This window comes from Notolabrus celidotus, chromosome 4 (assembly GCF_009762535.1).
Source record: "Notolabrus celidotus isolate fNotCel1 chromosome 4, fNotCel1.pri, whole genome shotgun sequence".
NCBI lineage: Eukaryota > Metazoa > Chordata > Actinopteri > Labriformes > Labridae > Notolabrus > Notolabrus celidotus.
Genome location: NC_048275.1, coordinates 27300823 through 27445001, shown reverse-complemented (window position 1 = coordinate 27445001; position 144179 = coordinate 27300823). Strand labels below are relative to the sequence as shown.

Below are 144179 nucleotides of genomic sequence, written 5' to 3'. Positions count from 1 at the left end.
CAGACCACCAAAATCTGAATTAGACATCTCAGCTGATTTTTCAGTGAGAGGGACCGTCATTAGATATGCAGTTAATTTAGCACAGAACTTTGTTAAATAGGACCTAGATCTGAGGTTACGTCCAACTGTCAGCTTAAAGATGCTTCACAGAGGCTTTTCTCATTAGTGTGCCACTGTGAAATTAGTGGTGATGGCAAACGCTGGCTCTAGACATTACAGTATCTGCAGTGATTTGCTTTGTGCATCCACTACATCCAATTTGAGTGTTCCCGAGTCCCCTTTTTTCTCCTCACATGTAAAAGAGCTTCCGGTAGACTGGTTACTTATGCATCAAAAACAATGGGGAGCCAATATAATGAATATATCCAAAGAAGTCAGCTCAAAGGGACTTCTGATTGTAGAATTGTTGGTATGCTGAAGTTGTTTAACAATTCATCTGACAGTGAAAATGCTACACTAAACTCAGGCTTCAGTGTACCAACCCGAGTAGTTTAAAAAAAAAAGGCTGATTTCCTCTGAATTAGTGCTAAAAGAGTGACATACTCACTGTTCAGGAAGCATAGACCAAAGACAAACAAATGGAGACAGTCTTTTCTTTCATGGACAGTCTTGTGCACATCTACTATGTCTTGTGTACGTCTGCTCGTCCCTATGTTAGGGACTGTAACTGTGCAAGTTACAACCCTGACAGGATGAGAAAGTGTTGCTTACATTGTCAGAAATGTGATTTAAATTCCCAACTGCTCACTATACATTATTCTCCTTATTACCAGGCCACAAATTAAAGACATAAACTTGTTGACACAAAATTTTGATTTAAAGATAATTTTGTTAAATTTAATGTTCTTAATTAAAAAAAAAATTGGATTCAACAGTTAGTAATTGCAACAGATTCTTAACAGCCTCTTTTCGGAAGAAATTAACATTAAATTGAACATTTCAATCATGGTCAGGTTAAAACATTAGCCTGCTTAATTGTTACAATTCACATTAAACTGAATATTTCTATTGAAGGTCATGTAAGGTGAGGTGAACAGGACTTCTCTAGGAATATCTGTGTTGACATTTCTGTCCTCACTGAGCTCTCCTTCTTTTCTCGGCTTTACAGTTGACTTGCGTTTAAACATGAATGAGGCATATGCCAACGTTCAACTTCATTGCTTTCTCTACTGCTCTTAGTTTAAGTTACTTTGTAGTGATCTGAATAACAACTGTCATTACTTTCCAGTGTCCCTTTTTAGTATTTGTACAGAAACTACTGTTGTTGCCACAGTTTCAAATTCAACCATCACCTCAAATCGTTTAATGGGACCAGTTCAGCTTCAGGTATTCTTTTAGTTCAGTCCAAGTAAAGGGAGGAGCAGAAATGAAATGCCTTTTTTCACTGTTCAGCTCTGACCTTTGGAACAGACAGTAAGAAAAGGTCCTGGGACCAAAGTTCCTGCACTCTTCTTTCTGATGTGGGTTAGAAGGAAGGAAGGGAGCAGACCTCTGTGTTGTTGACATTGGAACAAAAGTTTAAAGTCCTAAAAATGTTGTTGAACAGTGTTAAAAGCAAGCTCTAACTGGGAGCTTGGTCTGGAGTGGATATTGTGCATTAATGTGAAGAAAATCATTGCTGACTCTGTTATATGAATGGAACTGTCGGTAGGTCTTCTGATGGCCGGATGCTTCTCTGGTCGGATTTTCATTTGCTGTCTTGATGAATAATGGTGGTTAGGGTTTGCAGTCAGTATTTTGCAGATCCCCAGATAAAAAGAAGTGGTTATGCTCATAATGGAGTTTTGTCATGGAGTTATACAACTAAATGGATGACATGGCTTGCTATCTTGTTATGCTGATGATTTGGCTTCCTATATTTAACAGAGAGTTGTTGTTTGCATGTTAAAACCACAGCCTGTTTAGAAGAAGTGGGTGGAGCCGCATTGACAGCCCACATTAGTTTTGGGAACTGAACTTTGAGGCCTTCAAGTTTGACAATTCAGCCATGACGGTCTTGGTTTTAAGAAGTCAAAATTGAAAATAGTTGGAAAGGTGGTTGGACCTCAGAATTGTACCTGTTTCCATGGCTCTCTGTTGGAAAATGCTGGATTCCTTTCTTGAAATAGAAAGTGAGTGTCCTCTGAAGTAAATGAGTTAAAGTATCAGGGTCTTATTGACGAGTGAGGGTCAAATGGATCTTGCAGTTGACAGACATGTTCATTCAGAGTCAGAAGTAATTCAACATTGCACTTAACTGTTGTGATAAATGGTGCTGGGTCGTCAGTGAAAGCTTTAGATTTACCTGTTGAACTACATTCACAGTGACCAATAAAATAGGATATTAGATGAAGTTAGCCAAAATGAGTTTCTTCTTCGAGGCTGCTACAGCTTGAGAGATGGGGTAGGAAACTCATACATACAAGCTCAGAGTAAAGATGTTGCTCCTTCACAGCAAACAGAGCCAGTTTGAGCGGGGATGGCATCTGGTCTGAATGCCTCCTGGGCACATCATTTAAGAGGTCTCCCAGAAAAGTCCAACTGGGTGGAGACACTAGGGTTGACGTGGAGCTCACTCTAGGGATTATACATCCTGGCTAGCCTCATAACACTTTAGGATCCCCCAGGAGGAGCTGGAAAATGTTGCAGTGGAAAGGGACACCTGGGCTAACTTGCTTAGCCTACTGCTACCACAGAGTGGATAAATGAGGGAAAATTAATAAATGGAAAGTTGTTTTGTGGTTGCAGCACTTTTAGCCGAGTTTTCAAGTCAATATGTAGCTTTCTGACCCTTCCAAGGCAGCCATGCCCTAAAGTATACACTGCCTTGTTTGCTATTTTACTCTAAAAAGAACCCTTATATACAAAATAACCATCATGCTGTGCTAATGCAGACACAGATCTAGTTATAGAGAAAATAAGAATTGAAAATCAAGTAGATTGTAAGCTCATTTTCTCATACACTCCTACATAACCTGGCTTTTTTTCGTAACCAGTAAATTTGTCCTCTGCTGGCCTTTAAGGATAATGCAGGTTAAAGATGCATCCACAGCTGCTTCACTTGTAGTATTACAGTCTAAGATCAAAACTGAAACATAATTCAAAATGAACATGACTTATCCAGTTACAAACAATGTGTGCCCCTCTACCTTTAAAAAAGCCCTCTTCACTTATTTCCATATAGAAACACTTCCCTTCCAGTCGCTTCTCAGCACTAATGAAGCCCTGAAGTGTGGTCTACGCAGCATGACTGACTTAGCGCCCGCTCTCTGCTCTCTCTAACCAGCTCAAGGACACTTCCAATTAGCATCTGGACCCCGGTATGCTAGCTTCTCAGGGCCTCTCAGGCTGGGGAGACACCTTTTGCTTGGGTATCTCAGATTGCCCATTCATCCTGAAGAGACTAGCTTGTTTGAGAAAAAAGCTTAGTGCATTTTGATTATCTTCCTTCGTACTTCTTCTCCCATCTTTCTGTGGTCTTTTTTGGCAAGCAAAAAGCCTTTAAACAATCTTACCTCAGGTCCCCTATTCTCACATAATTCATGAATGTTAAAATGAGGCAGAGCGGGGATATGTATACAGTGTGTTTTGGAAAACAATCACGCTCTGATTGTTGTCAACGTGACTGTCATTTATATTCAGATTTGTTATTCACAGTGCACACCTCGTGTCCTCTAACTCAACTGATAAGGAGCTGCTCAGCATCCGCCAGTCTAACCTCGTCATAATGCTCTTATCCCAAACAACCTTGATGATTCAATAGCGCTTTTTGAACACGTCATCTTATTCTTGTATTATTGTCTCTCAGTGAGGGATAAGGTAAAGCAGCCTTAGAAAGGAAAACGTCCACGGAGACACCCTTGGAGTGACATTGATGATGTTTTTGACAGAGGAATGGCAGTCCTTCCTGAACATCTCTCCTTTGACTTACAGGAATATAATCAAGAGTGACATTTTCCACAGGGACATGCTGTACAGTGTATAGAGCAAAAGTTCAGAAAAGTCAAATAAATAACTTGATGTTCCTTCTTTCCGCTCGCATTAGGTCGGGGTCGTGCTGCACTACTCGTCTCTGTCGACCATGCTGTGGCTCGGGGTGACGGCCAGGAACATTTACAAGCAGGTGACCAAGAAGCCTCCGCAGAGCCAAGATGGTGACCCACCTCCGCCCCCTAAACAGCCTCTGTTAAGGTGAGCACAAATGTCATTGCAGCCCTTCCCCACCCTGACTTTCTTCAGTACACAAACAGCTGTGTGAGACTGCAAATGTAATGACATGCCTCTGTTAGTGACTGGAGTTTTTATACTCTGCTGCCTGCTTGCTGTGTGTGTGTGTGATTTGTGTGTCTTCGGGGGCCAAGGACTGGTTCACTGCACATTTATTTACTTCTTTATTTAACTTCTTTTGCTGGTTCATGTTGTGACCCACACAGTGAGATGTAACTGGAAACCTTCAACAATCACAAGCTCTCACTGTCTCAGCTTATTTACTGTTTGAAGGAAAAAATGTCAATCCTTCACTTGAATAAAAGTACCAATACCACTCTTTAACCCGCCTGTTATGTTCAGGGTCAGGTTTACCCTTTTCAAAGTTCAAAATAAAAATAAAATTGTTAAAAGTGTTTTTTGGGAATGAAACTTCTTCGACTTGACTTAATTAGCTTAATCAACATATAAAATAAAAATGGTTCCTTTCACATATTTGCAACCCCCCCTGCATGTTTATATTGCATAGATACTGTTTGTGGATCAATTTGACCCGGCAGTCAAAGTGGAGGCTAAAAGGAGTCAGAAGTGTCAAATACTAATTGTTTCTTTGCAGAATGCAGGTGTTGGCATGACTTTTGATGGAAACCTTCTCTGTTCCCATGGGCAAACTCCACCCACATTCAGGCGACTCTCAGCAGGGTAGTAATGGGTAATGATCAATAGCTGCGGCTCTGAGAGACGATGCTTTATAGTGAATCATAAGAGCCGGCTCGCATCGAAAGAGAGAGAGACGGCTCCCAGTTTTTTCCTTTCGCTGCTTAGCTCTCACAGTGCTCAGCCCCAGCTCTGCTCACAGCAGAACTTTGTTTTGATTGGTCAGCATGGCGGCCATGCGGCAAATCACATGTGAGGATAAAGGATACAGGTAATGGAGGGGAGGCTGTGTATCGTGGCTACATCTGTTCCTTCTGAGAGAGTCTTCTCAAAGACAGGGCAAATACTCACTGAGAGGATAAATCGGGTCAGCCCATCTAAGCTGAGGCATCTGATTTTTCGTAATACCAACCTGCACTGAGGACATTAACAAAGATTGCTCAAGTTTGGTTCTGGTTCTGTTTGCTTGAGTTTGGTTCTGGTTCTGTTTGCTTGAATTGGTTCTGGTTCTGTTTGCTTGAGTTTGATTCTGATTCTGGTTCTGGTTCTGTTTGCTTGAGTATACAGCATCAAAATCTGGGCAGCATGTGACAGAAGAGGTGTCTCCTGTTAATTTATCAACATCACTTCATAAAGAAAAAAACATGAATTTTCATAAAAAATGAGTGAGTTATCCTCATTGAACCATGATCTGTGAGGATTAAAGAACACCATTGCACTAAATATTAATTTAAATGATTAGTAATGGAGTTAATAATGGCATTAAAAAATGTTTATTCTTATTTTTTTGAGTTCTGACACTTCTGGTGTTTCGTATTGTTGTCACAATGTTGTCAAACACAGCAGCTTGGTCGGTGTCCCTATACTTCAAAATATGACATGAGGTATAGTCATAGTGTAATACGAAATTACTTGATCATATAATGTGATACAATGTGCCCAAATTGATAGCTTCTAGTACAGATTATCACTATGGTAGCATGTTTTGACAAAGCAGCACATCTTGACAAGAAAAAAACGGTCCAAGTTCAACACCAAGTCTCTTTTGGATGCAGATTTTGACAAATAATTGCAGTCTCAATTTGACACCCGCACACATTAACAAACATTACGTTTATGTGGTTGCTGTGCACTAAAACATGTTTGTTTTTTTACTGAACACAAACTTCACACCTCAGTCATAGTTGAAGTCCTGGTGCCACACTTCACATTTAGGACCTTCTGACTGCCATAGCAGCAAAGGGAAAACAGTAGGATCTAAATGCTGTCAGGCTGTCAAGTATGCACAACAAAACTCAAGAAGGGCAACAAAAAGAGAGTCCTCTGTTGATCCAGGTGAACAAAAAAAAAAAAACATTGAGCTGACCTTCAGCTTCTGTCCAAGACAGACAATAAACAGGCCAGACTGTGTAGTGAGGGTGGAGACAGGGTGAATGGCCTTTGCCATGTGATTAAACCACAGATGTTATGTGGTTTTGACCAATCAGAATCAGGTATTTTACACAGCTGGATAATAGGCTGCACTTAGCATACCTATATTAGTTTGGTTCAATAAGGTGCATTAGTTACGTACCTCACATGTGTACCAAAGTACTAAGTTAAGCTGAAACCATGGTCTTTTTCACAGACCTGGATAAGAAGACTATTTAAACATTAACTTTATCAACACTAACAACATGTAATCTAGTGTCCAATGTATATCCAAAGTGTTTTTTTATTTACTCCAACCAGACCTTATTTCATGTACAAAATTCATGCTGGAAGGGGCACCCAGGAAAACTGATGTAGCAGCTGTATTTTGAGAGCTGAGACTGCAAAACATGTTGCCTAGTCTTGTTGTTCCCATTTTAGGGGTCGGACACATCCCAAAATTTAATCTTAGGTGCATGTTGTATTATTAATGAGGTACAACAATAGACAAGAAAATGAAGTTCCTCTCCTAAATTTTGAATTACTTTTCTTGGTAATTTAGACTTAAGCTTGGCTTTTCTTAAAAGACCTGTTTGAGTCCCAAACCAGACTAATTTATTTTTCTACAGGTTCACAAGCTCTACAGTTATGGGTCACTCTTTAATATTTAATTATCCCTTGTATTTAAGAGGTTTTTTTTATCTTTTAAAAAAACCCTCAGTTCAACTGTAACTGCATCCCTCATCAAAATCTTTACGATGAAGACAACCAAAAGGATGAAGAAGCATTTGATAGGTTAATTCAGGTTAAGGTGTACTGAAGAAGAGTCCCTGTATTTGCTTCTTGCCTAAGTTGCTCGTTTTTGCCTTGTTTATTTGTTTGTTTGTTTTTGTCACTGGAAACCTTTCTTTTCCTCCATAACATGCGGCTTTCAGTGAACTTTCTATTCCTGTTTGCGAGGTGACTTTCCTTCTCTAACAATGCAGAGGTGTGTGTGTACCTAAGAATGTATTTGAGTATAAGCGTACTTGTGTCTCTGTTGATTTGTGCTGGTTTGCGTATTTTTTTCAGGTGTTCACTGGCTCATGTTTTCTGTGCAGGGCAACAGTAGCTCAGTACAGATGAGTTATTGCATTGTTTATCTGTAGAGACATCCAGAGCTCGTTTGCATTCTTCCAAGCCTTTGGCTCTTTTCATTCTGTAGTGTCAGAGCTGTCAGGTCTTTACACTTGTGGATCTCTTCTCTTTTAGAAATTCAATTTTTAATCACCGTCACTGTCTGCAACTTGGGAAGAAGTTTAGTCAATACTGCTGATATATACTGTGATTAGATTTGCGAGTAAAGTCCTTTTATGAGTAAAATCTCTGAACTGAGGCCTTATGATCTCAGACTCACTGTCAGGAGGTGATGTAAAACATGCGAATGGCTGCTGGGAGCAACAACTGACAGAGGAGGTGTTGGAATTGTCAAGCATCTGTTTGGGTCACTGCATACATGTCAGCCTACAAAGAACTCCAGTATCAATGTCTGCATCAGAAGCATTAACTTAACCTTCCCTGCCTTTCTCTGCTGAGCTTGTCTGCTCATCCAGCTGTTTTGGTATTCTCATGAAGTTAAGGAACTGTCAATCTGAAGAGGATGACTGTTGATTTGGGAAACTATGGAAGACTTAAAACTGGTTTAGAATTCTGCGTTGAATCTACATCGTAGCTTATGCCGTAGGTCCATATAGCCCAGTTCCTACGCAGAAGCCTTTACATGACACCTGACGTGCATCTCCTAAAAGATGTTGCTATGTATCCAAACAACGCAGACTGCAAGCCCTGTGATTGGTCCACCAGGTAGCATCGGATTTCCTGCATTTACAACATTTCATGAGTGCCATACAACGACCATACATCGGCAGAATATTCCATCTCCTCCAACGTCTCCTCTCATTTCCTCTTTGTGCAAAGTTGTCCAAGCATTGTTCAGTTCAGAATTAATTAGACAATGAAGTAGGGTTTACTTTAGGGCTTGGCTTCTCCTGTACAAAAAATGCAATCCAGCTCTCCGACACATCCAAGGTTGGAAGTTACGGGTTAATGGTTGAGAGGAGCTTCTGTCACTGCAGGTAGTAACAGATATGCAAACAAAACAGGCGAAAATACAGTCAACTTCATTGTTTTTAAAATAACAATGTTCACTTGACATGTATTTTATAGACTTAAGCATGGTATTGATGAAGAGGTACACAAACTCATCAGACTGGATTGTTGGTGTTTATCAAACAGAAAAGCTTTGGAACCTCACATCCTCCATCCTCACAGTCATTTTTTGTAGTTCTGAAATATCGTTGAAAGCTCAGATTCTCCAGTTTTCCCAGCGGTATACAGACATACAAAGTCTTGAAGGCTTTTGTTGGAGGGGTTGAAAGTGTTTGGAATAGCTGAACTGGGCTTGTAGTAAATGTTTTGGCTCAGTTATTCTGTTTGAGAAATTCTGCTGCCCAAAGAGATGAAAAAGGACGGAGGGAAAATGAATGTCAGGAGAAGGGTGAAAAACTTGAAACAGTTACTATGGCTTCACCCCGTTGCTATAACTAATTTCCTCAATCACCCAGGAGGCTGCTGATCCAGTAGCTTAATCACAAATTTAAATGTGTTTGACCTTTTGACCCGTTTAATTCCTCTTCCAGTGACATTAGATTGAATTTCTGCTGTGTTTGTGATTTTTTCCCCCCCTAATCATTCACCATTACATTTATTTTCAGCTTACCCCTGATATTTGGCATCTGTAAGAGGATCAGCTTTTGGACAAATGCAGGGCTCTTCCTCCTCTTTGAGCTCTTCTGCATACTGCAGCTGTGCTGCTGCAGAGCTGAACTCCAGAAGCTTCAAGGTGAAATCCTCAAAAGGGGAAGTTTGAGAGCAGAGGAGATACGGATGCAAAGAGGGGGTGCACTGTAACAAACGGCTGTTTGTTACTCAATCTTGTTCACAGTTTTTAAAGGCTGAAAGAAATATCAATTCAGTTTCACTTGCTGTTTTTTTTTACTTTATAGAACATACATAAGAATAAATACAGTGGAGTGTGACCTGACATTTTTGTAAATGTGCTCTTGCACTGTGTATGAACCCTACTGGAAAACTTGCTTTCTCTAAGTCTTAGAGGATTAGTATGGCACATGGAGCATTCACATTGTCATTTATCCCCTGAAATTAATATCTGTAAAAATCTATAAATGAACAGAATCATATGTCTGACATTATTAAAACTGCTTAATAATGTACTCCTGAGGAGGCACAGAGGATAAGGACACCACCTGATAGGGATCCTCTCCACATATAAGCAGCATTGTCCTTGCAAAACGAATCCTCAGACACCTGCGTGACTGGCTGGTTTTAATATTGAACATTCTCAAGGTTCTCCCATCATGCATCACTTGTGAATGAGATAATTTGTCTGGGGGCAGGCAAGGGTATCGTGTGGCGCGGCAGTCGAGTTGATCCACAGTGATTGACTGTAATGCTCCCTGTCAGACAGCCTCATGCAATGAGACTTAGCAGCTGGAGACAAATCAATTTCTACCCCCAACTCCCCCTAACAGCCACCCTCTTCCACCTCATCTACCTCTTTGCCTGTCCCTCCTTCCTCCTGACAGCCTCTGATGGCACATCCAACAGACCATCACACTGACCTTTGTCAGGAATCTGCTACGCCATGCTGCACCACACACCTTAAATGCCTTGGTTCGTGTTTTTAACTGACAGTCATCTGCTGTGATGGGTGCAGGGCTGTAATCATATTTAACAGGAATTCCATCAAGAGAAACTCTGAGAGCATGAAGGTGTGACCGGACTGAGAGCAAACACTAATTTTGGTGCAGCAAGATTACATAAGAAGTCAATGCAAAGAGGCACATGGACAAAGCTTCATGGTCTGCCTTCCTGGAGTTGAAAAAGTTAAGTTTTCAACTCAAACAAGAAATTCAAACATTGTTTCTAGTCAGCTCCTCAGCACTGAAGTTCTCATTACTGCTGCTGCATCAGAATGATCTGTCTGAACTCTGTTAGATATGAGCTTTTTAAGATGTTTGCATTGTGTGTTCTGCAGACAGATATGAAAAGCATGATTTCTTTATTTCTCAGTTTAACTCTAGTTTATTGTCACTCATCTGAATACAGTTAAACAAAATAACACTTTTCACAAACCAGATGTGAAGTATTGCCATTTAACAAGTATCAAATGTGAGTTAGTTACAAGAAGTACAAATAAACAACAAAGGTCAAAATCAACAACGGTTCGGTGCATGCAGCGATAGTTTGTAATAGTTTTGAGACATAGCTGTGAAATGTCCGTCACATAAAAGAAGTATGTAAATAATACAATCTCTAAAAACTTAATTAAGGCACAGTGGTGAAAACTGTCCATTATAAGGTGACAGTGATAACTCTCCAGTTGGACAGCAAAGTGGAATATATACAACTAATGTGAAAAATTCAGACAACTCCTTTATTAGTAGATTTCTAGTAAATTGCAGGAATTCAAATTTTCTATAAAATTGATAGTTTTCATTAAGTTCTTCTTACCTTCTCTTACCTGCAATTATAATCATACCTGTAACCAAATTGGTAACTGTACAAAATTTACAATACCATAGCAAAAATGACTCATTTTATCTTTAATTTTCTTAAAAATATGTTGTGGTGTAAAACTCTGGATGTTTGAGATCGACAACCTATGTCAGGGCATTGAGAACTGAACAAATTGTGTTTGGTCATGAAACTGTTGTTGTGATAACTTCTGTTACACAAATAAGAAACAACAAGAGACACAACAATGCAAAAGAAGATGTTGGCTTTTTCGTTGGGGAACTCATGTTCTCGAATGGAGATGGCCGCACCAACCAGGCACCAGTGTGCTCTGACCAATGCACACAGAGGCTTTCTTGTGTTTGCCTTTTAAACATTGTCACCAAACTTACACTCACACCTCAGAGCTGCATATCACTTCATTGCTGACATGTTGCCTCTAGTCTCATCTGTGAGACTCAGATAGCACTCAATAATGAACAATAATGAATAAACATTTGTGGCACGTATCCTGACTTGTCTATTCAAATGTAGGCTCGACTTTGTTCCCCTAGTTGTTTTCTGGTGTGCAGGATGTTATTCTATCACAAATATAGATTAAAATGACATACAGTAGATGTCTGAAAACTTAAGCTCTTGTGAGGTAGAACATCTATGTCAAATCACAAAATAGCCCATGACAGGACTGACTCTTTTGTAGTCAACTAGCAGTTAGTTTGCTTAGCTCTGCTCAAAGACTGGAAGCAAAGGGACTGAACTAGCTTGGCTCTGACCATGACAACATGATCTACCTCTCCAAGAATTTTACATTACCTCTCGAAACTGAAACCTGAGATCCTTTTTCAGATTCAGTGGGATATGATGGGTAATTCAGTAAGTTCAAAAGTTGCTAGAATGTAGGACAGAGCCCTACTAGCTTTCACCTCTGTTTCCCATCTTCATGCTAAGCTTAAGTAACCCTTTGCCGTGTATTTCTGTGGTATTCATTTTCCTTTTTCACCATAAGTTGGTGAGTTTTCAAAATGTTTATCCATTGTTCTGAACAAGCTCACTTTGTCCATTAAATGTCAATCGGACGTGTAGGATTTAGTTTGGCTGCAGCATAGTTCAGCTTTACCCATAAGCCTTTGCCCTGTGCTGGAGCTAAATTAACATCAGTTGTTCCATGCTGTACAATGTACATCCTGGACCTGATCCAGACAGAGGACAGTTTATAGCCGCAAAACAGAGGACAGTGCATGGGCAGAGGAACAGTGAAGGAGGGGGGGTCACTGTGTAGCTGCAGGCTAAAAGGCACTTCAGGGTCTATTTATATCAGATGATTGCTGTTCCTAAACTCACTCAAAAGCACAACTCTGCATGCACAGCCATTTTGTTAGAGTTTGAAGGCTTTCTGTAATAGAATAGCCAAAAAAAACTTTATGTGTGTGTGTGCTACCAGAGCGTGCAGAGCAGTGTGTATCAGCACATAGGCGAATGCCTTGAATCTTAATGTGAATGTGCATGTTTTTGCATAAAAACAGGGCAGCATGCAGGCAGTGATTTGTTCACACATGCACAACATTTGTGCATGGATGGTACATGTGTTTTTTGTAGCACAGGCCTGCAGGAAATCCATGCTGGCTTTCCTGGATGGGATAAAAGAGAACAAGGGTTATAAAGCACAGGGTGCTTTAACATCCACTAGTTCTTCTCATTTATGCTTATCTGGCTGACGGGTGTGTAAATGGCTTTCTGTTGAAGGAGAGTCCCCCAGGGGAACCGTTCCACTCAGAGGCAGTGACAGGCCAGTAATGCCGCCATCCCCCCTTCTCTCTTCACCTCCCTACCAACCTCCCATTGCCTACCAGCCCAGACAAACATCTTGATTGTAATTGAATTTTTGGGATGGGTGCTGTTTGACGGAGGACAGATTGGGAGACAGAGAACGGATGGAATGGAAGAAAGAGAGGATGAAGATGGAGGAAGATGGAGTGGTGGAAAGGTTAGAGCAGTGACAGAGGTTGAGATTGAACAGGAAGGAAGAGGAAATAGCACAGAGTTCTGGAGGAAAGAGGATGACAGTGCAGAGACAGGACAAGGACAGTGCAGAGGGGAGCAGAGGGATTAGCTTTGTTTCTGCAGTACATTCATGGGGCTCATGGCATAAATACATTGGTCAGATATTGGCCTGCATTCTATTTGTGTTCTGAAAGGGAAAAACGCTTTGTATGTATGCTGTGACAGATAAGGGCTGAAGCATCCCAATCTGACATCAGAGTACTGATGTAATGAGAGCTTCCCATTTTTGACCATGTTAGAATATTTAAATAAGGTGACACCAGAGGTGGTTACAACTGTGTTAATATTAAGAACATGGCAGGAAAAAAAAAATCAGTTTCACTTTAAAGTTTCCATTGCTAGCATTACTTCACAGTATGATGCACCTCCTAACCCCCAGTCATTTTCATTGTATCTTCCTGATGTGCGTTGCTAATTTCTTCACGTTCAACTCAGTGAACAAAGGTATAATATCTTGGCATTTATAAAACTACACAAGTATGCAATTTAAGTCAAGATAAAAAGAAATCCCCTGGGTCTAAATCTTTCCAGTATTCTAGATGTCAGAACAGATATTCTTAAAATGTATCAAATTCAGCTACCACCACTGAAGTTGAGAGATGCTCTAGATGTTTTAACCAGGTGTCAGACTTGTAGTGCAGCGTGTTAACCCTGTTTAGGTTTATTTAAACATTTTATGACCAGTATTCTGCACATTCTCACACTTATTACACAGGTATTTCATTATTGTTTTGGAAATTGTTGTATGGATTTTAAATGTGTTAACATTGATTTTACTGCTTTATTACAGACAGTTGTTACTGGGGGATTATGGTTCACTCAGAAGCCTTCTTAGAACATGGAGATGCTGAGGCTGCTACAGCTCCTCCTATGTATCTGTTGTCCCAATGAAAAAACAAACAAACAACCAAACTACCTACCTACCTAACCACCTACCTACCTACCTACCCACCCACCCAACCACACACCCACCCACCTACCTACCTACCTACCTACCTACCTATGCTAACTAACTAACTAACTAACTAACTAACCACTGCAAAGTGAACTTGCAGTGATGGCTTTGAATGATTTGAAAAAAAAAAATTGATTGTCCATTCCTGGGTACACCATCAGTGCTTGTTTGATTGTTGTGTTACACAATTTGGGCAAATTTGGCTGCCAACCAAACAAGAGGCACATACTACCTCAAAGCCTGGTTCACATCTCCTACTGTTTAGAGGATGGATGTCATTCAACCCAGAAACAAGGGCACAATGGTGCACACCACTGTCAGATCACATGCTCCTTAACCAACTCCAAACTAACCTACCCTTTGAACCTAACCTCTTCACGGCTAGTGACTAGTTTTATGAGATTAATTTGTCCAGATTTTTTGTGGCTCCCCAATTACTCAACTTTCTTTTCTACAAGATTGACTTTGTGGTTAGATGGTTCTACACTTTTTCTTGAACAAATGAGGCCTTCACCTGAGTACTTGCCTGCTGTAGACCTGGAACCCTATTGTTGTGATAAAAAAACATTGAGCTGATAGTTTCTTTCTAAAAATGCTTTCTTGTGTTCCAGTTTTGTCTTCCTGTTTACGGCTGTGACAGCAGCTGGTTCTTAGGATGATGGTGACATAGTGAAGGTTGGAGTCAGTTTTGTTTGAAAATAACTTGACACGGCAGATTACAAACATCCCGTCTCTAATGTGGATTCCCAGTAAGGGTATTTTCACATCAATTTTGATGGAGCTGTTTGTTAATGTGAGAGAAGGAAGAAACAACATTTCCTGACGGGAACATTTTTTGTCTTTATTGGATTGGCTGTGTGGAGTTATGTTGGTTCATGATGACATATGTTAATCAGAAATGATGAAGCAATAGAGGCTTAGCAGGATAATTTTTTCTAGCAGTGTCACCTTTTCTTAAATGCAGGTTTCTCTTCACATCTCTGGAGCTGTTATAAACAACAGATGCTGTAAATTGCAGTGATAAGCACTGACAAGTGAAGTTAAAATGACAGGGAACAGATTTGTTTTCCTGCTAATAATGTACACTTTGGTTTCTGGAAAAGAAAACAAACTGTAGGTGTGATCGCACCCTTACAGTGTGATCACAAACACATTGACAAGCTCAGAAGTTCCACATCAGTCTTTTGATATTTGGAGATGGAGGCATTTGAGAAATAGTGGGAAAGAGATGGATGACAGATATGTTCTCATGCCTGCTCCCCGGTGTCTTAATGTTTCTCTGTCACCATGGTTTGTTTGGATCTTTTGGTTGTGATTTTGTACTAGATTCATTTTTTGACAGTGTGCAATTGCAGCCAGATCTCACCACCAAGTAGTTAAGACTGGCAGCTTGGTCAGTGGCTGAAAGCTTAAAAAAATGACCACAGGTTCCCCTTTCAGTGTAATTCCTGAACATGATGCTGCATTGTGCCATATTCTGAGGATCTGTTGAAGTCTATTGATGAAGTATTAGAAGCATAAAACTCATCTATATTAAATAAACTGCTTCCTTGAGCAGTAGGGGCAAGGAGGATTCAAACAAACACAACAGTGTCACAAATATGTTTTTTTCCACCAGCCTTTCCCAAAAGGAACAAACGAGAAAAATGACCGCAGGACACTCTTGGCCCGATCTACTAAAGGTTTGCGTGTATAAAAACACGTGCAAACTTGATAGCGTGCGCAAAGCTGATGTACTAACCTGGAGCACCGAGGATTGCGTCTGTCAAATGAGCAAAATAGCACTCGCTATCCATTTAGCGTGTTTGCCTTCATGAATATGCAGAATACATGTAGATCATCAGAACGCGCAAAATACTGGGAGGAGGAGATGCAAATGTAATCATTTAGCACACGCAATGTGATCTATCAAACCTGAAGCTGATGGCGTGCAGTGTTTTTGTGTCTATATTTAGCACGTTTGAAAGGCAGGTGCAAACTGGCACAGCGTTGCGCACAAATGGCAATCACAAAAAGAAGCCATGCCATATCACCTATGGAGAAACTCCTTGCAACACTGCATTTTCGTGTAATAAAAAAATAATAAAACAACACAAATTCAAAGCAGTTCAGCACCACGGATAGCGACCGCATCATTCTGACACCCACTTTAACTTAACTTTTTCAGCTAACGAAAGCACAGTACGCCACTGTATCAACAGCTACAAAATTTAGTCAAATTGGCACAGAGGCCCACATCTTCACATACAAACAAAAAATCAAGATGAACTAGGCCTACTCACCACTGTTTGGACGAGCCTTAAGCTCCGTGGACTTGTCCGCGGTGCGTTGTATGTCCATTTTCTTTGCTCTTGCTCAATGAACAATGTGGCAAGTATACTCAGTCTGTCCTGTGCCATCATGCTCCTCAATGGGTTTTTAATTAGTTTTAACTTGGAGAATGAGCGCTCAGAAGTTGTGCTGGAAGTGACAGGAAGAGTAAAAAATAACAGGAGGGCGCAAACCTTACTGCTGGGTGGTTGACAATGAGCATTTTTGCCAGATCCCTAACAGACTTTTGCTTTGTTATCTGGTCCCTGAAAGAGGTTCTAAAAGAAAGCAGTTGGCCAGGGAAGCTGGGGTTGATGTCCCAACTGTGGTGTTCACTAAGCCATTTAAGCTGGTGAATCTTTGGGACAGTTGCTGGATGATGATATCAAGACAGGCATTAAAAACGTTCACCCGAAAAACGCTCTCTGCGTCAGTGAGGCGACGGTCTTCATCCAAGTGACGCCTAACTTTTCTGGCCCTGGTTGTTTCAAAACTGCGATTGACTTCCCAATTAAGTAGCTAGAGCAAGAGTGGCAGACTTTTGAACTATTTAAATGTGTCCAATATTGGAGATATTATTAAGGGAAAGTTTTTCCTTTTTTCTTCTGCGAATATTTTGCCATATTCTTTTTATTTCATCGGCAGATCTTCTGTTTTTTCTCACAGCATTCAACTTTTCACAGGCCTCCCAGAAACGCTGAGATGTCTCTGATGGAGTTCACCGATGTGTTTATTTGCGTCCTCCACTAAAACCTCCAACTCCATGGCTTCAAACTTCATTTTTTTTGTTTACGGCCACCCTGCTCTCCAAAACTATCAATGGGGACAGCCAATTTAGCACACGCAAAATCCTCATTTAAGGGCAGTCCGTTCCACTTTTGCACTTGTTATCATTTGCGCACGCAATCATAGATCACCCGCAACACGCCCAGAAATAGCACGTGCAATGTTTTAGTTTGAACACGCAATATAGCGCTCGTTATTGGAGATCTTAGTAGACCAGGCCCTTTAAGTGTAGAGCCTGTCTTATAAATATAGTCAGTTTAGTTTTTTTTTTTTTTGTTTTTTTTTAAGTTTTCCATAATGTACAGTAGTTAAATTACAAACATTATTTCTTAATATGTTGGGCGGCTGTGGCTCAGTGGACATGTTGTCATCTCTCAATGCGAAGGTTGTCAGTTTGTCCCAAAATTGCTCCAAGTGACAGACATTGGTGTGAATGTGTATGATTAGCAAATACTGATGGGCCCTTACTGTAGCAGCCTCTGCTATATAAGTACCACTTCATTTACCATTTACATGTCCATTTAGTAACATGAAATATGGTATGTTACCTGTTTATGTTATATTACATATATGGGATTTGCAACTGACACAAGAAAAGTACTTATTTTGATTCAATCCCTGATCTAATTCTTGTGTGATTGTTTCACTGTCAGTTGTTCTCTGATTTTCACTGCTTCAGGCGGCACCAAGACTCAGGTTGCAGGCCCACTAAGGAGTCAAAAGATATGCAAATTAATGAAAATACTAAAGAAAATTAAAGACCTATGATGAAATCATTCAATACCCCTTCCTTATGTTTCTGTCCTGAGCCCTTACTTTTGATGCCTAGCTCATTTTCCTTCCTTTGACCACTCTCGGTACATTCTAACCACTGCAGACCAGGAAGGGAACATCCCACATGAGCTGCAGGTTTTGAGGAAGCTCTGACTCAGTCAGCTAGCCATCACAATTGGGCTCTTGTCAGAACCACTCACATCCTAACGTTTGACCATTTTTCCTGCTTTTAACACATCAGCTTTGAGGACAAAATGTTCACTTGCTGCATAACGTATGCCACCCACTGACAGGTACAGAGATGATCAATGATCTTCACTTCACCTGTCAGTGGTCAGAATGTTACTGCTGATCAGTTTATATACAGAGATAAACATGTAAAGGTAAAAACACAAAGCAGCATTAACTAACTATTAATAATTGTGTATTTAAAACCAAATAAATCTGAAATGTTGTTGATACACTCTGTTTGGAATCCAGATGTTGCCTATTTACCATTGCTAACAGGACATGCCTTAATGGTGCTATTCTGGTTTCTCCAGCATTAAGTTTTGAAGCGCATAGCACTGACCAGGCTGCCATTTTTAAATGAGTAAGGAGTGTGAGCGTGTTAACTATCGTCATTTAAATGTCAGATATAAAATAACCTTTTCTGCCAAACATTCTTATATTGTCTTTTCTCTCCTCTCCTGTTTGTCCTTGAATCTCCTCACAGATTTTATTTAGTCAGCGGTGGAGTGCCCCTCATCATCTGTGGGGTCACAGCAGCCGTCAATATAGACAACTATGGCAGTGGGGAGCAAGCACTATAGTAAGTCTATTATTTTTTCTCCATATAAGGTTAAACTCCGACCTCTGCTGATTTAATGTACCATTTCATACACATCAACTTAGTGCTGGCATTATCAAGTGTTATTCTGTATGTATTTCAAGAATATACTCAATACCATTCAAATAATACAACACAGTTTTAATATTGATGTTTATGTGTGTTGAAGCTGCTGGATGGCATGGGAGCCCAGTCTGGGTGCCTTCTTTGGTCCTGTTGCATTCATCTTCCTTGTAACCTGCGTCTACTTCCTCTGCACCTTCATCCAACTGCGAAAACATCCAGAGAAGAAGTATGAGCTGAAGCAGCTGACGGAGGAGCAGCAGAGGTTGGCTGCCATCGACGTGCCGACCCACTGCCATCAAGGAGCGGAGCCTGGCGCTCTGGCAGCCCCATCCACCGGGGGTCACTGCCCTGCTGGCTGCCCAGGTGTACCCATCAATCCTGCACTGCTGGCCAATGAGCACTCCTTCAAGGCTCAGTTACGGACCGCAGCCTTCACCCTCTTCCTGTTCCTGGCCACCTGGACATTTGGGGCGCTTGCTGTGTCTCAGGGCCACTTCCTGGACATGATCTTCAGCTGCCTTTATGGTGCCTTCTCCGTCACCCTTGGCCTCTTTGTCCTCATCCATCACTGTGCCAAGCGGGATGATGTCTGGCATTGCTGGTGTTCCTGTTGCCCTGGACGACAGGAAAATGCCTGCTCTGGTGCCCACGGTCCTGCTCAGGCTCGGCCTAAGGTCAACGTGAACGGAGATACTCCTGGGCATGGCCACGGTCACAGCCACTGCCACCATGACTCCCCATGTCCGGGTAAAGCCCTGATCAGCTGCACTCACGGTAGTATGGGTCACTGCAAACACGCCACTCTTCCATCCTCACAAAACCATGTTACGTGTCTGGCACCTGTGACGCCCTGTTGTGCTGCCCTGCACAGCCAGCAGCTGATGGAAGAGGAGCCTGCAGCCACACATGTGCTGCTACATCCTGACCCAGAGGGTTATCGACCTGGGATTCAGCTGCACCCCTGCTTAAAGAGCAGCACCAGGACTAAAAGCCGTAGCATTGGGCGCCGGGCTGGAGCAGCTACCTGTGGAGCTGGGAGTGAGAGGGAGTATGCCTATCACATCCCTTCCAGTGGGGATGGAGGTAGCGTTCACAGCTCACACACTGACAGCCCACACAGCACACATGAGCGCCATGCCCACATCTGTCCACATCTGGCTCATGAAGGCCACCATGATGGGCATCACACATGCCATGCTGCTGCCGCCACCACACACGAGGCCCTGGCATGCCATCACCCCTGCCACAGGCACATTTGCTGTGCCAAGGCAGACCTTTTCCCCTCCCTGTGCCCGGCAGAGGCAGGCGACACGGGTGTCTTCCTGTGTGGCTGCGGCAAAGTTGCGGAGCCAGACCCAATGGCGACACATTGCCATCTGGAGATGCACGCACCGCGCAGACAATCCTACCCCCAAAACCCTCCCAATCAGAATGGGATTCTAAAAGGGGGGCTACACGAAGGACTTCTGTATGCCTCGGACAGCACAGGGAATATACGCACTGGACCTTGGAAGAATGAAACTACTGTGTAGTGTGGGATATACAAACAGCCCCCTGCCTCGTCCCGCCAAAAACAAACTTTGGCCTCCCCTTTCTAGAAGTAAAAAAAAATGAATTGAACTACATTTTAATTATCACAATCAGCGTGGGATATTTTTATTTCAATGTCCTCATGTTTTTACGTGTGCTGTTTCACTGTACAGAAATCTGATATCATGTAAATCCACACTCAGAACAGAATCTCTTTGACCAAGAAAAACCCGTGACACATTTGTTACATCATACTGTCAGACATTATTGAAGGTAACTCAACTTTTCCATAGAACTAAGCTCTCTATATATATATACAAGAAAATGAATGGTTGTATGTTTGAATCTGTGTGTTAGTGCTCAAAGGCAACACGCTGCAAGATTTTTTTACACTTTGAACCCTTCCATCAAATAGTCTCAGATGATAGAGACCTCCCATACCTATCAAGAACTCTTGGCATCCATGTTTTTAGATGACTTAACCAGCAATTTCAGACTTCATGGGTATTTTTGCCATTCAGTCCCAGTCATGCAACTGTGAATATCTACTAGAGATTTTCTGAATTATATACAAAACTGTCTCCGGTGTGTGGATGCCAGGTAACTTGTGGAAATTCATAGCAACAGAAAAAGTAAAGTGAAACCAACATCCTCTTCTTGGTTGATATTGATTGTGCTGTCTGTATGATACATTTACTGTTGTGTTCTTTTGTTTTTCTTTTTTTTGGAAAAAAAAAAAAAGTCAATAACAGCAGCATCCACAGCAACACATGGCCATGGTGAGTAGAGAATTGGTGGCAATAAGCCATTGGAACTAGTGTGGTTTTTCATTGAAGAGGAACTCCTGTATTTTCCAACCTGGGCCCTATTATTTATTTATCCCTGGGTCTAAATGACGAATAGGAATAAGAAGTTTTGAAACTGCTCCTGTAGATTGGTTCAGCTGGTAGCTGTGGAACAGGCTGTAGTGGTTACAAGTCATACTTGGCGGTTAATGTGCCCGATCAAAGTACGACACAAAAAGTGCTTGTTTTTGCCACAGACAGGTTTAAAAATGTTGTTCTAGGATCCTTTTTGTATCCACATAAGGTCTTTACATCACTCTCTCCACAGTCAAAAAAATCCAATTTATTATTTATTGTAACTCTCCACCCGTTCTTTCATAAGAGTTTCTTGTCTGCTACTAGTTTTAACGATTAGTTTGTTTGTGACATCAGATAGAGTATTGGTTTTCAATAGTTTGTTCTTATCCCACACACAAACACAAATCACTACTGCTTTCTGCTGTTATTGTCAATGGAGTCCTGTAGATTTTAAGAGTTAATGTAACCACTGATTCAGGTTTCAAAGATAGCATCCTAAGGTGCTTTCACACCTGTAGCTCATTTGCTTTGTTCAGATTCAGTAAAGTGGGCCAAACACACACCCTCATAGGGCTGTCCTTACGTCATAGCATCCTTTCCCCCCTGCATAGGTAAACAAATGCCCTTGTGGGAAGCTGACTCCAAGACACCAACTAACAATAGTCAGTTAACCTTCCAACAAAAAGAGTTGGGGGTTAACTTGAAGCAGTGAGGAGGTCAAATGCCTCACTGACATTTGGATAGATCAGTACATTTTGTTAAATGTTGGACACCTAACAAAAATACAGAAGTTTAAAAACTTGTGAGTCATTGCTTGAGCAAGAGGGACTTTTATCACTATGCCGAGAAAAGTTGCATGAAGGCCAAGAAACTCCATCAGCGGTATGTAAAGGTTAGCAAAAGTGGTAGTCCCAGTGATAAGAATAAATTACCTTCATTGGACGATCTGGACAAATTCTCAGATCTAAATCGTTTTCTGAACCAGTAGGTGTCGTGTTGGTGTCAGCCTGTTGCTAGTGTAAGTAGTGTAATGAGCCAAGCAGCTAGTTGTTCCGGTTGCTGGGTGGATTGCGTGCTCACTGCAACTGAACTGTTCCAGGGTTCGATTGAAAGAAAGCCGACACAACCTCTTATAGGCGATCTGGCCTTGCTTGTTTTGTCCCGCATCACAGTGCGATTGCTGTGTTCACATGTTCAAACAATTCATGCCCACTTCACATTTTGAAATAAGTTCTCCAAACAATCCAAGTGTGAAAGCATCCTTACTCTGTTAAAAAAGAAGTATGTCTCTGTTGGAATTGCTGCAGTAATTTTGAACAACAACTTGAGTCTGGCGCTTTAAGTTGTTTTTTGTGCTGGTTTAAGGCTGATTTATACGTCTGCGTCTCCCCTACGCAGCAGTGGCTGACGCGGACATGAGCACCACATACTTGTGCGTCGATGTGTCCGTGTCGCGCAGCAATTCTCCGCCGAAACGCATGAGGGCAGTGTGGTCTCTCTGATAGCCGGTCGCCTGCTTCCGGTCCCGCTACGATCTCTGTTTACTTTTCCACCGAGATTCAGAGTGTGTAATGTTAATCAACAGCTGATACATGTTGCTGTTTATCATACAGACATGATTACATGAAGAATAGAGAGGAGGAGATGAAATACACAGTCGATGTGCGGCCGATGTCCGGGATCCCGGAAGTGCTGTAAATGCGGGAAAGACAAAGCCACCGAGCGGACCAATCACAGGGCTTGCGGTCCGCGTCGGCTCTACTGGGAGTTACATTTTGGAGGAGGTGCATGTCAGCTACGTGCGAAGGCCTCGGCGTAGGTACGGGAGCTACGCGGACCCCCAGCGTAGGGTACGCCGTTGATTTAACGCAGAAGTATAAATCAGCCTTTAGCCTCAAGGATGACATTGCAACCATTATAACTTGTTTCCCAACTGCTGGTTGAAGACACCCACTGGAGCAATTACAAATCTTCCTCTCATTACGGCTCTAAAATGACAAAAAATAAAATAAAATAGGGTCCAGCTTCATTAATACCAAGCAAACCTTTAAAAACTGTCACATAGATCCAGGTTCTTACAGTGAGTTTATTGCCAAACCAGTGTGCAGGATTGTATCCACTTAAACACAGCCGACAGCATGTGCTATGAAACATGATGAAATCAACTAACTGTATGATTCTGTGTAAAGCTCAACATATCAGGAGGAAAAGAGTGTGAATTTTATTAAAGAAGAAACAACAAGATGATTTGGAAATCTCCCTATAACCAATGTAGTATTATTTTGGTAACACTTACCAAACCTTATCCACAGTAAGGTAAATGACACATGGCAGAATTTGGTGTCAATGCAATCTTATTATGTTTTATGTGATTTTAATTTGTCTCTAAAAAGATCCCCACAGCAGGCATGCCTTGCTGTATGTAGCTGCGTGCCATGATCAAAGATTTTTAATGAATGCCCGTCCATGAACATACTATTTGCCTCAACCCCCGGCGACTGCTGCAGCCTGCCATGTATCAGTTTTGTCACACTCTTGGATTAAGCCTAGTCCCCAACAAATACTGCATTATTTCTCACTGCTTATCTGCGTTTGACAAGACTTTAATCTAAGGTTTACCCCAGAATCCAGTCCAGAAAATCGTAATGCCATTGGTTCTGCTTTTGTAGATAACTTGCTTTTGGAGAGGCCAAGGTTGAAGTGTGGATGTATTTTCTTTCTTACTTTTTTTTTTACCATGAAGGTCAAATTCTCTTTGAAGAGTTGCCCCTCAAAAGAGAAAGCTCTGTATTGATTTAGAAGCACTTGTTTGTTTTAGGAATGATGATATTGAGTATGATACTCAGTCGTACATTTCATCAGAAAAGCCAAACTTCAGGCAGAGCGTATAATCTCACAGCAAACCACCTTGGCATGCACACCTCCTCTTTCTCCTCCATCCTGCGCACTCTTGTCTGTGTATATAGGATCTGTTTCTGATGAATTATTTTATATGAGATTTAAGATATTTAAGAATAAAATAAGTCTATATGTAAAGAAAGTTGTATTGGGGAAAAAAAAGCTGACCTCTAATTGTTAATACTCAGTATCTGAGTTTAGAAATGTCCTTTTTGTTTTCAAAGGCCTTTTCTGTTGCAGTTTTAGTTGAAGTATGCAGACTTGCGGTGTGTTGTGAGACTTATCCTGTCATATCAGAAATAGAAATGCACTACCCATTATAATGTTTGGCCTGCCAGAGTAGAATATGTCACTTACAGTACCTTTATTAAAGAAATGTTTGTTGGGACAGAAGTAATTGAATGAAAAAGTGACTTCTGCAGAGAAGTAAGAGAGGAATATTGAACTCCCTTTATTAGGATGGCAGGTTTGGCCCTGGTACACATGATGCATGAAGCTCATGGCTTTGCACAGGGCCACTGGAGTTATTTCCAAGTCTGAGGAAAAAAATGTAATATAATTGTTTTTACTTTCTGTTTTAAAACCGTGGCAGACAAATGGTAACACAAAGTGGGCTCCTTTGAGTGACAGAAGATGCTGGCAGTCAGTGGTCCTGGCTTTTTAGTTCACAGAAAGGGATTTGTAACAGTATCACAACAAAAGATTGAAAAACCAGCCTCTCCTGCTAAACCCACATGAACCTGAAAAAACATTGGTGTAGATTATTTGCTGTACAACATGTGTTTTTGCTGGTGGTGTGTTTTTAGGAGCAGCCTGAGCTTCTCAGTGATGTTTGGTAACACAGGCCACCGTAGGCCAACTTATCTGTTGTCATCAGTAGCAGATGTACTGCCTCTCTAAACGAGCTTGCTGACCAGATGGCTGCTGAAATACTCACCTGTGGTACTGTGACAAAACCTAAAGCCAGTTTTCACTTTTTTCTACATTGACACAGATTCCAATAAATGTATTTTTTCACCATGCAACGGTTGAGAGCATCTTTGGCTGTCTGTGTTTGTGTGCTCACCAATGTGCAGAGTGAATTTAAGTAACATAAGGATGAACATGAGTGCAAGAAAACCCTTTTTTCAGTGCTTGCTGTTACGTGTTTATTTCTTCTGACAGCATGATGGAGATTGAGATGCCTTACAGAGTCACCACAGGGGAGGAATTCAGAGGATAGTAGGCTTGACTGCTGCTGTGTGTTATGTTCTGTGTATGTTGTGTTCGCACAGACCTTGTTCGCACACATGCACATGTGTTCACGTGTGCACACATCAGCAAGGAAATGAGACATTGTGCCTACTATACATCACAAATCACACCCTGGTCTGACAGGCCATGAAACGCCTGAGCACATTTAATATGCAGCATGAGTTTTTTTCTTTTTTTTTCTTTTCCAAGGCCACACACCCCCACCTTCCAGACGATCAGATTATCCATCTGACTGAAAGCTATGTGAAATGTCAGAGCCCATCTCTCCTCTTTCTGCGATGAAGACTCAGAGTGAACAGGAGTACTGCAGGGTGTCGGTGGAAGGTGAGTCATGGATGTCTGAAGCCAGTGTCTCACCAAAAAGAACAGTATTCTTTGTGCTGCAGTGCCAGGCAAGCAGCAGTGGTGATTATGCAGATAATTGGTGTAGAGCTATGATGGCTTCAATTACCAGGGGCTATGTTTGAACCAATGAGTGTGTTTTTTAGAGAATCCTGTTGCCTTCAGCTCACCGCAGAGAGATGGTAGAACTAAAAGATGCCTCAACATGTGGTGTAAAGACTGCAGGCCGCTGGAGGTTGGTGAAGGGAGAAATTGGCCCGGGACGGCATCTGTTTCATTAAATATTAATCTGGTTTTAGTAACACAGATGCGTTTTTATGATACAATTAACTGTTTTAATTTCCTGTCATAATAAATAGGTTTGTAAATCGCAGAAGAGAGTCCTAGTGGGAGTGTGCCTGTTAAAATGAGAAGACAATATGTTGAATGTTTTACATCCTCCTGTCAGCACACAAATAATGCTGAGTGATACAGAAAACAAAATAAAAAGATCATGTTATTTTGTTTGCGACCTTTAAACAGTGACACAATTTCTATTGCTCAAAACAGCTAAGTACCAGAACTTGACTGCTATGATGTTTACATATCTAGGCAAGAATCCTTCCCCTTACACTGCCACCAGGCTTTCATCCTGGCGACGTGTAGTGTTTACTTCAACTTACCCTTAATGAGAAGTTCACTCAAAGACGTGTGAACTTTGATAGTTGCCATTCTTTCGGTCCCTCATCAGAGACAGTGGAGCATCAAACAGCACCCCATCCAGAATCTTCTCAACCCAGGTTTGTCTCCTCCTCATTAATGAATACAATTGAACATCAACTGTCAGGCTTTTTTTTCAGTATTTTTTTGTACACAAAGTTGTCAGCAGAGTTGGTAGCAGGTAAGCATGTGGCATCAAGGTAGCTTAGGTAACTGGTCATAACCACTGCATAGCAGAAAGCACAGAGCACTGAGAAGCAGTGTCATCCTGAATGCTGTGAAAACATAAAATACTTCAAAAAATATCTGAGGGGTTAACTAAAAAGGACAAATTAAAAGGAAAAATCTGGTATGTTTATGCCAAAGTCAGAGTTTTCAGTGTTACGGTGCAGGCTCGCTTTACACTTGCCTAGATCACAATGGTAACCGACTTAGCTAAGCTATCGTGGTCAGGGCTATGTTCAGAGTTTCAGCTCAAAGAATGAAAAGCACAATCCTAAACTTGTTTATGTTCTCTGTGAGCAGTTCAGATCCTCCTCTAAAAATATTATCTATAATGAAGCATTTGAAATCCTACATTTTCAGATTCATACTGTGCGTATCACATTTCAAATAAATGGGAGGCAGCAGCAGTTCATCAGATGGTAAAATCAATATTTCCATGTTCAGAACAACATAATGATTTACAGCAGGTTTGCTTTGAGTACTTCCAGGCTTTTAAATCAGATACATATAAATGTCAGGAAACTCGACCTGACCACATGTTGATGTCCAAGGGTTGCTGTCTTTAGTAAATTGTAGAGGTGTCTGCCAAATCCATATAACATAACTAACTCCAGTTTGCGTTGTTTCACCTACTGAAGGCAGCCATATGGCAGGATGTTTTACCACTCAGTCTGACTGGGCCCTATGACCTGGTGGGAGAGTTATGTCAACGCATATCACTATTGATCAAAATAATATTATTGATGATATATCATTATATTCTCCTATCACTTTAAAAAGAGATGCTATTTTCTTATGGTAGCCTGAGGAAACCAGATGGTTCATTAGTTAAAGATTCCATTATGGCTGATCAACATCTGCAAAAGTTTCTGTCGTAAATGTCTCAGGTCATATTCTATTAAGGTGAAATTGAATAAAACTAATTAACAAACTTTGTTAGCATGAATACATTTGAGTTAAATTAATTTACTCCATAGTCCAAGCTTTTAAGCCAACAAGACAACAGGAGAGACTGTGAGATGAGCTGATTTGAATGACAGGCTGGTGTGTTGTAGCTGTCTGTCAGACATCAAAGAAAAGGCCTCAGCTCCAGCTCTTTGTTGCTTTTCAGATGAGCTGCAAGTTAGAGCCATCACTTCCAATCTTGCAGACCTCATCTTTAACAGTCATAATGCCTCTTGAGAAACCGATGGGTGACATCACTGAGACCATGAATGACGGTCATCTTTTCTCTCTAGACAATAAGCTAACACATATGCAGCTACATTTTAGGTTGTGTTAGCAAGCATCTTCTCAGGTTCGACTTCCTTCAGTGTTAAGCATACCCTATGTTCCAAGGTGAAAAGGTCTACTCCTCTACAAAGGGACCCAGTTACTTTCTTCAGCTGACACAGGAGGCTCTGTTAGGGAGCTGCCAGCTGAGTTGGCACTAACTTTAGCTCAGCTGACTTGTCTAATTAAGATTACCTTCAAGCCAATAACTTAAAACCTACATACACAGTTTTTAAATGTTTTAGTTTACAACCATTTGTACATTGTTTTCCTAATTAGAAGACACCACCTTTCTTCACTGGTAGCTGTGAGAGCTTTTTGACGTGCAAGCTAAAACATACGGACTAGCTGATGTCGATTTATTTCCACTGTATGATAAGCCCTTTAGGAGCTATCCATATGAAGTAAAGATAGAAAAATATCATCGTTACCTGATTATAAAAAACCCTTGTTCAAGATTTCTACCCGGTGTTAGCTCATGTGTAATCAGATCTGAACATAGCGAGCAGGTATCACTCATGCAGCCTGATCTGATTTCACTGAGGGCTTCATATAACAGTGATGGAGTGGTACATATGATCATGGGTTTGATCTCTAAGTCTCTTTGTAGGTCTATCTCTTGACACTCTTGTAAAACTCTCTTTATATTTCATTGACAGAAAGGAGAGAGCTTTCACACCAATCCCACAACGTATGGCTCACAAATGGATTATGTGTTCCTTTAATGTAGACACATGTACCCTTTGTCTTACGTAATCACAAATCATCTTCAGTCTCTCAAAGGCCGTGTTATCTCCTCTCTTCATGCCTTCATCTACTTCTTTCTCTCCTTTTACTCCTAGCATGTTTCTCTCTGCTCCTTAATAACAAAGCCCGCTCCTCCATCTCCAGCCTCGGCAGACAAGACGTGTGATAGAAAGCTGTGATCGCCATGCTAATGCTGTCCTTGACTTAAATAACATGCCGGAGTCTCACAGGGCGGGCGAGCGAGGCCGAGCAGCACAGTGAAAGGAAGGAGAGAGACAGAGAGGGGGATTTGGAAGGATAGTTTGAGGCTTACTGGAAGAAAGAAAGAGAGGGAGGGAGGGAGGGGGGAGATCAAAGGGGGAGGGAAGACAGAAGGAGGTGGGCAACACTTATTATTAGTTATCATCAATGGAGTTCTTAGAAGCTACATTTTTAACAGTGGTTTTATGGGTCAATGAAACTTCTCCATGTGAGTTTGTCTGAATGTATGGAAGAGTATGAGGGCAAAGAAGAAAAAAATGAGAGAAGTCCGATTTTTTATTAAATTCTCCTTCAGGGGTCCAATTGGACCTGAAGCAATAAAGAGAAACAGCAGAGAATAAAGTTAAGTTCATACCGAAAAATCTCTCAAAGTAGTACATTTTTTTTGTGACTTAAAAAAAGTAGAAAATGTCGGAAAATACTCTAACTCTGATCTAAAAAAAATCGGATTTATCTTTGATTTACATGGCGCATAATTTAATTACTGAAATATTTTATTTAACTACTCAATTCATCTTTATCCTAACAAGAATGAAGATAAATTGTAATTGCTAACAATACATTTGCAAGAATTGCATTCACTTGTCAGATATTCCAAAATCCTGATCTTCCATGCTTCCATAAATAATCCAGTATCTAAAGTTAGCCTGCAACCTTGTTCAAAAAAAGTTAAGACCAATCCTCAGCACTGTGTGGGCATGACTTGCATATTTCAATCGATCTAAACTGTGGCAACAGTCACAACACAACATGGCGCAATGCAGAGAAAAAGCCAACACTACCTGTTTCCGCCATCTGACCCTGAATCAGAGGACGAAGAAACTTCAGCATCTGAAAAATATTCATTTCAAATGCTCTCTGAGTGCAGAGTTACAAATACTTATTAGTTGTATTATTATGTAGTCTCCATGGTTGGGACCTCAGGGATGTGTGATAGCTGGAGAGGCAGAGGCGGAAGTGCAGGAAGGCAGGGCACATCTCCGGGTGCCAGAAGAAGCCACTCAGTAAAAACGATGAACCAGTCCTGGGGGAAATAAGCGGGGCATATGCTGGGTTGCTTTAGCTCGAAGCCACCATGGCTGACGAAAAATGTGGCCCACTGTTTCTCTTGGGTTATCAGAGGCTTTAAGGTTGCAGCTAAACGCCAAGACAATATATGTAATATACTTTATCAAGATACATCTACCAATGTTTTATTTTACAGTGTAATGAAGACGAAAAAGTAACTTTCTCATACAAGCAATGATGTGTGCAAAACCCCTAACGCAGCCTGATACAACAAATCCAATATTTTAAATGGAGAAAAGGTTGCATGAATCCCCATTGTTAATTAATATTTCAAGATGTTATGAGATTTATTTGCTCCAACAGAAAAACAGCATTTTCTCTGTGGTAGAGACACTAGATATGATAGTTCAGGGCCTAACTGCCTTCCAGGAAACACACAAACAGGTATGTTGACACTTGATACATTTAAAGTACCACTCTTATATACATCATGGACTCCCACTTTTGGAAGTTAAGGACAGATAATGGTGTCATCTGCAAATAAATTAGCATTTGTATCCTGTAACTTTATTTATACATTTATATAAAAGAGGACACTGTGTCAATGCAGAGCACCATAGCTGTGAATCCCAAGCTGCAGAGGCTCTGTCACCTTTTGTTGATCTGTACTGGAAATGTAACCAAGTGAGCTTTAACCAGGACTTCAGCGTTGAACACAGATTTAAATTAGGTCTAGATTGCCAAAGACTTTCATTCAATCATTTTCCATCATGCAAACATGTAGCTAAAAAACATCCACTAGTAAAAAAACACAGTTTTGTTATTTTTATTTTAATAACTTGTTCTTCATTTATAAAGAAGGGTTGAAATGGTGACTGCTGTTTTTCACCGACATTTCTCTTTTTCAGTCCATCGTTGCAGTTCCTCCACAGCACAGCACAGCACAGCATAAAGTCAAGGACGTTGTTGCCAGAGCACGACAGACTTTTCCTGTCTCATAGATCCATCTCCTAGAACCAGCTTCATCATTCTTCATTTCACTTCACCACTTTGTTTGTTTATGCTCAAGGCAGAAAGGAAAGTCTTACATGATAGACTTTCTATTGGCAGGTTGTGAGGCATTCTAGATATGATCTTGTTTGTTGTTCACTTTGACACACCGTACAATAAAATGTTTGATTTTCAGGGCCGATAAGTCCTGAACCCCATCGAGCTATAATTGTGCTTATAATGTTTAGTCTGACCTCAGCATTAAGTACAATCCAAAATAGAGGAAAAATGAAGAATGTACTCCGACTATGAAGACAGAGAGACCCCTTGATCCTAACATAGCTGATTGACGAAACCAGTTTAACAGTTTTCAGAGGCTGACAGCAATGAGTGGACATGTACCTTTCGCTCACTAGTTTGTTTGACCGAGATGCCCTGCTCACTTTCACAATCATTGTAGCCATGGTATATATTAGATGCAGCTTGAAAATTGCTGTTGATGTGATGAATCTTGTGAAAGAAGCAGGTACCTGATGAAATATGGTCTTAACATTGATGCTGAATCAACAACATCAAATAGATGTTTTTACTTTGCACCATTTTTTACAGGAAAATAAATCAATTTGATCTGTTTTGGGTCTCCACCAAGTGGCTCTTAAACCTGTTAAATTTACCAAAACCAAAGTTTCCTGAAAACTGATGCCTGCCTGCAAAAGCATCAACAAAAAGTCCAGTAAGTTGAGAACTTAGAGTAGATTTGTTTTTCTGAGTGGCACATCAACATTTATTTAACTGAATTAACTTGTAAGATAATACATAGTAGAGCTATACATCTAAATCTGCACACTTACACACTTCACTGTTCGCTAGCATTAGTGATGCTGCAGTCATAGTGATGTGGTAATTGATAGTGATGTGAACGCCTATGAACTATGTTCATATGCTCTGTCATCCTACATTATTCAGCTGGGAAGAAACATCCTGCCTTTCCTTACCCACACTGGAACTGTAGCTGTTTGCCTGGCGGCAGAGGATAGGCTGTATGCTAATGCTACGCACAGGGGCTGCAGACATGGGAGAACAAAAACAGCTCCATGTGTCTATGTGCTTGTCTTAGCTGCGTCTTTGCCTCAGTGTATGTCTCCCGCTGTAGAGATTGCCTTCCAGTCAATCACCATCTATCCGCTCCCTCCAAAAGGACCTCTGAGGATCACTTGTCAAAGCTCATGAAAGTAATGAACAAAAATCTAAACCTACTTTACAATGCTCAGTCCCATACTGCTATTTCACACCAGCTTACTGTCAACACAACTGCACCTGATATTCAGTGTATGAAGTGACAATGCAAGGATGTGTCTGATGGTGCTGTGAGTGACATTTCTGCATATTCTCTGTAACTCGTTTTCTTGTCACAGCCATTGGCCCCTGCTGCGCCGCTGAATTTCTTAATGCATCAAATCCTCTGTGAGTATTGTGATGCATGCCAAACACTAAGTCGAGTGAGTGTGAATGTTATTGCACTCTCTTAACTCAAAGCCAGTAGCTGCCAATCTGTGTTGTTCTGCATGATAGTCCTGTATCTCCCCTCCCTCCCCCACAGCTCTTCTTTGTTATTTATAGCTTCCTCTAATGGTGACGCAACGCAGTACAACTGGAAGGGGAGCAAATAATCATGTGATGGTTTTAATGCAACAATCCAGTGGATTATGAGGGCCTAAGAGGCTGCAACTGCAGTGTACAACATCAAGGCTTCTGACATGACAGCCAGGCTGAAACCAGCCAGCTCACTGCCCTCCATCCCTCTTTTCCTCCCCCCTTCAAGTGGGGAGAGAGCAGGACAGCTGGGGACGGCATGGTGAGCACAGGACCAGGCAGCAGTGAGGAGACACGAGAGGATGGAAAGGGAGGAGTGGAGCTGAGATTACGCTACAGTAGCTGTTTGTTATGGGTGTGTTAAATCCGACACAGCTGCCAGTAACTCGTTTCCACCTCCTCTATAATCAGAGGGTTTACTTTGCAGACTGAAGAACCAAAGTTTGTTAAAGGAACTGCAATGATTTGAGAAAACGTCTGCAGCAGCTGGGCAGATCAAATACCCGTTTCCTCAGCTTGCATGCTTTATTTAGTAAATTTAGGGGTTTTGGAGTGGAAAATGAGACTTCAATGTAAAAATGAGAACACGTAATTAATATTATTTAGATTTATTTCAATATTTAAGACACACCATGTTAAAAAATACGACTGTTGTGCTATGCTGCTATGCTATTAATTTCCCCCCCGTTAATTGTATATTTTAACCGTCCACTTCCCTACGCTGCGTAGTGACATAAACCAGTTTTTCTCACTCATTATTTCAGAATTATCCATAGAAACTGTGATATACTGTTTAAAATATAAACCTTGTGGGGTGCTGGATTGTCTGAAATTACTCCCAAATTCATGCAACAAGTGACCAGCGACACTAAACGAATTAGACTCTAGGTGAATTAGTGGCTTTCAGTGGGCACACAAAGTAACAGAGATTCCTTGACTTTTAGAGCCAGTCTCAAGTGGACACTCAAGGAAGTGTGTTTGTTTCATTATTCAACACTGGATGTTGCCACTTGTATAAAACAGATCCTCCATGGCCATTCTACTGGTTCCTTAAGCTTCAAACCATTAATGCATGTGGATAAACATAAAGTCAATCAATCAATCTTTATTTATATAGCACCAAATCACAACAAATGGTGTCCCAAGATGCTTTACAAACAGAACAGGTCTAGATCATATGCTCTGTTATATTATTAACAAAGATCCAACATCAAGACATGATAAGATCCAGTCCCATCTTACAGGCAGAACTCATCTTAATCCACCATGAGCAGAGTACTTTGCAGCATTTAGCTTACAGTGGCAAGGACAAACTTCCTTTAACAGGCAGAAACCTTGAGCAGAACCAGACTCATGTTAGACAGCCATCTGCCTTGACCAAGTTGGGGTTGAAAAGAGGGTTAGAGGGAGATGAAGAGAGAAAGATGATTGTGGAGAGACGGATATTAGTAGTTGTAGCAGCTGGAGTCTGGCTCGTCCACAGGAGCATCTACGGCAGAGATCCAGTGGAACCTACAAGATAAGGGAGCACAGGGACTCCCAGAAAGGTCTATGGTTAGTAACTTTAAATGGACAGGAAGACATAAAATAAGTGACAGGCACACAGAGTGAAGAGAGGGAAGACAAGAATCTCAGTGTGTCAAATCCCGCAGCAGTCTAAGCCTATAGAAGTAAAACTAAGAGCTGGTCCAAGCCTAAGCCAGCCTTATATAAGCTTTATCAAAAAGGAAAGTTTGGAGCCTACTCTGAGAGTAAAAAGGGTGTCTGCCTCCCAGATGTGGTGGATGATTCCAAAGGAGAAAGGAGAAAGGCCTGATAACTGAAGGCTCTTGGTAAGTTAGCTTAGTCTAACGAAAGCAGTACTCTTCCTAAATACAAATATATTTTAGCAGCTTACCAGTTTGTTGAGATCAGTTTTCACTCTTCATAAAAATCTTTGTTGAACTGGACTACAAGACCCTCCAAACCCACTCTGTTTACTGTCTAATGCTTTGTTTCTAACAGATTTACTCTGAGCTGGGAAAATAGTAGTAGTAGTATTTATTCAGTCATCATACATAATACATAAGTGCAGACACTTCCAAAGAATCGACAGTCATGTATTAAGCAATGTTTTTATCAATATTTCTACATTTTGGTGTGTAGTAATCATGCATTTTCTTCATCTCAGTATCAGGGCAAATTGGGGAAACCTCAACTGAATAAAGACTTGAAGGCAGGATTTTATTGACAAATTTGAAAAGACATTTTAACATTGAACATAAGTATAAATGAAAGGGGGAAAAAAAGTAAATACTGGGAGAGATTAGGATGTTAAATCAGGATGACAGTAACAACACCAAGGTCCCACAAAAAAGTAATCAAAGCTATGGCAGAAGAAGACATGTAATAAGTAAGGCTCTTAACACACGATTCTTCCAGACAAATGTCAGTTGTAAAGATACAGTTTGTGAAAAATAACTATTGGAGAAAAGATAAAGGAAGACAATAAGAGCCAATAACCAATACCCAAAACTCTTTACTCATTTTGATTTTAGGAAATTCTCAAGTTGTTTTATTCTTTTGCACATTTATCCTGCATTTCACCACCAGCAACATTTCCCATTTCCTTGACCACATTTCCACCTTCTCCTGTTCTTGCATGTTAATGTAGAGTTTACACCCAGGTTGATACCGGTGATATCTGTGGTGACGCTGCCTCAGCTACAGGCAGCTCTATCCAACAACTACACGATGCAGTGGGAGTTACTATATCCACTTAAAAACCTATGACTGCAAATTATTGTTTCCGAGCCCTTATTTTGAGAAATCAAAGTTATTAAAGCGCATCACTGAGCACCTCACTGAATAAATACAATATAATTAAAAGCACTCAATTCCCAGTTCGTTTTCATACCTCCCCTCTGATTTCCTCGCCTTTTACTGTTTCTTACTAAAAAAAGGAAAATTACCCCCCCAAAAAAACTGTGAGGAAGAAATGGTTTATAGTCTTAATTTTCTGTGTGGTGAGAAAATCATTTCTACAATCCTTGCTAAGGCTCAGGAGACATTTTTCATTTTAGACTCTGCTCCCTCAGTAAGGACTCATACCACCAACTGTATCCTCTGCCATCAATTGCATTTGTTTGCAAGAGATGAAAAGTGAACATTTTAGAGAGCAAATGTGGTCCCTCCTGTTGTGGCTGATTCCAAATCCTTACCAAAATAAAAGCTGTGAGTTTGCAGGAGGGACCAAAAACAACTATCCCTGACATTTGATGACATCACAAACACGGACAGTGAAGTGGCTGCATGATGTAATGAAGCTGGTAGAGGCATTATTAGTCAACACAACAGACAAGAATTCGATTTTCAGTCATGCATTTACTTAGATCCCTGCATTTTATACAGGACCACCATCTAGTGGTGGAATTTTGTAACCATAGATGTGGAGGAGGAAGAAGTAGAAGTCAGTGAGGAACCCCTCTGACAGCATTTTTTTTTGAGAGTCACAAAGAAATCAACACCAAGATTAATGTGTTTTTTGTTTTTTTACATCAAAGGGGTTCACTCAGTTACTTTTAATACGTTTTGCTAAGAACTAGAAATTATATAAAAGTCATACCAACAACCGGCTTAAATTTACAAACATCCATGGTAGAGGAAGTTTCTTGGAACTGAGAAAAATTCACCTCTGCTTAACATTGGTGTTTTCAAGTCCTTAAGATTGTTTCCCTTCTCCTTTTAGACATCAATAAAGTAGTTTGAATCTGCAATTGTTCTGAATTTGTTTCTGAAAATTAATAAGTTATGACCAGGAGAGGGAAACTCATGAAAAAAGATGTATTGACTAATAAGTCTCTATTGCCAATGTCTGAGATTTGTGGCAGCTTCATTTGCGACATCAAATTTGATGACTAAATACAAAGATGCATAGATTTGGCATACACACAATTCCAACACCAGTCACAATATTTAAGAACTGGATTTTATATTGATCCGGCATGTGTTGTTTTATTTAAGAATTGACTGGTGTACAGAGTGCCTAAGTCTGATCTTATTAAAACAGAACTTTATAAGTTTGTCAACATGCCTTAAAATATTACATTGTGTTCTTTTTATATTCAATAGTATTGAAAAGCACGGAAGGTTATGGAAAAAAGAAAACACATACTCATATTTTCAAACAGAAGCTGCGGGGGGGAGAGGGAGATAGGAGAGAGAGAGAGAGAGAATTTTTCACAGAAGCACTTATAAACACGTCTACACCTTCACATGAACATGCAGGTCAGTACCATATTTGGTTTGTTTGCAGCTGAAGGCACGCTTCTTCCTGCCTGCTGTGTGTCTCTGCTCTGGTCTCTGTCACAGACTCCACACCATTCTCCTCAATCACAGGTTTGCTAATACTGTTGTTTTGTGAGGTCTAAAAACATTACATTGTGGTCTTAAAGACACATACTTAATGTTTGTATACTGTTGAAGGGGAGCTTCAAAGCACTGCACAACAAAAGATGCCCATAAAATGACTACATGAGTAAGACAAGTAGAAAATAAAGACAGAGAGCACACTCTCTACAGACAAACACAATCACACCCCTCTGCATAATGACTAATTCAAAGGCAATATTTAGTTTTATTTGTATCAAAGTTTCATAATTATAGTATCGTGAAAACTGTGCATGGAACCCCACCTCAGGTTTGACAGTAACAGTTCACACTCACTGTTCAGAGAGCGATAAGAGTCAGAGCAGGACTGGCTCAAGTTCTTGCACCACTCTGGATGCTAAGAAAATAGACTGCCCCTTCAACACAACATACAAAGGAAAACACATCAACGAGAAAATGCCAAAACACAAAACACAGATAGTCATAAGCAATCCAAGTGTACTGAAATGCCAATATAGTATAAGCAGGAGTCAAAATGGAAGCCTTCAAATACAACATGTGAAAATAACATTATGCATAATAGCTTCAATAAACATGTTGAGCTTTAGTTGCAGCAAAGGCCTCAGATTAAGTCTCTGTACGCCTTTTTGAACCAGTCTTTGTTTGTGGAGGTCCTTGTCAGTCTAACAAGTCTCTCTTGTTTCAATTGGCTTGTTAACAGTGGTGGCTGGTAGTCATATCAGGTGGGAGAGCAACCAAATGCATTATACCTATAAATAGTCAACGCAGCTGCAAAAGCAGCATTACACATGAGACACCAAGTAACATCACAACAACACAACACTACAGAGAGGTGTTTGATGTGAAAAAGGCAATAAATGTCAGGTTTTCTCAAAGCTAGCATTTTACTGCTTGAGCATTGTTTTGCAGCACTCAGCGGTGACTGACACATTGTCAGACTGCTGCATTCTGCACGGCATTGCTGCAGCAACAGCTGTGTCTGCATCTGGCTGGGTGTCATCAGTGGTCAGTTTGTCCTTCAGTTCAGTTATAGAACAGAACAAATTCTCAAGGGCCTGTCTGATTTTCAGAGGATGTGTGGTTTGATTTTGAAGAATGCTTTATAGAATATCAACATGCATGAAAGCAGGTGGAAAAAACAGATAAAAATAAATAAATAAAAATGAAATAAAAATAAGAAAATAAAGTTCACATCCTTTAGCACTGTAAACTGTTTGTGAGCTGTCTCAAGACTGGTCATTCCAAATTGTTTTCAAAACACTAATCGAAAGCGTCTTGACGGTGTGGATGGTGCAGCTTTTAAATCTCCACCTTGTTTGTTGTGATGTTGGAATCCTTCTGCCAAACACTTCATCTAGACTGCTATTCTCTCGGGGGACTTGGAGATGAAGATTGCAGAAGCTGAAATGCTGGCGACAAATATCTGACAGGTGTCAGTGATAAGCAGGGCTGGTGCATGATTAAGTTTGACTGATGGGATTAGCTGTGCACGATGTGTGCGTGAAGGAATGTTTCTCCTAACCTGGCCTGCAAGCCTAACGACGCACTGATTATTACAGCTGCCTCATCGTAAGTCTGTGTGATCTGTTTGTTTTCTAGTTTAAATGGCTGGAGCTTCTCACTTAGAAGCTTTTCGTTGTTCCATTGGAGATCTGCCCACTAACAAGAGAAACAGAGAAACCTATGAAACCTCAAACTAACAAACAATCAAGCGACCCATTTTGGCTTCTCTTAAAAATTGGCAACCTGTATCAATGCTAGGCGATAAGCTAACTAGCTATCCAAAAAAGAGCAGTGGTCTACATGGTCCAGAAACAGACCCCAAAACTCCTGTGCTCCAGAAAATGTAATACAGTCCACAACCCTTGACAGTAAATGCCTGGTTTTCTTTAACAGCTCGTTGTGTCTCTGTATAACGATGCAGTGAGTCTTATTTAGTTGACAGGCAATATAGATTTTTCCATGCATAGATAGCTTTGCACAATTTCCGATGAGGTATGAGCCGCCTTCATTCTTTCTAGCTCTGTCAGATAAATGTTTGAATCCATAATTCCATGTTGCCGGAATGGGAAGCAGAAAGGGGAATTATTTGCTACACTTGTAAATCCTTGTGTTGAAACTGAGAACCACAAAACTAGGATTTTGTCATTTGTCCTTTTGATTGTTAACCTTGTTCGGACGATAAGTCCCCAGTCTCTTAACTTCCAATGTTTCCTCCAAAGACATCAAAGGCAATGGATGACAAAGTAAGAAGTCCACCTTGTTCATGCTAACACTAATTCCCACAAGTAGCATCTCTACAGTCAGTACTACTACAGTCATGTCATTAATCAAAAGTCAATGGCCTCCGGGCTGAATAAATTTAGCCCAAATGATAAACAAATCAAGGGGGTGTGCCATGATACTCCCACATTTACACCACAGAGATGAATGGAAGAGGATTCCACAAGGCTTGGGCTGTAAAAATCAAGCCCACTTAGGGATATTGTGTGTTTTTCTGCTAACTATTGTCCAGTCACGAGATGTGTCTCATACACACACTCGAAGTCCAATCTTGTATAAATTTGGGCTAAAATTAAAAGAACCAATGAGAAAAAAACACGGAAGCCTGGATGGAAGGAAAATTCAATCCACCAACCTCAGACTTGTTGGCCTACAACTCACCTCAGTCTGCTACCAATCTTTATACGAAATGTAGCTGTGTTAGCTATCAATCAATAAGAAGCCTTATTGTATAAGTGCGTTTGTATGCTCAGACTTCAGACTTCACCATGTTTCCTACCAAATTTCAACGTAGAAATCCTAGTTAAGTGTTCATGGATCACCTGGTTCTGGTATCTAACCCAGCCTACCTATGGGGTTTTCATCTTCAGGCCATATCTATCTGCCTGTTTCTTCTCTTGGCACTCTGGCTTCCTCACAAGGCTCATACGTACTTCCATTTCAAGGTGGTATATTCATGCCCCTATTATGCCTCATATGCAATGTGTAATGCTGAAGCAAAATGGCAGGGCAACGTTGTTTCTCCTCTTATCCTCTCCTGGAGGGAGTAACAAAGATAGTATGGAGGGAGATGGTGGTGATGTGAAATGATCGAGCTGGCAGGTGAAACAAAACTATACGTATGTGCAAGTCTGAGTCTGTGTGTATGTGGCACACGTGTTTAGAATCGTTCCTCTCAGTTTTCCACAAGCTGTAATGCAATGTGAAATCGTACACTGGGAGGTTTAATGTGTAGGTACAAAGGTGTAGTGAAAGTGGGAATTTGTTCCAGCGCTGTTGCAGGATTGCAGTGTGTAAGATGTTGCATACTACATACCTACATACTTACATAGGGTGAATGTCTCAGTACGTTTGTTGGGTTGGTTCTTACTCAAAACTTCGGATACTTATTTTCCTGGAAGGCAATGCAGTGTTTCCCTCAGCAAACATGCAAATGAATGCATTTGCTGGGTTCCTTTACACAGAGACAGCAAGAGAAATATATCATGGAGGATATGAGATATGATCTGTGCTACTGTAATTGCATTGGTAAAAGCAAAGATTATGCAAATGGTGGAGGTCAATCCATCAGTCAGTTTACATTCTCACATGTATGGGAGTGTAATTGCTGGACTGATCTGCAAGGCACAAAATATTGTCTTGGCCAAGTGTAACAGAAACACAGGGGCATTGATCCAGCTTCTCTAAATCGCACTCTGCTTGCACTCAGACAGGCCTGTGTAATGGATTTATATTAAGTGAAAGATTAGTCTGCAGAAGCAATTAAGTGTTCAGATGGAGGTGAAAAATGGAAGGCCCTCCTGAACTCAAATGCAAATGTACACAGGGACACACTCTCTCATCCTGTGAAGCATTATCATGTAGTAAGTCCACAGGCAGAGTTCATAACTGTCGGTCCTGCTGAAACATATCAAGTCTTACTGCGGTGATGTATTGCGCACTCACTGCAGAGATTCTGCCAGTGCATTGTATTGTCTGCAAGGCCTGATGAATATGCATTTTTCACTCCCCGACTTCATGCCCGAGTGCTTCTTCGCCCTCACACAAGGAGGCTCTCAATCGCACAAACACACATACACACAAACACACGTGCATGCAAGCACACACACACACAAAGATCCACTCACCTTGCAGCGCCATTTGCATTCAGCTTCATGTCAGAATACATTCCATTCACTAATTCTCTTCAGTGGTGATGCACTTTCATTAGACATTGCTGTAATGTTTTTATGGCGGGTATAATAGGGAGTTGCTCTTTAACTAGATTTGTTTGAATTTTGTTCCAAAGTTTTATTAATGATGAAAATACTACAGCAATAGTTTTAACACCTTAACCCTGAAACTAACTTTGGGATCATAATTTCAATAATTTTGTATTGGTCAGTACCTCATAACAATGGTGTTTCCACACCATTCCACACCTCACATTAAATTCATTTGCAGAATTCACCTCTGTCTGTTGACACTATGGCAAAACAAGTTAGTTGCCATTAGCATTTAATTTGGATGGACAGCAAAGAGGATATTTTTTGAATTGCTTTTAATTTATGTGGATAGCGCAAACCTTTAGATTTTTGGTTAATGGCTGATGAAAAAGAGAAGCAGAAAACATGCAGGCCTGTTCATCGTACCTAAAGTCTCTAAAAGTAATATGGGAGGTCGAGCCTTGAGCCCTGTCTTAAAATGGTCATTACAGATTAACACCAGGACCGCCAACATTCTAGTGCCCCCCTACAGTGCCACCCTCCTGGGCATGGTGTTTGCAGTGTACGCCTTGAACAAGACATGAGCATTCATTGCAGCCATGCGACGGACGTTGTAGAACGGCTACAGGCCACCTCTGTGGCATCTTTCACAGTACCTAGCCATTTGATCCAGAATGTCAACCCTGGCCTATAATGATGGGAAGTTGCAGAAAAAGAAGGTTCCATCTTGCTATTGTGCCTCAGAAAAAAGCCTGCCCTTAGCCTTTAGGGTGGTCAAGACCCCTCTGCTTCGCGTCAGGGTCTTGTCTCACCCTGTGGGGGTTCTTTTTCCCATAACATCCTGCTAACCATACATTATCCTGCTTATTACCCGGCTACTAACTTAAAATACAAACACGTTGTCAAAAAACATTGATTAAAAGATAATTTTATTAATTGAATGTGATCTATGTATAAAAAAATTTAAAAATAGTCTCAGCGATTCGACTGCTATTTTAGCTACTTTCATTTTATGTTTATATCATTTGTGTTTATCAAATTAAGTTTAATACATATGATTCACTCACACATGCTCACATACAGCGATGGTATTCTTGTTATCATCCTTAATGAAATCATCACTATCTTGTGTTAACTTTATTATTTCTTCAATTGAGTCAGGTAATAAGCCAGGTAATGAACAGGGTTTGCTGTATGTACTCACCCACTCACTATACTAGTACATCATCCCTTACATAATGGAGTACAGACATGCACCAGTAAGTTGTTTTGATACTTGGGGCAGCTGTGGCTCAGTATAAGAGCAGGTTGTTCATCTACTGATTAGGCAGCGGTTGAATACGCAGTCCACATGTTGAAGCGTCAGTGATGTAATGATGTGTAATAATGGGCCTTGCCTGCCACCATCATTAGTGTATACGGTTCAATGTAATGTGTAGTGTAAAAGTGCTTTGAGTGATCAGAAGACTTGAAAAGTGCTGTATAAGTGAAGTCCATTTACTGAAATTGAATTAAGCTTTAAATGTGATGATTCTGGGGTGGAGTTGTGCGCAGCATATTTTTCTCTGAGATTTCTCAGCCAGTAAATGGATGTGAAATCGTTACAGACACGGGGGGGATGATGACATCTTTGGTAAGTCACAGTGAATATGGTCTGACTGAGTATGGGTCTGTGTGTTGTATGTATTTTATGTGTATTTGCACTTGAATAATATCTCGGGTAATATTCTAATTTTGAGAATTGTGGGACAGAGCTCCAGGCTGTATTATTATACCCCCCTCAGTTTCAGCACAGGAGCATGATTCATGCATTTCATATCACAAATGTACAGCATTTTGTGTTCTTTGAAAAGTTTGATATACAAAGGTTGTATGATACAGCAATGTTCCTTGATGACCTTGATGAATTATTTAATGTAGATGTTCTGCAGAACTTTGGCGATGTGCAGTAGAACCAGCACTTTCGAATGTCCTGTAAATGCACATTTGAGTATGTCTGTTGAAACTCCCTCTCACAAGAAGGATAACTTGATGGCAAAACCCACTTGTATCTTGTCGTAGACCAGTGGGGAGTTGTACATTTTAACTCCCTGTACCCATGGTTATTGGATGTGTTTTCAGAGAGTGTGTTTATATGTTCAAAGAGTTTTTTACATTGTTTTTGGGGTATCAAGGTATAAAAATATATAGGGTATGTATTTTTATTTTTTTTTGTGAATGTAGGGTTATAATGCCTCAATGGCCTAAATAACACCATCTAGTGGAGGTTTTCATTTCTAAACACCACAGGCCACTACTCAAAGCCAGATTGGAACTTTCCTATTGGTGGGAGACCATTTTAAAAAGGCTTACTGCCTCCTCACATCTGTTTGGCTTCCTGATGAAGGCCTGATTCCGAAACACATAGAATTGTGTTTTAAGGTCAACACAAGCAAGCCATGAAAGTTAAGGTATTTTAACCGTTCAGAAGATAGTGCACTGAAATATTTCTTCATGGCTTTCTAACACTGGAGACCAGAGATTGTTCCTTGGTGGTATACCACACTGAGCGATTTAAGACCAATGAGTTTTCACTTTGTTTAAGGATTTTGACATGTCCTTGACGAGCACTAAGTTGCATCTGCTATTAAGGACAATCTGTTTCAGTGTTCCCCAGGCCGAGTTAGGAAATGTTGATGGGAAGAGGGATGTCTGTGTCGATCTGCTTGGACTGCTGCCTTCGAGACAGAAAATGGCTTGATGGATGGATGTTTCAGTGTTTCATTTGGTTGCAGAAAGGGGAACAGCTTCTCCAGACTCTGGTAGGATTTAATGTGTGGCGGTGCTGTTGACGGAAGCCACATTCCTGTTATTGCTACCAAAGATGATAGGCAATTGTCAGGACTTTTGTCCATGTGTGACCTAAAGCGTCTCCTCATCCTCAGTCCATGGGAATAGCTTTCAACTTCATGCTGCAAATACACCAACAAGACTGTCTACATTTGTTTTCTGTTTCGACTGTTTTATTCTGCTCTCCCTCAGATATTGTTGTAGCTCTACCCACAGCTTGTAACGCTACATGAAACTGAAAGAGTTACAAGGCCAGCATTGTTGCCTTGTAGCAAATCTTGTGCTTTTGTGTGTCTCTGTGTGTGTGCTGTTTCTATTCACAGGGTTTGTGTAGTACCACTTCTGGCCAAAGATGCTGAATCCTTTTTTTCTTCAAAACAAGTTCCTGGGAAAAAAGACGTCAGCTTTGCTTTTGTCAGATGCATCTCTTTACGAGGACGTCCGAGACCTGAACACAAACTTTGAAGGAGAGAAGATGAGAGGAAAGGTTAGATCTGGATAGACCCTTTAGAGTAAAGCTGTGACTTCAAGGCACCGCTCACTACAACAAATCCTGCCAGGACAAATATGTCCAACGTGCTTCAAATGCTGATGTATGAGTGTGCTCTGAAGCTACACAGGGAGATATTAGAGGGGAGAATCTACGATCGGTGAGCCAGATATTTTTATGGCCACTTAAACCAAAGGTTAAGTGTTTGTGACTGGTTATGAAGCATACTTGAAGTGTAACTAAACCCCACACCACTTTTTTTTAGCTGAAAACATATTTATATAGGGATTTAGTAGTGCTGTTAATCAATGTGGGTCTTGATCCTAGCAGTTGAGCATTAAAGTATTAAAATTCCTCAAATTGTGTTGAAAATGTGTGTAGCAACTGCCATCTGCAGGTCGAAATCCCTCTTTGATACTGATCTATCTGTATGACCTAGACTGACACTGACAATCAGCTGGACTAGATTGACTAGTCTTAACGCCTGTCACAGCTGTTAGTGAATCAGATTAAGAGAAAGCTATAAATCTCTTTCAGCAAAGTTCCACAGAACTACAGAGGACTTTCAGATTTTATAAACGTGTTTGATGTTACATTCCAAGGTTATCACACATCGACAAGCAGCACTTTCACCAGGAACAATACCTTTCGAGGAGCTTACAACATATCAACATAACATGGGGCACACCCTTTAAATCTGTCCCGCAGAAGGCGCATACGTAACACACAAAACACTAGCCCTAGAATAAAGCTTTGAAGTATTTATCCTAAAAAATAATCACACATTCAAAATTAGGAAGTTATGGCAAATAATGTTATTTAATCAAATATCATAGCAATAGATGGAAAGTGAACTCCTCATCACTGTTGTATTGGCTCAAATCAATAACCTGTGCACACAGCATAAAAATGATCACCTAGTGGGACTTCAGGGTCTTTGACAACCTTGACACAAAGTATAGTAGCTGTGGCCTTTTACACAGTACAACTCCACAATAGCATCAGAACTAAGTTTCACCCCCAATACGCCTTTGTACTTGCACATTTCACCCTGAAACTGCAGAACATCAGTGTCCAAGTGAGTGATTACACATTATACATTACACATTACGGCATAGAGGAAGCACAAGAGGTACAGCTTGTGAACACATAATGGGAGCGTCACATATACACTCATTCAGATAGCACATAGACTTTGTGCTGTCATTTTGAAGATATCGCAATATTTGGAAATGTTACGCAGCTTTCTCAACAACATTACTGTTTATTAGCAATCAAGTTTGTTATATGGACTGAACAGATTGAATAGTATAAAAAAGTGATATTGTTGTCATTTTACATTTATTACTTTTACATTGCCACACAGATATATTCAACCATTATATTAACACAATTATTGAAAAGAATAGCATCGTTCTTTTACTTAAAATAAAGTAAAAACACACATTGTCCACATAAACAGCTTTGCCACTCTTTTCTGGCTGCCAAAATCCCAGCGCAACGTTTGACTGAATTTCCAGAAAATCTGACAGTAGAAAGAGTTAATAATGTGGATTTCAAAGTGATATGAATATTTCAGCTGTTTGGTGCATTAAAGTAAACAGCAGATGGCACTGATTCCTCAGGAAGATGCCATAAACCTACTGTGAAAGAAGAGGAAGCAGGAGTTTACATTCTTCGATCCCTACATATTTTCAAAAGGGTCCACAAGCTTGAGGTTCCAGCTTAGTTATGGTTCTGCTCAGAAACAATACTGTCACACACAGCAGTCAAATCAAAGATCACAGACCTCTGACTGTATCCTGTTTCTTTGTAGTCTGAAAAAGTCCTCTATTGCAGTTTTGTTGTGGTGGATTAACAGTTGAGTATTGCTTTGTTAGCAATGATGATGTTTATGCTGTGTGGAACAAGGTTAATAATTAATCTAAAATAATTAATAATAATTGATGTTATAAATAATAAAAAGAAAACACGTTACTGTTAAATGTGACTGCAACTTAGCCATAAGATATTTCATTTAGATTCTGTTGGGGGAAAATTGTGTTTTAAGTTGGGCCGTGGAATGATTGCTTTTTAAAATTGTGATTAATCGCTCAGTTTCAATGGTTGATTGCAATTTCTTGCAATTACCGAAGATGTCATCATCATCCCACAGTTTTAAATCCAATATCAAAAATGTAAAGCAATTCGTACCAGTGTCTTTATTTGGGAATCAAATACCTGCAATGTACTTTCTGATCTTGACTTATAGATTTGTTCAAATAAATGCTGCACTGCTACACCAGTGTTGTCTGAAACAATGCCTTAGAGATAGGAGACAGCTTCAAAGAGCTCATTCTGTGAAATACGGTGTTGATTTCATTTTTATTTTTAAGGATAACACTGTTCCACATTAAGAAATATGTAGGAGTGTAATGGGGATTCACACATTCAAAAACATTGCTCTGCTGTTTTTTGTGATGTGGTTACCCGCTATCATCAGTCTGATTAGCTGCACCTGTATGCTTAGATGAACACTGAAATTTTGTCGCTGTCAATTGCACTGCAATGAACGTGTTAATGCTTTCGCTTCTGCATTCGGAACATGAGATGGTTGAGCAATACAGCCTCTTGTAGCCAAACTGAGTGTTGGACTATAAAAGCTGTGAAAAAAAAATCGTACATTTTCATTTGAACTAGTTAAATGTTCTTTGTCGACACATTAAAAGGGTCAATGTAGAGAACTGATCTAAATAATTTCCCCCACTTTTTTAATGCTTGAAACTCACCACAAGTTTTTGGGTCACTAACACAACAGAGACTCTGTATCATACTTGGAAAATGGATCACTACATTTTTGCTTAATTGCCTCTTTGAACTTTTGTGACACATCCAGCCCAACAAGAAAAGACAAAAATTATCTTTAGAAATTAAAACTATGCTAAGTAAAAGTGGCTTTGATTTTTAGCCCTTTGTTAATAATGAAGACAATGTGACTCAGCACAGGCTTATTCTCATGTTTTCTTCAAACATAAGACCAAATGATCCTGTAGTCTTATGTGGGAGCTGCATGTAATGCTGCAGTCAGCTCCACTTATACCAGTTTGGGCCAGTTTTGACAGCTCAAACTGAATCACTGTACTTGAGCCTGAGTCCTAGGAGCTGTTTCACTGCAAGTATAAGGCTCATATAAGACTGGGAGAAGTATGTACTTTTTAGTTTCTTCTAAAGCTATTGAACTTGAGTAGAGAAAATAAAAGCATGATCTTTAAAAAATAATGTAGGTTTTGAAAGAAAGATTAATTTCCACAAAAGAACAATGTGATTATTTTAATTTTAGCTGAATCAAGTTTTGTATTTAAATACATGAACATGTCTGCACTAAACATGATTGCAAACATGCAACATAACTAAAACTGCTATGATTTATTTGCCTGTACATCCAACCTTTTATTACTGTTGCATTCAGCAGTCTTCCTACAATTAACATCAAATTCATCTAACAAAACATCACATAAGAATAAACAATAATTATCAACAATAATTATCTAATTCCATGAAAACAAAACTGGTGGTTTATTTCCACTGGCTTCCCAAACTGTTTTCACTTGCTTGAAAAACAATAAAGACCCCATTTGCTCAAATGAATACTTTCATCAGAAACATGGGGACATTTCACTGCTTGTGAAAACTTATTAGACTATATGCTATTCAAGTCTCCAAACAGAATTGATAATAAGGGGCTAATATTAATTATAAAAATGGAATGTACCTTGATCACCTTGAAGGGAAAGAAAAATAACTTGATAAAATATAACTAAAAGATAGCTGCTGTCTTGTTTTGCGTTGGATCATATATGTTGGGCTTTTGCCATAACATGACACAAAAAAGTTTCTAGAAATAAGACCAGCAGGTCTAAGTAAAACAGAATTGTTGGGTGTGGCAAAACCACACGTCCCCAAGAAGAAGCAGGGCCGTGGGAGGTTAAAATAAGTCCAGCCACTGCTGGTCCATGGTATTATGGCTAACCCAGTAAGGATTGTGCTGTGTCACGTCTTATCTCCACTGTGCCCTAGGATGACTGTAAGGTCTTGTGATTTAATCTGAGATTACTCAGTCAAATCCAAAAATTGGAACAATAGGGACTCTCATTTTGCATTTTTTTGAGTCATCAAAATAAGGGCACTGTTTTGAAAAATGTGAAGGTTATCCTATTTCTCCTGCCAAAAAATGAAAGCACTGCTATGATCATAAATGACTCAGACATTATCTAAAGGGATAAACAGCTGTATGAGAAAGGACAGACAAAAAACAACAACAGACACTGTTTCATCATCAATCACAATTAGAGATGTTCATCTCATACTTACCTTACATATCCTATTGTGACTGTTAAACACGGTTTGAATGACTCAGACAGCAGATGGAGATAAAAAGGTGTTGAATTTTATGCAGCAACTTGTACACATTCAAAGGGGCCAGGGGGAACAGTAGGACACAAGCAGGCAGGTTGTCCAGAAATAAAGGAAAGCTGTGGTTTGAAAATGTGTCGGTGAAAATTGGCAAGTATAAGTAGCTGTTATGAGACAGACATGGACAAGCTGTGTGGATCAGATGACTGGAACTGATGAGAAAACTCTGAATACAGGTGCAAGATTGAATAACAGGTAAGTCACTGATAGCCAGGCACTAAAAACAGGACAGAGACAAACTTAATCAAAGATGACTAATAATAATCTGTAAAGATACAACTCTCCTTGTTCGACATTTGTCCAATTGCACCTCTCGCCACACTGCAGTCCAATATAACTGACAGAAAAACATCAACTTGACCAATTATTGATTGGATGTGGCATTATGAGTAAGCAGAATTCATTTGTGATTTTATCCAACTCACAAACAGCTGTTAAAATCTAAAGAAGGGAGCGTCACAAAAACAATTCAGTTTAAAGGTTCTAAGCCTAAAGGATGTTTGATTCATTAAAGACATAATGGTAACACTTTATATTAACTACACACTTTTAAGCATTAGTTAAGCATTAATTAATACTTAACTTGTCATCTGTAAAGCATTGTTCATGCATTAATACTCATTTATATATCATGTACAAACACAATTATAAATGTTTTATTATTCATGAATATGACTCTCTATAATGTATTAACTAACTCTTTGTTCATACTTTATAAATGATGGATTCACCAATTACAAATGAGCTATTATGGTCATTATAAACTAGTTATAAACACATTAATCAAGGTAGTCACAAAGGACTTATAAGCTGCTTGTTCATGGTTTTGTGAGCTGATTTAAAGTGAGGAATTTTTATGCTTTACAAAGAATTCATTAATGACATTTAAGACCAGCAGCACCTTAAAACACAGAAGTCACAGATATTGATTCAACAGAATAAGGAAACAGACACAACACATGTACTTAAACTTGTATTTATTAAAAGGAAACAACCTCTGTATAAAACCGCATTTATCAAAACAACTCTTCATATGAACTTAAAATACTCTGCAACTGAAAAAGAAAATCTCTCAAACTTAAAGTACTCACAGTGGAAAAACTCAAATAAAATATGACATATCAAATATATAAAAAGACACAGTAACATTTAAACTCTGGCTGTATAAAACCATTTGTAGACACTAGTTAAAATGCAGCTGCAAAACTGAACAATAACTTGGATTCTGTGTTTTAAGGTGCTGCTGGTCTTAAATCTCATTAATGAATTCTTTGTAAAGCATAAAAAGTCCTCACTTTAGATCAGCTCACAAAACCATGAACAAGCAGCTTATAAGTCCTTTGTGACTACCTTGATTAATCATAATTTGTTATGTAATAAGGTCTTCACTAACCCTTACTAAATGTTAGAATCATAACCTGTAAATGTGTTTATAACTGGTTTATAATGACCATAATAGCTCATTTGTAATTGGTGAATCCATTATTTATAAAGTATGAACAAAGAGTTAGTTAACACATTATAGAGTCATATTCATGAATAATAAAACATTTATAACTGTGTTTGTACATGATATATAAATGAGTATTAATGTATGAACAATGCTTTACAGATGATGCGTTAAGTATTAATTAATGCTTAAAAGTGTGTAGTTAATATAAAGTGTTACCGACATAATTTCTCTAAATTAAAGCTTGGCATCAAAGCCAAGTACTGAACTAACCATCAAGTTCAGTCAGAAACACCCTTATCACAGACTTTTATTGGACACACAGCTATGATTGGCTCCAATGACTCTCGTCTTAGGATGCCTCCTGGGTTAGCAAAGCAGCATGCTACAGCTTTCCAGGGAGTGCACTGCAAGACCACCTACAAAGCTTTTGGACTAAAAGGAAGAGGCTGGGGTGATCGAGGCAAAGCTTTGCCAGCAGCAGCAGAGTGTGAGCAGCATTATTTTAGCAGGGACCAGTGAGAAGGAAGTTGTGTTGAGATTGACCACCATTTGGACAGAATGGGCTGTGATTGGTTTCCAAGTGATTAAATCATCAGGCTGCCAGCTGATTACAGCTGGGGCATATGACGTCCATGTCCTGTATGAGCAGATGTGAAGCTTTATTTCTTCAGTGGATGGTGTGAGCACAGCAGTATTTTTGTATCTTTTTGCCCGCAAGCTGCTAGCTTAAAAAATAGATGTTTTCACTATACTGTTCACCTTCACTAGCTAAATCTGGTGTGAGGGTAGATAAAAGGTCCCTGTTGGTTAGTCAATGATACAATGAAGAGCTGTACAACTTGTCCAATTTGAATCAGATTGTATACAATTGAACCCAAGCAGATGCTGAATGTATACTGTTCATCTCTATTATACAACAAGGAACAAGGTTGAATGCAGTGATTGACGTTTTGTGTGTGAGAGCAGGCAGGAAGTTGACATCGCTGTCACTCAGGACAGGCCTGTAATTGAATGTGCAATTTTTAGTTAGTCTTAAACAAAGCTGCAACCTCTGGTCTCAAACGATGAAGCACATGCGGAAGCGTTATAAACTGCAATACATCGAGAATCCGATTGAGGCTGGCTGCAGAAACACCGGAAACCACATAGACATGAATGGGAAAAAGACGATCTTTGCAGCATTAATAAACATGTTTACAGCCTGGTTCAAAAAACGGCTTGGCCCTACGAAGCTAATCTCTCTAATGTCACGCACTGTATGTGGGATGAATTTTTTTCTAACGTGACGGTTCAGAAGATATTAAGATTGCGAGTTTTTGCCCAAATAAGGACATGACTGACGTGACTCGCAGTCAGGAACACATAGCTATTGGCTAGGAGGCTCACACTAAGTCACACTCTGCCTGGTTGAGTTCCGCATTTCCAATATGGCTGCTGCCGTCGATTGGCTTCAAAACAACTCTCAGGAACAGATGGGTGACGTCACGGATACTACGTCCATATTTTATACAGTCTAGCCTTAGCAATTTTTTTTCTTTTTTTCTGTTTTCATTTCCAAATTGAGAAGAGCTGACAGATCATCATTATCTGACAATGTGAAAAGTGTTGCTGATTCAGAGGGCACCAAAGTTTGAATTTGATTATATTTATGTCTAAAATAACTTAATAGACCAAACTGCTTAGTCATAGCACCCTCAGACTGATTTAGATTCCAATGTGAACCTCACCCCCTTTGAGTGCTGCCTCACTGTAAATTCAGCTGTGCAGTATTCAGCATCAGGAGCTAAATTCTTCTGAAGATGAAATGCTTTCAAATGGATCTCTCAGTTGGCCACTACACGATGCCAACAAGGATCAAACAGACTGCCTTGTTCTCTAGTAATAAGTCATTGAGGGGATATGCTGTAGTGTGTGTGATCACATTAATTGTCCCTCTGCTGCAATAAAAGTATTTCCCTTTATTATCACTACATGCCAGAAAGCTGAGCAGTCAACAAATCTAACAGACGTTCTCCTCTGTCTGGGTGGAGACGCCTCTCTATCAGCGCTCTGCAGCCACAGTGTAGCCCCGGCATAATAACAATCTCATCCCCTGACAACCAGGGCTCAGCTGACGCAGAGACAGCTCCTCCATCATCACTGAGACACAGCACTCAAGAATATTCTGATGTAGAGGGCAATTAAGATGGATCAAAGGGTGTACAAAGAGTGTTGATCTGAAACAAGCATGGAAGAATATGACTGCACATGAAAGCAGAGAGGCTTACAGTCCTTCAGAGAGCTGCTCACCATGTGTTAAAACTAGGCCTGAGCAATTTAGATAAATCCAGAAGGGATTAGGACATTTTTTGTTGTTGATACTAAAGATATATTGTGACAAGATTCAACCTCTATAAAAATGAAAAATAAACACCCAGTCAGCCTTATGTTTTTATCATAATTTGCTGTATTAAAACATTTCCAACCAACTAAAATCATACCACCATGAAAATTAAAGAAGGCGGGGGGACCCAAAGATAGTTCTTAGTTGCCAACAACAGCAACACCTTAAAAAAGTAAGGCTGCCCCTCGATTCAAAAGATTCCTGGGTGGGTATGATGAATGATGAGGGCTTACATGGCGGGGGTTGGCTTTGGGATGCCAAAGCTGATTGTTAAAGGCTCCCTTAGGTGTTCTTGGGCAAGTTTGAAAAGTTTATGGAAGTGGTGGGTGGTGGGTAAAGGTGGTCAGACCTACTAAGCATCATATGATCAGATTCAGTGGCTGCTCTGTTGACTCAAAAGCATTTGACATGAAGGGCTTGCCCCGACCTGCAGGGTGAGATTTGATGCTGGCTGTTGAAAAAATTGGATGTTCTTTTGAAATTATGTGGATAGAGGTAAATGGTAGCCAAAAAAGTTGTCTAAAGAGTCTCTGTTAAGAAACAGTTGGATTGAATGTTTTTCTGGGAAAATGTGAATGGTGTAATATTTGTAAAAACAAATTAGAGCTGCAGTGTCATAAAGAGTGGAAAGGAGAACAAAGGGGAATGCATATTATCTGCGCAGCTATCAAAAAAAAAGAAGAGGCTGTGGTTAAAACCTCGGAGAAGGGAATATGTTCTTCCCACCAGGCTTAGACATTGCAGATTAGCCAGTTATCTGATAGTATAGGCAGACATTCAGACAGTTTCTGTTGGTATGCAGTTTGGAAACTGTTCAACATGTTGTATTATCCTACATTAGATAGGTTACATAAATTAAAGACAGCAATTATTCAGAGACTTGGCTTATCTGATCAGGGTTTTCCTCCTTTTCTTTCAAATCTCTTTTCCTTTCAGATGCAATTCCTACCAATTGGATGAGCAGTCACAAAATGTGATCAATCAACTGGTCTGTACACTGAAGTATAATATTACAGGAAACAAATGAAACAAAAAAAAAGAAACAACATATTAAAGCCTAGCATTACACTTCCCAGTGAGTGTACAGCCTGCCTGAATTTCAAGAGAAGAAGAGCCCAACGTCCCTAGCAACCAGCAAGCAACGCACACCATCTTACTGCTTCTCAATTGACACAAGACAACAATATTACCAGGTGAAAGGGAAAGGAAGAAAGGGAAAGGTGGAGCATAGATAAAGAGAATTAGAAAGAGGAAGGCCCAGACACGGTGAAATTGAACAAAAGTGACATGTTTCCCTGTAGGGCACTGGGATAGTCTACATACCCAGGTATGGGTAGCTAATTAGCCGTGATAACAACAGTGTGACAAAACAGCTTCTCAATACTTAATTAGACAGTGCAACCTGAATTGAGTCATGACATTGAACTTCTACTTTGACTTGCTTTATTAGCTTAACAGCAAACAAACAACTTATCACCTACTGGGCTGGCCGTGAGGTAGCCTACTGTTTTCACCTTAGTCATGTGACCTGACTACAAGTTGAGCTCGTCTCTCTGTGGAGGAATTCAATTATAGCAATAATGTGTGCAACAGAGTGGACGTGTAATACTGAAGGTTTCGGTATCAGACAACCGGTTTCAACCAGTCAAAAGTAGCAAAAACTACTGATCGTGCTAGATATTGTAGAACTAGGTACACAGTTAGCCAACACATTAAGTTGTTCATGAGGACATTATAATTATTCCAGCCCATAGTGAGTAAAGGGCATTTCATCGTGTTAGTTGGTGTGAGCTGTACACATGTTAGGATCAAGGAAGAAGAAAAGGTGAATTGAGAAACTATGAGAGAGAACCATAGACTGTATAAATAATGGACCTAGTATCCGTGACGTCACCTATCTGTTCCTAAGCGCTGTTTTGAAGCCAATCTTCGGCGGGAACCATATTGGAAATGCGGAACTCAACCAGGCATAGATGGACGTAAAGAGGTGGAGTTTGAGCCTCCTAGCCAACAGTTATGTGTTCCCGTCCAGGAGTCAAGTCAGTCATGTCCTTATTTGGGCAAAAACTCGTAATCTTAATATCTTCTGAACAGTTGCGTTAGCAAAAGTTCAGCCCTGTACAGTGTGTATAGCCAAGCTCTTTTTTGAACCAGGCTGCAAACATGTTTATTTCTGCTGCAAAGATCGTCTTTTTTTAATTGGTGTCTATGTGGTTTCCCGTGTTTCTGCAGCCAGCCTCAAGCGGATCTCGATGAATTGCAGTTTATAACGCTTCCGCATGGGCTTCATATTTTGATACCGGAGGTTGCCACTTGGAGAGAACATGCAACATATGATTTCAAAAAGCAGTTTTCAATTTAAATAAATTATTATTAGAATAACTTTTTATGTTATTCTAAACTTTATTTTAGTCTTACATGCTTTGTTATTTAATGTAAAATGATCTTTCTATATATTTTGGATATAAATTAACATTTTAGCCTTCATAAATAAACTCAGGCCACCAAATCTAGAATATCAGCGACCCATAGAGTGGGTACATTAATGTTATTTATTTGGGATTAAGTTGCCTTCAGGGCTGAACTAAATGTGGGATATTTAGTTTTGCTACATTTCGGGTCAGGTTTAGAAAGGTTATGCTGAGATTGACAGCACACATCAAAACAACCCATTGGAAACAGGCTCACAGGAGAGGGAGAGATAATAATAATGAGTAAGTGTTGAATAATGAGTCACCCCGTGGACGGAGGCGTGGAGCCAACTGTAGCATGCAGGCAGCAGCACTCTGCTCCCCTCTGCCAGCACTGGCTCCTCCGTGGAGAGGAGGAGGAGGAGGAGGAGGAGGAGGAGGAGGATTCTGATATCTGAGGCTCGTGAACGCCTTCAGTGTGTCGCCTGTTTCTGTGGAGGTGTAGTAGTCATGACAGCCTCTCACGCATTTCCCACAATAACGTCCTCATTTCACGCGCGTCGTGCTTCCTCTTCTGTTTACGGAGCCGAATGTCCCGCAGTGACCATCGATCATTACCCGGACTGCAGCAAGCCTGTGCTCGGTGAACCCAGACAGCTCGGGCATGCCATCGGTGTCAGATAGAAACATCATTCAGGCCACATTTCGCTTCTTACTTGAAGAGTGAAAGTTGGGGCGATGGAGACTCCGGGGAGTGAGGCTACGGTCACTATGATGGGGAGAACTGAGGAGGGAGACGGCTTCTATGATCTGGAGCACCTGCCGCCGCTGCTGGAGGATGAGGTAAGACATGAAACTATCACACCTAAGGGTTAGTAAATATGTGTCAGACGAAAAAAGCCAATATCTCTAGTGCATTACATGTCCTCACACATTGAGTCCAGCTCAGTTAGAGTCCATAATTTCGCGAATAGAGCTTTTGGGTAGGCAATTCCGTGATACTTCCTAAAACTGCTTCCTTTGTGGACTTGGATTATAACATTAATGGACTTGCACTAGTCACACACTTAAGTGGCTTACCCAATTATTTGATCAACAGTGACATAATTGATGACGTTATTGATGATTACTTGCTCTATTAAGTACATTTTCAGCATCTAAATTGTATATTTTTCAGTGTTAAATGACTTTTATCTGAATATCTTTTAGTTTTTACTGGTGATTGGAAAAAAATGTCAATGTTGGAGGTCACCTAAGAAAAAATCTATGTACGTTAAAAATTGCCACAGTATTTTGGTCCTCACCAAGCTGCTTTCCTCCTCATATACAGTTATTTTTTTATGTTGACCCTGAGGTATCCACAGAGTTGTCATGACAATCAACTTCTTGCTTGATCCAGTATCAGCAATTTTCTCCAAACTCTCCAAAGATGTTTGGGGACCCATAATCATGGCTAATTAAACCTAGTTATGACCCTACACAGATATTGAAATAAACCATCACTGAGGTTTAAAGGTTGATAACTCTTTGGTGGGGCTGCATTAACAAAGAGACGTATGTGATGTGACTGAGGCATTTCATAAAAAAGGATGCTTGCTTGATCCAGTATCAGCAATTTTGTGTTATGTGTTTTGTTTTTGAAGTCAAGCTCATTTTTCCTTGAATTCAGTACATTTGGTCTTTGTGTAGATGTTTTATGTGACTGACCTCATAATAAAGAGTTGAAACATATTCCATGGTGGACCTCCATGAGTTGGAAGCAACTTCAGGATCCCTCCTACATCATTTTTTGGCTGGTACACAGAATATATTGTTATATTCATTTAAGAATATTGTGGCTCTCTAAGCTGATTTCCCTTCCAATTTGACTCCCTGCATATCCTCCAGTTGATCAGATATCATGATGTATCATTATGTGATTCTCTTGGTAATTATCTAATGTTTCTGGCTCTGTTTAATTATTTTTCGAAGAATTATAGTCATGATCTGCATCTAAAAAGTGAAGCCAATGCAAAGAGCCTAAAACCTGCACTTGTTCCAAAGGCCAAGAAGTGGGCGAATCCAATGTTTGCAAGATAAGTCTGTATGCCAGGTAGTATGACTGTACTTCTCATATCCCGTAGACCACACAAGCTAAGTCAGTTGTTAATGTATCTGCAAACTCCTTGGCCCCCATGTCTGTCCAAAATACATCGATAGCAACTTTCTGACTTTAAGAAACTTCCCCTGACCACTGACTCATTCTTCCTCCGTGTCTGCTAGCCTCTGTGTGCAGGGACGACAACAACAGCCTCATCACAAACTTGAAGCTCAAACTTATGTAGGACAGCACATTTAACTTGAGGGGGGCCGGAGAGAGACTCACAGCTTCCCTCTGCACTGTTCTCAGGGGAAACTCTCTATTTATGGGGACGCTGCTGCTGCTGCTGCTACTACTTCTGCTGCTGTTTGAAGTGGCACTTTCCTGCCCTGTAATTGTGCTCTACTCCTCTACTTCTCATAAATGGGCTTTGTTCACAATCTTCAGCAACTCTCCTGCAGATAGACATTTGTCCTGCTGTCACTCAGAGATGATGCAGTGACTGAAAAGTTACTGACTTTCAAACAGATTTCATTTAAACTTACGTACGAGTGAAAATATGCTCCCATTGAGACTGAGTGGCACCCTGCTGGGGTATAATTAGTATGAGGAAAAAAGTTGATGCTAATGGAAGTCATGGACAGTCACTGCTTTGTTAAATCCCTCTCTCCCTTCTACCATCCTTCTGTCTGAGTGAAGGACAGCTTTTGTGTTCACTTGCAAAGCGAACAGAAGATCCTGTAACAATCTGACCACAGCTTTCTGCCGCATGGAAAGTGTGAGATCACCGCCAGGAGAAATGGGCCATTCGGTTATAGCAGATCACAGATGATGTGTGTTCATGTGGGTGTAAAAGAGTTACTCTCTGGCACGAAAAGTCTGCGTGTGTGCGGGATGCCATGTTCTTTGTGTGCCAAACGCCCTTGCTGCTGTAGGAAAAAAAGAGGATTTTCTGCAGCTAGAGTTAAAAATTAGGACACTGTTCAAGGTGTTATGCAATCACATGCATTTCAAATTAATGTCACAGTTTCTTAACAGGAACAGCACACTTTTACATAACTGAAAACTTGTTGTTAATGCTGCAAGCTGTCGTCTGTCAGTGAAGAGATTTTTTTCCACCAGGTTCAGATCACTAGCAGTGCTGTTTGCTGTTGAATTTTCAATGAGGTTTTTAACATGAAGTATTTAAATTAGATTTAAACATCAAATACCTAATTACAACCAGTTTTCAACTGACTAACATACTGACAGTGTTTCATAAAACACACTGGGTTGTGAGTGTTAGGGATGGAAGATGATTTTTGGATATTCGAGTATTTTTTCACTTGGTAAAAATCGAAGAGTTACTGCAAATATTTTCTCATTTGAAAAGACAATTTGTAATCGATTTTACTGGTGCCTGGTTGTAATACAGTATTCCTGCCAGACGGTGGCTATTGAGCATCTTAAAGCTGTTTTCTAACCGCATTAAGTAACAGAAGAAGAATGAAGAAAACATTAGCGACAGTCGCAGCGATTTTCTCCGTTTCTGAGTCTCAAACTGCTACACGTGCATTTCCAGAGACTGAGCATGGCTGCAAAATGTAAACACACACTCCATGCTGCATCACAGAAACACAGACATAAAGATCGAGACATACGCTGTCAGTACCCGCTACTAGCTGCACCTTGTCCTACTGCTGGTTAACGCGACTGCCACACAAAAGGGCCGTTAACGGGACAGGTGTCTGTGTGTGTGTGTACAATTAGATCTTATTACTCCTGCTAGCTGGCATCAGATTTACTAGTCAGTTAAATCAAATCTTTGTATTGTGTCATTTGTTGTGTCTAAAATGTAACACAGCCACCCACGACTGGCCGGGGCTGTAGCTCCAGTTTACGTCAATTGCCACAACAGTATAATGCTCAACAACCCAGATGTAAACAAGCACAGATGTTAGATGGTATCTCATAGCATGGTGCTGTTTGGCAGTATTTTGATTTAGAATATGGAGATAAAATTATGTATAAGTTGTGTCTGGTTAAACAAATATATAACCACTCAACAAGAGCACAGGCATGTCAGTTCTAACCTGCAGGTAGGACCAAAGGCTGGTGGTACTCGATCTGCTAACTTTAGCCACACACAACAAACCAACATTGTTTCCCCGCAGACTCTGTAATCCCATGTTTAGCTTAGTTAAATAAATTGTATCCACTCTTTATTGTCCTCTTACATTTAGACTAGTCTGTTAGTCTGAATTCAAGTTTCTGTTTAAACAATCGTGAAATGTGTTGCTTCAGAACATCCCTGTTGTATACTTTAGGGGTGAAAGGAGGACAGAATTCTTGTTGTGACAGTATTTCTTCTGTTAATGTTCCAGCAGTAGTTGAGACCCGGTCTACACAAATATGTAATCTTAGCGCATTTGACTTTTCATGCTAAACCTTAAATATGATGATTTCTGGGCTGTGTGATATAAACAAGAAGCTTTAGAGACATCGGAAAGAGAGCAGTTCGACACATTCCTCACAGAAGAAGAAGAAATAATGCACTGGTACTTAGACCCCTAGATGTGGACATAGTTGATTGATACTTGATGGACTGACATACAGTATGTGCCAAAGCTTGATAGCTGATGGTGATGAATGACGGACTACATACAGGCAGTCGCAAGATTAAACTCTAATATCCTGAAAATTGCCGTTAATATGTGTGTGAATGCGTGATGAGTATTCTGATGAAGGCATATTGGTTTAGTCATTGGTGGTTTTTCAACTAAAAAATAATGCTCACCGGGTGTATTCACAACTCCTGCCTGAAAGCTAGAAGCTGAATTAATTTATAAGAATATTTTCTATCCATGTCAAATCTTACTTTAATCTTTACTACAACATTAAATGATATTATCTGTCTAAAACTGATCTGTGGCTAGGCTTGGACTAGTAATCTGGCATATCCCTCATATCCCCCATAGGTTGACCAGATGGACTGGTCAACCTATGGGGGGGTAAGGTCCGACCAGCAATCTGGTGAGGAAACTGTGAAAAAAAATGACCTTATGGTCATGATCTTCAAACAGCCCATCTGATTGCTACTTACACTGTAGGGTATAGTGATGTAATGAGTCTCGGCACAGATTGCCCCCTCCCCCCCGTGGTCCAAAACACACGTGATCTACTATCCTCATGTTGTAAAATACATTTACCTCTGATGAAGATCCATGCAGAGTCTCAGTGAAAGAAAGCAACAATTGAGTAGTGTGTGGAGATGAGCTGTACTAATGTGAAGACAGCACATTTTTTGTTCTGTTGCAAGACTTGTGCATGAGCTTCCACACTGTAGAGATAGTTTAGATGTCTCATTGTGTACGGCTGTGTTGTATGAAATAGTGGTTCAACGTTTCACCTCTCACTGTCACCATGTCTGCTTTTATCATGCATGTATCAACTGGTATTTATGTCTGACAACAATCATTAACTTAACTTTGGTAACATTATCCCACAGCCTGCTGTAGTCTAGAGCTCTACTTATTTATTACACAAGCTCTGGAAAACAGTGCTAAGATATAGCCTCTTAACACATGCTACCAGTTTGTTGTGGTCAGCATAATCATGCAAAAATACACATACAGGGTTTCTGTTTTGTTTGCATTGTTCATGTACGTAGTTCTTAAAACCACATGGTAACTAAATACAAGGGAATTCAGGTTTATCTACTTGTTTGAATTATTGAAGTTGTGGTGATGTTTACACAGTGAAGAACTTGAGGATGCTCTACATTATTGAGATGCATTGTGATTCATTGTGCTTTAAATTGCAGTCACAGTAATGGCACAGTGAGAACTGTAAGATATGGGATTTGTTGCACCCTCTGCAGATGTAGTGACAATGACCCCTTATCTTCTCTCCAACCTCTTTATCTGCCCAGGTCATGTCAGAGGTCAAGTGGGAAACATAAAAATGAAATCTAACCAAAAAGATTTGAATAAAAAATACAAATCAAATGGCCATAGTAAGAGTGAAAAGTAACAAGCTGCAGCCGTGATAGCTTTGACTCTAACATTAATAATGATAATACATTTTATTTTGAAGCGCCTTTCTCAGCACTCAAGTACACTTTGCAGAGAGATTAAAAACACAATAAAATAACACAATAAAAGTACAGACATTCTGTTTGCACCATAAGGTCAGGGATATGCGACAACAACAACAGGGTTGAAGCTTCGCCAAACGGTTAGTCAAGTAACTTGTCCTGCACCATACGTCATTGTCTTTCGGGGAAGCAAATCTGGCATTCATTTAGTTGAAAATCTTCAAAATGCGGCTTTCTTAGCTTTTTTTTTATTTAAAGTTGTCTACCAAAATTTTCATCCCAACAAAACAGTATTGCAACACAGACTTCGTTCTAGCCACATTGCAGTTTACTGGTTTCTCGCAGTTGTTTGTGTCTTATGAAGTTCAAGGTGGGTGGATTTGAGATGCTAGCCATAAATACTGTCTGCAAACTACTGTCTACTGACATAGGATTTTCCTCATCAGGATTTTGTTCTGACTCTTTTAAATTTGGGATTATGCTTGCTTGGAGGGCTGTAAAAAAGTAGTAAAAACAATCTCTTTATTTCACATTTGATATTCAGATAGCTGTGCTCAAGCTTGCAACAACACCCTGATACAATGCAGTACAACAGCAAGACATCATACAGTCTCATACTGTCTCCTGGCAAACAGAACCAGTGTTTCACCAATGGCAGAGCAGTACTGGTTTGAGAGAAAGATAAGAATGTAGTTCAGATTTATTTTGATCAAAAATATGGTTTTCCTGGGAGACCCAATCACATATTTATCTGTCCAATAGCTGTCAGCTTTATGAGTTTTAGACCCCTGAATTCAACCTGTCGGCTATGTTATAAATCATTCAGTGACTGCTCTATGAGGTTGTTATTGTGGGATTTTCTTCACTAATGTGGCATAAAGTGTTGTGTCAGATATTTAAAGGTATGTGCAGTTTTTTTTAGCTCTAGAGCTCCATCAGCATTTTTTTATTAATTAATCTGTTATTTTCCTTGAAGAAGCAGAATGTGGGTCTCTGACAGAAGGTCTAACACCACATGACCATATGTCAGGTCCCTCTGTGTAGGTGAACAATTTGCTGAAATCTATGCGAAAGGATGTGATTAATTGCGTTGACCTTTTTAAACTTTGTTTTTGTTTTTATCTATTTTCTGATGCTCATCGGGTGCTGAGTCATGGTGACGGCAGGCTTTGCAAGCCATGGCTTTCCTCGTCCCAGCTATGTTTTCCAGTTCACCAGGGTGAAACCACAGTGAGATAACGAGTACTGCCACTTTATTGTGCAATCATTTGGGAGCTGTGTAGGGGACAGGGTCTCATGAAGCAACTGATCTCAGGGTTAAGACTACAAGCAATTTATGTACTCTAGAAGAAACGGCCAAGAAGTAGCTCCAGCACCTTGCCCTGAACAGGAAAACCAGGGTCCCCCACTGAAGGCCATGGTGTGATAGACAGGGCACAGCCATAAACCCTCCTCCGAGGCCTGCCATCCAGATTGAAATGAAGCCCACCAATTGCAATCCCCACAGCAGGCAAAGACAGGATGGTCTGCAGAGTTGTATTTAAAAGTTTCTTTTAATATTTATTTGATGATGAAGTTTGAGGCAGATGGCAGTCTAACATGAGTCTGGTTCTGCTCAAGGTTTCTGCTTTTCCAAAGGAAGTTTGTCCTTGATGCTGTACCTAGCTAAATACTGCGAGGTGCAATGCTCATGGTAGATTAAGATAAGATCAGACTGAGTCCTGTCAGTAAGAGGGGACTGGATTTTATCCTGTTTTAAGAAGAAGAAGAACATACTTTATTAATCCCTATTGGGAAATTCAATTTTTTTCACCCATGTTATTTTTCGGTCATGCTACACGCACAGTTTTTTTTTCTTGATGTTGGGTCTTTGTTAATAATTTAATATCTCTAGAATTGTTCCCTCATACAAGGACCTTTACATTGCAGGAGTTGAAGTTGGGCTTGAAAGCCCAATTTTCTTGACTCAATGTTATCAAAAACTCAGTTTCCAGGATTTTGGCTCAAGCTATGAAATAAAATCACATGTCACCAACTCAGGCTCAAGTGTCTCTCTATTCAGGGTCTCATTTACTCCTTGCCGTTACTAAAAACAGCTGACATGTTTGAATATGACGTGGTGTGTATTTCAAGTAGGCTACATACAAAAAATAAGCAACCTCAGAAGAATATCATATTGAACATAACTAGACATCTTCAAAAAGACATGTAACCACAGAAGATGGGGAGTTTGAGTGAACTGAGTATGCTAAAAAGTTATTAATGTGTACTACTTACTATTTATATGACATGTAAGCATAAAGTGCCTGTTTTCATGGAAGTGAGGGGAGTTTGTCCCAAAGCTTGCAGCTGCATCTTATCCCTCCACCTCAAGGAAGGGTGCTCCATTCAACGTTAGCTGAGTTGAATAGGGGAGTGACAAGTTTGAGAAAGCTTCATCCTCTTTGTAAGTGAATTATTAAGGCAGATATATATTGTTTGTAAAAGCTCCACAGGTCACCAGCACTAAATGTCCCCCATGTGTTATGTAGAGCCTAACAGTATCTTCCCTAGGATTCCACCTGTTTGAGTTTAGTTTCCCCAGGGTTAAGGTAATCTCTTGCTGTGCTGCAAAGAGTGATGAGGTCATAAACTTGAATTTGCACGCTCTTATTTTGATAGCGCATGGAATGTTTTCAGATCTGTAACGGTGGATTTAGATACTTGTGAAACAGAAATGCAACTTCTGCTCTCGTTCCCTGACATGAAAACAACTCTTATTCTCTACTTTGAGTCTCCACTACATACAGCACCTTTGTCTGTATATAAGTTAATCTGTATGTGCCTGGACTTATTTGGATGTGTGCGCATTTCTCTGTGTGTCTACAGGAAAATGTGTCCCTGGCTGACATCCTCTCTCTGCGGGACAGCTGTCTGTCTGAGGACGAGGTGTGGGCGGTGTGTGCAGAGTGTGTTGTGGCGCTGCAGAGCATCAGACCGTCCCACCTCTTCCACACCCTCTGTATCACACCCGACACTCTGGCTTTCAACGCCCATGGGAATGTTTGTTTCATGGAACAGCTCAGCGGTGAGTCCACAGCATGGACACACTCATATTTATGCAATATTGAAACCACATTTTAGGACATCTACACTCCTTCGATTGCATGTTTTTACATATTTGGCTTATTTAATTCACATCATGACCAAAAATTCAGAGACCAGATGACATTAATGATAAGATCAGAACTGGAATGTAGACTTTTAATGTGGTTTTCCCTTCACCTCAGCTTAAGCTCACAGTGAAGGCATCTTTTTCTCTTCACTGATTTCTTCCTCCAGTCTTTATCAGGTTAATTTGCAAATTCCTGCTTGAAAGGATTCTTTCAGCGTCTCACTGGATCTCTCAGACTACGTTGAGGTTTGATTTGCAAAGACAGCATTTTTCTCCTTCACAGACCTTCTCGTTGTCGTCCCTTTCTCTCTATTTTCTCCATCAATCACTTTATATACCATATATCTTTCTCTATCTTGTCACTTTAACTTTCACTTAAATGCACACACAGAGGCATGCACTTTTTCCATGCCCTGTTGCCAAACATCAGAAATTGATCTGCATTGATTAGATCAACAGAGTGAGAGTTGCCACAGGGAGTATTGTTGTTTGAACACAACCAGCGTGTCATCCTTTTAAATTGTTTCATCCATTTATCTCCACACAAATCCTCAGTCAGTAATAGAGACACTTTAAAGAGTTGTTTTTATGACTCTGTGAGCTCAAATCCGTCACAGCCTCATTTGTCTTCATGCTTTAATGGATTGTGTTCACTCCTCCATCACTGATTCATCCTGTGGAGGAAGGAACGGCCCACATCACCCCTCTTCTTTTTTTTTTGCCATGTATTTCAAACATGTTAAATAAAAAATGAAGTAGATAAGAGAACCAAGCATAGAGCCATAGCAGCATACTCTCTGTGAAGACTATTTGAAATCAGTCTGTGTTTGAAAAGGTTCTAAGATACAGTAAAAAATGTATCTAGTCCTACTAGAGTTGAGCGAGTTACTGAAAATGTTTAAATAGCAACATATTGTTGATGTTGTTCCTTAGCAAGATCTTGTTTAACAGCCGGGTGCTGGGGGTGAGGTCGGAGTGAGTGAGGTGAGGGAGAGCTGTCTGTCTTTAAGTAAATGTGTTTGTTTAGATTTACTGCTTTGTATGTACGTATTGTACTTAGTATTTTGTTGGGATCCCTTGAAAATGAGATGCTGCATCTCAAGGGGCTATCCTAAAATAAATGTATAAATGAATCAATATTTACCACTATGAAAAAATAACTGAGTCACTGACTGAGTCCTGCATTATAAAGTTATTACTTCCTTGAGGAAGTAACTGAAGTGTACAGGTGGGCAATATGGAAATCATTTCATATATTTTTTTTCTTTATGGCAGAGCCAAAACCACAATTTTATCACAATCCTTTATTATACTTTCAAGACTATTATGCAAGTTACTGTGCAGTACAACCAGACACATTTTCTAATGAAAAAATAATAGTCCTACAAAAAAAGAATTATGGATCATTCAGGCTAAACTACTATTTGGACATACATACATACAGTAACATACATAACCATACAGTATAGCACCCATGCAGGTTTAATCTGCTTTAGTAGTCTAACCACCTCTCTCACTGTTTTATTCTGCATGATTCATGGCTGATGAGAGAGTACTGTATTTTAAGCACAAAACTAAATATCTAAACATTTTAAATAATTTATAATCAAATTTGTTTCAAACGTCAAACAAGTAAGAGTTAGTAAGCTTTTCAAAGTATGATTATTTTTTGTGTAAGTCTTACAAGGTGGGATATTCATGCCCCTGTTAAGCCTCTCCTGTAATGTGTAATGCATGGAGGCGGATGGTGGTGGGGCAAAGCTGTTGCACCTCTGATCCTAGGAGGAAGCAGTGGGCGATGTGTAGCGTCGGAGCATGCAGGGCAAGGGCAAAACAGTGCTGTGTATATGCATATCTTGAATGTGTGTGTGTTCTCTGCTGTGTGTCTATAAGCCGTGCCTCTTACGCTCCTGCAACGCCATAATGCAATTTGAAATAATATGCTAAGACACCAACATGTAGTTAGTTCCACGGTTATGGCGGAACTTTGTTCCAGGGCTGTTGCGTTGTTCCAATCTGTTCGAGGCTTCTGTCTTTGCATTTACCATCTTTGCAGTGCACCATATGTGTGTAATCTGACACTGAGAGACACAGAGTCAACTGTTCATATCTATGAGTCCATATCTCGCAACATTTTAATCCTTCATGGTCTAATATGGTCCTATAGCACACCCCTATACTCAACCGTTACTTCTTTATGCCTCCAGTACTCCTAAGAATCTACAAATTTAGCGTTGTCTCATCTCAATGGTATTTTGCCAACAATTCATCATTACAAATTGCTCACAGTTTGATTTACAGCTTTTGTGCAGTTGTGGTGAATTAAATTAAACAGCCATTCAAGTGCTCAGCCACACAAAAAGCCCCCCAGCCCCTTGTATTAGCCTTTATTATGGAGTGACCTTGAGGCCTGTGGAACGATTGTCTGAACTCACAATGACTCATCAATACAGTTCATTCCAGATAATTAATTAGTGCAGGAACAGCAGGAGGGCGGTTGAATGGTTGATGCCAGAACAGCGAAACGTCCCCTCATGGTTTTCAGCCGTTATGACTAAGGACAAAAAGACTAATTCTCCCACCAAGTCTAGCAACACAAGCTGCTCCATCTCTGATAAAACGGAGCTGACCGTGCTCTGTGGGACGTCTGATCAGCCTGTTTGGAAAGTGTGTTGAATCAGTCAAATATTGCTCAGCTCTTACTACCTGTTGTGCTAAAAGGCTGTGGGCACACATGACTCACAGAGCTCTCACCATCACCCTGAAGGCAACTGCGTCACTGACAACAGCTGCCGTCTCTTCTTCGCTGCATCTTCCTCAGAGTTACTCACCAAAAGGTCTAAATATCCTGTCCTCCTTTTTCTCTGTCCTTTTCTCCCTCCCTTTGTATCTGATCTGTCAGACGAGGAGGGGAGGCAAAGAAACTGAGACAAGAGACACAAATGCAAAATGAGGGAGGACAAAAAGAAAGGAAGGAAGGAGGAAAAAAAGTACAGTAAAGAAGCAAAGGGAGAGAAATGTTGAGAGGAAGAGAAGGAGACAGACAAATGAGTTAAGAAAATTAAAGAAAGAGACAACAGAGGAGATCGGATGAGTACGTTTAGTGAGAAGGTACATTCCAAAACAGAGATAAAAAGAAAGACAGAAAGAGGAGAGTAAAGACGTGACCTTCTTCTCCTTCTATTTCATCTTCTCTTCTCCGCCTTTCAAGGCCTTTACGTCATCCACAATGTTGTATTACCACTATACCCTCAGTTTATGACCATTCTTTCCATTCTTTTAAAGCTGTAAATTCAGTTCAAAGTAATCACAAATCATGGGAACACCTAATTCCTTCCAATTTATTTTTGAGTAATGAACATGAGGAAATGTATCAGATTGAAGATACACATTTTGCTTATAAAATATAGTGGAGTAGAAGTAGAAGTTGACAGAAACATACAAACTTACTGTAACATATGGAATATAAATCTTCCTGTGTGACTGTTTCCATTGTGTTCAGCAAAGACCACAACATTCAGCTCCTCTGCAGCTGTTTAGCTCTTCTTTGTCCCATCTGTTTTTCGACATATGTAGTTTGCAGTCTTGATAGCGACTTGTAGGATAGTTGAACTTAGCCAAATGTAACATTGATTGTTGTGAGGTATGAACACATTGCCCTCAACCAATGAGAGCCCAGAGTTGCACCACCTACCTTTGTTTGTTACTTGTAATCTTCAGTAGAGCGCTCTTTTCAATCAAAGCAGTGCTCTACAAAGTTTATTTACTGAACGGTAAAGCAGCATTGTCTTAACATGCATGGTTTTGAACTAACGAGGGACGAATGCTGTTAGAAAAGCTGAGCTGGTCTGCATGATGTAGCCCAGAATGCTTTGCGTAGTGACTTAGCTGTTTGGAATCATAGACTGTATAGAATATGGACGTAGTATCCGTGACGTCACCCATCTGTTTCTGAATGCTGTTTTGAAGCCAATCGGCAGCGGCAGCCATATTGCTGCTGTCGAGCCAGTGTGACGTAAAGAGGTGGGCTTTGAGCCTCCTAGCCAACAGCTGCAGTGTTACTGCAGGCAGCTGTGCCTCTCATTGGAAGACTAGTAATCTCAATATCTTCAAAATTGCCGCGTTAGAAAAAAATTCACCCCCCTCACAGTGAGAGGACATCGAGAAATGAGCTATTCAGACTACACTCATCTTTTGTACCAGGCTGTAAACATGTTTATTAATGCTGCAAAGATCGTCTTTTTCCCATTCATGTGTATGTGACTTCCGGTACTTCCGGAGCCAGCCTCAAGTGGATCCTCGATGAACTGCAGCTTTTAACACTTCCGCATTGACTCATATTTTTAGACCGGAGGTTACCGCTTGTTTGGAATACACAATACATGGGGGGACATTTTTCAATCTTTTTGGTGCATACCCTCTTCAAACCAAGCTGATGGTGCCACTTTTTAAAAGCTTTTCCTCCTCATTATGTCAAAATCATGCATACAAAGAAAACTGTAATACGATGTTCTTTGTATGCATGATTTTGACAGAAAATCCACCTTGTGAAGAGCTTGATTTGAAAGACTCCCCAAAAGACCTTCCCCATCTTCAGGGTAAAATATGGTGAGACAATAAATAACCTCTCTCTTCGTTTATAGTGGTACATATCGGTTGCACTGGTCTAAAGGACGCAGCCTTTGTTTTTAGATAGGCAAAACATGTATCTTACACACTGAATTTTAAACTCAGTAAAATACAGGTACTCCAAGAAAATACAAACTTAAGCACTTAACCAAATACTATTCCTTTGTCACATTACACCACTTAAAAAAAAAAGAAAAGTTAGAAAGGAAAAGAAAAAAGGATAAAAACTATAGAGAAGCTGAGATGATAAAAAATGGATGAAGAGAAAAAATAAATGGAAGACAAAGAGAAGAGGAAATAGAAGAAGAAGAAGAAGAAGAAGATGGGAAAACGGACTGATGAGGAGAAAAGAGGAGAAATGGAAATGAGGTTCTCTTCACCTGGCAGGGACATCGGAGTCCAGTAGACAAACCTAGATCTGTCATGACCCACTTTCCTCCCTTTCTTTTCTCCTCTTCCTCCTCCAACTTTAGCTCCAACCTCTCTCTCTTGCTTTCCCTCTCTCCCCCTCTCTCCATCTGTCTCTCTACCTTCTGAATCCACAGTCCAGTATGTTCATGGTGTTTCCATGTTTCTGATCAGTGGCCTATTACACGATGAGAAGGATGAGTGTGCAGGTTTGTCAGGGATTTCTCTGACACATGAGTTACGCAGATGGAGGGAAGCAGTGAAAGCTGCCACACCGGATTGCTGTGCTTCATTATATTGGATACATATTCCTCTGATTTACATCTTTTTATTCTGGATATTATTACTGTTATGGTACAGAGCAGACATGATTATACATCCTAGAGTTCACTTCAAACAACAACCGCAACATCTGTCTCCATTTGACGACTGTGTGTGTTTGAGTCAGGCTCAATCGAAGTTATCGTTGTGTTTCTCTCCTGCAGATGATCCAGAAGGCTCCTTTGTGCCGCCTGAGTTCGACAGCACAGGCAGCACGTTTGAGGTGAGAGAATCTTCTTATAGATTTGAATCTGGTCACGGTCACACACAGTTGGTGCCCCCCGGGAGTTTCCTGGTGCTCCGTACTATCATGGGCACCTTGCTGTATTTATTGAAAGAGAGAGTAGGGTGCTGCTCCTTCTCTATGCTCTCCTAAAAGCCATAAATCATTCAGCTGCAATCTCACCTGGGTCACCTCCATCTGGCCGTGTTGAACAAAGAGGAGATGCTGCTTTTACAGTGAGGTTGGCCTACAAGTTTTATGAGTGGGATTTTATTATGCAGAGACCTCACTGAAACTGAGGCTGTTTTCAAAACCACCTACTGTACAGGCAGTATGTACTGATTTAGCCAAATTTCAGTATGTAGTATGTAGTATGTGGAAAAAGAGCAAAATCTGCAGTATGTCAAAACTACCCGGATGTCTACTGATTCGGGAAAATTTCACAGTATGCAGCGGACCAGTCTCCCTCGTGTATTGTTTCCCACAATGCACAGCGCTCATTCCGATTTTCCAAAGTGATGCTAAAGAAGCAGTTTATCTATCAGTTTGGCCGTTGTTTACTTCCGCTTTCTGAAACCTGAAATCCAGCGACGTCTGGCCCAGCATAACATATCGAACAGAACAGTCAAACTATACTAAATTAAAATGCAGTACATTCGTAGGTAGTATGTAGAAGGCCGTTTCGAAAACAGCCTGAGTCTTATTTTATTTTATTAAGTTACATTTTTTGGCATTTTTGCCTTTATGTGATAGGATAGCTGAAGAGAGACAGGAAACGTGGGGAGTAGAGAGCGGGGGAAGACAAGCAGCAAATGGTTGCGGCCGGGAATCAAACAGGCAACCTCTACAACATGGATTGTAGCCTCTGTATGTGGGGCGCTTAGACTGCTAGGCCACCATGGGCTTCATAGTCCACCATGAAGCCCATGCGAAAGTGTTATAAACTGCAGTTCATTGAGAATCTGCTTGAGGCTGGCTGCAGAAACACCGGAAACCACATACACACCAATTCAAAAAAGACAATCTTTACAGCAGAAATAAACATGTAACAGCATGGTTTAATCAGCTGGCAATAAATAGACACATGAGAATAGAAAATAGCTTTTTTCATTTTTTTTCATTTTTTTTATGAAATAAGAAGAATGAAAGGCAACAGGGGGGTGTTAGACCTTTACTTCACTAGGCTAGGTAAAAAGTTATCAAGATTCCAACTTTATACTTTGTGATAGATTTTCATACTTCTGTTTATTTTCCATTTTTGGACTGTCCTTGTACTTTTAACTTATCAGTTTACAATCTTTTGCCTAATTGCTTCGTCTTGAGCTAAAACGTTGCTAATAAATGGGATTTTTGCAAGTTGGACAGTGTGTGGGATTTTTGTATTGACTTTTATCTCACTCCTCTCCTACGCACCTGACCCACAAAGTAGATGTGTGAAGCTCTTTCTTCACTTTTGGGTCAACATTCATAAAATGATCTGGTGCTGACTATAGCGAGGGTGATGATGTTTAATTGCTTAGTTGACTTAACGCACTCATCCTGGTATCCAATGCGTTAAAACAAATGAACCCACAGTGACCATTATCTGTAAAGCAGTTCCAGACACTATTGCTCAGAATACAGCTTTGACACAAAAAACATCAGCAGATCAATAACAGTTGTGCCAGTTGATCGCATCAATGAGACTGGTGATGTCACTGACCCATCAGCACATTGATATCAGAGCTAACCAGAGTCATGCTTTAATGATCACCCTTTAGCTGCATATCATGAGACACTGGTGAGAATGTGGTTGTAATTTCAGAGTGAGGCACTAAAACATGATCTTGTCCAGCAGAGCTTTGCAGAATACTCCTGCAGCTCCATGTTTAATGGAGTACTTCTCATTATGGGTTTGATTCCTGAGTGAATCTCCAGTACCTATTTGGATGTCGTTCTAAATATCAGTATCTGCTGTGTTACAAGGGCAGTCTGAAGTACAGCTCTGATACAAAGAATGCATCTGAGGCTGCATTCAAAGGCTTTTGGCTTATTCTGCAGAAATACAAAATAAAAATGTGCGGCTCACACTGCTCCCAACACAACATGAATAAATTTGCAGAAGTCTTATGTAACTGAATTCGAAAATAAACCATGCATTTTGATTTTGCTGCGTCAAAATGCACAAAATTTTGAACCAGAGGACAACCTCGTCCCTTCACTCCTCTGGTGTTCTCACAGCTGTGTTTTTCTCCTGAGAGATATTACACACAACCAAAGCAACAGCAACAGCAAAACAGGGTTTAAGGCCTTCAGCTGTGTGTTTAACTCTTCTATTTTGGTGACCCACACTGGGATCCGCCTTGCACATGTGTACACCACATAACTATGGGTACTGTCCACTTCAATTGTTGGGAGCGATGGTTAGATCTGAGATGTGTGCTCAGAAGCACCTGATATATCTCCACAGCTGCTTCAGAGCTGACCATAATATCTACTGTTAGTGCAGCAAAGAAAAACAAAAGCTCAGTCATAAATACGCACAATAAGTGAAAAGTACTACCCCACATGATGTAAAGATCCTCTACTTTCTTAGCTTTTGCTATCGTCATTGACTAACTTGGATCTGTGCACTTACTGTAAACTCACAGCTGCAGCCAGTTCCTCATAATGATGATGATGATGATGATTATGGTGACTTCTCCTCCTTCTTCCCACTGGCAGGGTCATGTTTACTCTTTGGGCTCCACTCTTTCTGCTGCACTGAGCTTTGTCATCGAGCCAGAGCTGGAGGCCGAGCTGGGAGAGGAAATCCAGAAGCTGCTGGAGCAGATGCAGGAGGAGACACCTGAGGACCGGCCGCTCTTGCAGGTAGAATATCACTATTTACTGCTGGCCTGGTTTAGAGAGCGACATGAGTATAACACCTTGAGGCAGGTGTGGAATAATTAGAGGTCTCACTTCAGCAATTATGTCGTCAGTATGTCATCACAAATGTTTATTTAGGTATTTAATCAGGCTTGTTTCAATGCAAGTGCTGATTAGGACAATTAAGCTGAGAGTCTGGCATAAAATGTTAATGATAATGTGATGGAGGTTTATTTTCCAGAGTTGTTTTTAAAGTTAGCATGCTTGTAAAAAAACAGAAACAAAAACAATGTCGAACATAAAGCCATACAGAAATTAATTAAAGTGATTCAAGAGTTGTAATAACTTGAGGAGATGGGTTGTTATCAGCCGGCAGCGTATGTGTGGTCAGCCTTGATAATGTCCTTTCACAATAAGATGATACAATATATCCCAGGGCAGCACTGAGCCATGAAAAGGAGAACATTGCGAGTCCTGTAGGACATGTTAATTTGTTTGGTGTAGTATTAATTAAAGTCTATTTTTCTCCCATGTAATGAACTGAGTGGTCCTGCATGATAAGTCAGTGCTCTTTAGCACCACTAAGTGGTAATTCTGGGTCAGTGCAGTGAGTCCTTTCTCTGTCAAATATAAAGTAGACTTCAAAAGGGAAAAAAAGAAACTGTCACATTAAAATCATGTCAATAAAAAATGTTAATGTCATAACAAATTAGAAATATAACACACCTTTGTTTACATCATTCACAACACAAGTTATTTTTCAACACAGCAACATTTCGGTATCATTTTCAAAATCTTCCTCCTCACCCACAAAGCCCTCCATAACCAGGCCCCATCTTACCTCACCGACCTGCTCCACCACCACACCCCCTCCCGTAACCTCCGATCCTCCAACGCCCGCCTCCTCTCCCTACCACCTGACACCAAGCACCGAACCTGGGGGGACAGAGCCTTCTCTGTCACCTACCCCACCCTCTGGAACGCCTTACCACTTAACATTAGAACCTGCCCACCTTCAAAACACTCACCAAAACCCGCCTATTTAGAATTGCTTTTAACAAATGATTGCTTTTAAATGTATTTTATTAATGTTTTATGATTCTGTTGTTTTATATGATGTTTTATCCTTTGTGCAGCGTCTTTGAGTTTTTAGAAAAGCGCTTTATGAATAAAATGTATTATTATTATTATTATTATTATTATTTTATTATTATTATTATTATTATTATTATTATTATTATTATTATTATTATTATTATTATTAACACATTTCAGAACTCATCTTCATATGCATTTGGGATCCAAAGATTAAGAACATATTAAACTACAAGGGTCTTTTGCTGTGGGATTATTGCATCAACCAAAGGGTTAGGATTTATATTGTTAGGTAAGAGATAATATAAGTGTGCAAAAGAGATAATATAAGTGGCAATCAGGAGTGCCACTGTCTACTGCTCCAGTGGCAGTGTGCTGAAGTCTTACACTGATTGAAGGCAATATAGACAATTTAAATACAGTTCAGTGAGAGCAAACATGAGCTGGAGATTCAATAAGAATGGACTACAGTGGCCTCAGCTTTGCCACCGTGTCTGCAGTTTTAAATGACATGGTCGATTTGTTGTTTAAGTCAGCCTGTAAATCAGTGAGGCTGTTTGGGGTGGATTCTTTTTCTTTCAGCTGGGTTATTTCCACATACCTTGTGTGGTCTTGGCTTTCCCTGTTTCTGTGGAACTCTTTCCATAGCTCCTTGCCTCAGGACCATAACATTTGCTATTAGTCCACCCTTTCATGAGGTTTATGATCGGTCCTTTTTCAGAGAGAAGGAAGCTCTGTTCTCTCCTATGAACTAAACAACCTAACTCTCTGTGCTTGATGTTTAAACTTTGCACTCTTTCCAATCATTCTACTACTTTGTTGTCACACCAGCCGGAAGGTTGCTTATGAGAGCAGATGCCAAATCTCAGTCCTGGTCTCTGTCTTGATGAGCAGAGCCCTCATCCTCAATCTTACTAAGTTCTTTGTATGGCTGGGAAAGAGTAGAGCCCCTGAATGCCTGAGGATAAGCTAATAGATGCCGCACCAGCATTAGCTCTGGTTATCCCCTCTCTGCTTCTGTTGATCCGATTCAGCTTTTTAGAAGTGAATCTAAAGTTATAAAGTAATGGACTTTGTTTTCTGTGGAAAAAGCAGAAAAAAAGAGTGTATGGTGTATGGTGTTACGTTAGGTCATGGTTGGCAGACCATCTGCAACAGCACCACACAGTAAAGGAAGCAATATTTCTGTGTTTTTATTTTTGAAATGAAATGTCTGACAAAGTTTAAGTGTAAAAACATGCTGTTGTTCAACTGATAACTGACTTTGGCGGGGTTGTCTGTTGATATCTTCATGTTTGCATCTGTCTCCACCCAGAATACTCCCCTCTTTTTAGAACAGACTTGTTCACGGTATTTTATTTTCATGTTTACCTCTCCTCCAGGACATCCTGTCTCTGGCTGAAGCCCGGCTGTCTCCTGCCTCATCCGCTGCTGTGTGCAGAAAGCTCTCCTCTGTTGGACGACGGGTGCTCTCCATCGAATCAGTATCAACCTTTCAAGGTCTTTTATCATTTAATTCACACATACTGTCACAGTCTGGTGTCTGCTGTGATTTCCACTGGTACTAATTGCTCTCTTTGTGTATCCACAGATGGACAGGAAGGCTCATGGGAGGCGCGATGGCAGCATCCCAAACCCAGATGTCTGCTTAAAAGACTGAGCTCAGATGATAATACCAAAGAGCTCTGTGTGGATACTTCTGCTAAAGCTAATGGAGTGTCCAGGAAGCAGGTCTGTACCGCAGTGTGGCTGCAAACATTTTAGCAACAAAAAGAACCCAAAAAATGTACTGTTAGATCTTATTCATTATAAAACAGTAATAAGACAAACTGAGGTTATAATTCCTTAAAAACACAGACTGTCACCCAGATGCTGTCCTGTCCTGTGTAACAGTAATGTGGGTCACCTTATCAGTTTGTGGCTAAGCTAGCAAAACCATGATCTAAAAAGATGATTGTGAGCTTCATTTTTGTCTCAACCCCAGGAGAAAACCTATTGGAGAACTCATCATGCCTAATTGTAATTCAAACAGGGATACGTTTGTATTAGTTATCATCAATTTAAGAAGCTTGACTTGAGAGATTTTTTTAGCTTTACTACTAAGATGACTACCACAAAAACTAGACAATTTGAACACTTAACTGAAAAATATGTTTATCCTCACTAGCATGACTACACCATCAACAGGATGTAATTTGACAATGATTTATTGATTTAATTGGAGTAGTGATTCTGAATTTGATGTTGAACTTCTGGTTTGGGAAAGTTTACAAGGGGATCCGCCGTAGCTCCCGGGCACCACGAAACCCCCTTAATAGCCCTATGTAGAGTAGGAAAGAAAGAAGTAGGAAGAAAATGAGTGGGAGGGCAGGGTGAAGAATCTGAGAACGAAAGAAGAGGAGATGGATAGGTTTGAACTTACAGGAGTGCTGAAAGAGGCGCTGTTGAGGTGTGGTCCTGATCCTGAAACTTTGCTATATAGCATCCCTGATAAGTGCTGAAATACAGTCCGACATGGAGGTGGAATAAGCTCTCTCCAACAACTGAAATCGTCTCAGATCAGTGGTCTGCTTTCTAGAATTAACACAGAATCTTGATTCCTCCAAAGGCTTATCTTGAAAAGGGAGGGTATACATTTTCAGTTAGCTGAACCCCGATGTCTTTGTACTCGTTGATGTTTGATGAAGTTGAATTTTCTGCATTACAAACAGCTCATACTCATAACTGTGTACTTTAATCCTCAGGTGTGTGGGGGCTGGGATTCCTCTCTCTGGGCCGAGGACATGGACGGCAGTGATGGAGACGGTTTGATCCTTGCAGACGAGTTGGACTACAGGTCCTACAACAGCTCCCCGGTGAGGAGGAGAGCCCAGCAGAGACTGGCCCGAGGCAGGGGGGCTCTTAACCGCTCCTGCTCGGTCCCAGACTCCAACAACCCCCCCTGTCTCTCCCCAGCTGCTCACGGAGATATCAGCGTACCTGTGTCTGACCTCAGTGAGATAGGAGCTGATGAACATTTGAGCGGCAGGTCTGTGTGGAGTAACAGACTTGAAAGACTTGAGCGGGGCAAGTCCTGCGAGTCCTACCCTCACAGCAGCACTGAGGATTATGGGAACTCGTTTGTGGACAGAAAAATGTCAGAAGAAAATGAGGACACTGCAGAGACATTATGCAGTGTGGAAACAAACATCCAAGAGGATCATGATTGTGAATCCAATAACTGCACCCAGGATTCAGTTTCACCCTTCACTTCATGTCAGGATCTGGAGCAGGAAGAGGACTTGTGTAAAGAGCAGAGCTCACTGAACCACAGCCTCTACATTCTCAACAACCATATGACCAAAAGCATGCTGTGCCTCAATGAAGAATCTCAGGACGAGGTTAGCTTCCATCTCTGACCCCATAGGCTGTTTCTCAACTTCACATCTGGTGCTCTCATTTTTTAATAGTGACAAATATATGGAGCTGAAGTTGTTTTCACATAACTGGTATAACCTGCTTTGATTAGATTAAGGCTCAGAGTTCAGCAAAATCAGGCATAACTAGGGTTATTGCTTTTGTGACAGAACGGTGGGCAGGTTGTAGCTATTGCTGCCAGGTGTTAAAGTGATGGCCTCAACTCTACCGCTTTCTCTGTTATTAGATTAGCCAGAGGATAGTTGGATTCAGCATTTCCTTCACAAGACATCTTCAGAAACCTATGGGTGAAGTCTCTATGGCTGCCTCCATGTTTTATTTGATATAGATCCACTGTAGAGTTTGTTTCTTTTATACATGACAGAAGCTGTGAAAGAAAAGAAAGAGACCTGCAGACGTTCTTGTGGGGAGGCTGTGGGATATTTCAGAAAAACTTTGAATTGCTAAATATTTCAAATGGTATCTCTTAACCCCACAACAAACATACCAGTTATGACTTAAGAAGAAGCCATGTAAGGCTAAATAAGCCCTGACTTTATATTTGGAAAATTTTCCCGGTTACTTGAAGTTGGAAGTACAAAAAAAGGGTTCGCAATGAGGACTTATACGACGTCTCAAAGTTTTATTACCAAACCAACCTTGGAGATGTAGTTTTCATCCATCAGTGTTTTCAACTGAGTGACTGTGAACTTACAGCATCACATGCCCTCAAAGCAAAGCAGGACAAGAAGCAGGCCCACATAAAATAGGAGAGGTCGCAACACAATCAATTACAGAGGGGACTTCATGATGGTATATACCAACATCCTTTTTCCTCTGTACTTCTCTGCTGAGCTTGCGCAGGATGAACATATGCAGCAGACACATGAGAAGTAGAGCAAGAGAAAATGGTCCACCAATCCATCACTGATGGGTTTTTTTCTTGGATGGAAAGAAAAGATTAAAATAAATGAACTGAAATACCGCCTGAGGTTCTTAAGATGTCATGGTTGCCTGAATTGGATGGACATAAGGACCCAGTGGCTTTTGATCTCTGATCACCAAACCTCTACCAGGGCACCCTTGAGTCCAAGTGGATATTTGCTCTTAATTTAAAGATACTCTCTCAGGGCATTCCTGAGATAGCATGTGTATAAGAAAAGGACAAACAACCAGAAGACATAACGCCTCTGGCTGTAGCTGCTGCTAGAGGCAAAAATATTCTTTGCCAATGAAAATCTATTAGTACATCTGTCATAAAACTTTAAACATATTCAGTATTAGTGTAAGGAAGCTTTTAATGTGTCATGTAACATTTTATTTTGTTGTGTCTCAACAAAGTAGTGTGGACACACAGAAGTAAGTAGGTGTTAATTTAAGGTGAAAGTGGACAAATTTCTTGACATTAATAATTGTTGATCTATAGATTATAGAAAGTGACTGAGGAAGTGAGGGATTGTTCTATATGTGTTCTTACTCTGTGCTTGTTCTTTATGTCCTGTCCAGTGGATCTCTCTCAGAGAGTTGCTGACTCGGTGTGAACGAAGGCTGACAGTGAATGAGCTCTGGGCTCTGTGTTTCACCTGCCTGTCATCACTGCAGACATACATCGACTTCCCAAGTAAATCTAATCCCCAGTTCTTAATGTCTAATACTGACCACATCAGCAAAAATAATGAATGTGTCACAAAATGTCTACCAGTGTAGAAAATTTCATTTAAGAACCAGAGAAGAACAGGAAGTGATATTGTGTAAATATTTTTATTTCAGTTTCTCTAAGCAGCTTTTTCTTTTCTTCCCCATCAGCCTATTTATGTCTCGACACAGTTCATGTGGGCTCTGAGGGAGAAGTACTTTTCTTGAAACCTAAAAACATTGGTGAGTTTTCTTCAGCCCTGTTCACTCTCCATGCTGCAGAGTCTTATTTTACCGCAGCAGACTTATTTGTTTTCCTGTTTTCCGTCCGTTACCCACAAAATGAATGTTGAGCAGTGGTGTCATGACAGATTGGTTGACTTCAGTAACTTACCTGATTGTTCTTTGCAGGAGCCAGAGATGATTTTTTTCTTGCTCCTGAATATCAAGAACATGGAATTGTGACTGAGAAGGTCTGCCTGTCCAAACTGCTTCAGTTTATTTTTCAGTATTTACTGTCACTCTTGTATTTGCTTCTGTTGTAGCTTTCTTATTTTCCCTCCTGTCTTGGCTCAGGTTTGTGTGTATGGAGTTGCTGCTATTCTTTGGGCGACGGCCAAGTTTGGTTTATCACCCAATCAAAAGCTGGCAATGCCACGCAAACTGAAGAGACTGCTGCTGGAGATGGCTAAGAGGACACCAATTGAGAGACCTTCCATCGTCATGGCCAAAAAGGTAATGATTTTATTTGAATGCTGTCTTAAAAGCATGGATTATGTTTTGTGAACATCCACAAATTAGCAGTGAGGCTCCCTGCCTGCCTGTCTAATTTAAAGAGCTGATGCTGAAGGCACCATATTTACTACGTATTTTAGTTTTATTTGTACAAACTTATTGTTATTTGCAAATTACTACTGCATTGCCTGAAATGGACAACATGGCATATGTGAACTCTCAGACTCCTCCGGCAAACCGTTGCATCTGTAAAATAAAAAAAGTAATGAATTGATAAAAAAATACAAAATCTTGATAAAAGCTATAACAACAGAAACACAGAGGTATGATGGATGTTTACTTAAAAAACTGCTTTGATACAATGTTCTGAGCTGCGTGTTTCAAACTGAAACCCAGTTGATTAAAAAAAAACACAAGTGTTTCAGGAGCTTCAGTCCAACTTCAGATATTATTTGAGGAGGGTTTGTTAGGAACTGACATTTAAACAAGGGGTCTATTAACAATATTCGTTTGGTTTTGATGGTTTTTTGTTTTTATTTGCTCTTTATGAATGCTGACTTGCTAAACTCAAGATTAAAACGAGATGAATGTTATCCTATTTAACTTAGAAAAGATCATTTTTACATCTATTTCAGGTACGTGGGAGAGTAAAATCCCATCAAAAACCCATGTCAAGTCTTGCACACTGTCTAATTTACAAAACAAATGCATTTATTAGCAGTGTAGACACATAGACCTTAACCATGCAAACCACTGCCTGACGCAAGTCTAGTACTGAAACACGGAGTTCTTTTAAATTTACTCTACAACTTCATAGAAACAGTGTTCATTTTAAAAGTTTCGTACATGTAAGACAAAAGAAAACATTTCCTGTCATTCCTTTTTTTTTCTCCTTTCATACTATTTTTTTTTTGTAATTTTTAATTATTCATTTTTTCCCCCTTTATATTTCATCCTTCTCTCTTGAAAAGTTATCTTAAAGCTACTGTATGGTAGCTTCTAGATGGTTTTGAAACAGACTGAAACTTTAATTGATGTTTATTTGTGACCTAAAAAAGCAAACTGGGTCATTAACAAGAGGAGGGACTTTTCTATGTAGGTTTATTTTTAATGTCTGAAACAACTGGCAGGGCTAGGTAGATAACTGCGTGCTGTTGATTCAGCCTGTTTTCACATGTTCCAAGGCAAAGACTCTCAATGAGGGACACACATTCGCTTTTAAAAGAGAGCAGGAGAAGATTGTGGCCAAGAAACGCTAAATACTGACATACAGGACAAAATCAGCAAAGATCGCTTTGTCCACAAAGGGGCGCCAAATGGACACAAACAAAAGTTCCTTACAGGAGCTTTAAAATAGGTCTGGCAAGTCTATGTGCAGACATCACACTTCACAGAGGAGCAGTCATTCAAAGAGACATTCGTTTATTTTTAAAACCCTGCAATTCAAATAAGTGAATCCGTTTTTTTTAAAGTGCTTCATATTGTAACAAAGAAGCCCTCTCTTGCAGATCACCACCATTTTATTGTTGTGATGTCAGTTATTTTGAAAGTAGCTCTTCATTTTCTGCATCATGGCTTTGTCAAACCCTTCAGCTATTCCAGGGCAGCATTTTTACAATATGTGATCATTGTCTGTGGTTGTGTGTGAAGTGTGCTGTTTTGTTATCACGCTTGTTTTCATGTTTCAGAGCTGTCGTGACAACTTGTCACGTCAAGGGACGAGTGCTGAGACCGTCTGGACGAACCTCATCAGCAGAGTCCACCCAGTAAGCTCTCCATTTGTTTTCACCACAGACACATTTAGATTTCTTGTATATTTACTGTATGTTATTTAACTCTCTATATCAATTTGTGTGTCCTTCGTTATGCTCTTTGTTTGTCCCGTTGTTTTCTCTCAGTCATTGTAATGATATAAATGTATTTTCCTTCAGCCAGCCTCAAAACCCAGTGATGCAGATGGTTTGAATGCAAGTGAAACTCATCAAAGCGCGTGTGAAGAGTCTGTACAAAACAGCGGTAGGACAGCTTAATGCTATTATGAAAGACCCTCATGCAATACTATTTACAGTAAAATGTGCAATCCATTAGGTAATAATACATACCCCAACTAAGAGAAGAACCTTCCAGTCAGTTCTTTAATTGTTACCTCTTTAACATGAAACAGTCATGACAGTCGAAGATTCAGTTAAAATGATATAACCAAATAAATGTACCTTCAGATATTGAACACGTTTTGTGAAAAGTACAGATGTACATTGCATGAGACAATATCACTGATATTGTAACTGGCATTGTTGTAACTGTGTGTAGGCTTTGTGCCCACGGCCACTGAGAGCCGACTGGCTCCTGTGCCTGGCCCTGTTCCCCACAGCTACCCAGTCCACAAAGAACTCCAACTTCCAGAAGCCTTCACCTCCACTGCTACGCACTTCTCCCCCATCATCCTAACCAGTGAAGGGGACTCGGAGGAGGAGGGCCCAGACCCTGGAGCTGCCATCGAGGGGTATAATGTTCTGAACATGTATTTAATATCCAAAGCGAAGAAAAAGAAAAAATCAAGCCACCAAAGCCTCGATTCAGTTTAATCCAATCCAGTTTATATGTCATATGCATTAAAAAGTACAGTGTATAGTTGATGCAATGAAATGCATGTTGTCCTCCTGACACCCTCTCACCACTCAAAACCAATAGTAATAAAAGTCAAATCTTAAAATAAGAGAGGTTTGTAGCCCATTTAGCTGTAAGCCCTTATTGACACATTAGTTTGATATTCAATATCAACAACATCCTCCCACAGTGATGTTCTGCACGCTCTCTCGTGTGTTTTAAAACAAGCGGGATGACTTCAGCATGTCATTTTTATCCAATCAGTGCAATAGAGAGGGGATAACACATCAGTAATCCTGCATTTCTTCTATAGCTGTTATGTCATTAATACGTTGAATTGAGCTGTACTCCAAAGTATAGAGCAAGAAGCAGAAAAGCAGAAGTGCCTTACATTCTAATATGCTTTAATGACCTGTAGGGGGTGACCACGACTGCCTCTCAGGAACCAAGACAGGGACAAGAAGAATGTCCAAAAGCTTGAGGCACAGAGACACTTCATATATACAGTCTGACCAACGTAAAACTACCAATAGTCTTCAGAACTAGTTTATTGTAGTGATCAATAAGAGTTAATGTGTTAAATGTTGAGGTTAAGAGGGGCTGGCAGTCAGATTTAAATGGCTTTTGGCAGAGCATGTGTGTCAGTCCTCACTGTTTTCAGTGCTCATGCTAAAAGCTAAGCTACAAAGTGGCTGATAGTAACTCTATAAATGATGCACAGATATGAGATTAATATAAATCTCAGCACCAGTTTGAACTGAAATGTGAGACTGTTTAATTTGTTTTACAGGACTGTGGATGGACTAAGGAAAAGCAGTGAAAGCATTGAGGACAGAGACCCTGATTTCACAACACACCCAGAGTACCCATATTGTGCCAGGACTGAAGCCAGTCTTCAAACACAGTCACCTGTCAGTCAGGCAGAATTAACTACAACTTGCAGCGATAAGACACCGGCCAGCAACGCTTCTTCTCTCGCTGATATTTCCTGTATGGAAGTATCCTCTAACCTGAATGGTTGTGGTGTTTTCAACAATTACCTGTTCCATCAGGATCCCAGGACTGGACATCTCTCCCTGGTGCCTGTTCATGTACGGGCTCCAGAGTCTTTTCAGGGGTTGGACATAAATCTCTCCTTGGTGCCACAGCCTCTGCAGAGACTAATCACAGCTCCAGAGAGCACTGACGATCAGTTTAATAACTGTCTGGATGAGCCTGAACACCAGGATTATGACTCACAATCATATTTTTTCAAAGGTAGCTCCATCATTTCTGACAGCACACCGGCACACAGTTCACCCAGAGCTTACAACAGACGGACAGATGCAGGAACACACAATGAGGACCAGCTTAAAGTCCACCCTACCCTGCAGGAGGTGATTGACCTTCTCAAAGGGGAGTTTTCTCTTGATGGATGCTTGGACAATGGACATGAAGACATCGCAATGGGTATGTATTTTTAGATGAGTTTAATATCAATATTGTATTGCTTGATTTTCTTTACAGAGAGCAACCACAGAAGTCCACCAGGGAAATCTGCAGTTATGAAGATCTTTGTTGACAGATTGAGGGTCTCCTTAACTTAAAACAAACAAATATACGAATGTTGACTTATGGAATCAGTGACTCCATTAAACCCTTGAAGGCCATAATCAAAAAATCAAAAAATTAACAAAAATAATGTTTATTTTCTAACTTAGTCAATTTTTTAGAGCTGTTGTATTTTCATCAGTTGGACAAGAGAACAAATGTAAATACTTAGATAGTGTTAGCTAAAGGCTTAGGAAATAATTGAAAATATTAGGTTAAAGATATCGGAGAAAATGCTAATGTATAACAGCTAAGAGTAATGGAAAAAAGTGATTCAATCTTCAGCTAACTATTTGATAAATAATAGAAAAAATGCATTCAAATAAATGGAAAAAGAAAGCTTGAAAAAGGATGACCCTAAAAACAGTGAACTAAAAGTTATAGATAAAAAAAAGAAATAATTAAGAGACAATCTTAACTAAAAGAAATGGACAATAGTCGTGAGTAGTTTGCTTAAAATTATGGACAAAAGGTTGATTTGTTAGCCAATACAAACAGATTAAAGTTTGATATCGCTATAAATGTGGTTGACAAAACTTAATAATCATCTGAAATGTGAGTTTAGGTTGAAATGTTCAGCTTTGGGAATTTCAAGTGGTAATAGCACATATGGAAATTTGACTTGCACACAATGTTGACAGATTCAATTTATAAAAAAATATTGAAATTATACAAACTATTTCATAATTCTAAATTTGGGTCTTGGATAACGACAAAGGAGCACTTGAGCTTATTAGAAAACAGCTATGTGGGAACGTAAGGGTCCTATTTGGTAATATTTCTAATAAATTCAAAAACAATTTTCTGAGAATGGTTCAGATTTGATTCTAAGAATATTCACACACACACGCACACACACACACACACACACACACACACACACACACACACACACACACACACACACACACACACACAAAGCAGTCTAATGTCAGATTATACACTGGGACACTTGCTCTCTTCCAGCTACAGTTTTCCACTGTGACAGCTGACTGATCTCTGGGGCTGCCCTCAGGTGGAGAAAAAGGAGATAATCTTTCACTCACATTACATACTTTTTATGTCCATTCATGTCAGGATGGAAAAGTTCAAACAGACAGCTTTGGAGAAACAGAGATCCCTTTGTCTAAGATGCACTAAAATCTGTCAAATGTTCCTTTAACAGCACATAGCTCCATCGCTGAAGCAGTGACCCACTCCACTATCCTGCCTGGAGTATTTCAGACATATTGATATAGAGATCCACTTTCTTTTTCTCTTTCCGAGGGGAGTACATCTTCTCTTTGAAGGACCTCCAGTACCACAGCTTTGCTAGTGTTGTGAAGGAGAGGTTCAGTCATCTGTACTGGGAAGAGGACTTGCTGGGTGTACTGCACTGCCTGGTGAACTACAGCTCATCCACACTGTGAGTACAACTCAAAACACTTGTGTCCGTGTTTCTGTTTAAATTAACTAAACCTCAGAAAACAATTCCCTCTCTACACAAAATGCATTTTGTCAATGTGGCCAGTTTGAATACTCTGGTCTATGTAGCTACAGTTCATGTTGTGGGTTTGACTCTGCGTTGTGTTGTTCCAAAGGTATAGATACACTTCTTCAGACTGTTTGTGAGCCATTTGGTCTCTAACCAACATGTAAACAACTGTTATTATAAGGTAACGAGCAGTCACAGGGTTTCTCTCAGGGCCTCTGCATGGCAGCCCTAGAGACAATGCGAAATATATGACAGATGGCATGACAACAATCTAAAAAACACAAATTAAATGAAGTGCTGAATTGAAAAGAAGTAATTTTCTGTGCTCCATAACAAAAAAAATGTCTGTACAGCAGCAGAACATTGTTTATGTTCGGCATCTGGCTCTGACCTCCCACTCCTCAAAGATTTATTTTATATGCAGAATATCAAAGAGTGATATGAGCTGATATTTTAATTGACTTGAATATGGATTCTGCTGGGGAGGTGGGGCTGACTGTATGTGCACTGTACTGGTGCAGGGCAGTGGCAAGAAAGACAAGCAGAATTTGCAAATTAAAAGCGATTCACTTCGCTAAGTTATTAAAATTCACATTTACAAAAAAGAAGAAAACTAATAGTATAGAGGCATGAGGATGTGTAACTGATGGAGCTGAAATAAATGATGCACACAACAACTAAGTTTGCACCATTTCCTGGGATAACCCATAACATTTTCCTTATTCATGACATATCTACCAAATGGCATGTCTCCTTAACTCTACAGGTTTTGTTGACAACAGAAATGTAAAGTAAATGATGATGTGTGGTTATGCAAACTAGAATCCCAGCAACTTTAATTTACTATGGCCACTTAGAGATGTACTCACCAGCTCTGCTGCTGTTGCCTGGATTACAGGACAGGATGTTGCTCCTTTTTTCCCAACTCTCAAGACCAACCTGAATCTAATGCTGTTGCCACAGTGTCAACAAACAAGCAGATGTGTGAAATGTGCTGGACTCCATTGCTGTGAATTGATTTGATATGAAGGGTTTGATCAGGTTGCCCCTGGCATTGCTTTTGCTGTTGAGAATCGATTACTATTGTTATGGGGTTTTGACCAATCAGAATCAACTATATTACACGGATGGATAACAACCAACAGTTAAAAGTCTGCTCTTAAATCAATATTTGATGTTTCATTATGTATGGATCTCTCTGTCTTGTTCTTATTAAAAGCTTGGACACAGAGATCTGAAATTTGTTTTAGTTTATGAATAGATTGTTTTGGAAAGCCAATCAAGAGCATAACAGTAGTCAAAATCTACCCCTCGGGAATATTTTCACCATAAGGTCTCTCTAGAATTGGCCAAACCTGTTATGGAATGAGTGATTTTGAGCAGTCTTGTGTGTTTGCATCACCAACATCTATTTCACTGGAGCTCAAGTATAATATCTTGACATCTTACAACATGTTAAACAAGTCATGTTAATCTTTCAATTTCAGTGAATGAATTTTATAAAAAGCGCAGTTCAGATTCTGTTAGTGTTGTTGGGCATGAGTTTTAAATCCTTGATCCTTAATGACTGTAATTCAGGGAACTGTTTGCCTAATGAACCAAATCAGCACAATTAGCCAACTTAATGAGTTAAAGAGATGATCTCTGGTAAAAATAAAAGAGGCAGCACTTCCGTCTAAACAGTGATAAGCCCATATTTGATCGCATGTGGTTAGATTTAAATTAATTCTTATGTGGGCTCTGAATGGGAGGCACAGTCTCCACTGAAGATGACCTCTTCTACTCTACACCACGCTTACATATCACACTCAAACACAGTATTTAAATGAGCATTTACACAACACCCACTTCACACATAAACTTTAGCCTGCAGCTTAAATGGTCCCTATGGTAACGGCTCTACAATGCACTTGTGTTTGGGAAAGTGTCTGAGGATACAGTTTAAGCCTCCTCTGCACCAATATTTAAATGCTGACAAGTATTTGGGGGGGGGGTTCAGTGTATGAATGAATACATGAATGAAGGCAAATAATTCCATGCGTTGCACTTCTCTTCTCATTTAAATATAAGCTAAGGGACCAGCCTGTCTGTCAAACATTTTGTATCATCCAGGCGTTGCTATGTTCTTACAATAAAGGCAGTATATGGACCCTTGAATCTGCTGTGGCAGGGAGACATCAGAGCTTTAAAGCCAGATAGATACTGTTCATCTGAAAGGTGGATTGTTCAGAGGGATCAGCTGTGAGATACAGGGAGGATTTCAGTTTCCATATCAACAGGTGGTCTATTTCAACTCTGACATACTGTCCATACTGTGTCCTTTTGTCTAGTATTGTAAAGTGTTGTTGTATCACATTGTATAGTGTCATGTTTTACCCGTTGTTGTTTTTTGGCATTGCATGGTGCTGTTTTGTATCGGTCATCATGGTATCATATTACACAGTGTCATACTCTACTTTGTTGTGTTGTGCAATATCTTCTCATTTAACATCATAACATATCATGTCATAATGTATCCTGTCATATTACATGATACTGTGCTGTTTCATTTAGTATAGTAATGCACTGTGTTGTATTGGGCCTTATTTTGCTGTCTTGTATCAAGAAAAACTTTCTCATGAGAACAACATTTATTATCTTGACATCTCTTATCATGTTGTGTCATTTGATGTTGTTTTGGATCCTGTTGTTTCTTACGGTATACTTTATAGTTGGGTATTTTAGTAATGTGCCCTCTGATAATGTATAGTATCATCTAGTATTACAATTTTGCTCATTAAAATATCAAGTGGCATTGTAAAGTGCCACTGTTGAATTTAATCATATTGTATCGTATAGAATTGCATGACATTGTATCCTATTGTATCTTATTGCATACCACCATATCGCATTGCATTGTATTGTTTCATATGGTATCCTACCATATTGTATAGTTTCCTGTTGTGTCGATCTAATTGTATAGCTTCATATTGCATCATTGTATTGTGTTATATCGTACCTTACTGCATCGTATCATTCAGTGCCCTGCCTTATTCTAATATTGTGTTATTGTGACACTGTAAAGAAAAGTGTTATGACTGGGGCTGTCAAATGAATACTTATGTAATTGAGATTAATCTTATGTTTATTTATAGTTAACTTGTGATTGATTGCAAATTAACAATACATTTTTTTTGCTGTAACTGTAACTTAAAGGGATATTTTCCAAGTTTCTAATACTCTTAGCAACATGTAAGTGGACAAATGTGCATGCCTTATGCAAACATATAATTTATTATTGTAGCAAAAATCCATAAAAAATATTTACAAAATTATCCTGAATAACCTTAAAGGTCCTGCATGCTCACAAAATAAATTAAAAGGATAGCACAGCAAACTCAAGCCCAACAAGCAACAACTGATGGGCATATTTACCTGAGTGTAACATTGATATTAAAAGTAATACTCACACAATTTAGAGTCCAACTTTACACCTGTAAAGGGTAGCTAAACGTTACTGGTTTTATTAAGCGGCTCAATACAAAACCACACACCTCACGTATCACAGCAACAGACACATTGTAGAGGTAGCCTACATTGGTGAGTTAGATTTTTCTGCCACTCAAAGACCGTTCCCCTGATCCTTTACACTCAAAAAAATCAGTGGCGTTAAAGGGAATTCACATAAACATGTTATAAACACATTAACTTAAGTTTGTAGAATTCTGATGTTGGCCTTTCCTTCCCGTTTTCTTATTGATCACAGACTCAAATGCGTATGATTGAGATTGTTATTTACATAAGTGCTAATTAGCAGAAGCTTTGAACGCGCTGTTTGTGTTTCTCTCTCCTATTGTACCTCCTGCAGCGCATCTAATGAGCAGCCCTCATCAAAGACTGTGGAAAGGGCAGATGTTATACCACCCTCGATAGCGACTGTCTGGGCAGAGAAGAGGGAAGTTTGCATACATGGTTGTTTCGACCTGAATGGAAACATTCACACTTCCAGTCCTTCTGCAGGGGTTTCTTGGGACAGAGCTGAGGCCCAGTCATGTCACAGAGAAAATGAAGCTTCTCTTGAAGATTTTAAAACAACATCAGAGGAGAGTCAACACTTAATCTGTGGAGGTAGGAGATTCACTTTGATTCAAGATATTCATCAGTTCATGAGAAAGATCGAAATTGTCTAAACTATCTTAATAATAACTTCAAAAATCTCTCTCCAGTTCTGTTTGTTGTTTTGATTTCCAAGCTTCATCGTTATGAAATACAAACGTTGTTCACCCAGTAGTGAAGAAATAGTAATCAGCTCGTTACAAAATACGAGATCTATGTGGTAAAACTTTTAGTTTCAGTTTGATGAGTGCTAATATTTGTGAGGAAAAATAAAAAATGTCTTTATTCACATCTTTATTTTTGTTCTGTAAAATAAAACTGATAGCTTGTTATTTTATTTTTTATTGTTAGTAGTTCCAAAAAAAAAAAAAATCCTTTTTTGTGTGATAAAGGTGGTTAAAGGTATCAATTTTTAAAGGTGTCAATATTCAAGTTCATGTTGTCCTAGTACTTATGTTGGTTACAGGAGGCTGAAGTGCAATCTTGTTCCGACTCCAACTAATCAAAGTTGAACTTAACAACTTTCATAATATTTTAGACCATCCACCCTTACATTTTTTTCCACTTTAAAAGAGAACGGAATTATGATAATGTCTGTCTAAAGTGGTTACCAGTTCTAGAATATTGTTGTAATGCTAAAGCCACTTTACATTACAGTTGGTTGGCACTGGAGGTCGAGCTGTTGGTTAAGGGTGAAGGACCAGGTTGAGATGGCACGAAAAATTGGGAACTTTTTTTTATTGTTGCTTGTTTTATATTTTGAGAATAAGGTTGGAATCATACTACAGAATAGAGCTGAACTTTTAGTATTCCTGCAAGATATATGAGTGACAAACTCAGAGGAGAAATATTACTTTCCTGATCACGTAAAGACAAAAACTTTTCTTTAAACCACCACTGGCTCATGTACTAAAAAAAAACTATTTTCTTGAATTTTGACCTTATTGCTAAAAAAATAATAATCATAATTATAAATGAACATATAATTACAATTGCGATATTTATTTTTCTCTTTTTTCTCTTTCCACACTTTCATGTCATACACACAACTGAATACATTTGTCAGCCTACTGTGGCCAAAATGAGTATTACAACAACAACAGTAATAATAATGATAATAATAAGAACAAAATATATATATATATATAATTATTATTATTATCATTATAATTATTGGAGCACTTTTCTAAATCTGCATTACAAAGTGTGTTACAATGCATCAAAAGGATAAGTGCAAAATCATGAACATCTTAAAGGGATCATCCAGTTAGTGCATGAACTATTACTATTAGAAGAAAACATGAGGATAAAAAATATATATTTAATATGCAATAAATAATTACAAAATCTCATCGACTAAAGTATCTTTTCCATTCCATTCCATACTTAGGTTAACTGGTGACTCCAAATTGCCTATAGGTGTGAGGGTTTTTGATTATTTGATACCACCCCCCAGCCCACATTGAACATACACACTCCACACCACCACTATAAATGAAAAACATTAAACTTGGAAAAATGATTTAAGGAAACATTTCTGTCAGAACTTGCAAAGCTAAAATGTTTTAATCCGCCCGTTAAGCACTAATAAACTCAGAGGACAAAATGATTTGGCCTGACTTTGAGAATGTGTTATTGCCTTTCTGTGCCTCTTTGATTCAGCTGCTGGCTGTAGTCATAGAGCTGTGACAGACTGTGGGATGCTGTTCTTGAGACTGATACACATTCATAACAGTCCAAGGCATGCCAGCAAACTCTTCAGTTGTTTTCTCCTCTGTAACTCCTTCCTGGCCGGGGGAGTTTAAAAAGAGACATGCACCCTGACATCTGCATCAGTTTAACCGTGGAAATTCTCTACTCACTTGGTCTTGATTACAAACAGGCTCTTACAAGGTACTTGAGATACAAAAGATAGCAATAAAAGAAGTCAGTGTTGAACTTCTAAGCTCATTTAACAGTGGATGCATTGTGCAGCCATGACAGGGTTAGCAACAAATAGCCCAGCACCCCCCTCAAATCTCTCTCTGTGATTTTTTCGTCATAAACAAAGTGAGTTTTTCCTACTCCATGTGATTCAGTCTCTCTCATTTTTTCTCTCCCTCTCTCTTCTGTCACTGTGTACTGTTGGAGGCATGAGCACCGACGGCTCAGATGCAGGGGTCATGGAGGGAGGAGAATATTCAGTGGGGGGCAGTGATGAAAGCCCCTCTGAAGCTGACTTTCTATCAGGGAGAGATGAAGGCCTGACAGGGGACCACGACGAGCAGATGAGCCCGGACTGCTCGGAGGATATGGAGGACAGTGACTCTGTGGTGTCAGAGAGGCTCGTCTCGCCTGGATCCGGAGCAGAAGGACCGGGTTTCAGCTTCAGCCCAGCCTGGGCCCTGGCTTTCTATGGAGAGGACTGTTTCCGTCCAGAAGTGATCCAGTACGCAGGGAATCTGGGGCGGCACTCAGGATCACCATGTCTGGATGTGAAAACACAGGTGGGTGAACCTGTGACACTCACTGCCTGTGCGTCATACCTGACCTTAACTCTTTGTGTTTGAACAAAGAGCGACTCTTTTACTCACACAACGGCACCTGAATCATGGAATCTGGTTTTATTTTAAGCATCTCGCTGTAAAAAATGAGAGAGATGTTCAGGTGATATAACATAAATCGAATTATTTTAAAAGAATTAATAAGTTTTCTCAAAAATAGAAATTTTCTGTTATATAGAGACGTCAAAATGCTCTCTGAAATATTTCTTTATGTTTTAAAAGCTGTGTATAGAAAAATTTTTGTGGTCACTGAATTCATTGTTTTATATTTGATGTGATTTTACCTCCAAGTGACCACTGGACACACTTTTATTTACCAGATAAGGCTTTATGAATAAGAGCTGGAATGATTTTCCTGCCTGTAATGAAGTGTAGCACGGTCAGACTCCGGGATAAATAGGATGAGAAAATGTGTGGAGACTTTAAGTTAATTGGTGTTTTATTCTCTCTAGACGGGATCTGAATATTAATGTGCAGAACTTAACCCCCTGGCAGAGGAAGTTATTATCATTTGTGAAAGAATATTAATGAAAGCTTTTCTTGTTTGCACACTTTGATGGCACAGACGGCTTGTGCAATAGCTAATAGCACACCTTAAGAGCCGCGCTGCTGCGGCTTCTCACTTCAAAAGAGCTATTGCGATCTGTTGCCACGGTGAAGAGAGAAAATAAAACACAGCTTGGCGCACAATGGAAAGACCCGAAGGCTCCTCTCAGTGAAAAGCATGTGGTGTTATTTTAAGGTCATTCGTATGAGTTTGTGTGATTTCTTCTTTTTGCAGGAACTGCAGCAGCAGCTGATGATTGAAACAAGGAATCTAAAGAAAAGCAGAAATTTCTACCAGAAGCTGATTCAACAGGAGAGAAAAAACAGAGGTTGGAAAGTTGTTAGAGTGCTTCTATAGAAATTAAATGTTCAGTATCCAGCATGGTCTATACAACTGTGATTGTGTTCCAAAGGTTCAGACAACAAACTAATGGTGTCCAAACTCAAGACCCAGCTTGAAGAACTCAGATCCAAAGTGGTCTTCTTGGATAGTGTGAGGAAATACCTGGAGGTACTGACGCAGTGCTACAACTCCATACACTACTACTTTTTAATTTTTCAGCTTCTATACTCTTACGTGATTTCTTGTATGGCTCAGGTCCTGAGTGTGGACCAGTGGGGTTTGGAAGTTTCATTGTTACCATCTTTATCTGTCTGTGGACCCGGCTCTCTGGATCTCCAGTCTTCTGAGGAGCCGTCTGTCCTGAGCTTTGGTACCAGCAAGGGGAAGAGAACTCTGCAAGCAGGGTCTCCTGAAGGCCTCATGGCTTACCTCTATGCCAGGTACTAATGATTATGTTTTAAAGTATAAATGTGCTAGTCATTATCTATCATGGCTTTTTATGGGCATTGGGAGGGTATTAACCTTAGCTCATCAGGAACAACCTCCAATCGTATGAGGACACAACATTCATCAATTAAAGAACATGTGTTGGAATAAATCCGCAGTACGAAAACAATTAGAGAATCTCCTTAACACTTTTATTTGGACTTTTCTGAAGAACAAATTGAAGAAAAATCTTAGGAAGGTACTGGGGAATGAGGCCAGATGTCATTAGCATTGACATGTTCACATGGTCAATTAAAGCACCATCAACTGGGCGTCATTTGGTGTGTGTCCCAGGGTCCAATTAAAAAAAATATGTTGTATTCCAGTCAGCACCATTTGTCTGTTTGAGTCTTAGAGAAGCAAAGAGTGTCCACATATGGATGCTGAGCAGGTAGAGGGAAGCTCTTCTTTTGGATTTTTGTAAGACTCAGACTCAGACTCAAAAGGTTTGATACAGTTTCATTCTATAACAAAGCTTACCTCCCAGAGAGAGACACATGTAGCAGCTCGTCCTGAACACCGGTCCCCAGACCCATGTGACTTCTCCAGACTGTCTGAACACATGTGGATCAATTGTAGCAAACCTGGACTATTATAATACTTATTATAGTCATAATATCATTATGATAATTGTATACAGTGTATTTTAATGCATTAATATAAAGCACTACAGTCAAGCAAGATGCTATTTCCTAAGCAGCCCTTTTAGGGCTCTCTAAAATCAGACCCCGGAACCTGACTTGGACCTCTTCAGCTTTAATAAAACACAGAACCTGACCCATATAAATCCATTAAAAATCTAATGTGATCTGTGAACAATTGAGTCTGATTCTTCAGTATTTGGTTTGTATCTATCGCTGTGGTAAATAGCATCAACAATCAGAGAAACAGGAAGACAGCCATGTGTTGCCTTTTTTAACTCCCACTGCCCAAAGCTAAAGCCTCCGTGTTGACAAACCAAAGTGCATAATACTTTTAAAACTGTAAATAAGACAGTGTTATTGTATCCACTGGTAGGTGTTGAAGTAACATGTTCCACATACTTGATTTTGCAGTATCTGTGAGTTCTTCTCTAAAAGGGGGAGAGATGTTGATCATATGGATAATGGTCGGTTTGTGAAGCTCTGAGCCAATCAAAAGGTTTCAACTCTCCATCAGAGTATTATTACTTTACTTTCACTGTATTGAAACTCTATAAGCATTAGTGAGGATTTACTCACTTCTTCCCATTTTAGTGTGTATCCCCTCTGGCTTTGTCACAAACAGCTGTTATTCTGCAGAAGTTTGATATGAAGTAACTGTTCTCTGTCACTGAGAGAGTTACTTTAAAGTGAACCAAGGCCCCCAGTGATTGGCTGATTTATACTTCTGCGTTGAATCAACGGCGTACCCTGCGCCGGGGGTCCAAGTAGCTCCCGTACCTACGCCGAGGCCTACGCACGTAGCTGACGTGCACCTCCTCCAAAATGTAACTCCCCGTAGAGCCGACGCGGACCGCAAGCCCTGTGATTAGTCAGCTCGGCGGCTTTGGCTGTTTCCGAAACCGCCTGCTACATACTACTTACTAATGTAGTAGGCAGTAGGTACAGCCTACTACACACTGCGTTTGAATTTAGTCTGTAGTATGAATGTTCTGTTCGATCTGTCATGCAGCATGCTGGGCCTGATGTCACTGGATTTCCGGTTTCGAACAGCGGAAGTAAACAACGGCAAAGCTGATAGAGAAACTGCTTATTTAGCATTCACTAATGATTTAAAAAGTTAAGAAGTGGTTTGTATGGAATTCCATAACTTTCACAGCACCCCAAAACAGATTTCCCCCCGTCAGAAAAGAAGGAAAAGGAAAAAGAGGAACGAGCGCTGTGCATTATGGGAAACAGTACGCGAGGCAGACTGGTCCGATGCATGCTGTGAAATTTTCCCGAATCAGTAGACATCCGGGGAGTTTTGGCGTACTGCAGATTTTGCTCTTGTTCACATACTGCTTACTACATACTGAATTTTGGCCAAATCAGTACGTACTGCCAGTGTAGTAGGCGGTTTCGGAAACAGCCATAGTCTTTCCTGCATTTACAGCACTTCCGGGATCCCGGACATCGACTGCACATCGGCCGTGTATTTCATCTCCTCCTCTCTATTCTTCATGTAATCATGTCTGTATGATAAACAGCAACATGTATCAGCTGTTGATTAACATAACACGCTCTGAATCTCTGTGGAAAAGTAAACAGAGATCGTAGCGGGACCGGAAGCAGGCGGCCGGCTATCAGAGAGGCCGCACTGCCCTCAGGCGTTTCGGCGGAGAATTGCTGTGCGACACGGACACATCGACGCACAAGTATGTGGTGCTCATGTCTGCGTCAGCCCCTGCTGCGTAGCGGAGACGCAGAAGTATAAATCCGCCTAGGATACACCAGGTACATCATATGATTCTCTTTTGAACACCTGATGCTGCAGATCGGTCAGCGCTCCCTCCATAAACACCAAATGGTTTAGATCGCTGCCTCTCAAGTTTTAACTGGCATCTACAAAACCAGCCCATCACTTCTGTGCTTTCCAGCTCACACTGACCGATTTGATGTTAATTTTAAAATTATATGTTTTATTTAGAAGGCTCTACATGGCCTGCCTCCAAAATAAATATAAGATCCTTTGACCTTTTATGTGCCTGGGTGTTCCCAAAGTTCAGTTGCTACGACTCCCGTTTTTTTTCTGTGCTGATTTTATCTGATCTTCTTTTTGTTTGTCCATGGTTTTTCTTTTGAATTACTTTGTAACTTTACAAAAACTTTTTATTAAAAAAAAGCGATTTGTGTTTATTTTTAGTACTATCATTTAGATTGTATGTTTATTAAAGTAATTGAAAAGTTGTATTGCTTTGCAGAAATGCAGTTATGGAGGGCTACATCCAGCAGTTTCTGTACACCTACCGTTTCCTTTGCACTCCTGAGCAGCTGCTGCACTTCATCATGGATAAATTCATCCATGCTGCAAGGTAGTGACCATATAGAGCTGCAGCTGTGTACAAAACAGTATTATGTCGGCTTCTTCTGTATGCAACATAATATGATTTGTTTTCAAGACAAGGTCCGGACATGTCAGGAGACAGTGAGAAGATCTTTCATCGTAGTCTGGACCTGCTCCAACTCTGGGTGACAGACTGCAGACGGGTGGATTTCATATCCAAATCCAGCCTTGTGGAAACCTTAGAAAACTTCCTGAACACTGAGGTAAATACAGAAGCATTGAATTAAATTTTACAGACATGGCTTGACGGTTAAACAGCTGGACTGCAACACAGAATGTTTTTACTGTATTCTCTCTAATATTTGAGCTTTTACAGCAACCACCACTGTAAATGTTCTACGTTAATGATCGGTCTTTCTCCTGGTGGAAGCACAAATCTTAAGTTGTGTTGAACTTAAGTTTCAGGCCCATCAGAAATGATGTTTTTACATAATGGTAAGAGCAAAATAGTTATAATGAAGCACACAGTTGGAATCACCAGAGCACAAGACATCCGTAACAATACTTGTACTTACTTCATCGTCTTACTTCAACTTTTAAGATTAACAAGATGTTCATTCTTTGTTGTTTCTCTCTAGGTCATTCCTGTTGACTGCAGAGGGGAGGCCATTCTTGCTGTTCTCCACAACCCCCCAAGCAAGACTTGGAGCCAAGGAAGAGGAAGCCTGACCAGTTTTGAGGATGATGATGATGATTACATGTCTGTGCATTCATCTAGTGAGGACCTCGGGAGAAAGGTCAGTGTGAGTACTCACTACACTAAACACTACACTAAACCTGGGCCTTTACGTAATTATAGGGCAATACAACTGATAGATACAAAACATTTTGAATTGCTCTAGTAGATTATTTCAACCAGCAGCCCAGTGGCGGTTGAGCTGAACCTGGACCCCGCTGTGGCCCCCCTCCCACACCAAACAAATATTATACAATAAAATGCTTCGGTATCACGCCAATGTTACAGTCAGAACACATGCATGTGGCACTTGGTTCCAGTCCCTTAGAGTGCTAAGGGACTCATGTTGAGTGTAAACAGCAAAACAGCTGCTGCCAGTCTGCATTTTGATCTAGTACACAGTAGTATATATGTCTAGTATATAGGGATGCACTGATTTTTTGCCAGTTTGTTCTCAGCCGGTCCTCGCCCTTCTCAGTCTCTTTTGTCAGGGTTGAATGTGTCCCTCTGACAACACCCTTGCGCCCCCCCCCAATGTAAAATTGGTCTAGAACCGCCACTGAGATCTCGCTGCATTTGCAGCTAATTTTGCGGGGGCAAAGGCACCCAGTCAAAGTAAATTAACTAAAAGTTCTTGTTTTTCCACTGACAGGCTCAGCTTCTTGTTCTTCTTATTTCTGAGGCATAACATAGGGTACAGAAGGGCCTAAATGAGATTAAGTCAAACAGAGTGGTGAGTGTAGCTGTTCTCCCTGGCGGTATAATCAAGGAACAGTGTCCAGGCATCCATGAAAAAAATATACAAGGTTGAGGTGAGTCAGTTGTTACTGTCCAGCAATTTTCTGTGTGATAAAAACACAGACAACATGGAAGCAGATCAAGAATTGCCGTAGTAAGAACAATGAGAACAACATTCCTGCTCAATCCACACCCATCAGTTTATTTAATTTACATCAGCAAAATATGAAATATCGTGGTTTTATAAAGAGATGGCTGTTTCTACCTCGTGAGTTATAGCTGTATTTTAAACATATACTCCTTTATTGATCTTTCTGTTTGACACACAAAAACAGCATCCTTCCTCTGTAACTGCACTGTGAGTGGTCTAACTTAATTCAGAGCATGTTCTTTCCTCTCTTCTTAACTCTTTTCAGTGGAGGTTCTCCAGAGTAGTGGAGCCCTCCTCCTCCCTGCCCAAAGAGAAGGCCTTCTCCATCGCCGCTGCCCTCCCCATGCCGTGCTACAGCTCCATGCTGGACGACCTCTCTAACGTCTGCCTGCATGGCGAGGAGCGGCTCCCCTTCAGCCAGAGTGACTACAGTGCGCATCACATCGCCCAGCAGCTCACCCTCCTGCAGCAGGTACACCTACACACACACTGCACACATCTGCAACCCAACCTCCCTCATGTTGTTGATGTCTCTTTCCACCGCTAGAGGGAGATATTCCTTCATATATGCATCCTTGGGTTCATGCAGCTAACCCCTGAGTTAATGCTCAAGTTTTATAATGCAGGAAATGTTCCAAGGGTGTCATCCAGTCCACTTCCTCAACTCCAGAGTACAAGGAATCATGAACAAAGCCTCAGCCCCCAACAAGTAAGTTTAATATCTATTTCACTTCAAAATAAACATGTTCATTTACACTAAAAAAAGAAGGTGTTGGAGAGGTTCAGTGCGCCACAGTATGAAGTTGTCTAATTTTCTTTAACCCACTGGGAGGTTAAATAACTTATGAAAATGATGAAAAATCATGGGTTAATGTTGAACTTTAGCCAGATGTATAAATAACCCATTCTTTCTTTATGCCCTCCCTGACTAACTATGATGAGGAGAACAACAACTGCTCTAAAATCAGAACTTAAACAGTATATGAATCAGTTTTATGCTCAAATGAAATAAACAAAATACATTGAAATCAAATATGTATGTAAAACGATCTGTGAAGAATCAGCCTGCATCTGATATCTGATCCTTAATGTATGCATTTTATGGTAAAGCTAAATGGACTTGTACTTATGTAGCACTTTTCTAGTCTTTTTGACCACTCAAAGTGTTTTTAAACTACTCGTCACATTCACCCATTCACACCACATTCACATACTTATGACTATGTAATAAGGGACCATCTGTATTAGCTAATCTTATTTGTATACATTCACACACCGCTGAACAACAGCAAGACCAATTTGGGGTTTGGTGCCTTGCCCATGCGACTGCCGGAGCTGAGATTGATCCGCCAACCTTCCGATTGATAGACAACCGACTCTACCCACTGAGCCACAGCTTATATATTAAGTCAGTGTTAAAGAATGTAAAAAACTGTGAAGGTATTTGTAACAATTCCTTTAATTCGGAGGTGTCATTGTATTGTTGTTGTACTGCACGCATGCAAACATTTCAAAGCCAAAAGAGAAAATGAGCATCTTTGCTACCCTTCCTACCTGCACACATTGTTTGAAAAATGACTGAAATAATGATCTTATCTCACTTTTTTTCTTTTTTCTTTTTTATTAATTTTATTTTCAAGTTATACTTCAGCCTATTAATTGACGTATATTTATGTATGACTCTGCCAGGAATGTGTCTCAGCCTGTCCCACCAGCAGAGGGCAGCAGTCTGCTTGATTGTGAGGGGATGTCTTCAGACAGCTTCCTTCAGCGACTGCTCGCATACGCCGACAGCCTCACTAACTGGATCTCAGCTGAAATAGTCATCTGTGACTCGGTCAAGGTGAGAGGAGACACGACTCATCAAGGTAACAGAGTCAGATGGAGGAAAAAGAGAAGCTGCTGCTGTCACAGCCTGTTTGTTGATTTCTCATTTGACATGGACTCACATGTCTGTCTCAGACTTCCCCAGATGAGCTCCTGTTGCTTTTTAGCAGGAAGAAAATCAAGGCTTGTATCCTGAAACACACAACAACAGCCTGTGTATTCAGTGGTTTGTCTTCTAGGAAACAGAAATGTAATTTATGAAAACAAATTTTAATGGATGCTTATTTTATATCCTTGAGCCACTCCCTCACTTTCACAGACACATTTCACCACAATATTGAATGGTTGATCTGATTTAGGAGATGTTTGCATCCCATCTGATATTTGATTGCCTTCATTTTAACGTTACAGCTCAGGTACTCCATCTGACACCTATACTAGTTGTAGCGTGCTTGAATCATGTCACAAGTGTTCTGGTTCACATTTTAAATCATCTCCACTAAGTATGTCTGAGCAAGCCTTGGCTGTATGCAGTAAATCAGCCCATGTACAGTGTTAAATAAGAGGAAAATAATGGCTAAAATGGGACCCCATCAGCTGTTGTTTCACTAGATAGCAGTAAATTATTCATCTCCGTAAACATGTAGTTTCATATGAAGGCTAAAATGAGGATCCAGTCGTAGTTATTATGTCTCGACTCAAGCTTTATTCTTCCATCTAACGTTGGAGTTGTAGAACTATAATTAACTGCAACAGTATTCAGCACCACTAGAACAAGAGGATGTCAGTTATCTGGATGTCCGATGGCTACGCAGAAAGCCCCATTATGTCATGCGTTACTACCAGAAACTAAATCTTCTTTAGACTATAGCTGATGGGTTTCAGTGTTGTACTTCATCTTCATTCCTTCTCATGTTGGACAACTGCCTCAAGCAAGGACACATTGGACTTCAATGAAACACTTAATGTTAGGATTGCCCCCGTGAGGAAGTCAGGGCTGATGATGATTCAGATGTTAAAGACAACAGTTTATAGCTGATTCCAAACAAATTGTTTTCTGTTTGTTTGTTTTGTTTTTAATGATTGTGGTTGCGTAATTTATTTTTGTTAGGTAACACTTTCTGTAAATGCTTAAGTCATTAGGAAGCAGTTATCACTTAGCTTGGTGTTTTTGTGGGGTTTTTTGTCATATAAAATGTTTTTTTTTAAATGTTTCAGAAAATACAAATCAAGCTAAAACATGCAGCCCATTAGCTTGCCATTATAATCTTTATATTATGGAACATTTACTTTGGCCAATCTACCAGCAGGACAAATATTGGGTATTACTCCTAACTTAAAATTCTAAAGGGTCTCGATTTTACTTCACTACTATTTTGACTGCTTTTCATCAACACAACAAAAAATGCGTAAAATGATGTAAGTTCTTCTCCTTTAATTGCAACTTTAATCCAACTTACTACATACAGTATACTTCTCAATATAATTATTATGATATATTTTATTAATTCTTGCATGTTCATGCATGTTGTGCATGTTTCCACCCATGTTGTGCATGTTTCCACCCTCAATTTCCTGAAGAGCTGATTACTCTTGCATTCAGATGTGCTAAATAAATTGACAGCACTGGCTTCATACACTGCATGAAATGACTCAGAATCTGGAGATGTCTTTGTCTGGAAATTTTGAAATCCATGCTGGATATTGTCCGACCACAGGGTTTTCAGATGTCAGCTGGAGCATGTCTGATCTCCAGTATGGGACCACTTTGATACGATCAGGATATGTAGTCAAGATATTTTTCAGATGTGATTGGTGGCAAATTTTGAATGCCACAGACGTCACATTTCTGATGTCAGCTCAGTATTTTGAGTGTGAAATACCACAGATTTTGTAAAATGTTGCTAAATACTGAGTCCATGATTTAATTGATTTTTGGTCTTTATCGTGAGGCCTCCTGCAACTCCAAGAAAATCATCCAGAAGTCCGACAAGTTTTTTTTCCACTGTCTCTTTTTTTGTGGCATTTTTCCACTTTTTATTTATTGCAAGCTGTCCTCTCCTGCAGACACAAGCTGCTGTGCTGACCAAGTTTCTGTGGATAGGGAAACACTGCTACGAAGCGAGGAACTTTGCCACCGCTATGCAGGTCCTCGGGGGTCTGGAGAACGTGATTGTCAGGCAATTACCAGTAAGGCTGCATCTCATAAACTCCTTCTCACATAAACTCTGAGTTTCTGTTATAAGTCACATGCCCTCAGGTTAAATGTTTTCTATGGCTGTGTGAGAATCAGTCTGTATTTAATTAGTTTTGAGAATTAGAAACTAACATTAATGCATTCAAATAAGATGTAGGGAGTGTGGGGATGTGGTCCAGGAGTAGGAGTCATTTAAAACTCACAATTAAAGACACCAGTGCATATATGAGATACAATAGAAGATATTTCCATATTTCTGTCTTACGGCGGGTTTTATTCATTGAAGCAAGAGCATGATTAGTTTTAATTTCAGACCTACTAAATAAAACTTCCTGGTCTCTTGCCAACAGGCTTGGAAACATCTGTCTTCCAAGGTGTGTGAGATCCTGGAGGAGCTACGAGCTGTGCAGGTGTGTCTCTGTATGTGTGTGTGTGTGTGAGTGTGTTTGAGCAAGCATACACGTATGTTGTTTGTAACTGAAGGCTCGGCTGGTCGCATACGGTGAAACTGGGCTGCAGGGCAAACAAATCGATAGAAAAACAGCTTCCAGCAAGCCGCCTGTGTGCTGAAGGCTTACAGCTGGCTCTACTCCTCAAAGTTTCCCTCAAACTGCAGGCTCCAATTTCTCACCAACTGTCATATTGAGGTGTAATAATGAGAAACATGTCCTCTCTAGCCTTAAATATGAAGAAGCTGAGTATATTAAATGTGCTCTTGCTACTTTGGCTTCAGAGGGACATTTCTAAATGTTCTGCCTGAGTAAGAGCAGATTTAGAAATCATGTGGATGAATAGCTTTCTCTCTGTCTCAGGTGTTTTTAAAGAGTGATGACCTGTGTCTGATGGGGGGAGAACATGCAAGAAAAAGGCCCACCTTGCCCTCAGCTTATATCCTTGCCATGCACGTGCAGCAGCGGGAGATCGGAGCCTTCACACTCACCACTGGGGCATACAAGTGGACGAAGCTGAGGTACAGAGTGGGCTGGATTATATTTTTAATAAACTGTTATTGATCTTATGTTTGCCAGAAAATATCTGTTTCATTTCTGCTTTTTATTTCATGAGAGCCATGGCTGGAGGCATGATATTCTTCCATGTCCATCATGTCTCTCATACTTGTGAGCAGGCTGTATCAGGGATACGTGGAGGGAATTTATAACACACTAAAAGCACTAAAATATTTCCCAACTATCGGGCATATTAGATCGCAATAATCACAGAAAAAAGACCCACAAAACCCTGGAAGGACTGGATGAAAGAAAAAACATGAATCTTGTTTACCAGGGCTCTGACCTGTTGCAGGGTGTACCTGAAGAACTTGACCAAAACATGTCCTCTGGTACAGTCCCAGGATTGCTTATTTAGTGAACTGTTGAATTTCACATGAAGTGGTTTGTTGTTCTGAAACATGCAACAAAGAATTTAGACTTTACATCAAAAGTGTTTGTCTGATTTCTAAAAATATAAAGGCTGTGAAAACTGACGTCTACCATCATCAACAACAGCAAGTTATCTTCCAAACAAATACCTCCACAGCCTGTGCTGGTGAACAGAACCAGCTACCAAGTCTCCTGTGGGACTACTTTATCTAGAAGAGGCGACTCTGAAGGAGAACCCACTGACTACCAAACAGCGTCATGCAAGGGAGGAAACACTTCAAATGTTGCCATGCAGAGGCCTCAGTGAGTCCCAGACTTCTCAAAGGAGGATAAAAAACGACAGGTTAGCATATAAGCTGGCAGGCTAGCCAGTGTGATATGTAATATCAGCAGATCAGTTGAGTGTTTGTACTAGAACCACCTTGCATCTTACCAAACCCAACATGACAAGCTTATTAAAACAAGCAAGTTCCATAACAACAAATAAGCTGCAGTTATTTGGAGGTCTCATACGTGTTCTCATTACGATAGCTAAACAGCTAAAAGGCATTGGGCTAGTAGCTAATGTTGCTTTTTTTCTTTCTTTTAATCTGATTTATTTTATTTCATTCTTAAAGCTCATGTGAGAAATGTCTGGTGTGGGTTGATTTTGCTGCCCCCCTGTGTACAAAGCTGTAGCTATTGTGTCTCGGCTGTTCTTTTCCCATACTGTGTGAGAGGGTCAGTCACACATATCACTCACTGTGAATTTTTGCAGTGGAAAACGTAAACAAAGGCTGTGTATTTTACTGCCACAGACTTTATTTGACATTACCCTGGCAGTTACAAGCTTTAAAACCTACTGTACATTTAAATGATCACTCCTGTCTGTGACGGTCTTGTTTGTGTCTGTGGATCATTAAGAGGCATCAAAATTAATTTGAGTCTTTTCATAACCAGCTAAAACCCCCTCACAGGAGCTTTAATCTCTTCTTTATTGAACATAAAAAACAGAGATTTAATGGTCTGAATAAGAACGTTTCATTTATCGAGTGTGGCAAAAGTTAGGTTGGAAAACTTTCTGCTCCAGAGTGAAATTAAAGAAGTCTGTAAAAAAAATCCTGCAGTGAAACAATATAACTACATTAAAATTTCAAATGGGTCTCCACTGTGCAATCCAATACATATATTCAGGCTCACAGCTTTATTGCCACTCTCACATGTCTTTCTTTATGATACTATATCATATTTCCATTCAGGAAAACACATCAGCCTATGCATAAAACTGCTGGGAGAGTTTCTCTGTGTCTGTGAGATGTTGCAACTCAATCCCAGGGCTCCTAATCCCACCCCCTCCCTTCCTTTTAGATTACGACCATGATTTTCTGCTTGCTTTAACTTACTGAAAGGTGATGTATCGGTAAAATTAGCACACAGCCAGAGCTCTCCCTGTTCAGACACATTATAAGAACAGTAAGTGTCATTTACTGATAATTAGCTCTCTGCCCACATCCAAAGTATCCATCTATGACAAAGTCGGCCAATTCTCCACGAAGAGTGTTTTTTCTGTGTCCTTCTCCTCCTCTCCAATATGGCTGACCAGATGCTGAGGTCAAAACGAGAGGTGGAGGGATGCTAATGGCACAGCTGTTGGATTTGGGTTGTCAGTAGGGGTGCCAGTGTTACACCAGATGGCGCCTGTGGGATGGGGTTTGATTGGAAGAGAGGTTTTGGGCCAGATGCTGGGAGGCCACTGGTTGCGCCAGATGCTGGGGTCAGGAGATGTAGCAGAAAGGCAGAGACACAGCTGGTTACTGTGGACCCGAGGTTACCCCTGCTCTCTCCAAATCAGGTCAAAGCTGGTGAGGCTGTTGGGTAGAGAGCTCAGGCCTAAAATGCAGAATTTAGCATGTGTTTTCACTATTTCTTTTGTTCTGTGTACCCATTTTATGTCACTTCATCCTCTTATCCATCCATCTGCGGCCCAAGGAGCATAGCAAAGGTTGTAAGCCAGGTCCACGCCTTCCAGGAGGCTGTGTGCTCCTACACCCAAGGCCGGGAGTTGCAGGCTTACCTACGGAGCCGCATCACCCGCCTCGCTGCCTCTGACATCCACCTCTTGGCCGCAGACAACGATGCCAACTTCCAGCAGACCAGCGAACGACAAACACGGAGGATCCAGGACACACTGAGGAAGGTTAAGGCCACTTTCCAGTGAGCTCGGCCTGGGTCACACGTCACAACCCAGAGCCAGAAACCACCACTGGGTCAACACCCCTATGGCGAAGCCCAGACTCATGAAACTCAGACATCTCTGTTGTTCAGGCAACCAAACTTTCCCACTTTCTGCCAAAGACTCCTTAACTTCAAAATTATTCATAATTTCTGATTGGAGCACCAGACAAACTTTCTTTACAACTCATACAGTTCACACTCTTAATTTACTCCCAGAAATCTGTTGCTTCTTTTCTTCAATGAAGAAAACTCAATTACAATATTTCATACCCTGACATTTTTATAAAACCTGTGACTGACTGTGTGCTTAAGCTGTTTAGGACTCTTTATAAAAAGCAGAAATGACGTCTAATATTAAGGCTAGATTACCTTCATTGACATTTAAGGGCTGACAAAAGCCACCGTGTCAATGCAACAATGTGGAAATATATGATCAACTGCAACGTCGTTTGGGCGTTTAAGCATCTCTAAAGCACAAAATCCGCTGACATGATGGCACAGCTCTGCTTTCTTATGTCAGCCTTTTTGTCAGTTTACTCCTCTGAAGGACGACTCTCACGTGTACCGCGATGAAATGTTTTACAATATACTCATGGTCCCTGGAGGATGAATTCTTCTTACTTATGATGACATGTCTTGTCCTCTTGCTCCAGAGTAACCTCTTAATTCCACTGCAAGTGTCTGTGACGCATTCCATCTGCGCCCTTCCTTTGGAGCTGGTAACACCCACACTAGTCAATGCTCGTGTTTCCACTGAAGCCTTGCAGTCCCAGAGGTGTCTCCCCGCTCTGCTCCACTAAAAATACATGCAAAGTCTGTTTTCAACAGAGGCTGCGAGCAGATTCTCCTGAACAAGAAGTCAGATATGGGAACAGTATAGAACACTGTTCAGGGGTGCTGGTTTGGCCCACCAGTCAAATCCTGCACCTCATGTACAAAGTCCTCGAGCAGGCAGCCCAGGTTGGGTTCTCTCGTCCAAGTTTCTTACTCTATCCACTGTCCTGTCCTCTAAATGAAGGCATGAGAGGCAAAAATAAACTTTAATAAAGAAATGTAATTCAATTATAAAATTAAACACTGTGTTCAGACTCCTGATTTCATGTCTTATTGTATTGAGATTTTTTTTATTATGAAAAAAATGTTTTAACAAGGACTAAACAGCCACAAGTTTTAGATGCACATCATTTAAAACTGAACTGTTAACTTAGTCTGAAAGTGACAGCACAACAAAGCAGTAAAATATTCTAAACTTTATACACACTTTGGGTGTGGTTGGTGCAACACTGAAAAAATAAAACCAATCTAATGTCTTCATCTCACTTCCATTGAAAAATATCCTGTTGGACTAATTATAAGCTACATTTGCCCAACAAGTCTTCATAAACACATTTTTAATGATATTTCCACCAAAAAATATGACTGATTTGTTTGTAATGTGTAAAAAAAATCTACCAATGGGGTAAGAAAAATCTTCTTGTTGTGCTTTTTGAAATAAAGATTTATGTTTCTTGGGAAAAGAGCATTGTATTCAATCAATAAACTTAACAGGTATCTTTTTCTAACCCCATTGGCAGATTATTCTCACTCAACAAGGTCGTATTTTTTGCTCATATTATCTTGAAATATGACATTTTTCTGGACTCTTCAGGTGAATGTGGCTCATATTAAGTTCAATAAGACATTTTATACCAGGAATGCTGAGGAATCCTGAATGGTGTTTCCATCAGTTGTTTTCAAAGAATTTTCAACCACATTTGGAAAAACTTCACAAGATTTGTTAACTATCAACCAATGATGTCCCACCCAAACAATTTTGAAAACACTCCCTGTTCATTTGACTGTCTCATGAGGTCAGATTTCAACTTTTCTCATCCTTGGTTTCTCACACAATATCTACAAAACTAAACACACTACCATCAGTTGTTAGAGCTTAATAACAAATGCAAGAATGCTTAATTCAGATTGAAAACACGGCAAATGTTTATTAAAAAGGTTTTTGTGAGGGCACACAAGTGTGACATGTACACTCATGCAACAAATCCCAGTGTTTATAGCCTGAGTTGTATTGGCACAGGTTTTTTTTACTACATTAAACTGGACAAAAAGTACTAAAAACAGTTCAAAAGACAAGTCTGCAATGGTTAATAGACCTGTACTGATATACAGGTCACTCAAAGTGCTTTTAAACTATTTGTCACATTCAACCATTCACACCACATTCATACACTGATGGCAGAGGCTGCTGGAGAACATCAGTAATCCCATTCATATGCATTCACACAACTGATTGTTAACTGACGGAATTTGAGGTTTAGAATCGACCCACTCTACTACCAAAACATCGGTGCCCTTTAAACATTCATTTTGTGTCCAAAATTGCATTTTGTGCACTCTAAGACTTCCAAACTGAATCCTCAACATGAAAGTAGACTGAAATACAACACCATATGGACAAAAAACACAATCATCACGATCATCATTCATGACAGCAAAAACATGCTGTAGAAGTATTGTTGCAGTGTGAAGTAAGGATGATCACAGTCAGGATCCTCTTAAAGTTCTGCAGGCAAGTCTTCCCACATGTTGTTCACAAAGGAGAAAAGACTATTTGCTCACATGAGGATTAATTTATGATCACCCTATATTTCACAGTTAATGCTTAACATGTTCAACCCTCTCAAAACAGCTTCTGATGGGGTATGCTGCTGCTGAGTATCCAGGCAGTGATGTTCCTGCCTATTTGCTTTTATTTATCCCTCCGCATCAATCCCAGGAGCTAGCTAGCAGCCATGGGTTTGCTCTGTGTTAAAATGCTTTCACTTTAATTGCTGGTCGCTTCTGTAAACCAATGAGTAGCCTTAACCAGTCCCTGTCTAACCTTCTGTTTGTTATAAGTCAAGGGTAAATCAGCAGAACCAAAGTGCTCTCAAAAATGTCATTGGAACTACCATGCCCTGTTTTTGTGACTTCCTTATAAGGCCTTCATTTTAAGGTTGCTGTTATAACTTGCATTTTCCTATTTGGGATATACTTTGTCGTATCCACACGCTGCTACCCGAGTGTCATTGCAGCAGAGGAATACTGGAGCACAAACACAGCACCAAGTTAATTCATCCACGTATAACTTCGAAATTGTTTTTTTTTAGGGAACTGCACAGAAAATCGCACCATAATATTGAAAGTGTGTCTAAACACTGAACTGTTCTACAAGAATCCGCTTTTGGTTTTTGAATCTGTTTGAAGTTTATCAGATGAGCTTTACACGACCAGATTGATAAATTCATCTAAAAAATGCCCCAGTTTAAAAAACACAATATGCAGTAAATTAATGTATCATCAGAAGTTTGTCATGCCAGCTCACTGTTATAAAAATACTTGACCCTTGCAGAGAAACTGATGCAACATAATGACATGACAGTGTGTAAAATGCCATGTGAGGACTGATGTTCACTCAGTGTGTATTTTTCTATTTTTCCGCTCGCTCTGTCTCCTCCACGCTCTTCTGCCATGAAACACAGCGTGAAGATGGAAAGTGACATGCTATGAAGATTTGCTTAATTTAGCCAAATAAATTAGATTTTATGAGCCCTGTCTCAACAAAGTGTATTACTGTCAGATCATCAGTGATGGGATGGCTGTGCGGAGGGTTACAGGCTTGTTGGAGAATGTGGGATGCAATGGGTGGAGCTGAAACTGCTCCTCCTCTTTTCCTGGAGAGATTTGAAGTAATGACTCAATATGTGCTGTCTGGCATTTTGCTTTATTATCAATGGGGGATTAGCTTTAGTGTTACAGTTACGTCATACTTTAAACCAGAAAAAACTGAGCATTTTATGAATTTATGTTTATGTCACCCGGTCAGAATGAACCTCTGTGGTGTGCTTACATTAGCTTCAACTCCAATCACTCACCAGCACATCCATTATATTTGTATTTGTTTGTTTTTGTGCAAGGGTATTTGGCCTTTATTACAACTGAAGAGAGACACGTACTGTGGGGAGTGGATAGTGGGGGATAGCATGCAGAAAAGTGTTGTAGTTGAGAGTTGAACCAGCGACTGCTGTGAGCCTCTGTTTGTGACCCACAAACAGAGGCGAACTCTCAAACCACTGAGTAAAACTGACACCCAAATGTTTTAGACTTGAAGTGAACAGGCTGAAACAGAAGCAGTGCATCTTTGTGTGTGAAAGGGATCTTCTGAATCATCTGCAGTCAGCTTTTGGAACAAAATTTGAAAGCTTAAAGCACCTCATCTTACATCTCACCCTTGAAACAGTTACAGGCATTAAAAATGAAATCCATGGCACATTACCGCATTGCATTTCTGTAACAGCCTTGGGACAAAGCTCAACCATTACTACACCTATGTACTTACATATTGAACCCAGCAATACCGTCATATTGTTGTACGAGAGTGCAACCTGCACCCACGCTTTAGCATGTTCATGCACATGCTTTATTCTGCTCTGACAGCTCCAATGCTATGCATCATCACTACTTTTAGCCCGCCTTCTTACAAGTATTGCCAGGAGTACAGGAGTATTAGTTGTGGAACGACCCGCCATTACCCCACTATTTTGCCTCAGTGCGTTACACAGTGCAGAGGAGATGCATTAGGTGTAAATATCCCATCTGGAAATGGCAGTCTGATATAACAGCAGAAATGTTACATTTTTGATCTAATGGTCCCTTTCGGTTTTTTTTTCAGATCATAATTAAACCCTTATAGTTAATATCATTTCATAAAAAGCTAAAAACTCCTCGCTGGAGCTTTAAGTATTTTCTTGTCTCTTCTCACTATGATATACTTCACTACATCAACACAGTTGTTTTGGGCTAGATACTTTGTTATATTTTATATATCAAACAAACATATTTGAATATGCAGGAAAGGCCTTAAAATTATCCGACCAAAAGTAATGCACATGAGGTGAGTTACACCATGAATTCACTATTTCCCAGTTAACATATGAGGAAATGGGCTCATATTCATATGTTTTACAGCCGATACTGGCAGACTGGCAGACAGACAGACAGACAGACGGGCAGACAGAAAGACAGACAGACAGACAGCTCCTTGATGCAAGCAGAGGTGAGGTGAGGAAATTGGCGCAGTGTGAAGGCGATGTCCCGCGCGCTCTGTATTGTTATCTAACGTGATCAGGGAGCATCTTCAAAGCTCCACAGATAAAGAGCCACAACAGGCTGAAGAGACTCCTGCCTCCACTGCGACAGATCACCGATAAACGAGACAAGCAGGCTCAGCCTCTTATCTGCTCTGTCATAGAACTAAACGATCAGTTTAGAGGCATTGTTCCTGAGCCGTTGCACAAGGAGATCAAGCAGGTCGCGAGGAGAAATTTGTGTCTACTTGTGTGGCACCTGTAAGACCTGACGTGATGCTGTCAGTCAGATCACTACACGAGAGGACTGAGTACATGTGCGCCATCAGGGACTGTGGGCCCTTTGAAAATATCACATCGTGATTTTCTAGAAACATTCTAACTTTTCACACCCAAACCACGGCCGTGCCCCTGACTGGACCATTCACAGGAGATGTTTCTATTTTTCTCAGTGAGACTGTGGTGATTTCACCAACAATCGCTGGTTAATTGGAGATCTATGGGCTGATATTGGAGCCTTTGGTATGTGAAGCAGCCCATTGAAGGATTAGTTGATGTTTCAGTGGGCGGCCTGTTTGGCTTCCTCACAGCTTGTTTTGGTATATTAACATGTGAACGGGTGACAATCGGCCGTAATTGTGTTGCTACTGTAAAACCTTTGATGTGTGGTGTTTGAAGCGCTTGCGCCAAACGCTGGCGCCAGGGCTCACCGGGGGATCTAAGTCAACACCAAACCCACCAGGTCTGCTCTGTTTCTGCGTTTCAATGGAAGTTTCAAAGTTTAAGGGTATGGGAGAGTATACAGGCGAGATGGAAAAACATGAGACTGGATGCGAAAATACAATTTATAAAATATATAAAAGCCTATATAAAAAAGTAGAAATTCTATATTAAATAGAAAGCTAGTTTAAGTCAGAATGATGCATGACCTTGTTTACCCAACCAAATAGCTAAACATAAAACATGTCAGAGCTAAAAGTGAGGACTCTAGATGCATTCCCTGAAGTAGACTGTTAAATTAATGACGAAATAAAGAAATACCTGGTGCAAAACAATGGTCTTTGAATCTCAGACAAAGTATGAATATAAGAATAAAACATTTATTTTAATCAGTCTGATTAAGGTCAGAAATTCTCCAAATAAGAGTGAGTCTGTCTCTGAAGACAGAACCACAGACAGAACAGTCAAAAAGTTACGACTAAATCAAATGACAGGGAAGAATGTGTGTTAAAAGCATGAGATTTGAAGTCAGAAATGCTGAGTTTCTCTCACGCTGTATCACAGACAGTGAAGTCATATTCTTGATGAATGTAAATAAAGTTGCTGCGGTTCAGTTTTCTCACATGTTTTGTTCTCCCCTTCAGAGGGAGGAGGTTACATGTCTGTTACAGACTTCTTGTCTACTCCTCCCTGGTTGAAAGTCAAGCAAAGCCCTATATCCAAGACCAGAAGTTACATAAGTTATCTGTGATAAGAAATGACATTTGAGACAGACTTAATCAAAGAGGTCAGGTCTAATGATGTCTATACCCACTTATATAACACGTAAATAAATGTAACTTTATTATTATTTTACTAAAGAATGGAGACCAAGAAAGAAAGAAAACGACATTCAGATCATTGTCTTCTGAAAAAGTCTTAACTTCAGCATTTTGCTTCTGTGACTTATTTGGTAAGGAAACTGTTGCATCAACATAAAGCTGAAGACTTAGGCTACACAATAGTGGGGTGGCTATGCAAAAGTGAAGTGAAATATACTGCTGAAAGTTTGAAAATGGAAAGTGCAAGGGTTAGGTTTCACATCATTATTTTCAAGTGGTATCTTCATACTATGTGATCCGTTTTGCAGACCTTCATCAAGCCACATATTTTATATTAACCCTCCCTGTGGTCCTCAGAGGTTTTGAACCCATACTGGATTAATGCCACAGATTTCAGGTTAGACATGGACTGAATAAATCATATTGTTTTTTAAATAGCAAACTTATCTGTGACAGCCCTTACAACGTTGTCACCTTCCCCTCTGGGCTACTGTATGCAGCAGGATGAAAGTCTGCAGGAGCTGCAGCTGTGTCTGCAGCCACAGTTTCTGTCGAGGCGGACAAATGTATGAGCTCAGGACAGTTCTCACAGACTCAGTGGCGCCAGGTTTTCACACATTCACAGGATATGTAAAGACTTCAATAACGAGCCATTAACCCCTAATCATTGGGATCGATCAGGCGTTTACAAGGGCCTTTACATATGCAAATTACACCCTGGGCCGGGGCCTTATAAAGCTCGACCCTGCTCTGAGTCAAACACACACACTCCCTCTGACCCTCGTTGGATTTACGGATCACTGAGCAGCACTGCCAACATGGTCAAGTACTTTTCTGTGGAGTGGCTGGCCCAGAGCCAACACAACACCACACCCATTGAGGAGCACGAATCTAGCATGGAACCGACGCCGACCTGCAAACCTCACATCCCCTGTGTGGTCCAGCCTCGCCCGCCGACGCTCGGAAAGAGTCACCTCCAACCAAAACCTAAAGGCACAAGGACGGCTGTAGTCCAGCGGAGCGACGGGCAGCAGGACCCCAACCTGTTGAGCTCACCTACACACACTTCAAGCTGCGCCTCTCCAAGTAAGTAGTCAATAATCTTAACAACATAGCCTTGAATAGATGTTGTAACGCAATGAAGTGTTAACGCATGATACGTGTTTCTAACCAGAGCCTTTTCTCACTCTACAGTTTCTGAAGCGAGCGGTTACTCATCTGGGTACGAGAGCGAGCCAGCATCCTCTGAGTGTCTCTCTGTTGACGAGCGCACAGAGGTGGATAGCTACGGACCACAGCGCCGCGTGCGCTCAAAGTTCAGCCCCGAGCAAATCAGCAAACTGGAGAAAATCTTCGCCAAGCACAAGTACCTGGAGACAAGTGAAAGGATGAAAACGGCGCATAAGCTGAACCTCACAGAGACTCAGGTAAAAAGAAGATTCCAACTGTTCACCACCAGTTAAACAACATGTTATTCTGCATTCATGCACACATATGGCTTAGATTACATGTAGTAATGTATATCGCATTTCTCTCAGGTGAGAACCTGGTTCCAGAACAGGAGGATGAAGCTGAAACGGGAGGCCCCAGACTACCTTGCCCTACAGTTTCACCGTGTGTATCAGCCTCTGGCCCCGGCTCCTTACCACGGCATGGTCGGAAAGCGACCTCACTACCCCGCAACCGGCCCGGCCTTCTACCCGCTCCCTGTCCCACAGTTGGTCGTCCAGCCTCAGATGCCCCCTCCACACCAACCTCATCACGTTTTCCACAGCCAGCATTTCTACTGAACGAGTGAAAAAACAAACTAAAAGACTGTTCCCCGTAAAACACTTAAAATACTTAGAGTGCAATCTTGAAAATACTTGAAGTGTGATTTTTATTTGTATGTGATGTAAAAATTGTAAATATGTGATCGAGAGTATATTTATCACTGAATAAAATCTATCATAACGAATTGCTCCTGACCCCTCAATTTATTTGCGCAGCATACACAACACTTCGGCCATTGAATGCAGATCTAGTTGTTTTGGTACCAGCACTGTATATCTCATAGATAGAGCTGATGATATTAACTTAATTGGGGGATTAGTTTAGCATGAATACATCATCCTGGCTTTTATCTTAGTCGGGGAAGGTTTGAAGAAGGAGTGATTAAGAAGGGAGTTGGCCATTACTGTTGAAGGATCTTATCTCAGCGCATTGTTGGGATCTCCTGCTTTGATTCTCTCATTATATCAGACTGCTATCAGGCCCAGGGCTTGACAGTGTAATCCATACAAACAAGTCTTACAAAATCAAATCAGCTAGGATAGTGCATTCATTCATCCAAAACTTTAACCACAGAGGGATATCATATGCGTGAGAATGCATGCTTGCAGAGCTGCCCTCACCTGTCATCACAGGCTTAGCCCACCAAATGTTTCGCTTTCAAATGCATTTTCACTTCAAACGTTAGCTAACGTGCAGATCATAGTCAACAATTAGTCCTAATTAATCCGCCCTTTTGTGAGTTTGCACTTCCCGCTGGAGCCCTCCGGACCGGCTCCAGCGAGTCTGGGGCTTTGTATGGAGAATCAACCTGAGCTTGCCTGAGGCTCGCGAAAACGCCTGATTCGTATGATGAGATCTGAAAGACAGAGAACTAAACTCACCACCTCTGTAATTTCTTAGTCATATTCAAAACCCGACCAAATTCAGTTAATTAAAGTACAATGCAAAGGCTAGCCATTTCATTTGTAAATCTTCACACATATTTGAGGGCTGCAGGTTTATTTGTTGTCTGTCCTTCAGCAAATGTCCCATTCAAATCGGTCAACAGAGATCAAACGAAACTTTCTCGGTCTCTGGCGGCGGGGGTCACACCCACCTGAACCCCCCTCCAAAACAAAGGCCTCATCACAGGGCAGCCTGATGCTCAGACAGCTGGGCGCGTCTGTCTGAAGCTCCAAACCCAAATCAAGGACCTGACAGCCAGCATGGAGACATTTCAATCCAGGAGAAATTAGCATTCTGGAGTTTAGCCCTCAAATCATCAGAATGTGATTAGGTCTCACTGTTAGCCAGTGACGCAGTAGGACGACAAGAAAGTGTTGTTTAATGGGCTCCCTATCTTGTATTCAGTGGCGGATATCACCTTCAATCACTTTATGCAGAGCTCATTTAGCCCCACCTGACAGGTAACTGATACTCAGACTCACTGGCGCCGTTGCGTCCCAGCCATGAACGTGAGAAAACGCACAGCCCAGCCTCCATTAACCTCAATTACAACCACCATCTAGTTTCTATCGTTCCGCCGACATTTCTTTGCATATGCTAATACAGACGTGTGTCCCTCCTATATAGCAACCAAAGGTCCCTGGAAGGTGCAGAAACACAGACCCCTGTGACCACTGCATACAGACAACATGGCAAACTTCAGTGTGGAGTGGCTTTCCAGAAGTTACTATGACGAGGTGACACACAGGGGTGAAGAAGCTGCACAATATTCAGAAATAAATGGAGAAGTTGAAGAATTTACAAAGGAATCAGCTCCCACCTCGCCAAACGGTAAGTCCAATGATCAACAGTTTCTTTTCATTGCGCCTTAGATCGACAGCCCTCTCTATGGCGATTGATTCTGATTGTATTAATTAAAGGCTCCGTTCTTTCGTACAGACAGCTGTTACACATCAGGCTCAGAGAGCGAGGTGGGAGAGGACAGCGAGGGAGAAGCTACCCAGCAGCGTAGGATGAGGACCAAGTTCACATCCGAGCAGATCAACAAACTGGAGAAGACCTTCGGCAAGGACAGATACCTGGGTGCTGCACAGAGGAGGAAGATAGCGGAGAGGCTGAGACTGTCAGAAACTCAGGTGAGTTTTAGATTAATATTGTGTTGTAGTTTTGCATTTAAGAGTGTATAATATAAATGAGTATATAGTTCAATAGTTAAAAGCTGCATGTACCCCTTCAGGTGAAAACATGGTTCCAAAACAGAAGGATGAAGCTGAAGCGAGAGGTCCAAGATCTCCGCCCGGAGTTCCTCCCTGTCCCGGCCTCTCTGCTGCCTCCTCTGCTGTTTCAGCACCACGCGCTGAGTGGACAGCTCCCTGTCTACAGCGGCATTTACCCGCAGCTGCAGCCGCTCCACAGGGCGATCATGCCGGCTGCTCTTCACCAGCAGCGTTCTCCTCCCGTCATCATGCCCCCACACTTTTATTAAAACATGTCACCATTAAAATAGAACGTTTGTCTAGAATCTAGACAATAATTACTTTCTCTAAAAGAGAGGATCAAAAGTTATATTTAGTTATAATATATGTAAAGCACTACATTGAAGGAATGTAATATTTAATGATTGAAATTAAACTTGTTGCAAATGATGTTTTGAGTGTAAAATAAAACAGAACTCAAGACTAAAGCTGTTTTTTTTTTTTTTTTTTTAAATTACTGTCAGTCCGTCACATTTGCTTGGACTCGTCCTCTCTTTCACTCTGGGTATCTCCAGTATATTTATGGCTACTTTTATTTGCATGAAATATTATTCTTTCTGCCAAGGAATGTGTGTATACATTACTTAGAGGCACATTTTGTAGGCTTTTATATTCAATTTTATACAAAATATTGTAAAACGCTGGTTTGGAATTGGTCCTTTCACATAGCCTATAAATCTGCAGTCAAACTCTACATCATCATGTCTCTGTTCGGATCCAGTTTGTTGCCATCTGTTGATTTCTCGGTGCTAACTGTAACACAAGGAACAAACGGTGCGGTCTTGTTTTGCTATTTCCACCATGAAGTGAGCATGTTTTGCTTCATTCTCTCTCTTTCTGCCCATTTTCTTCTCCTTTGATGAAACCCCACAGAGGCTAAAGATGATCAGAGATATGAAAGTGGTCAGTTTGACCCAGAAACAGCGAAGAATCAGTTTGTGGTTGTGCACGTTCTTCATTTCAGTCCCCCTCACCGCTTCTGTCCGCTGCAGGCAAATGTTTTCATTTGGCGTCCGGTGGCAACGCCCCCAGCGGTGCCCCTCTCTGCTCTGATGTAGATTTGCATCTTCAAAGGAACATCAAAGCGCAGCTAACTGCTGGATCATTGAGATCCATTGAGCTCTATTGTCTCCAGATTGAACTCTTCACACCTACCTGAGAGACGCTGAGGGACGGCGCCTAGAAGTCTGCCTGAGGTGTATATTCCCTCACTTTAGAGTCATTAAGTAGCTCAGGCTAAGTAGCTAACTGATTGCGTCACTCTGTCATAAAATGCGCCTATGATTTGCAATTGGGATTCAGAGAGGAAGTCCCTGCTGGTGGACTGATTATGATTCCTGCTGATCATCAGACACTAACATGTAATGTGGCAGTAACACCAGCTTTTCTATTCAGCAGCCACTGACCAAAGGAAGTCTTTACATAAATAAACAACTGTAATTACTCTGATTAGCATGGAATACAGATTATAAAGTATGGGCAGCCTGTGACTGGAAAAGAAAAGCACCAGTATTTATCTCAAAACAGTTTAAATATACTTACAAATTAGAAAAAAATAACAATTGGAATTAACTTTGAAGGAAAGCAAAATCAAATATAACCATGACAGCAGTGGCCTACAGTCCAGACCTGTTTTTAGAAACAACATGACATGTTTGATTAAAATTTGGGGTTAAACCAATACAAATGATGAATTCACTGATAAATGAAACAAATTCAGCTAGATTACAGACATCAATTAAATCAAACACATCTTACAATGGCAAAAAATATTGCAACCAAACAATACAGGGTAATTTCTCATTTCAAAGTTTGTATCCTCAGTACAAAGATAGACTATAGATGCTAAGCAACCAGCTTGTGTGTTGTCTTAACATTCATGCCTGCTGCTGCCTGCTGACTGTGAGCAGCACAGATAGGTTGACAAAAAAAGTGAGACATCTGCTGATGAAGGCACCTTAATCAGATGATCTTTACACTGTTTGGATTTCACATGTAAGACCCTGGTTACATCAACAGCCTGATTTCCTTATTTGGAAACATAAAATAACCTGTCCATACATTGTTGTTGCAACACAACTTGTGATTATATGCAGCTTGTGCTACATAACTCGTAGATGAACAGTGTTTGACGTATTATATGAATACTTCAAGTGCTTCTGTAAAAGCCTGACCATATAAGGAAAATGTATGTGCAGGTCACAAAAAGGGCCAAAATGATCCAAAGTTTCAATAACGATGATCCATGAATGACCAGTGAATGTATCCAAAGTGTCTGCTCTTACACATGGGGACTCTTGATGAAGTAAATGTTTGGTTTTTAGTGCTCTCAAATGATTGTTTGAATAGGTCCACAATCCAAGGACAACGGGAAGTGCTCCACAGATTCTTCCTCATGTCCTCTGAATGATTTTCAAAAGTAAAATAAGATAGATAGTCCTGGTAAAAGTAAGAATGTGTTCATCCCTGACATCCTGCATTCAAAATTGAATATCTTCTTAGGAGACTCCTTGCAGTAATGGTGGCTTATTTACTTCTACTGATTTGTTTGCACTGTTTCAAATCATTCTTGTGTTTGGAGATTTAGCAAATTTTTCAAACTGGGTTATCCTGTCTTGTTAAATATTTTGCTCATCACCCTCAACCAGTAAATTATTATTTCTCGGGTTGTTCAACAGCTACATTAAGAGGACCACAATCAGCTGGGAAACATTCATCCATCATATCCTTTAAAAAAAATTTTTCAATGGCCAGCTGAATTTGTGTACTTTTCTATTTATGTAGTCAGAGTTTATGATTTAATCAGAAATGACAAACCGTCAATGACAACATCTGACAGAATTTGCAGTCAACCAGGAAAGTCTGCCATCAGAGGATGATCTGTAGTCTTGTGTCTTTAGTAGATTTGGACAAATGTTAAATTAATGTAAACAAGTTAAACCACTGAAGGACATCATAACTGACATTGTGTCAGATATCACTGGAACTCAAATACCTGGCAGCTCAAACATTTGCTATCAAATTATGCTTTTTTGTTAATATACTGTAGATGGTTCTTTGGCTGGTTTAACTGCAAACAAAAATCAAATTTGCAAATCATTTTAAAGTGTTGTTCAGTTGGAAGTTTCTGAAAGCATATTAAAAAAATTGTAAACAAAACACCTGGTTTACAAACTTTGATCCATGCTGTGAAGTGACAGCATTTTAATAATACCTCATCACTGCTGTGACAATAATCATACATTGCTGTTAAATTTGGTTGACAATTTGGTAGCAGCCACAAATTATTCTTCCCTAAATGAATTAACTCTTCATTAGAGATCTTGCTTTAGAAAGAAAACTCTGTGGCTGTGTGAAATTGAGCACACTGTGTCATGTTTGAGAACTGAATGGAAGCTCTCAAAGCTGCAAGATTTGTGGTATAAATTCCAGAAATCTATTTTGTTCACTGATTCGCTTGTTTAGCTGAACACAGAAGAAAATCTATTTGGTTTGAGTGCATTAGGGGGGAAAGTGAGTGTAAAACTTGCAGCTGAAGACTTAACGTTGTTATTCTCTGTTATTTTGTTCAACATTCATAAAGGTATGGCCTCTGGGTGTTAACTGACAGAGGTGACTTGATGGTTTAAAACCCACAAACCAAGTCAAAGTATGACTTTTTAATGCCTCTTCCTCTACAAATGCATCCACAGACAAGGTAATAATCTATTCCTCCCAGCAGGAGGCATAATCCTCAAAGGATTTCCATGCATCATCAACAACTATAATGAGAGGGACATGATTCATTTAAAGGCTAACTGGACCTTATATCCAGCCAAGCAGAGATACAGCCCCGTCTGCTGCAGTAAGTGGGACGTTCCTGGCTCTAATGGCATCATGAGCATCAGTAAATGATCCAGTGTAAGAGTGTGTAACAGGGCGGAGGCTTGTTGACCTGAATGACAATAAGTGCTGCAGGGATCCTTTTAAAACCAGCTAAGTGTTCAGGTGAAGATGTGCTTTTAGTACAATGAAGCTGCAGTAGAGGGATTGGAGCCGAGGCTGGATGATAATGATGATGATGATGATGAGGATGTTCAGTGGGTGAGCTATTAATGAGACATCAGCTGATCCTCATAGTGATGGAATTAAGCTCACAGTATTTAAAGCTTCTTCCTCAGAGATGATTTGCATGTAGAAAATGTTAAATTAGACATTGTAATATGATAGTAGCCACTGAGGGTATGTGTGAACGAATGTCCCTACTCAAATAAGACTGCAGTTTAGTCATTCAAGTTGCCTTCTGACACAGAATGTGCTTATTTATGAGGTACAGTATATGTACTCACTGTTTACGTTCTACACTTCTTTAAACTTCACCTGTAGATATTAAATTGCCAGTTTTGGCCTTGGATACACTCTCTACACTCATGCAGCAGCTTCTGTATTAAAAGAAAATTCACTGGCTGCTACTTCTCACAGAACACTTTTCTTTTTGTAACCTGTGCTCCAGCTCTTGGGGTCAACAAAGAAAGTCACACAGTATTTATTCACAATTATTGGTAAAGTCCCTCCTCACTTGACACAGATATTTGAAGCTGTGCAACCAAATCCAAAACAGGATCACTTTAAATACCCTACGGTTTAGGTATGAACCATGGAGGACTGTTTTTTGTATTGCTGCACCCATTTTGCAGAATAAATTTAATATGACAGCTGAGATGCCTTCTCTGGTTTTATTGTATGATGTTTTCAAAGAGTGAGTGTCAGAACCACTAAAAAGAAAGCGATTGAAACTGTAATAACATGGGAAAACAGCAAAGGAGGAATGGATTTGCAAGCATGAATTTGTGTTGTGGAATGTGTTCTTTTCTTTATTTCTACATGTGTGGCTGCAGGGAAAAGAGGCCCCACTCTCAGTAGTTCCTCCCTGATAAAATAAAGAATAGACTTACAATTTCAGAGGCAAATGTATGACGGTGATCCATGGCCTTGCGCTCAAGGATGTAAGGATGCATGTAAGCTAATTTCCATATAGTTCACTCCAGTATGCCTCTTGAATTTCACTGCATTAAACACAACAATACATCTATAACTCATGATGCATTACAAGCTTAGGAGACCTAAGGACATTGATTAGCCAAGCGAGAGGCTGTTGCCTCTAAATTACTGTGAAATATAAGGTATAGGCTTCAATTGCAACACACTCAACACACTCCATTTTTTCCTATTTGTTACTCAACTGTATGTGTGGTGTGAGCCTGACCTTTTTTCATGTAGTTAACACATTTATATTTCTTTAAACTAAATGATTAAGTCTTAAAGGGTTAACAATTCTATAAAATTTCACAAAATGGGCAAAGGTAAAGACCACAAAGTCATAAACATAATGAGAAATCTACTCATGTTTTTTTTCTGTGAGCCGTTAATCATCCTCCCCTTCCCTCTGTACATTCTTCTTCTTTGTTGCACCCCTGAGTTTGGGACATCTGGACCAAAGTAGATAAAGATAAGTTAAATGGTAAAACAGGTAAATCTCTATCTGCAGAAGTGATGCATCTGCAGAACGCATCTCAAACAATAGATAGACAGATAGATAGATAAAGCTTTATTGTCTGCCACAGATGGTGGCAGAAATTCTTCTTTGACAGGGCTGAAACAGGTGCATACACTTCACAATAAAGACAGAAACAGAAAGAAAAACATATAGTTGAAACAACACCAACAGGCTGCAGTGCTTATTTTAACTGTTCAGTGTGGTTATGGCAGAGGGTTATGAAAGATTTCTTGTAAGTGTTCTTACGGGCCAGCAGTACTTTATACCGTCTGCCTGATGGCAGCAGCATGAAGGAGTGGTGGAGTGAGTGTGAGGGGTCCTCAGTGATCAGGGTGGCTTTCCTCATCACTGAGCGGCTATACAGTTCAGATAGGGGGGGTTGGAGTGAACCGGTTATTTTGCTGGCCTGATTGACAATGCAGGAGAGTTTTGTTTTATGCTTTATGATAAGAAAGTTGTACCAGGATGAAATATTGAAGGTGAGAGTTGATTCAATGATTGACCTGTACACCAGAGTTAAAATATTACTGCTTACATCAAATGTCCTGAGTTTCCTCAGCAATGATGCAACAGACATGCAATATGTTTGTGTCCTGCTACTTTTTATGTGTAAAGTATATTTTGCTGCTAATAAGTGCAATTTCCCTGATCTTTAATGCTAATTTTGAATTGAATATTGTGGAAATCAATTAAAGATTTAGGTGCCTCTTCAAACCACTGACTTTGTTTCACATTAAACATTATCTGTCAAAGATTAAACAAAGACTGTCACAGCTTTGTCTAAACATATACAAACAAACATAAGACTCTTGGTAATTTGTGTTATAAATGTATCATGAAAAAACCTTTAGCAGCAGATTTTAGAAAATGTTCTTGTTTGGGGTTAAAGCAGCAATACTGAGGCAATTTCTTGGGCACTGTTGCCCATCAGAGTTGCCCAAAAAACTGCCTAGTGTATCACCACCCTAAATCAAAATATGTATCTAAAGATTCTTTAAATGTCTGCTCTGCCTGACTAAGTTATTCATCCTGAAGACTGGTGTGCGCGCTGTCTGAAAATGCAGCAGAATGCATAAATGTCAAATCCAGAATTTAATGCAAATAAGGTTTTTATTCAAAGACAACAGAAAACAAGTTATTCAGAGGCAAACACATGTTTCAAACAAGACAAATGAAGCTGAAATCACTCAGGTCCACACACACAGTGATCACAAGGGAATAAGATGACATTTAAGTAATAATATAACATCAAAAATATAACACAGAGACACAAAATCACCCTTGCCTCGCTCTTTGTGGTCTCCCTCTGTACACTGAGTCAATGGAAAGCTGGAGATTGCTTTAGATGTGTGTGTTAGTGTGTGTGTATGTGTTTTGAGTGTCTCCATGTGTGTGCTTTGAGGTCAGCTGTCAAGCGGAGAGGTGCTGATGAAATGCTTCTCTGCCCGGTGGAATACCTCAGCAGCCCCATTTTCCCATGCCCTATGCCTCTTTAAAGTTACATCTGAAAGAGGTATATGCATAGGAAAAAGGAAAAGCGAGTGCAAAGAGCCGTGCTGTTCGTTGCTGCGTGAGAGAGGGAGCCTGCAGGGTGAAAAAAGTGGGTCAGTTACATGTCTGCATGTACAACACAGGAAATAACACACATATTCTCCCACTGTTGTACATCTACAGGCAGCCAGGCTTAGTTGTTGAATATAAAACCAGATGCAGTCTATCTTTAAGAGAGCAGGCAAATGTTTGGACAGAATTTTTCTAGTTCCCATCAATCTTTTCAAATGAAGTCTATAAAGCGAACGAGGCGTGAAGAGAACTTACCCTGCAGAGGTCCAGATGAGTCTCTCCTGGGAATGCACCTCCTCTCACACATTTATCCCTCCACAGGGACCTTGAAGATGTTTGAGGAAGACAAAGTAGCTGTTGTGTGTGCTCGCTCAGCACTTCTCCTCCCTCTTTTGGTTTACAGCCATGGCGACACACCTGTGGACACCACGGATGCCTCTGGAGTGAGGAATAACAAAAACTTTTCCCTTCCACTCCACTGATACACATAGCTGGGATGCCTGTGCAGAGTTCATTGTGTGTTAACAGTGAACTTGTTGCAGTTATTATCTCCATCTGGCCCTCACAGCAGACGTCAGAGGCAAAGCGTGGAGAGGGGAGATGTTCAGAACGGGTCGTTCCTGTGCCACTGGAGAGGTTTCTTATCTGTTCAGGGTTTTTTGCTCCGTCTGTCTCCAAGAAGAGGGGCCCGCTGTGCTTTTTAACACTCATGGTTTCCAAACAAGGACTCTCAGTGTGCTGGAGCAACACACACACACGCGCACACACACACACACACACACACACACACACACACACACACACACACACACACACACACACACACACACACACACACACACACACTCACTCACTCACACATATGCAGTAAAACACATGCGCACACAGACTGTGCAGTGTAGGGAGTGTTGTGGCATGTCAAGGCCAGAGCAACATGCAGAGGAAGAAACTTTTTTTTCCCTCTGAGTTTGCAGCACTAAGAGCAGCAGTCATAGATCATAAGGTTTAATGAAGCAAGATTTCTATCAGATGATTATTTTGGTCCAGTTGAGGTCATCTCACAGCACACTGCAGCTGTAGAAGTCTGATAATGCTGATGAGGGGTACCTCACAGGGAGCTGTATTTTGAGTTTTTATCAATGTGTGTACACATTTCAGTACAAAACTACTTCATAGAAAGGGATGTTTTTCCCTTTATACTTTAATCTTATTATCTTTTTTACTTATGTTTCCAAATAATTCTGGTTTCAGCCTGACAGGACTACATGTAAGATTAGGTATTAAATGAAAGATCCCTTAGAAAGCAAACCCAACATGCTTCTTTCTACTATTATCAGTAATGTTTCTGTAGCCTGACAGTGTAATGTCCTTACATATCCAAAGTTGCGCGTAGAAACCTTGGTTTGGGTGTGCCATGTTGATTAGTTGCAATCATATATGCAAGTTGTTGCAGGACAATGTGTCTGACACAGCGTAGTTTGAGGCCTGTGTGGCTGCTGCTAGGAGCTGGTATTCTTCAAACTTTCTGCTTCTTAACCCAGCCAAGACAGAAATGATTGTTAACAGACCAGTGAGAATGAGTCATCTTTATGAATGTACTCTGTCTCTGAATGGCTGTGTTGTTTATCACAGAGAGGGATTAAAGAATCTAAGTGCTCTTTTTGATTGTATGATTTACATATAAAGGAGGTGATAAGAGTGGCCTTTTTTCACCTTAGGAACATCATCAGGATTAGATCAGGCCTGTCATTGATTGACACTGATGGTCTGATCCATTCCTTTCTTTCATCTTTGCTGGATCATTGTAATGTTTAATAGTAAGGTATGCCAATGAAGAGTTTTTGAGGGATACAGATGTTTCAGAATGCAGCAGCTCATATCCTCAACGCACCATGTAAATATGAACAAATCACTCCAGTGCCTGCATCTCATCACTGGCTTCCTGTTTAGGCTTGAGCCGACTTCAAGGTGCTGCTGCTAACCTATAGAATAGAAAATGTTTGCGTTGCTCCCAGGGGACTGTCTTCTGACTGTCCCCAAAAAGAAGATGGTCCTAAAGGAAGCGGTTTTATTCAGTGCACCAACTTAATGGAACAGTCTTCATCTAGACACCAGACAGCCATGTTTGGTTGAGGTCTCTAAAGTAAAGCTAAAGGCCATCTTGTTTACTGCTGTTCATGACTCCTGACAATCTTTGTCTCTGATACTGAGGGAGTGTGATGATGCAGGAGTGTGTCCAGTCTTTCAGGGTGTGGCACATACTTCATGCAGGGGCTGCATTAAGTGTGCGCATGATCATTTCTTCTTTAACGACTAGCTTTTAAGTAATATACAGATGCTATATTAAGGACTCATAAAGAGGATGTTTTTCCAAAGTCACAATTTAAAGCAAACTTCTCTCCTCACACTCACTATCAAAAACATATTCACTTTGTATGCATTGTTTGATGGACTGAACCCTCTCTGACATGCCTGCCTCTTAAAATAGTTGTTGGAATTATACATTTTTAAAAAGATTTATCATACTGTATAATGATAATAAAAAAGTATTAATTTGAATGCAAAAAATGCTCCTAGCATCTTGTTGAAGTTTCATCCTGAAAGTGGATTTTAACATAGGCACAAGGCAAGCAACCACTCTGGACATGCCCCTGCTCTGGTGTCCTGTCTTATTGTGTGTTGAGCTTATAAAGTTTTATTTATAATTTTATTGTCATTCTTTAACTTTGATTCTATACAACGATAATAATAATAATAATAATAATAATAATAATAATAATAATAATAATAATAATAATAATAATAATAATAATAATAATAATAATTACGGAAGAGGATTAGGGTCACTGAAAAAAAAAAGATTGAGGTCAGTTCTTTTTAAAATGATTATTATTATTATTCTGAGAAAAAAGTCAGAATTCTGTGTAATTTTAGTCTGAACTGAAATTAGTCAGTGGAAACAGGGATTTTTTAAAGAATCTCACTTTGAAAATATCCAAAATCATCACTAATATGCTACATTTCCAATTACTTTTATTTTGAAATTCCTAATCTGGTGTAGCTGTTATTGACAGCATCACATTTTGAGGTTTCCTCCTTTCTGTCTGAATCAAAACTTATTAGTGGAAAAAATATAATTACTAGGCACATTTTTATATTTTCAGATGGCTTTTATTTTGAAAATCCACAAGAGTTCTGACTTTTTTCTCAGAGTTTTGACTTTAATCTCAGAATTCCAACTTTTTTCTCAGAATTCTGACTTTAATATTAGAATAATAATAATATTAAAAAAATTTAACTTCATTTTTTTTTTTCCAGTGGCCCTAATCCTCTTCCGTAAATAATAATGCAAAATGCAAAATGCAAAATGTAAAATAAATAATGGGTGTTTTTCTGGAGGGAAGAATCTAACCTTTTGATTTAGCTGATGGACTGTATGTAACTGCTGTCGTCGTGCTCAGATAAAGCTTACTGAGTCAACTACTTATTTCATGTCTGTAAGGTTTCCTGTGTGGTCTGTCTTTTCTTTTCATTTGTTTGTTTTAGCATGCTCATGTTATACGACTCAATGAAGCTTCAAATGATGATACACACAAGTCATAACTCATTCATGTGGCACTCTAATTTACCCGACATCAACAGGGGTAACTTGGGGGGAAGCTTTCGTCAAGGCTGAAGAGAAACAGTCTTAAACTGTATCCTGTTCAAAATATAAAATAAAGATCTACATGTTTAAGTACAGCTCTGACTCACAAGTCACATCTTTTTATCATAAAGTCAAAGAACTTCTTCATTCAGTTGGAAAATAGATGATGCAAACTGATGTGTGGGAGAAATGAAAAGTGAGTCACATTTATTAACTTAAATGTGTCATATTTCTGTTTAAGGCCACAATCAAACCCTGACACATTCTTCTGTGTAGAAGCTGTTTCATTTTGATGTGTTTAACTTTGCCTCTAGAGACTGTGGGAGAAAGCCAGGCTTTCATTTTTTATAAATTCCTCAGTATCATGATTGTACAGTTGTTTGGCTTTGTGCTGTCAAAACTCAATGTCTGAAGACATAATCAAAAATAAGACAAATAAAAAAATATTTTACCTGGTTTTCTTCATTTTGGCCTCCTACAGAAGGACTGTGGAAATACTTGTGCAGTTTGGACTTGATTTATTTGTGTGGTTTGCACCCCAACAGCAGGCTGAGCATGGCTGTAGGCAGGGCACAAAAGATCAAAGATAGTACTGAAGGGGAAAAAACACAGAATTTACCTACACAGGAATGATACATTGAAAGAGATGTATTTATTTATCTATTTGTTTGGAGTGAGGTTGTAAGTGTAATACCCACATGGAATCCTTTGTTCTGCACCTTTGCTGAGAAACTGTCCAGAGAACCAGAACAGAAGTTGGGCTATTAACAGCTGCAGACAGGCTAATTTAGCTAATTTGAAGAACCTCCAACCAAACACTAATGTTGGTTTAAGTAATCCCTGCATTTAGATATTTTCCATTGCTCCACTTAGCCGTCACTTTGTTTGGCACTGTTTCCTGAACCCAACACTTATGTGTTCCACCACTGAATTTTGCCAAGTACACTGGTAGTTACTTTTCCTTCAACAGTTCACACAGAGTATTTTGATAAAGGAAAAGCAGCATATTGTGTGGACCATGGGTTGTGTCATTATCAGAATCAGAATCAGAATCAGCTTTATTGTCGTTGTACAAGTACAACGACATTTCGTCGGACTTCTCTCTGTTTAAAGATAAGAATTTAACAAGAATATATATAGGAAAGAAATGTCATTGTCATGTTGTTATGAAAAACAAACCAAAAAACGGTGAGATCTGAAAGCATACTTTAAAGATTTAACTTCTGAAAATTAAAGAAATTTTGTAAAACAGCAGCTGTCAATGAGGCAGGAAACTCTGGATTGTGAGTGATGCAGACTGCAGCCGTATGTGAGCCACTAATATCCTCTGATTCATAAAGATCCTGAAGTACTGTTGTTACCAAGTCCCACTCGTGACAGCACGACCTATTTGACTAATTTGCTGTTTTTTGTATTTTGTAATGTAAGACAATGTATGAAACATCAGAAGGTCTATGTCCCTGTTAATTATATCACTGTAAAGAGCCCCTTACCCTTTGGATAGTGCATGACTTCTCAAGTTAGGAGCCACAGCAAACAAGATGGATCAATTAAAACTGAATATACAGACATAATGGAGATCAAGAACCAAATACATGTCAAAAGGCAATCATTAAATCAGAAAGAGAAACTAATTATTTAGCCATGAAAAAATAAAAAGACATTAAAACAGCTGGAAGAGGTGATGAAAAATAGCTTTGGGGTCTGCAGGGACTTCCGATGAGGGACTAAATAAAAAAAAGGCTCAAGTTGGGATACACACATAAAATTATATTTAAATGTTCTGGGTACAGAAAGACATTTTTTTGCAGCCAGGCAGACACAATATAATTCACCATAGCCCCACTTGGTGGCAGCAGTTTCCAGCACTGACTGCTGCAGGCTTGATTTAAATCAGTCTATTTACAGTGAAATGTTAAAAATGTTTCAATGTTCTAAGAATAAAATTGAATGAGTAAAATCTTGCAGGGTATAATACAATAAGTGTCACAGACAGGAACAGCAGTGAAGGAAGAATCCAGACTGACAGTATGTGAGTGATGCTGTAAGCTATGCCCCTGTGGTGACATAATGATTCATCAAGGTCTGATGAGCAGAGACATATCCATGCTCAGACGGCTGAGTATGAAGTACAAATAAAGAGCTTGTTTTGACTGTACCTAAAGCAAACACAGGGAACAGCATCCTCCCATCTGTGCTCCTTTGGATACAAATCTGCAAAACCAACAGCTAAAATAAACCCTGTGGCTTTACTGTAAATTTCCCCCTACATCAAAATGTTGTACTCACTTCCTCCACGTCTCACGAGGCCCTGCGCTTTTTTTTAATTGGGAACACTTTAACATGCAGTTTTAAAATCCAGTGTTGTGTTTTTTTGCAGAGAGTTTCATTTGAGCGAGGCAGATTTGCAGAGTTAAGCAGAAACGTCTCAGCCTGCAGAAAAAAAAGGCAACCAAAGCTGCTTGTTCATCTAAAAGCATCTGCCACGGAGCAGGAGCGAGTTCACTCAGCACAACATTTCACAGGAGGGACGTGTTTTAACTGTGTGACACTTTGACAGGATGAGGGTACCGTGTTTCCTCGACTGCAACACTACAAACACCTGTAGTTGTCTTCAGGCTAGAATTGGCAATTTGAGGGATCAGTTATGCTCATTAGCACAAACAGAGGTTCAGGGCGCTCTGTAAACATCAGCTCTGATTCCAAAATATCCTATGTGAAGATTTGTTGCCTGTATGTGTGTGGAGGAAAGAGATACCAGTTATCTGAACACAAAACTGTCTGCAGACATCACCTTGAGGTTGGCAATTTCTGTTTGAGCACAGACTAACAGATTATATATACTTTTGAGGTCAACACTGAAACTGATCCTAGAGAGAGAAAATTCACAGATTAACCACGGGGTTGACAAAATACACAGTTTTTGAGCCAAAAGGAAAATAGCCTTTCTCTGTGTGAACTGTGATTTTTCACCATTTTGAATAAGGCTCAATCTCGCAGCCCATGCATTATCCTCTGATAAGATACGGCTCTGAGAATGATGCCCACCTCTTTGCGTTTCTGGTGTAACAAGTTGTGAGAGACTTCCAGCCACGACTTTTTCTTTTCCCTGTGCTGCATTGTTTACAGTCCAGTTAGAAACTTCAGAAGTGAGCATGTGTTTAATCAACAGCATTTAAAATTATGCCATCACTATTTGGATCATTGCAATGCTTATTGGAGCAACATATATTTGTTTTTAACAAGTCTCAGTTTCACTTTAACAAACAAGTTACACAGAGGCTGTACTTTGGCTTACATCAGCAGTATGAACCTGAACAAGACACACATTTTCTTGAAACTAACAGGACTTGCATTTGCCAAAATAACATCATGTGACAGAAGAGAAAACATTATTTTTAAATGTATATTTGTTGAAATGTGGGTCAGATTGATCATGTCCGACACATTTGTTCACAAAATCAAAATGCTCAGGAGTTATTATGACAGTGTCAAGCAAACTGTTCAGGGAAGTTAACTTTTTTTTTCTCTAGAGTATTGTCACTGTTAAAAGAGAAACCAATTTGGTCCGATTACCACACACATTAAAAGCTCTGTTTTAAAAAACAACTATATTTTAATTTCTGTTAATCATGAATGTCATTGTCTGATTCTCTGATCAAACCTATTAATGTTCATAAAATGACGATGTATTTTATATAATTTATCATAGTTCATTTATCATTTTAGTCTTTCTGCTGAAACTTTCATATCTGTCCTTATCTGCTCCCTCAGATGTTTCACCATTTTTTTTTTTTTTTACTAAGATAAAAAAACCCACACTGTATAAATTTAGGTGCTCACGGCTTCCTTCTACTGCTAAACCTACTCTATAACAGTGGGGGGTTAAAACTCTCAAACCTTTGAAGGTATTTTTGGGCCTCCCAACTCTCACTCCGTTTGGTTTCATTACCACCACTGTCAGGAGTGAGAATTGATGGAAGTACTTCATTTATCTGCTGCTCTGTTTGGATCTGTACTTAGCTGTATGTTAGGTACTTGAAAGATTTGATATAGATACAAGATTTGAGTTAAACAAAATGTATAAACATCTAGGGGATCCCATGTATCTTCACAATTTGCCGTGAGAGTGGCTTCACAGCTGGAGCAAGAGACGTGGGTTACAAAAGATTGGAAGTTAAAGCATACACAGAACTTCAAAAATGGTTATAACATTGTGTCTCCATCTGATAAAATATGGCAATTGTGCCCTTCATTTTAAACAAGCAGCAGGTAAAATAAAAGCAAAGAACAACAACAACAACAAAAAAATCAAGTGACAACGTAAGTGTAGAAAAAATAAAGCAAATGTGAGAGTACATAACCTGCAGTTCCTTGAGTGTCCACTTGAGGCTGGCTCCAAAAACTGAGGACCTCTTTCTAAGCCCCATGTAAGACTGACAGCTTTGCAGCAAAGATAAAACTGTTTACAGCATGATTAAAAAAACAGCTTTGGATTCAATATCTAATTTCTTTATTCCAAAAGACGGACCATGTTGAACATTTTTAAAAACTTGTCTTTTTTAATAATATTGAGGCTCAGAGTTATGCATAGATGTGCATGGTTATGGGTGTGGTGAGATGACTGACAGGTGGACCTCTTGTGGCCATTTGCCAGGGGGCTTAATTTCCCCCTCTTCCTGTGACTAAATGAATCAAAGATTAGGCTGAGCGAGTGTGGCGAACACCATCATTGGTTTTCATGACTCCTCAGAAGCCAATTGGTGACGTCACTGAGACTACATCCATGTTTGATAGAGTGAATAAAACTCTATTACTTTGGAAAAACAAAGCAAAAGAAAACCTCTCAGATATAAAAGCGATAGCAGTGAACCATCACTCTGAGAGAGAAGGTGTTTCTGTCTTTAGTGAAGCAATGACAGATAGCTTGTATTCCTGTCCAGAAAACAAAAGGCCTGTGTGGGATGGGACATAAAGAATGAGATTACAGAGGAGGACTGGCACAAGATCTGTTAAACGCTCAGACACAATCCATAAATACCCATTTTAAATGACTACAATAAAAATGTATAATAAGGTAGTAAATAACACAAACCTTGTTAAATAGATTTCACTCCTGCATTTTTTATCTAAATGTGGAACAAAGTGCACATTATTTCATTTTCTACAGGCCTGACCAGTTGTTCAAGCTCTTTGAGTTACTTGTGTTCAGAATCTTCCTGCAGATTATAAAATAAAGCCTCTTTCACATGTGCACTCCTGACAATTTCAAACAGTGTGGGGGACTTTTCAGGAGTGACTGCCTCTGAAATATTCAAAAGATTTTTCTTCATCCTCACATGTCCCCAACAGAGACAAAATTTCCCTATCAGATGAGAGGAGGAGGGGGTGTTAAGGCTGATTTATACCTCTACGTCAAACCGACGGCTAAGCATAAGTCAGGGGTCCGCATAGCTCCTGTACCTACGCTGAGGCCTACGCATGTAGCTGACGTGCACCTCCTCCAAAATTTAACTAAGCGTAGAATCAACGCGGATTGCAAGCCCTGTGATTGGTCCGCTCGGCGGCTTGTATTTTCCGCATTTACAGCACTTCTGGAATCCCCACTCATGGCTGCACATCGGCCGTGTATTTAATCTCTTCTCCTCTATTCTTCATGTAATCATGTCTGTATGATAAACAGTAACATGTATCAGCTGTAAATCAACATAACACGCTCTGAATTGCTGTGGAAAAGTAAACAGAGATCGTAGTGGGGCCGGAAGCAGGAGACCGGCTATCAGAGAGACCACACTTCCCTCAAGCGTTTTGGCGGAGAATTGCTGCACGACACGGACACATCGACGCACAAGTATGTGGTGCTGCGCGTCAGCCCCTGCTGCGTATGGGAGACGCACAATTATAAATCAGCCTTTAGGAGGCAAGCCACAACGTAAAAGAATGTTTGTCACAACTTACCCATGATGTCAGGTGCAGCACAGACCCAGACTTTGATCACCGTTTTTTGCCTTTCTAGGGCTATGTGTAATTTAATAATTCAACAAAAGAGTGGAAAAGATCAAACTGGTGTTCACAAAAGAGTATTGCAAACTCATTACATGCTCTAAAATCCAATAGGTTGCACACCAGATGCATGTTATGAATGTCAAAACCCCTATCCACTCAAAAAACTTCATAATTTTATCTGCTGTGTCTGCACATTGGCTCACCCCAGCTTCTTCTAGAAAGTTTGCACTTAGGTCCTGGAAAGCTCATTCTCGTGTCCGACACGAGCACTGGCCCAAGAAGTTTCTGTTTTTATGCACAAAGTCCACGCATATGCCTCTGGACATCAAAAAGGCAGACTCTCTGTCTGTTTTAAACGTTATCTAAAAACCTTCTTAGTATGGCTTTTATTTATGAGTCATTTCTTTTTGGCCCCTTGATTGTATTTTCAACATTGTTTTAACAGCATTTTTTTCTTTGTCTGGTATAAAATTTATTTATTTTTTCAGGTTTTACGGATTTAAATTTTATTTTCTACCCTTAAATATTTTATTGATTTTACTGAATTGATTTTTTTTATTTTCAAGTGCTATTTATTACCATGTGTAATAATTTGACCTATTGCTGTTATTTTCTGTCTGAATGTTCATTAATTAAGCACTTTTAGGCAGCTTGCTTGTATGTATGAAAAGTTCTATATGAATAAAGTTGAGTTGAATTTGCTGGAGTGCTGGGAGGAACAATTCTGGAGAAAGTTGGATTGAAAAATCCATGTTGTTGCGTATACACATGCTGCTCACCTTCAAAATTTCAGTCATTTGGTGTATGTGTGAATAAGACTGAAGAAACACTGTTTTAAAAAGAAATGATAGATTTTAGGAATAAAGTATGTCCGGGGAATCAGAGACCTGTCTATAAAGCTTTGGTTTCAGAGTTAATTCAATTTTTTAACTTTTGAAACAATTACACTAATCATTGAAGGAAAATATAGATGAGAAAATATAAAGACCGTATTGTGTTCTTGGTCTTTCTGGACATGGAGAAACCATCTCTTTTCAAACAGCCATCTTTTTGATTTGTTGATATCAAAGTCAAAGTCTGTCAGGAATCAGACAGACATGCAGATGAATCGAATGCACAAGGCTTTCTACTTGTTGACTGTATCAAGTATGACTACTGTGCTATGAACTCTGGGTAAATGTGGCCTTTCTTTAAACTGAGGAGCATGGCTGACCGAGCAACCTCATTAGATCACTCCAGTAGAAAATGTTCTCTCCCTTCTGGAGGAATTCATCATTTTCAGGTATTTACTGGGGAAAATTCAGCAAAGAGTTTAATAATTCAAAGACCTTCCAGCAGCATCAAATCTCAGTACAGTACAGAGCTGAGCCGCGAAGCACTGCAGCTTCATAATGTGCCAGGGCCGAGTGCTTCTGCTAACTCATGCTGAAGATACTTTGGATAAATGAGACCGACTGATGAAGTCCTTACTGTAGTTTGTTTCCATCAGTCAGCTCTTTCAAACACTCTCCCCTTTATTTATTCACTGTATACACAGTGTTATAAAACCAAAGCTTTAGAGGACATGTTTTCCTCTTTGTAGTCATATTGAGCTAATGTTGAGAAGTTGTCATTTGCTGTTACCATAGAAACCTAGCTTCTATAACTTAATTTAAACTTTAGCGTTGAACCCCAGTTACACCAATGCCTGAACCTCCTCAAAAATTTAGTTTACAAGTTTACCTTAGCATCCAAACCTCAGAGGACACTGTGTTTGACCCTAGCTCATAACTTTAACAGTGACTGCCAGTCTTCCAGGTCCCAGGCTTGAGGCAAAGGTGGTTGTATAAATGTGGTCACCTAGGGCACCATGTTCTTGGGGGTCCCTAACATTTTGTGTGGCCTTGTAAATTATGTTTGATGTAAACATACAGCCAGACTGTCTGTGTGACTGTTAACTCCTCTCTGTGTCTCAATGAATCATTCATTTTTTATTTGTATTGTGCCAAATCATCACCACGGCTGACTCAAGACACTTCAAAGAAAGAGCAGGTCAAGTCCGCTCTGCTTTTCTCATGTTCACTGTTTTCTCTCACACGCTCAACGTCTCACTTATTACTCACAGACATGAATTACAGCAGGGCAAGAGGAGATAAGACGGGGGGCTCAGGCTGAGAAAATAAAAAGAACTCATCCTATGCCCCTGAAAGAGAAGGGAGGGTAAAGAGATAGTGACTGTGGTCACTTTTAATTATACTTGATGTATAATAATGATAATCACTGCTCTTGTTTACCTGAGCAACCATGCACAATAGAGAGAGAGAAACATAGAAAGAGAGAGAAAAGAAAGAGAGGTGACATCATGCGATAGAAATATCATTAGATGATTGAAGGAGAAAGAAAAGACACATCAGCAGCTGATGGTGGGTGAACAGTGCAGCACCAGACTGCCCATCTGAAAATATGAGTCATTGAAAATGATCTCCACACTACAACAAACTACAGGTAACTAATAGATATAGCTGCCCTGTCTCTAGTCATCAAAGTCAGCCAGTCAACAGCTCTAAGGTAAATAAGTTGCTGAAGTCCATATATTGTTGATTTCAATTATCAGGATTTATACGTCGGATGCGATGGAGGTGTCCAGGTGGAGTAAAATGGCATCATATGGAGGTTGTTCATTAGATTTTGTGTCCAGGGTAGGATCCCCTTTGACTCCACTACCACATTCAGGGTTAGGACCACCCCCAAAATAACTGACATGATCACCTCAAGGCCTTCCACATTTAACAGTTTCCTAAACAGCAATACAATGATACCAAAACAATGAACTCAGTCTGTAATGGATTGCCATGTATTAAAATGACATGCAATAAAATGGTGATTTTGGAGATATGTGGTTTCAACCCAACAGCAGCAATAGTGTGTCTGTTTGCAGGAATTACACATTACACAGGTATCGAGGCTCCAAACAGTTCATACCTCGTTCAGGCTTTTACTTAGCTCATCATAAATCCAACCCACAGGTATAGATATATATGACTTTCACACACAAGTAAGTCTTCTTTTGTCAACAAGTCTTAACAACATTAGACAAATCTAAGAGCAAAATCACGACTGGTGGAAAAATACAGACCATAATATAACAGCAAAAAACTCCACATAATGACACGCCCTCCAGCCTCCACCTACTTTGTATTTAAAGTTATTTGGCAAGTTTTCAAATGTTAATCCATTTAAATGAAATACTTTACGAATTGAAAAATAATTTATAATAAAAACTCTTAATTTCATCCCTTATTTCTAATAAATCCTCAAGTAAATCTTAAACCTTGTTTTGAGGTAAACAAAGGGATTTGTGAAACTAATTGAAATACAATTGGGAGCACAGGAGCTTGACTACTTCTATTTGCAGAAAATAATTTACAGTTTTAAGTGACTGATTTGTGTTTGACATTGTTTCCTGGGATGGGATACTTATAACACATCAGAGCTGAACTTGAATCAGCAGTTTGTATTTATTTATCAGTTCAGCCTCACAGAGCTGAGGAGTGTCTGTTGACTCACTCTGGTAGAGCTACTCCAGCTCCACATTTTTAAAATGATACAGTATTAATAATTGAATTTTCCACAGAAATATAGGAACATAGAGTGTTATATTCTCTACAGTGTAACCTACTGAACAATAAAGAGTAACTGCCTTCATCTCCTGTGTGAACCAAAGGCCAAGGTCATTTAGACACTAAGAACGCTTTCAGGAGCTAAGCTGATGCAAGCGGCTGCTGTTGTTATAAGACTCTTTTCAGGGTGAAGAAGCTGCTTTGTTGCACACCTCTGGGAGGCTGAGAGTCTGGATCCCTGTGTCTCACTCTTTCTTTAGTGAATTTCAACTTCCCCTCCCTCCTTCCCTCGCTGAGTTGTGCTTCTGTGCAGGATGCTGGAGATGCGGTTTAACAGATGGAAACAGGGGAGGGGGAGGATGGGGGGACTCCCTGGGCCCCTCATGTAGGGGCCAATCTGCACCAGGCAGGGGGACTGACAGAATAAGGCCATGGGGAGGTGAGACAAGCACCTCGACCAAGTCCTCTGGGATTCAGGCCTCCATGCTGCCACCTGGCTCCCAGTAGGAGACTCAAGAGTTCAAGCATGCAGAGGCTAAAGTTTTGCTTGGCTCTCAGCATTTAGGCTCCTTTCACCTGTTTCGTAAAAGTGTTTTCATCTGAGAGAGGAGGATGAGGAGGGAGACAGAGGATAGTGCATGGGGAAAAGCAGTTGAGTAAAACACTGATGACAGATGGGGTCAGATGGATCCATGGGTTGTAGTCTCTGCCACAGAAACACAGTTTAGCTGCATAACACTGAATATATGCAAACCAATACCAGCCCAATATTGCCTGAGCACTTTATAGTGCTGTGAACCTTGTGAGTGCATAACCTCATTTTACATTTAAATTAATTTTTTCCAGCTTAATTTTCAGCTTGTATGTTTGTAAATTGTCTTTCTCTGCTCCCTGCGATGTGTAAGAATCTATTTGTAGTTCAGAGCCAGCTGTAATGGAAACCAGGCAGTGTTTGACCTCCAGCGTTCTCGTGGCTCTAATTCATGCGCTCATATTATCCGTCACTGTGGCCCACAGTGCATGCAATCGTCTCTTCTTCTTCGTTCCTGTGGCTCCAGGCGATCTCTGTATCTGACACAGAGCTACGGACAAAGAGAGCAGCAGCAGCAGGAGCTTTGGGTGTGTGATTGCAGGAAAAATAGAGTATGTTACTGCATGTTTCTTCTCCTCAGCGGCGATAAATATGCTCTTCTCTTCCACTTTTCTAAAGACATCACTGTTCAAGGTCAGACATTTTCCATGCGAGAATAATTATATACTTTGCAAAGGGTTAAATCAACTAAATGGAGAGTTGAGAGGGCTCACGCTACCAGTCTTGTTTCTCAGGAGTGAATAGACTAATCAAAAATACACAACAGATCCTTGCACATGACTCTTTTCCCCCTTTTTGTGTCAGAACAAATGTCAAACTTAATATTTCATAGAGGGTATGTACGTGCGTCGGTAGTCTTAATGTTTGCACTAGCAGAGTGGCAGAAAGCTGGTCTGGCTTGGTTGGGAGACTTTAAAAACATGGATGATCAGTCAGTGATGTCAACTACTGATTTCTGAAGTAGCGCTGTGATTCCAAACAATGGTAGTCACCATAGTGGAAACGTTGACATAACATGGATATTGGTCAACAGAGACACAAGCAAAGAGCTGGAGTTGAGTCAAGCCTTAAAACTGCTGGCAAACACCTAAAAAATACCCCTAGTTATGCTCATCTAAGCACAACTGTTAGCCTAAAAATAATTACAACAGATGAGTAATAAGTGTAGTATCCTCATCTGAGGTAATATGTAGTTACATGTAGCTTAGAAAGTAATATATATATATATATATATATATATGTATATATATATAAAAGTAATGTTAGGATGGGTTCATAAATAAAGTTACAGAGTGAAGCCGCCACAAAGCCTCTCCATACAGTTGGTGATAAATTAAGTTGGCCCTCCCCCCAGTCTCTGTCCTCTTATTTTTAATATATTTAATCTGTCTAAACCAACACTTTCAATTTCATCAGATTATCTGTACAGTCAAAGACTGATCCCAGCATCTAAAGACACCAGATCATTTTACATGAGAAGTAAACGAGGTGCACTGACAGGTTTTCAGATGGTACATCAATATGTTGATTTACAAATTAATACAATAATTTCCAAAATTCAGCACTTCTCATTCTGTCAGGCCGACTGACAAACCTTTGCTTTGTTTACTTCCCTGCTTGCAAAATCAGTTTCATAGAAATGTCAGGTAAGTATAACTGTCAGAACATGTAACTTGTGTCTTTGGTAAATTAGAGGATGTCAAGATCAAACAAGTTCATCAAAGCAGATATTCAGCTGTTGAACCCCTTTTTTTGTTGTTTCCCCTACTGAAGGCAGCCCTGTAACAGCATGGTTTGCCACCAGTGTCCAATGTGACATCAATGCATACTCTTTGTTTGGAAGTAGCAACACAAAACCTTTATGTCAACAAAAAGCTTTCTGACTAAGTGCATTTGCCAATCAGTCTGAGACTGCTTAAGCCCATTTGTCCCTTTTGAGCTTTGTTCATTCCTCCGCCTCCTTAAAGCTAGTGCTGTGCTTTTTACTAAAAAAAAAAGCGAACAGCTAAGGATCGTACTCTGTTAGATGGATGGTTATAGCATAAATTAATGAGAAGAAATGAGTGGTTAAAAATGAATTCCCTCAAAGTAGTGGACTCTGGTTAAAGTGCAGTTCCACTTGCTTTGAAGTCAGCTGATTTTCAGCAGATATTTAAACACATTTGAAAGAAACATGCAAAGTTTCTCTGAAGGATACCCTACTACGAGGTAATATCAGGGGGAGAGGAAGTTTATTTTACCATGTTAATTTCTAACATTCCCAGGCTTAGCTCACCAAGAGAAACTGGATGACATTCTGTTGAACATTTCTTTGCCTTCTTCTGTCTATATTTTATTTACTGTCTTCTCTAGAACCTTGACATGATGACTGCATTATATACTGGCACGCTGTGAGGAAAGTATTTTTCTCATGGTGTTATATTAAAAATGTATATGGAAAAAAAAAAACATAACTCTAATAGCCTATCTTTTAGGGCCCCTAGAGTCATGGGTGATCCTAACTTCTCTCCCCCATATGCGCCCTGTCAAGAGTTGACATGATTTGTCAAGTACTTGGTTGAAAGTATTCAGTATAGTTTCCGACTGTGTATCCCCCTCTCCTATTCTCCTGCTTTAAAAATAAGTGGAAGATCTCCATCATGATCAGGGTGGAATGACTTCTGGGTCCGTTGAGGGGAGAGGAGGCAAAGATGTGCAAATTAATATTAAAAAAAGAACTCTATTTCTGTCACCATTTCAAGACCTGTTGTGAGACTGGCCTGCGCTGCCATGACAGAATAGGATTCAGCTTGTTGTTGCTCTTTTACCAGCAGCAGTGAGATCAAATAAAACAGACAGCATTGTTTCCTGTGTCTTCTTCTCTTCCTCTGTGCCTTCCTCTAGATCCCTGTCCCTGAAGATGGCTCAATCAGGCGACTACGGTGGCTGTCTGTCGATGTCAGAAGACATTTCAATTTGGTGCCCGCCCCTCGGGTTTGAGCAAATTACCACTTCAAAAGGCTTCGAGTCCCCAGGTCGCTCCCGCTGGGGTTGACCGTGTATGCTTCCTCCTTCTGTATCTCTCTCATTCTTGCTGCTCAGCAATGCTGATGTGTGAGTGCCCATGTAGCCAACCCCACCCCCCTCGATTAGGTTTATCCCACCGTACTAAACAAAACTCTCTCCTGGAGGACATCCTTCATTATTATGCGTGGAGAGAACAACGTCTTCATTTCTCATCAGGTGGAATGTGTTTTCAGCTTTTCAGCACTTGAAATGAGATGAAAAGAAAAATGTTATAATATTTTAATGAAAGTTTAGACAGTAATACATTAACTTCAGGGCTTAAATTGATTCCTTTGCTGGAAAAAATCACCACTACAGTTTAGAGTGTTTGTGTTGATAATTCAGCCTTTCCATCAGACGATTTACTGAGCAGCAAAAAAAATACAGACCATCATTAATAGCCCAACTGAGCTCAACTAACAGCCATGTGTCCTGCAGCAAATACTCAATCTTTTTTATTATATTATATTGACTGAAGCTGTAATTTATGTCTGGATAAAACCAGTGGAAGGCCAAGTCAACATTTTTTGGCAACATTTCTGAACACAACCACACAGAGAATTGAAAGTCAGACATTTTATTCAAAGTTTAAAGCTTAAAGGAATAGTTTGACCTTAAACAAATGTGTCTATTTGCTTTCTCGCTGAGAGTCAAAACAAATATATGGATCTGTTGTATCTGACTGAAAAAATGAAGCTATAGCTGAAGTAAGCGGGTGGTCAGAGTGCAAAGGGGGAAAGTGACCTGTTGTCTCAGACTGTTCTGTTTGTCCCGGTTTTATGGAGGGTATCTCATGTCTGCACTTTACCCAAATCATCTATCCAACAGTTCTGTTTGCTACAAAAAAAAAAACTGTTGTTCATGGATGAATCTTATATTGAAACAAACTGACTTTGAAGATGCAGAAAAGACAAAAAGCAACTGAACTAAATCACCTTGCAGACAAGAAGCATTTCCGGATCTCTGATGTACTCTGTCATACTTCTCCTTGGGCTGAATTTGATGAGTTGATCTCTGTCTCTTTGTCACTGCAAGTTGTTGCATGTGTTGTTGCTGTTTCTGAGGCTACTCATCAGGAGTCATCTGAGTCGGTTTTGCTTCTATGTATCTTTACTTTTGTACCTGTACTTGTAGCTGGGAAACTGATTATTTAGCCTCATTTAAGGTCTCTTTGCCTGGTGCCACCTTGAAACCACTGATTTTCAGACTTCTCTCCTACAGCGGACAACAGCTTTAAACTGGCATCAGTGTAGTGACACTCTGTACAGTGGATCAAGTTCATGGTCTTAAAGCAATCTTCATCCATAACATTCACCTAACCATGAACACAATGATGTGAAGGTCATTTATCATGAAGAGTTTGCTGACTCAAGCTCTTTTCAGTACCAAAGGGACATTTGACACTTTCCAATCATGTGTCGTGTGTGTATTGTTCTTTTTTCACGATGAGAGATCGCAGTTCATAGTGCAATGCAAGTCAATTTCACAATATGTCTTTCAGTCTGTGCCATCATACCATCTTCCATCATCTTTCTGAGTCACTTGAATCACACTCCAGTGAGACATTTGTGTGTATAGGACTTGGTTTGAATTGCCTCCATGAAAGATGAACCCCGAGGCCGTAATACTCCCAGGTTGTATGTTCGAAAGAAGAATAACACACTCCTTGATCACTCACTGTAAAAGTCTCTGTGCAGAAAGATATTGACTGAGAGTCAGAATGTGATGGAGAAAGGGAATAACTTCAGCAATTAACTTCTGTGCAAAAGCTGCTTTTCCACTGCAGGAATTTTACCTGGGCACAAAGGCCCGCTGACGGTGCTCACTGTGTTTCCAATGCAGAGGGAAAAAAATTCAGAGACTTTGTTTTAACCACAAAGAGTCCCTGCTTGGAACTTTCCAAGATTTTTGGAGGGAGGGCCCTGCAGCCTTAAACATTTCTGATAGGTCAGGACCGCAAAGCCTCAGAGAACTAGCTGAGCAGCAGGTATTTTAACAGTCTGGATGTGTTGCCGGGTAGCAGGTTGTCCTCTTCTGGTACGGTGGCACAAACAGCTTTAAATTTTTACAGCTGTATAATTGAATCTGAACCACATGAGTTCAGAGTGACTGTTCTTGTAAATCTGAAAACAATGAGCTGAGCTCTTGCTTCTTGTCTCAGTGCTTAAATATTTATTAAATGTCAACCGAGGTCAAACAGAAAGAGATGTTGACTTAATATTTCAACAGTTAAGGCTGATTTATACTTCTGCGTCGAAACGACGGCGTAACCTACGCCGTAGGTCCGCGTAGCTCCCGTACCTACGCAGAGGCCTACACGCGTAGCTGACGTGCACCTCCTCCAAAATGTAACTACGCGTAGAGCCGACGCGGACCGCAAGCTCTGTGATTGGTCCGCTCGACGGCTTTGTCTTTCCCGCATTCACAGCACTTCCGGGGTCCCGGACATCGGCCACACATCGGCCGTGTATTTCATCTCCTCCTCTCTATTCTTCATGTAATCATGTCTGTATGATAAACAGCAACATGTATCAGCTGTAGATTAACATAACACGCTCTGAATCGATGTGGAAAAGTAAACAGAGATCGTAGCGGGACCGGAAGCAGGCGACCGGCTATCAGAGAGACCGCACTGCCCTCAGGCGTTTCGGCGGAGAATTGCTGCGCGACACAGACACACCGACGCAGAAGTATGAGGGGCTCATGTCCGCGTCAGCCCCTGCTGCGTAGGGCGACGCAGAAGTATAAATCAGCCTTTAGTGATGGAGTATGTTGGAGCATTTCTGGTTTTAAACTGATAGTTCAGGTTTTTTTGAGGTAGGGTTGTATGAAGTACTTATGAGTTGATAACACTTCGCCTCTGTTTGGAGGAGCCAGCACAGAAGCTAAGCTATGTAGCGTTGTTGATAGAGTCAAAGGAAACACATACTTTAGCTACTGAAAAAGTCCTACATTTAAAATAAAGAAAAAGAAAAGATAGAAAACATTGCGTATAGGTGTACGCTATCTATTTTTTTCTTTCTCCTCTTTACCTTGACACAGCCCTATATTTCTGTACATGCAACAGATGTTACATTGTATGTCAGCTGTATGGCCAATGCTGATTGAAATCTAACTCCACTTTACTGAACGTATCACTGTTGGTTCTTCTGAGTTTCTGGTTCTTTCAAACATAAAGCATCCAGGTCACCTCACAGATTACACTGCATTCTGTTGAGGGATAATAGCCTCACACAGCTTTGGCTTGTTAACTGAATGTCAACATAAACACTCAACACCCAACACTGTGATAACTCCACATCTGCACTGATTATTTTTCTGCAAAAGATTATGGAAAACCCACAACTATAATCCAGATTCTTCCTTTAAAGCAACACTGTAACCAACCATCAGAAAAGCTCGTGCTAGATGATGAAATGAATGAAACAGTGCACCAAACAACCATAACCATAACTTTGTTAATATGGTGATGTGTTTCAGGTGACTCTGTCTGCAACTGCACACACTTGACAATTTTAGGCCAGATATTAGGCCAACTCCCAATGATTGAGAGGGGACGTGACCTGATTCAGGGTTTGTCGTACTTTATTATTTGTCCAAATAATCCCAGAGTGTGTGGTGGCAGTATGACTATTTTACTGCTCCTGACCTTGCAGGGGGCTCCTAGACCTGGGATTGCAAATATCAAACATTTCTTATTTACAATCAAACATAATGTTCAAAATCTGTTGTAATTGTCCTCATGTGTAGGGTTTGGTTAAGATCTCAAAGTCGTCTGGCCAGCCTTAGCGTCTATAGTAAATAGGGCCATGCTAAGGTCATGCTGACTGTTATCTCTGAGCCCAGTAAACTCACACTGATAAGTACTTCATACGACACCACTTCAAAATATCTGAACGATCCCCTCAGGTGGCATCTTTCCTCTTGTGAATGTAAAATATAATGAAAATACCTCATAAAAAAGTAATCAAGCCAGTACAGATATTAAGTATTAATCAAATTAAAAAAGAAGAGCACTGAAACTTTGCTTCAAGATGTGTCTTCAGAGCTGTTGGAAACACAGTCAACATTAAAAAAGGAAGAATAGCTTTCTTAATACAGTGAGAAGAAGGACTTGTGTTAACAGAGAGTAATGCTCCTGTAACTTTTTTTGTTTAG

The 144179-nt window shown here is 40.1% G+C and overlaps 4 protein-coding genes and 1 long non-coding RNA gene across 8 annotated transcripts in view; 4 read left to right on the top strand and 1 right to left on the bottom strand.

Moving 5' to 3' along the window:
- LOC117811550 (adhesion G protein-coupled receptor A3) overlaps window positions 1-24924 on the top strand; it is a 251293-nt gene extending 226369 nt beyond the window's left edge. The window contains exons 17-19 of the mRNA XM_034681900.1: window positions 4025-4170; window positions 18429-18524; window positions 18712-24924. Of these exons, the coding sequence (XP_034537791.1) occupies window positions 4025-4170; window positions 18429-18524; window positions 18712-20140 (1671 nt within the window). The 3' untranslated portion in view covers window positions 20141-24924. The remainder of the gene's footprint in view (window positions 1-4024; window positions 4171-18428; window positions 18525-18711) is intronic.
- A 30192-nt stretch (window positions 24925-55116) lies between these two features.
- Window positions 55117-106491, top strand: LOC117811880 (kinase non-catalytic C-lobe domain-containing protein 1). 3 transcript variants are annotated; one of them, XM_034682371.1, is made up of 31 exons: window positions 55117-55748; window positions 63929-64127; window positions 69737-69795; window positions 72499-72645; window positions 75120-75237; window positions 75329-75468; window positions 76482-77117; window positions 78640-78754; window positions 78940-79011; window positions 79180-79241; window positions 79345-79503; window positions 81192-81269; window positions 81435-81519; window positions 81814-82006; window positions 82901-83559; window positions 84967-85105; window positions 89022-89281; window positions 91400-91755; window positions 92594-92687; window positions 92772-92869; window positions 92957-93141; window positions 96072-96182; window positions 96270-96417; window positions 96793-96957; window positions 98045-98251; window positions 98406-98488; window positions 99469-99622; window positions 101674-101796; window positions 102154-102213; window positions 102616-102773; window positions 105151-106491. In XM_034682371.1, the coding sequence occupies exons 1-31, from the start codon at window positions 55644-55646 to the stop codon at window positions 105377-105379; spliced, it is 5397 nt and encodes a 1798-aa protein (XP_034538262.1). In that variant the 5' UTR covers window positions 55117-55643; the 3' UTR covers window positions 105380-106491. The 3 variants fall into 3 exon arrangements, with proteins under 3 accessions (XP_034538262.1, XP_034538263.1, XP_034538264.1); XM_034682372.1 differs by having other exon boundaries at window positions 55381-55748; window positions 96793-96951; XM_034682373.1 differs by lacking the exon at window positions 105151-106491 and adding an exon at window positions 103340-105133 and having other exon boundaries at window positions 55381-55748.
- Window positions 106492-110490: 3999 nt separating this feature from the next.
- On the top strand, window positions 110491-114017 carry vox (ventral homeobox). The gene is made up of 3 exons (XM_034682369.1): window positions 110491-113146; window positions 113255-113487; window positions 113599-114017. The coding sequence occupies exons 1-3, from the start codon at window positions 112879-112881 to the stop codon at window positions 113848-113850; spliced, it is 753 nt and encodes a 250-aa protein (XP_034538260.1). The 5' UTR covers window positions 110491-112878; the 3' UTR covers window positions 113851-114017.
- A 483-nt stretch (window positions 114018-114500) lies between these two features.
- Window positions 114501-116400, top strand: vent (ventral expressed homeobox). 2 transcript variants are annotated; one of them, XM_034682368.1, is made up of 4 exons: window positions 114501-115239; window positions 115406-115609; window positions 115718-115914; window positions 116016-116400. In XM_034682368.1, exons 2-4 carry the CDS (start codon window positions 115468-115470, stop codon window positions 116262-116264), a joined length of 588 nt encoding a protein of 195 aa, XP_034538259.1. In that variant the 5' UTR covers window positions 114501-115239; window positions 115406-115467; the 3' UTR covers window positions 116265-116400. The 2 variants fall into 2 exon arrangements, with proteins under 2 accessions (XP_034538259.1, XP_034538258.1); XM_034682367.1 differs by having other exon boundaries at window positions 114501-115609.
- Window positions 116401-122661: 6261 nt separating this feature from the next.
- Window positions 122662-123812, bottom strand: LOC117812076. The gene is made up of 2 exons (XR_004631128.1): window positions 123389-123812; window positions 122662-123154 (listed from the first exon to the last, which is right to left on the bottom strand). It is a non-coding gene; the product is annotated as an uncharacterized LOC117812076 (long non-coding RNA).
- Window positions 123813-144179: the final 20367 nt, after the last annotated feature.

Excerpts from the sequence above, each read along its gene's own strand:
- LOC117811880 (XM_034682371.1), top strand. The coding sequence starts at position 55,644 with ATGGAGACTCCGGGGAGTGAGGCTACGGTCACTATGATGGGGAGAACT. Across the intron at positions 78,755-78,939 it reads GACATACATCGACTTCCCAA|CCTATTTATGTCTCGACACA; the intron begins GTAAATCTAATC and ends CTTCCCCATCAG. Across the intron at positions 96,958-98,044 it reads ACCTCGGGAGAAAGGTCAGT|TGGAGGTTCTCCAGAGTAGT; the intron begins GTGAGTACTCAC and ends AACTCTTTTCAG.
- vox (XM_034682369.1), top strand. The coding sequence starts at position 112,879 with ATGGTCAAGTACTTTTCTGTGGAGTGGCTGGCCCAGAGCCAACACAAC. Across the intron at positions 113,147-113,254 it reads TTCAAGCTGCGCCTCTCCAA|TTTCTGAAGCGAGCGGTTAC; the intron begins GTAAGTAGTCAA and ends CTCACTCTACAG. Across the intron at positions 113,488-113,598 it reads TGAACCTCACAGAGACTCAG|GTGAGAACCTGGTTCCAGAA; the intron begins GTAAAAAGAAGA and ends CATTTCTCTCAG.
- vent (XM_034682368.1), top strand. The coding sequence starts at position 115,468 with ATGGCAAACTTCAGTGTGGAGTGGCTTTCCAGAAGTTACTATGACGAG. Across the intron at positions 115,610-115,717 it reads AGCTCCCACCTCGCCAAACG|ACAGCTGTTACACATCAGGC; the intron begins GTAAGTCCAATG and ends TCTTTCGTACAG. Across the intron at positions 115,915-116,015 it reads TGAGACTGTCAGAAACTCAG|GTGAAAACATGGTTCCAAAA; the intron begins GTGAGTTTTAGA and ends GTACCCCTTCAG.